The sequence below is a fragment of the Colossoma macropomum genome, unplaced genomic scaffold, assembly GCF_904425465.1.
Source record: "Colossoma macropomum unplaced genomic scaffold, Colossoma_macropomum, whole genome shotgun sequence".
Lineage (NCBI taxonomy): Eukaryota > Metazoa > Chordata > Actinopteri > Characiformes > Serrasalmidae > Colossoma > Colossoma macropomum.
In genome coordinates, this window is record NW_023494799.1 from 35,667,429 (window position 1) to 35,811,607 (window position 144,179).

General features: G+C 40.8%; 3 protein-coding genes across 22 annotated transcripts in view; all 3 read left to right on the forward strand.

Annotated features, from left to right (window-relative positions):
• Nucleotides 1-5,573: 5,573 nt before the first annotated feature.
• On the forward strand, nucleotides 5,574-65,728 carry mical2a (microtubule associated monooxygenase, calponin and LIM domain containing 2a). Of its 20 annotated transcripts, XM_036586307.1 has the most exons (34): nucleotides 5,574-5,868; nucleotides 18,221-18,603; nucleotides 25,702-25,909; nucleotides 26,267-26,383; nucleotides 27,937-28,038; nucleotides 29,878-30,033; nucleotides 30,538-30,638; nucleotides 31,248-31,505; nucleotides 32,078-32,193; nucleotides 32,738-32,864; nucleotides 32,951-33,041; nucleotides 33,972-34,119; nucleotides 36,339-36,538; nucleotides 38,716-38,822; nucleotides 38,997-39,068; nucleotides 43,745-43,882; nucleotides 44,140-44,253; nucleotides 45,090-45,473; nucleotides 46,264-46,371; nucleotides 49,539-49,646; nucleotides 49,774-49,851; nucleotides 53,114-53,248; nucleotides 53,381-53,479; nucleotides 55,406-55,483; nucleotides 55,728-55,823; nucleotides 57,426-57,529; nucleotides 57,648-57,729; nucleotides 57,929-58,015; nucleotides 58,739-58,843; nucleotides 59,523-59,703; nucleotides 60,572-60,645; nucleotides 60,753-60,828; nucleotides 64,168-64,228; nucleotides 65,521-65,726. In XM_036586307.1, exons 2-33 carry the CDS (start codon nucleotides 18,343-18,345, stop codon nucleotides 64,209-64,211), a joined length of 4,155 nt encoding a protein of 1,384 aa, XP_036442200.1. In that variant the 5' UTR covers nucleotides 5,574-5,868; nucleotides 18,221-18,342; the 3' UTR covers nucleotides 64,212-64,228; nucleotides 65,521-65,726. The 20 variants fall into 20 exon arrangements, 17 of the variants coding, with proteins under 17 accessions (XP_036442200.1, XP_036442199.1, XP_036442194.1 ...); XM_036586306.1 differs by having other exon boundaries at nucleotides 64,168-65,728; XM_036586301.1 differs by lacking the exons at nucleotides 64,168-64,228; nucleotides 65,521-65,726 and having other exon boundaries at nucleotides 60,753-62,143.
• A 24,900-nt stretch (nucleotides 65,729-90,628) lies between these two features.
• On the forward strand, nucleotides 90,629-110,575 carry parvab (parvin, alpha b). The gene is made up of 13 exons (XM_036586430.1): nucleotides 90,629-90,976; nucleotides 96,097-96,186; nucleotides 96,282-96,352; nucleotides 98,366-98,468; nucleotides 98,566-98,706; nucleotides 98,826-98,941; nucleotides 99,133-99,191; nucleotides 102,618-102,637; nucleotides 102,962-103,023; nucleotides 103,105-103,173; nucleotides 104,583-104,684; nucleotides 105,325-105,397; nucleotides 107,723-110,575. The coding sequence occupies exons 1-13, from the start codon at nucleotides 90,841-90,843 to the stop codon at nucleotides 107,797-107,799; spliced, it is 1,119 nt and encodes a 372-aa protein (XP_036442323.1). The 5' UTR covers nucleotides 90,629-90,840; the 3' UTR covers nucleotides 107,800-110,575.
• Nucleotides 110,576-119,742: 9,167 nt separating this feature from the next.
• The window catches only part of tead1b (TEA domain family member 1b), an 89,748-nt gene continuing 65,311 nt past the window's right edge, over nucleotides 119,743-144,179 (forward strand). The window contains 1 exon segment of the mRNA XM_036587041.1: nucleotides 119,743-120,292. The gene's annotated coding sequence lies outside the window, so the exon portion shown is untranslated.

Consider the following 144,179-nt stretch of genomic DNA (forward strand, 5'->3'; position numbering starts at 1 on the left):
TCTATTACATAAAAAAGTAGCATAGTCAGAATATACATTTAGAGTACATCTTGGTAAGGCACATGGGAAAAACTTTATATTTTAATGTTCGCTTGTTATTTTAATGTAAATTCTTAACGTTGCTGCTCCTACAATCCTTCTAGCAGGATTCCAGTACAATGCCAATGCTAAACTAATCATTCACAAATAATGCCCACTGCTGAGGAGATTATTATGATCATCCCTCAAAAGAGCCCAGTAACAATGAGATTAATAACTGACTTATCATATTGATTTATCAGTCTACTCAGGCTTTAGCAGAGCCCAGTAACACTGAGATTAATAACTGATCATCACATTGATTTATCAGTCTACTCAGGCTTTAGCAGAGCTCAGTAACACTGAGATTAATAACTGATCATCACACTGATTTATCAGTCTACTCAGGCTTTAGCAGAGCTCAGTAACACTGAGATTAATAACTGATCATCACATTGATTTATCAGTCTACTCAGGCTTTAGCAGAGCTCAGTAAGACTGAGATTAATAACTGATCATCACATTGATTTATCAGTCTATTCAGGCTTCAGCAGAGCTCAGTAAGACTGAGATTAATAACTGATCATCACATTGATTTATCAGTCTATTCAGGCTTCAGCAGAGCTCAGTAAGACAGATTAATAACTGATCATCACATTGATTTATCAGTCTACTCAGGCTTTAGCAGAGCTCAGTAAGACTGAGATTAATAACTGATCATCACATTGATTTATCAGTCTACTCAGTGTTTGTAAAGAGGGCATTAATTGGGGTGGTCTTCAGGATTTGTCTAATGAGCATGTTTGTTACATGTTGTACTGCCATGCATTAAAAAAGTGAAACGAGTGAGCACAATTGACTTTCATGACTGCCCTTTTACTTTGTCCCACTCCATCCCATTCTGTCCCACCTCCTCTCCTATTCAGTAATTTCTAGTCTCTGTAAAGACTCACTGTTGACATGCCTGTTGAAAATAAAAGAGCATTCGCCTGCACATACCAGTGCTACGCTATACTGGTATCAGGAGTGGGATACAGTTGCGAAGGAAGGGGGTACCGAGCATTATGTCTGGCTGCTCCTAAACGGGTCCAGCCAGCTGAGAGCAAGGCTTGCTGGGGAAGATGGTGAAGGACATAGCACAGCGAGGCTCAGCAGCGTAGCCCAGCTGGAACCCAGCGATAGAGAGACGGCACTCATCTGCTTACATGCTACAACGCAGAGGGTGCCTGGAAGTGATACTCTGCATAGCTGCAGGTGGTTGCTCAACATCATGGCTGGACGGCAGCTGTCACCATGACACAGCTGTGTTTGGCAGTGGAGGGGAAAGCACTGCAAAACAACACGAGAACATTATTCTCAGCATAGAGACACTGTGGCGAGCAACACAGGGCTATGTGATGGAGGAGCTTGAGGAGGAGATGTATTGATCGGCCCCTGAGCAAGTGGTAGCGGAGCTATTGATGTACTGGCAGTGAAGGAAGAGAATACACTGCGCCAGTCAATGCCGCGAACCTGAGCCCACGGAGAGAACGACCCTGAGTGTCAACACTACAGCCAGGGTGATTGGCTGGTGCATTTGGGTCAAGCGCAGCATAGATGGGAAACAGCTCACTGCCCTCATTGACACAGGCTAATCGGTGTAACTACTACATCAAGGCATGCTCCCCAACCACGAGAGGGGCACACCTAACTATTGGGAAGCGACAACTGTCCAACTTAAGTCCATCACCAGCAGCCCACCATGGTAGGGGGGCCTGAGCTGAGTGTATGAGTTCTGTCTCACACCTACACAAAATGCGTGCATCCTCGGGTTGGATTTCCTCACAGCGGCCGGGGCCGTGCTCAACCTAAGGAAGGAAACACTGGGCTTGGAGCAGCATCAACAAAACAATGGAAGACAGAGAAAACAGAAGGTGGCTGAGAGGAGCGCTAGTGCTGCTGTCATCATACTCAGTAACACCGGACTTGACGCTGTGAGTTGTGAGTAGTTCCATCACGTCCGTGATGAAGACACAGAGCTCTCCAGGGCATACGCATGGCTATGGGCAGGACAAAAACCGGGTTAGGCAAGCATGACGCCACATGGGCCCACTGCTAAAGTGCTTTGTGCCAGATGAGACAGCCTCTGGATGTGCAACGAGAAGCTGTGCTATGTGTGGGAGGAGCCATTGCCTGGGAGGCATGTGTGGCAGCTGCTGGTGCCCTGCAGTCTAGGCATGATACATGCGGTGGCTGCTTTGGGGCACTTTGGTGTGAGCAAAACACTGAGGCAGTTGTGGTGGATGTTCTACTGGCCAGGCTGCCACACGGATGTGGATCTGTGTGTACATTGCAGTGACCAGTGCACAGCAAAGAGAAGACCACTGCATGCCCCACTTCAGTCCACACGCTCTGGTGCACCGATGGAGAGACTCGCTGCGGACATCACAGGCCCTGTGAAAGAGAGACTGTGCCAGGCAAGGGTTGTAGTTGTGCCCAGAACACAGCTCAAGAGAGGAGTTGGGTGCTCGCTGCAAAGGCACCTGTGATGGCTGGGACTGTGGATAAGCTTGGGACTCCTCAGGCCCCGCGGACTTTGTTTGGGCTGTGTGGGAGCCGGCCACGAGTGGGGGGTAGGGTCTGTATGGCGCAGGGAGCTTGGGGAGGTGTGACCATGTGGGGTGGCTCTCGGGATGCACCACACTACTGGTACAGAAAAGGACTGTTGTAGTTGTAGTGTAGTTTAGTGGTAGTTGTGTTTATTAGAGTAATGGTGTCCAAAGAGGGTGGGCTTTGCAGTTAACCAGTGGTTAGAGGCGTCCACTCCCTTTGGATGTCGTGTCCTGCTGTGTTGCCCCCTCTCTGTGTTTCGCTTTGGGGTAGTGCTGGGCTGGACATTTCTGGTCTTCGTAAAGACTCGCTGTTGAAAACATTACAGCATTTGCCTGCACGTTATATTACGCTATACTACTTCACCTTTATGTTTATGACTCTTCAGCCACCATGTGGCTGCTGATAACCCGTCTAACATCAGCATCACTCAGTCTCCTAAGGTTCTGAGCAACCTGTCTTTTCAGTTTGTCTCTATTGACAAAGCACTGCATTCACAAAAGCAATGATCAGAAAGTAGGCCCCTATTAAAGAGTGTAATGTGCATTTCAATTGACAGACCACATCTGAAACCATTGCGCCTTTATAAAACGAGAGAGACAGGGCTTTATGCAGCTTTACGCCTGGAAAACACCAGGTGGCGCCATTTACACAAGAAAAATGCCAACATGCTTCACCAAGAGCGTCGCTTTGCTTAGAAAGAAATGTCACTGTTCATGAAAAAGTAGTAATAAAGTGCAGTAAGAAGCACTGCGCTGTTTTGGAGCTGACGCCGTTGGGAAGCCTGGCAGACTGCAATAAATCCCCAGCGGCCGTTGGCTGCTGTATACTTTATGACTGGGTGAGGAGGAACGTTACAGCCTGTTTTGTGTTATTGCTAGAAATGAGTAACTATTTACTCACTTCTGGTAATAAAAGTCAGGCTACATAACATTTAGACTACCTAAGAACAGTTTGGAAAGATTTTGTTTTATTTTTTTCTGCGTACTTTCAAATGATAACAATTTTACTGTTACTCTGGTGAATCTACTTTTTAGACTTTTTACTTAAGTTCCATTTTCCCTATTTCTTTCTCTTGTCTTTCCTGTTGGTGACTGCAGCTTTACTGCTTTGTTGTTACCGCTTTTATCATTTATTTAACACCACATATTTCATTCCATATCCGGATAGACTGTGTATGCACTAAGAAGCTGCACTGCAGTTGATGGAGAACTACTTTACGTCTACACGAGTCATTATTTCACTGTAACACTGAGGATGTTTTTTACCTGCGGCTGGTTTATTATACTGTGTTTTGCTAAATATGTTCATTTTGTTCATTTTAACAGATAGAAGACAGACAGTTCTCCTGAAGAGAGATAAACCTTTCTCCTGAAGCACCACTGTTTCCAGGTTAACATCCTATCTAGAAGATTAGGCCAGCGATATGTGACTCATGAACGAGTCGTTCTTTTGAGTCTTTTCAATGAACATGCTGAGCCGATTCTTAAGTCCAACTGACACAGTGTTCACGACTCTGCTAGAGGTTCAATGAACTTCGTATAAGATCTTTATACATTTAACTTAAAAAAAACAATAAAATTATAAGAAAATACACCACACTGTAACATAGCATGGATTAGCCATAACATTTACCCAAATCACCTCCTTGTATCTACACTCGTTGTCTAATTTATCAGCTCTTACAACTTATTACATAGGTGCACTTTGTAGCTCTACAGTTACAGACTGCAGTCCATCTGTAGGTGTGTCTAACAGAGCGGACACAGTGTTTAAAAACTGATCCACTCGTACCAGCACAACACACCAGACCACGCCAGTCACTGCAGTTCTCTGCGGTGGTCCTATGGAGGTCCTGACCACTGAAGAACAGAGTGAAAGGGGGTAACCCAGTGAAACAGATGGACTGCAGTCTGTAAGGCCCAATCCCGTTTCTTCTTTTTACCCTTACCCCTTGTTTTCGAGTGTCACCTTAACCCCTTGGAACTGAGTTACAAGGGGTAGTGGTTGAAATCTTGCCCTACGAAATGGGACCCTCAAAAATAAATAAATAAATAAACATTACTTCATTACCAGCTACTAGCGCTGCTCTGTAGGCGACCCGGCCCGTCTTCAGTGATAGAAGAGGAGGGCAAAGTTCAGCTCCTCACTGCTGGACTTTAGTTACATTTAGGGCATCATATGCCTTCAAAGAGGGTATAAGACAATTATATATTATTGCCAACCCCTAATTCTTTGGTGATTTGAAGCTGAAGTCAGATATTCACCAGCTTCTTGTTCGAATTGTCCCATTCCACCTTAAATGGTGTAGCAGTTACATTCTGGCGCTTTAGGCGTCAGAACTGCCGGACTATTTAAGGTGGAACGGGAAAGTTAGCTAGCTAACTACCGAGACATCAGCATGCCGTTAGAGATTTTTTAATGCTTGTTATGAAGAAAACGACCGTAATACATTGAAACAACCTTAAACTAAGATAATACAATGGTTATTGTATTTTTTAAACAGAGAAAATACATTTGTGGGTTTTTTTGGTCTCTTGTTCAGCCATCTTGCTGGTTTTTCTTTTTTTTTTTCACAACACTCTGTTTGGAGTGAGTCTCTGAAAAACCTCTATTTGGAGGTCCACGTAGCCCTAACACTTCGCCCTACCCCTCTATCTCAACAAAAATAGGGACACCCTACCCTAAACATGAACGCGCAAAACAGAGGGCTAAGGGCTAAGTGGTAGGGGCGAGGGGTGAAATGGGATTAGGCCTAATTGTAGAACCACAAAGTGCTGATAAAAGTGACAATGAGTGCGCAAACAAGGAAGCGGTTTTAATGTTGTGGCTAATCGGCGTAGCCTGGCCTGTTAAGACCAACTGTGACCTCGCTCAGATTTTCTCTCCGTAGCTTCCTCTTTCTGTGTTTTCTGCATCGCATTAGCGAGCGGAGCGCAAGCAGGAACACCAGGCTCGCTCACTGTCGCCTGTGTGGAGCAGAGGAGAACGAAGCCGAATCAATGAATCACTGAATCGGAGGTTCGACTCTTTAAACGGACGGTTCGAAAGAAAACTGACTCGAACTTCACATCACCGCGTCAAGCGAGAGAGGTACTTTCGCGCGCGTGCTGAGGTTCGTTCAGAAACTCTGCAGTCTCCGCGCGCGAGCCGTTGGCTCGAGGCTCGCGCTCTGGAACACGAGACGGTTCGACTTCTGTTTTACGTTTGAAAGTTTTCGGCTCAACGGACGTTTCTGCTCTCAGACCGCCGAGCTAAAAAGTGAGTAAAGCTTATTTAGAAACGTGTTTTATTCATAATTTTATGTCAGACGTGTTTAATAGGCTGCTGTGGAGGTTCTTTAGAGTTAGTGTTGAATCACCGGCCGGTAACGTTACAGCAGGTTGCTTCTGACTGGAGTTTCAGCGCCGGTCCAAATGAAAATGTTAGATGTTTTATTAAAATAGTTCTACCATTCGCTGTTTTTACCTCACATTAACGTCTACACTGTTCGTGTTTTGTCTCTGTATTGGGTAAGGAAGCTCTTAAACGCTTCTCATTTGCTTGAGAACTGTCTATTCAGACTGATAAATAGCCTTTCAACTGGCTTTATGTACTAGCGACGAGAATTCCCTGTGAGAGAAGAGATGCTATAGAGAGGTATAGAGTGCTCTTTTACAGGATTAGTACTGGTATAAACTTGATTTTCTTTGTATAATGTGAAATATATTCCTTTCCTTTTGCCTCTGTAACTAAGGATGGAAATCCTATAACCCAAAAGGAGGTTTTTCACCTCCTCCTCACTGTCTGTAATAAGTTGCACAACTCGCACGCCTTCAGCAAAGCAGTCAGGGGTCGTAACTGTGCCACAGGTGTGCTTGGGTGTTGTGAAATGTGAGTGAATGATAGACTGAAGCTGAAAATGGGAAAGACTAAAGTGCACTCTCTGACTCCAGTCCAGTTCTCAAAGCCGTACTTAAAGGGGAATGCCACCAATTTTTCAAAACTTCTAAATAATTCAGTCCTTGAGATGTAAACAGGGTCGTCCAGAGTGGTTTGACGTGTAGAGAGACTTACAGACTCAGATTTCTTTACAGTGGTGGTGATAGGAACCAGTGTGGCGATGTCTACAACATAAATATGGCTATTTTATTTAGTGTTTAAAACCGCTGTGAACCTACATGTGTCTTCTGAGTTTTTATATGTAATGCTGATGATGGCAAAATAGTCATAAATCGAAAAAAATACATTTTCTTTAGAGACTATTTTGCCATACAACACTCCTGGTGTATTCCTCCGGAACAAATGGATTAAAATAAGTGGATTCAAATACATTTTTAATCCAAAACTTTATCACAAAACTGTCAAAAAACAATGTGTCAGACACCGGGAAGCCTATATCTGACCGATTTCATGTAATAACTTTCTGTGAGGGAGCTTTTCACGAATCTGACTTGGTAAGTTTCTCTGGAGCGGAGCATTTCACACCAAACCACTCTGAATGACTTTGTATACATCTCAGCTATTTAATTATGGAGAATTTTTGAAAAATGCTTCATGGGGACTGCTCAACAGGAGGCTTTGTTTCTGTTGGGGAACCTAATCATACTGTTGCAGATATTAGCCAGTGGAGAAACTGAATAACACCACGGTTTACCCTTTGGACCTTTAAACAGACATTGCACTTGTGGAGTTTACTTTGTTGAAGTCCTACATTCTCTGTTTTGGGTCTCTTCATTGGGGATGCCAGTACATTTAATCAGTACAGAAATTCATAGTAGAGATAGAATGTACCTGTATGGGGTCTATTCCAACAAAAAAATGCTTGGATATCTGTGGAGGAAAAGAATGACTGAGGAGATTCTGTGACAGATCTATCTTGGAGTATCACAGATTTGCACATTATAACTTAAAGATAAGTAAAGCAAAGCAAACAAAACGTTTATTTAAACAGAAATGGTGGTGCGTTGAAAACTCTGTTGTGTTGCGCAAGTCTTGCAGCTATGGCAGCTGAGAAGGCCATTCTTGGCACCCTTGGCTTATTCTATTTAAAATACTTTACTATAATATACTTACGGTAAACATGTCCTCTGATGTCTTTAGTAGTTGTGTACACCAAGCTGTAGTAGCTGCATTTGTAGAGGACATCATTAGAATGCATTATGTGCACTGTCTGTTTGATATGGTGGGGTTTATACGTATGTCGCTGCTGATTGGGTAAGACCTCCACCAGTTTTTCAGAATTTCTGAATAATTCAGTCCTTGAGACGTAAACAGAGTCATCCAGAGTGGTTTGACGTGAAATAGTTAATTGTAGAGAAACGTTAATGAACTATTGTCATGCCCATCAAATGATAGAAAAAGTACCTCGAACCCGTTCAACACCGTTTCACACTGTTCCGATGAAACATGTTGTTCAAGCCGGTAGCAAAATGGTGCACAACATTTTGAAATGTTACATGAATGCAACAGGAAACATATCACTGTTGTCAGAAGAAAACCTTGTATCTCCAAAATGGTAACTTTACAGAAGAAGAAAAAAACAACTTTACTTTTAATGTAAGTCAATGGAACCAGACATTTTTCCAAGTCATTTTGAGACATTTCTTTTGGTCCATCCATAATGTAAAAAACACAAAAATGGACAATGAGGTTTTCTTCCGACAGCAGCAATGTGTAGAAGAACAAGCAGCTAGCTGTGTTGTAGTAAAATTACATTTTGTTTATCTTAAATAGTCCCATTTTGTACTAATTTGCACTGCAAGAGATATTTCTATTTTAACAAAAAATATGAAGCTGCAGTTTTGTCACAAAAAAGGAAAAAAAAAGTAGTAGTTTTAAAAGAAACGAAATTGGACCAGTATCGATATAAGCCAACATGGAAGGTCTCAGTATTGGTATAGGAAAATAAAAAGTGGTATCTAATCAGTAGATCACTTCACTGGGAATGGGACTGGGAATAGGACAGCTGTCCTATGAGAAACTTGCAGCTCGGAAAGATTTAGGAATCAGAGTCACACAAACTGTGCCGTTATCCACCCACTTCTTGAATGAGCAATGACTAGTGCATCCTGTGACATGATAGCACTCTATCTGTCTATCTGTCTCTCCCTTTTTCCCACTTTTGCTTTCCCAGATGGTCTAAATTTCTGCTTTACTGCCGAAAGTGGGCTGCAAGCGCACATTAACTAACTTAGGACCTCACACATGCTCAATTTGTCTTAAAGGCTATAATCAGATCTTTCTTCAAATCTTCAAATAAATGTCCCACACTGAAATTTAGATCAACGCCTTCCTCCTAATAATCGTCTGAAATATATTTTTCTGGAATTTCTTCAGGAATGCTTAGCGCTGTTGGCCTCTTGAGCTGTAGAATTTCATCAGTCTGAAGACGTATTTTATACTCGTTCTGTTTACAGTCTGCTGCTTCACAGTTCTTTACAGACTGTGCTCCAATGTCCTCATTTTTCAGGCAGATAGTCCATGTGTTTCTGTTGACAGTGGAATTTCTGTTCAGAAGCACTGCCATGTTGATACAAGCGCTGTAGTATTATCATTGGGAATGACTTTTGGCAAGAGATAAAACAGTTCATACATACATAGGCTGTATGTCAATAAGGCAGGCGGCGGTTCTTTGTCATTTCAGAGGTTTACTTTCATGGTCTGACCCTTTGAAAGTCTAGCTGCCAGATTCAAAGCCCTTGCTTGTGAATAATGACTATAAATATGGTCTTTCCTTATTTGGGTGCTTCACAAAAATGTAGTCAAATTACATACTTTGGTGAAGTTGGCTTGCTGTGGTGGAAGCTGACCTTTGTCGTTTTATATTTCTGGAATGATCTAGTTCTAGATCAAACTGATATTTCCAAATAGGGTCAATTATCAGATCATTCTGATGAGCCAGATGCATCTTTAAAAGGTCCTTTAAAGAGGTTCCTCATGAATTCAACACATTTTTCTGATGCAACTCTGATAGCGTTTTCAGCCTCCGTCAACTTTTGAGTGAAAAAACAGCTATGAGTACCAGCGTCCCAGCCTGTAATTAGTGGTTTAACCGTACTCTGATTTAAACACATGGCTTGTGGAGAAAACAGTCCCATACTATTCTCAAGCCAGCTTTATCAAGCTCAGAAGTCTGGCATAGGTAAAAGCCATTATCCTAGAATTGAAGCGCTGTGCATCTCACCTTGAGCAAACAGTCACCCAGCATAATATTCCGTCAACACAGTGTTTAGGATCTGTAATCAAGTTGGGTTAAAATGAATGAAGTAGAGAGTCCAATCCTGTCTCAGAGTGTTTGAGTGTTTTAGATGGGACGGTTGTACTTTGATTTTCCTCAACTGGGGCATTTCCTCAGACCTCGTTTCTGGAAGTGAGTCTATGTTTCCTGTCTGTCAGCTTGGCAAGGGACTCCGGAAGAGGAAATTGAAGGTCAGGGGTTCTGCATGGCACACTGAATCACCTGCCTGGGCAATACTGGAGTGGGTCAGACATGCACTAAAACTTCCTGTTCAGTGCAGAACTCTCCTCTACTGAAAAAGAGACTCATTCCTGTTCTTGAGTCCACGTGAGAATCTCATTCTTTCCCATTCATCATCCAAAATGTCGTCAAAATGTGAAGGAAAAATTCACCAGGTCTGTCCACAAGGCCATGAAATGTTATGACGAGCATCATTCTTAAAAAAGGACTTGAATAGGTTTTATAAGTGTGCAAAATACCTGTCAATTCTGAACATGTTGTCTCCCTTACTCATTATTCTGGCCCTCTAGTTTTGCCCAGCAGCAGTGACGCAAGATAGAGTCCATAGAGCCCATAGCAGAAGTTCTGTAACGAGAACTGTATTTTATTTCATTGTCTGCCTTACAATAACTCACAATACAGTTGGTAGCCCTTTTGTTAGGTCCATTGGATCTCTCAGAATATATTGTCAGGAGGTGGTGCTTAAATTTTAGGTCATATTTTGAGGTTATTAATAGATCTGTCATAGTTTAGTAAATTTTATCTGACAATTAATTACCATATAAAGAATTGTGTTTAACCAATTAATTATCTTTTTTTGTGTATTGTGTGCGACTATTAAAGTACAGGCCTTAAGTAACCCAGATTGACTTTTGATACTCGCTCCCATCAAATGTCAGAAACACCTCGAGCTCAAATAAACAAATATTGCTCACCACTGCCTTCAGCTGTGTTTTATCCTACATTTAATTGTCTCCATTTTATCGGAAAAACAACTTTCACACCAGGAGACACCACATAAACGCCCTTTCAAGTTGATGATGAAGTCCGGTACATTGAAATTTTCAATGCAGCACCAGTTGTGACGTCAGCGTTATCTTCATCATTGTGGTGGATAGTGGTGAACAGTCCAACAACAGGAAGCAATCAGATAAACTGTACAAATATAATAAATGGCAATGGTAAAGTGAATTTTAAACATGTACAGTTAAACCACATCTTATTTCTGCTTAGTATAATAGACCAAAACTGATAGATGCCAGCTAGGAAATAAACACCAATTTCACAACTTTAGTCTTCTGTTTATCTTTCACAGAAACCACATGAACATGCATGTTGGATGACCCATTAAATCAGTGTAATCAGGTGTGTGAGCAGGTAAATCAAACTGTGCTGGATACCGGCCCTCCTGGACCGGAGTTGTGCACCCCTGTATTAAATAAAAAAGCGTTACTCACCACTGCCCTCTGCAGGTGTTATAGCACCAATCAGAAGTTAGAACCTTTGTTGGTTTCTTGACCTGTGGCGTCTCAATAACTGCATTTTCTCCATTCCTTTCTTTTCATGCATTTGCCTCAACTCTGTGGATTCACGTTGTGCTTTCTGCAATGTAAACATATGATTGTGAAAGCCAACAACTGTGGAGAGTAGTTACGGTCAATGATCAGGCGATTATATAATAACTGTGACAGGGCTATTAAGATGTCATGTGAGATCATGTAGGCCTCATTAGTCTTCTTAAGACAGCCACCTGTGTAACGGTCATCTGTGCGCTTTTGTTTTCCGCAGATGGCTCATTTGGACCTCCCAGAGTACTTTGTCAAACTTTAAAGAATTGGACAGTGTGTTCTCCATCTGAAGTGTCTCTGTCTAAACTTGAGTTCTAAGAGGAGAGTCTGTGCTCCACAGACTGAGAAGGTCAGACGGGCTCTCAGACAGCACCCAGCTGCTTCCCATCTCCTGCTCTCGCTTCTGTGTGAATTAATGATTTTTCTCCCCCAAGACGGATGATATTAGCCGGGCCCTGGCCAGATAACACAATGTTTGCTCCCTCGTCCAAGACGACTTCCCTTTGTTTTGGCACCAGTGTAGTGAGAAGTGTCCAGTTTTCGCTGAGTTTATGAGACACTGGGAGAGAGTTTGCAGGACAGGGCTGTGTCCAGAGGGACGCTGGGAAACAATGTTTGCAGTGACTTGCCGTGCCGCTCTCAGGCGCGAGCCCTGCTTATCGAGAGGGGGGGTTCCTTCCTGGTTTTCTTCATAGCTTTCAGCAATTAAGCACGTTACGTGTAACTCCCAGCTCTCTCTCCGCTTCCCCACTGACATCAGCTTCCTTTTGTTTGGGTTGATAGTCGGAAGTTCTCTCCAGCAACAGCAGCAGAACTCTGTATCCACTAGCTCTGTTTTTCTCCCAGCCGTTGGTGGGTTTCGTGCCACTGGACTCTGGCTTGTGGTGTTTATGTGGGTTGTGGAGTGTTGGTTTGAGTGGAGTGTGGCCTCATTAATTCTGTGCCATTACTTCATGCATGCCAAAAACTGAGGTGTGTACTCTGTGTGCCAAGACTGAAAGCAAAGCTAAATTGGTTATAAATTATTCTGAAAGCTGTATGCTTTAAATTTATCACAAACCTGACAACCAACTTGAATTGTTTATGAAGGCATAATTAATTTTAATGTGTTTTGATTGCTCAGGCAAGATTTTATTGTACTTATATTGGCTCTCCTTTCCATAAGGAACTGCTCTGTCTGAACTAGCAGGTGTGATTGTGCATATGCCTGCCTTTTTATGTAATTTTTTTGACTTGGCTGTGCAACAGGTGCATATTTCACATCCTTGGAATTCTTGCCTTCTGGAGAAAACTGATGCCACATGCTTTAATAGATACTGCGCAGGATAATCTGCAGTTACCATTCCACAGATAATAACTACTCTCAGTGGAACTTAGATGCTATGATACTAAATAGTGTGTAGGCCTACTTCAGTAAATGTTCTTTCATACAGTTTTGTGCAAAAATCATAGATCGCTCTTCATTTAATTTCTGGTGAAAACAGCCATTATGTACAAGTACTTTTTTTGCATGGGGAAAAAAATAGAACACTTACTTATCCCATTTTTTTATTTAGTATGTCCATCCTTTGCCTTTATTACAGGGTCCATTCTTTTTGAGAGAGCAGCTTTTCAAATCATATTTCTTCCACACCTCCAAAGTTCAGTCCTGGATGTTTTCTGCTTCTTATGATCCAAGTAATCCAAAAACACATTATATGATGTTAAAGTCTGGGCTCTGGGGTGGCCATTCCATTGTTCTGAGAACATCAGCAGCTTATTTGTTTGACATCCTTTCAGACCCATGGTATGGAAAGATGGACAGGAAAACCTGTGGATTTTTTCTGATCTGAATCAAGAGTGTGGCTTGATTTTCTTTTGCCACTCAAAGATGAAAGCTTTAAGTACTGCTTATCTGATGGTCACAGTTTTAGTGCTCTACCAGCTCTTGCATCGTTGTTAGGAGTACCATTTTCTATGTATCTTTTAATAACTTTTGAACTCTAGTTTTGTAAACTTCTGTTTTTACATTTATTTCCTTGTGACTTTCCCCTTCCTTTTGCAAGTGGACTGCCTTCTGTCTGATCCCTTCAGAAATATCTCCTGAAAAATCAATAATGTGGCTGTTTTGACGGGAAATTGCACGAGAGTTGTCTCTGACATTTGCACAGTACTATGTATTTATCATTTTAATGTAACTGTTCTTAGAAGTAATTGTTATGTGGGTAAAACAGTTTCCTAAGAACAGTTGTATGTTAGAGTTTGAACTACAGTTTGTTTATAGAACATAAACAACATTGGCTTGCTTTGACTACCGATGGGATGAGCAGATATAAAGGGTATTTAATCAGAGCTTTAAAAGCGATCCCACCACCATTCCTTCCCTTTATAAATTGAGGGTTATCACGGCCACTCTCCCCTTTGCAGCCAGCTCTGACTTTGATGCTCATTCCTCTGTGTGTGGGTATGTGAGCTTGTGTGTTTTACTGGTGTCCTGTGGGCTACTGCTGTCTGCCCGCAGCGGCCCTTTCCATTCTGTCAGATGGTGAAGTCATGGTATTTAAGCCGGCACAATGCAGCCTCAGCTCAAAGAGCGAACTGTGAGGACAGCATGTGCTACCTTTTCATTAACCCATGAGGACTGCTCCTGCAGATGGACCTAATAGCTGTTTGTTGCCATCCGTGAATCCAGGAATGCAAACCCTGTGGTTATAATGGTTATTAACATGTTTTAATTTAGACTTCCAGGCAGACGTTGGACTGTCGTGGAAAATGATATAACATAACTGCACATAAAATGTTGGCTCCTAGAGTTTCAGTTCTGATCCAATGGTCATGTTTGTGGTAAACCAGTTGCATGTCTCTGGTGGCTTAACAGGCATTTCTCTTTTTAAAATCAGATTTGAATGCTGCAGTCAGAGCTTAAAAAACTGATCAATTGATTGTGGTTTGCCACTGAATTTATATTTATGCAAGCAGTTGTATAGTCTTTCAAATAGATTTGAACAATATAAATATTCTCAGTTTGGCACTTGAGTATTGCAGCGTAGTCAGCACTGTTCAGGTGTAAAAGTTTTCACACATTGCATATTTTGCACACTGTCTAATTTAAGCAACTGTGACCCTTCTCTGTTAAACCTGTTATCAGTCACAGTGGAAGCACATCCACACTTAATCATAAAAACATGTTTGCTCAAGGTCAGAATAAGATCCTGTGGGGAAGGACCGGAGTATCTTCTAATTGACACCTGTAGCTTTAAGTTCCAGCCAATGGAGCAACAGGAGGGTGTGTCTGATGCTGAGCTATGTCAGGCATCTGGGTGCTGGAATGTAGTCTGGGTGAATGTTAGCTTGTCTGTCTCTTGGGAGTTCATCTAACACCCGTGCCACATGAGCCGACACGTCCCCGCTCTGAGGCCACTGGCTGCAAAACAGCGCGATGAAATGAAGAGTGGAAACCAGCTCCAGCTTGAACGCTGTTGCTGTGTATCTTCAAGTCTCCTTTAGTGATAAAGTTGCATTCTCAAAATAAATCTCAAAAATACACAATTTTACAATTCTTAAAGACATTTTCACAATACACAATATAGATATATATCATAATATTTTTAGCTTTGCCAGCACTAGAAAAGTAAACATTTATAAAATCCTGTGTAAAAATTTTATAAATGAATAAAATATGACATTAGTGTGACATGGTGGAGCAGTGATACAGTGGGTAGCACTGTTACCTCACAGCCCGAAGGGCCGGGGTTTGGTTCCCGAGTGTGGGTGTGGGTTTCCTCCCAGAGTCCAAAGACATGCTAAATTGCCCCTGGGTGTTGTTGAGTGTGTGATTGTATATGTATATGTTTGTCTGCCCTGTGATGAACTGGCAACCCATCCAAGGTGTATCCTGCCTTCTGCCCAGTGACTGCTGGGATAGGCTCCAGCACCCCCTGTGACCCAGAAGGATAAGCGGTTTAGAAAATGTGTGTATGTGTGTGTGTGTGTAGTTGACATTAACACTTATAGCACTTTTATTTCTTCATCCTTTGTTTGTGCATCAATTTATTTGCATCTTATATGTTGACTGGAATTTGCACTTAAATAGTGGAACTTGTACTTACATCCTTAACATACATTAAAAATAACAAGATACATTAAAACGTTTTAGACTTTAGTTTCTAGAAATCTCAGTAAGTGAATAAGTGAGTGAACTCTAAAAAAAGTGAGTAAGCAATTAGAAAATTGTTGTGAGTCCGTAAATGTCCATAAATGAGGGAGGGCTGTGGACAAGCTTTTCATTGTTTCTGAACACTTATGTTTAAAACACATGACAATAAATAGGGGTGGGCAAAAATACCATATCATGATCTTTAAAATCATTTTTACAATACACGATATATACCACAATATGTTGACACAGACACTAGTAGCACCACATGTTCTAGTAGCACCACATTTAAAAACTGCCATCAAAAACTATGTGTACATATATATATAATGATTTTTATTCAGTGTTTCATATCCTGTACTGCATTAAATCCAATTAATTTGACTAATAATGGTCTGTTTGAAATTAATTATGCAGTTGGTTAGTGTTCTTTATAGAAGCAATATGTAATACTGATAGTAAGCATTTAAAATAGGCACTGCAGTCCAAATTCAAAATATTGGAGAGAATCGTCTGCCCACCCCCTCCTCCCCAGACTCAAAGCTCACGTCGGTTGTCAGGTTGTGGACACTGAACCTGCACAAATGAGTGCAACGTTAAATTTTGACAACACTGAACTTTGGCAGTAGCAAACAATGACAAGTCACACACTGTAAGTTGTTTTTAATGTTGGTTATCCTGAAAACAAAAGCCCACGGCTCTGAAGATATTCGCTGCCTTGAGGAAACTGAAGTCAGCTTCTTATTCTCCAGCTTTTTCTTCGAATATGCCCAATCCACCTTAAATGGTGCTGCAGTTACATTCTGGTGCCTCAGCCTATTCCCCAGATTTTTGTTTGAATTTTTCTGGTACGCTGGTATGAATGGATCAGACACAGCAGTGCTGCTGGAGTTTTTAAACACTGTGTCCACTCACTGTCCACTCTATAAGACACTCCTACCTTGTCAGTCCACCTTGTAGATGTAAAGTCAGAGACGATAGCTCATCTGCTGCTGCACAGTTTGTGTTGGTCATCCTCTAGTCCTTCATCAGTGGTCACAGGACGCTGCCCACAGGACACTGTTGACTGGATATTTTTGGTTGGTGGACTATTCTCAGTCCAGCAGTGACACTGAGGTGTTTAAAAACTCCAGCAGCACTGCTGTCTGATCCACTCAGACCAGCACAACACACACTAACACACCACCACCACATCAGTGTTACTGCAGTGCTGAGAATGACCCACCACCCAAATAGTTCCTGCTCTGAGAGGGTCCATAGGGGTCCTGACCACTGAAGAACAGGGTAAAAGGGGGCTAACAAAGTATGCAGAGAAACAGATGGACTACAGTCTGTAATTGTAGAACTACAAAGTGCACCTATATAGTAAGTGGAGCTGATAAAATGGACAATGAGCGTAGAAACAAGGTTATAATGTTATGCCTGATCGGTGTATAGCATAGAAAAGCAAATCTATAGACAAGACAGCATCTGCAAACTGTACTCGTTGTGTGTGGTGAGAAGAAATCTACCTTTACCGCTGCTTCTCCATGATGGAGAATGAGCAATGTCAACATGTGTCAGAAAGATGAAATGACCCAAATGACCCAAAGTCTGTGCTGTCCACATCCAAGCCTTTTGGCCGCTGTTCACCACAAAATCAAAGAGATGCTGTTTCCAGAGCATGGAGAAAATGTATTTTCCAGCAAAGTAAGACCAGAATTTCCCCAGACTTTCCACATCTGCTTTGAAGTAGTTGTGTGATTCGTTCACTCTCTCTTTGATATTCAAATGAGAGTTAGGTGCTGTAGCCAATATGATTTTGTCAGAGGTGAACTTTGGACACCGTCCTGCATGATTGTGCACGTAATGAAGAGTTGGAGTCAGAATCTGGCACTGATTTGCATCATCACACGGGCAGTATCTCCCACACTCCTGAGACTTGCATATCCTCCAAAGTACACTAAATAACCCAAATCAAGTCCTTACAAACACTCTGTTTATCAAGCTGTCTTTTCTTCAATATATCTTACTATACCGTGTCTCCCCATAGTGCCTGTATATTATCCTTAGGAAGTGGTGAGACTTTGAAACGTTAGAAGGGATGGAACTAAAAATACACTGCGGCAGGGCGTGTTACCAGAGCAGCGAGTTGTCCCTGTCTGCCCAAAAAATGTACCCCTGTTCTGTTCTCATGCAGTGGGGAAAAGCCGCAAGACAAACATTTTTTTTTTTTTGCATGGTCTGCAGAATGGGCAGGGCTGGCTCCCTTAGTGAATCAGGTGCTCTCTCTAGTGAAGCGGAAAGAGCACGGAAAGGGGAGAGACCAAGCTTGTCTGCTCTTATAGTGCTATTTAGTAGTGACTGAAAGCGAGGAGCTCACAACTCCTGATCTCTTGTCCTCTATTTGTCTTGAGATTTCAGATATTTAAGGGAGTTTCCCAGTTTTACTAATACGTTTGAGCTGTGTTTTTCTACTTAGTGAGGATCTGTTGTAGTGTTTAAACTCTTTTGGGAAATATAAATGATTATTATTCTTAAATATAAGAAACATCTGAATGTAATTAGGCTAGTTTTCCACGGTTACTCCGCATTTTAAATGCCATTCCTTGCCAAAAATGGTGATTATTCTTTTTCTTTAGAGCTGATGTTGCCGCCCCTTAAATTTTCACACAGTGAAATCAGACTAACCATGCTTTCTTCTCTCCTCAGACAGGGCAGGTTTAAGGGTCCGGGTCGTGGATCTAGCTTGACCACCATCTTCCACCAGAGAAATCAAAGAGCAAGAGAAGAAAAATAAAGAGCCTGACATCATCACTCCCACATAGGAAAAGATGGGGGAGACAGAGGATGAGAAGAGCCAGGCATCTAAGCTGTTTGAGAACTTTGTCCAGGCACCTACATGTAAGAGTACACTGCAGGCTTTTAATATCTTGTGTAGTTACCTAGAGTTGGATCCCCTGGAGCACAGCTCCTTCTACAGCAGCCTGAAGAGCAAGCTCACCTGCTGGAAGGCCAAAGCGCTATGGAGCAAGCTGGACAAGAGAGCCAGCCACAAGGAGTACAAGAAAGGCAAAGCCTGCACAGGCACAAAGGTAAGTCTGCAGAGAGATGCCATTGCTTCTACGTTTCTCACAGTCTGCAGCATAAAACATGGGGAGGACCTTATGAAAAGACTGAATTTGAATAGTTTATATAGTTTTAAATGCTAAAATAAGTGCAAAGGTTTGTTTGCAGACTTTCTGAAGACATTTAAAGCATACAGTACCCCTCACTTAGGCATTGAGGCAATCTGGCTTTGCGGTTCAGAGTGTTGTATAAAATGACATCATCAAATGAATGACGTCAGTGCCAGATGTAGTTTGTTACACCAACGCTTTGTGGATTTCAGGCCTGTCATCAGTTCTGTGCGCTCACTTTTTCGCTGTTCAAGGGAATGCCATGACAACAGCCAATGCTGACTTTTTGTTCTGTCATGACTCCCTAGCATTGGCTTTAAAATTGGGAGGCACCAATGTGAAAATTCTGAGCTGATGCCGATTTCTGATGCTTTGCATGTACGTATCTGCTGATGCAGATACACAAGCATTTATAAAATTGAAATTGGGACTTAATCTTAAACAGCGTTAGAAAGAAGTATAACATTTATTTCTAAAGGGTTAAACATATAGTAAATGATTAAAATGCATACGCCTTAGCACAATGGCCAGCGTTCTTCCCTTTCAAAGTATAGTAAATGTCATCAAATTTCAGTTTGAAGTATCAGTCAAATCTAAGTACCTTTCCAATGTTTCTTAACAATTATATACTGATACACATAAAGATTAGATCATTTTGCATACCTAAATTAAAACGTATCCCCCTGATGAATTAGGCATGGTAGGATGAATAGTTAATCGATTTTCCACATTTTTCTTAATTGTTAAATCTATACTTTCATAGTTCATTAACATTGTTTTCATCATGTGAACGCAGGGTTGACATGAAACCTAAACCTAAACCTAAACCTAAACATGAAAATTGAGTGTTTTCCATTGGGTGAATACACTTGACAATTTTCCAACTTGATCAAAGCTCTCAGTTTCTCTTTCTTGCTCATTCCTTTATTTAAATTATGGATTCTTGTTGTAATGAAGGCTCTCAGGGGCAACTGTAGCTTTCCACTTTGCTGTTGCTTTTGTCAGTTTGCTGCTTGTTAATTTCTCCATAGGTCTCTGGCGAAACTGTCCAATGTATAAAAGGTCTATAATTGTGGATTTTATCATAGCAACATACAGATTGCAAGCAGCTGGCCTTAAGCCTAAACTACTACAGATAAATTGAAAGGTTAAAATTAACTATATTACAAAATATTAGGTGTGCGATATGGAAGAAATATTACGATACTTTAAAACATTTTACAATACACACTATGCATCAGAGTATTTAGTTCTAACAGTCAAAATAGAACATGTAGTGCTATATATAAAAAAAATCATAAAGCTACAACTACAATGACTAAATGCACTAAATCCAATTTAATAGGCTCATATATGCTCACTTTTTAATGAAAAATGTAGTTATTTCTTTAAGTACTGACAGTACTTAGAAAAGCATATTGTGACATAATTTGTCAAGATAACGATAAAATATCATCATGTTGCCCACCCTTAAAATATATATATATATGACATTATGTGTTCAAAATAAAATGTGATACAGGCATTTTTGTATGGTCCAGTGGGGTCACAGAGGATTTCATTCAGTGTTCCACATCTATCAAGAAGGAACACACACACTCACACCTGCACCAGCTTGGACTCCCCCTCATATTTTTTTTCTCACAAATTTGTTTGCTTATCTCTGAGTAAGTGTACTGATATGAAACAGAGCTTCTCAGTTTTTATAGACAGTCACCATAATGGCTTCATACACAGACAGCTTCACTCAGCAGATATGATTATTTGAGGTGGTCTGACTGCAGGCTGGCTTTTTATGAGGCTCCCCTACAATAAAAGCTTCCATGGACCAGTGCCCAGAGTATTATTAAAGTGAGTCTGAAGCGTTTCAAAATGTCTAGAATTTAACAAGTCCCATTTGATACCAGCCATAAATGCCCCACTGACTTTCTTGATGTGAAAGAGAGCAATTATGCAGCGCTTTTGAGGTTGTAATTTACCTCACACTGCTATAAAGATGGTAATTATACACAGTAGCCCTTTTTGAAGCCTTTCTCACTTTGATGAGATACAGCACGGCATACTTTAATGACACTTTGACACAAACAGACCGGTACTGTACTATGGATCATTACCAATATTTACACAGTGATATGCAGAGGTTGGACTTGGATTAAGATAGTTAGGGTAGCGTGGGGTTTTTCTAAATATGTCTGTGTCACGATCCTACATGTATGACTTATGAGGTCTTTGCAGGCAATGCCCATTGAGAAAGGAGTGATGAATGTTAGACTGAGAGGCCAGAGTGGCACCTGATAAAACATGTCAGTCGTGATGAATAGTGGGCCTTCTGCCTCTCTCATACTGTCGTGACTTTTTCTTTTAAGCGGAGAGCATGACGTAAGTGATGGGTTGCTGTGAAATGTAAAGGAAGGCTTGCAAACTGACATGATATCACTCTTCACTCTGCCTCCAAATGTGTTCTAAGTCCCAATCTGCACAGGATATGAGGTCATACTCACACTATCAACCTTCTCAGCAGGACTGAATGCTTTAGTGATGCTTTTTTGCTGTTATTTGCTGCCTTTGTTACCGTTGCTATGGCTCCCAGTCAGGCTTTATTACATGGTTCGCTCAGCCACTACAAATACCAAGTATGGCAAAATATTTAATGAGGCGAGAGATTATATTCTGCATTTCTCTTGACCACTCGTTGCCTTTTATATTCAAATTGCCAGACAAAAAGAAGCAGGTCCTTAGGAATGATTGGACTTTCTTAAGCTCAACTTGTCTTTCTTAAGACCAAGTGGACATTCTTTAGGCCAGTCATTGGTGCCAGAGTTTGGAGCAAGTGTTTGGAAGTGGTTGCATTTTACCACCTCCATTATACCAAAAAAAACCCAGACCACTCTGTCAGCACATGAGGAGAAGCGCTGTGTTTCACATTTCCATGCTCTTCGTGCTCCAGTTTTGCTGACAGCTACGACTCTGTGACTTAATTTTTTCATGATGTCTTTGACTGCAAAGTTTACTCTGACTCTTCCAGAGTCAGACCCTTTGTAAGCTCAGACAGGTTCCCTGCATTTCCCTGACTTTCTTCCGTGCTTGTTGTACACAGAGCCGACTGCCTGTCCGTCTGGACTGCCAGCTCATGCTGTTGTTGCTCTCCCGGTGGTCTGCCGCACTTGATTGAGTACGTTATTCTGACTGTGTGATCCAGAGCAGTCTGCCTGCTGCAATCAGACAAGCATGCTGGGATCACATCATGTCTACAGGAAGCCCCTTTTGTTTTCCGAAAGCTAGGTTAAGTATGTGTGCGTGAGGGGTGCAACGATAAAATTTTTAGGAGATAATGTGGTTTTCATATTGTGATAAATTTTTAAAACTGAACCATTATTTTATTTTTTTAGTCAAAAATCCAGTAACAAAATCAAACCCATAATATCTGGCGAAAGCATAATTAAAGCCCCTAGTTAGGTTTATCTTGCTCTTGTAGGCACACAATATACATGTACAAAGTGTCCTGTACCCTGTAAATGGCCAATGGATTATGCCAAAATTCTCCCCTTTCAGTATAAACTGGGCTTAATCTAAAGTAGAGCTTGCGTAAACATGGTCTTTACCAGTCACAAGGCTGAAGTGGACACCACAAAACAAAACTATGCATTCCGCACCATCTCTCTGTCTTTTTGAGCCAGAGAAAAGCTAACATGCATAACTATCAAACTAGCTCGTCTGTCTGTCTGCCTGCCGGTCGTCCCTTTGTCTGGCTGACCATGCCAGCATTCTGTGTGTGTGCCAGATAAAGTTTTCGTAAACTGTAGACGTTGTGAGGTAGTATACACAATACATGTATGTAAATGCTGTTTACTCATTTCTCTTTGCTTGTGCTATTGTGTTTTGTTCTGCTTCAGTGGCATAGAGTGGGAGTGTTGGGTAGACACATGTCAATCAAGCTTGCACATTAGAATATTAGATCTCGCTCAGACAGGTCTCAAAAGGTCTGATTAGTGAGTGTAGCTGTTTTTTGATTAGGTTTTTTACACAATAAATTTAAGTATACACAGAGTGTAAGTGGTTTTGGGCATAGTGTAAGGGATTTTTATTTTTTTTTACTTTCGTGGTCATCTCTTTTAGAAATATCATGGAGTATTTTGTAATCAAACAGTGGAAACTATTCCAATTTATGTCAGTACGTCTCACATATCACATTTTTTGAATGGAATAAAGTCCAACCACATTCGATTCACACTGCATGTTGTTTTCCAAGCACTATATACAAAAAAATGAACATTATAATGCATTTGTAGTATGTATGGCTATGGTCACACGACAAGCCTCATTGTTTAATTGTTTTTTTTTTTTGCTCTGTTCTGATCTGTCTAACTCAACGTTTCACAGTTGTGTCTCAAATCGGTCATTACTGTGAATGAGCCTGTGCCCTAAAACGACCCACATGCACACTTCCTTGTCAATAACGTCACATAAAGGAACGATGTGCGTCACGAACAACAATCTAACAGAACAAGCTGTTGTTGCAGAGATAATTCACACTGAGCAGTTCTCGGCTGTTTATTATTAGAATAAGATGAAGGTGAAAAAGGGTTCGATGCATTTTCTGCAGCGTTTGCTGGCACTAACGTCAGGTTCAGCTCTGCTGAATGATGGCGCATGGGCAATGAAAAAAAATACAGGAATTCCCTTCTGAGCATTCTCACATGAATGGCCATGATTTGAAGTCCACACAGCTCTGAAAAATCAGATGTGTGTCTCATTAAGGCAAAAAATCAGATTTGTGCCACTTCAGCCTGGTAATGTAGATGTATAACATAGTGAGTGAGTATAAGGGGAGTTGGATTCCTGTCAGTGGAAGCTTACCAGGATGTTAAGTGGCTATGGGTCCAGTGGGCGCCACAACTTTCATCAGGAAGCATCGTCAGGCAGGTCATGCATGCCAATTCCTGTTCTGCAGACTTTTCCATGTGATAAGAGGCAAGAGGCTGCCCTGTGGTGGGATAGTGTCTAACTGACACTGACCCGGGCCATGTGGAGCTCCAGCTGCACCGTTCATAAAGTGCAGATTCTATCCTTCTGATGACATGACCAGTATCATCCTTTCTTTATTGGTCCCAGTTGGAGGTTTATGAGAGCATAGAGGATTAACATGAATTACTGTACTTTTCCCTCATGATCTATAGTGATCTCACGGCTCCCCAATCCATCTTAATCAGTAGATGGAGAGCCCCTAAACCGATACCAGATCAGTACTTGAAAAACAGTACAGGAAAGAGATCAACGCTGATTAAAAAAGGAAACGCCACACCTCCGCTCTCTCTCTCTCCCTGCTGAGTTCAGAGCCTGAGAGGAGATGAGCCAAAACAATACAGCTCTCACTATGATAGTATCAGCTCTGATTGATAGAACTTTTCATTAGATATTTCACCTAGCTGTGGCTCTGAGGCAGTACAAAAAAGTAAAGGATTGTATCTGCTCTGTGTGTTTTAGCTAATGCAGGCTACAGCCATGTGAGAGAAAGCACACCTGGGCTGCTCTTTGCTCCAATCTGTGTTGTTGGTAGCGGGGTGCTTTAGCTTTCGTCACTGCTTATGCAGAGAGGAGCTGAGACAGGTCCGTGCAGGCAGAGCCTCTCACTCACCTGTGCCTGCAACCTGGAACCATAACTGTAGCGGGCTCTTCCCTAAGCTCCGTATACAGCTTTTTCTCGCTGTTTTACACCCTTCTCTTCCTGTCCTTACCTTCTCTATCTTTCTGTCTCTGTCCTTTTCTCTCTCTTTCTTTGTCTATCTCCTTTCTCTCATGTTTAATTCCTTTCACTCTCCCTTGCTTTCTACAGCCTCATTTGAGAAAGCACACATTTTGATTTGGCAGTTTTCAGTCTGCAAGCCATTTTTAGGAGGGTTTGGGCAGCTTGAACCTTTGGCTCCATAAGAAGCCACTGTGGACAGAGCTGGGGACAGCCAGAACAAGCACTCTGACCTTCACAAACATGATAAGATCCCTTGGTCCACAGGGATTGAAGCACAATGTTGTGGTACAGTATTGATTCAAATGAATGTGCCTGTGAATCCCTACTGCCCTGGGGGCATGCATACAATTTGACAGGAAGTGTGAAGCACTGTACAAATATGCTAGTGTCACTGTAGCAGCATTGCTTTTGCTTGGGTTCAGTTAACCACATCCTGAAAAAATGCTTGTAATATCATGGAAAGGGAGGAAATTAAAGCATCAAAAAGAAAAAAAAACATCAAACTGGGCCAGAACACCTGGATTTGCATGGCTAAGAGAAACAGGGTCTGTTGAATGACTCAAGACTAGATTAGTAAAAAGATGAGATGTGCAATAACCCCCTCTGGTCTTTCATCCCTGCACCAGAGGGAATGAAGTCATCCCCACAGCAGGCATTCTCAGACATGTTCTGTAACCTGAAAATCTGACTTCATGCATTCTTCTGGTGCTGATGCACCAAGCATGACTTTGATATGACAGGGCTGTAATTACAGTTTAATGTGGAAGAGATCGCACATGTGCCTCTGGTGTTTTGGCTGGTACAGTGTTAAGTATGGTAAACAGCCACGACCTCTTTCCTTAGAGTTGGTCTTTAAATATTTTGTTCTCTGTAGCACAGGCTCTTCTAAAAGTGGGTCAGACCTCTGCATATGCCACCAAATCAAATAGACTACTTGGTTTTCAAATAAGATAAATAGCTGTTAAGAGCCACGCAGTAAAAACGCAAGAACACTTCTCAAGGGGAAGATACTGCAGCCTTGTAGGCCACCACCATCACTTTTTCAAGGTTTTATATCCTCAAGTGTGAACATCTATATTAAAAACAACAAAAAACTGGTAACCTTCTGGACATCATACATAGTGAGACTTTAAGAGTTTTATTTTTCTATCGTGCAGTATTTATCTTCAGCCTCTCTACTGTGGCTCATAGATACATTTTATCTGCATTACTATATTGTTATTTCCTTGCCCTCTCAGTCTCTCAGTTTCTGCTGTTCACATTTGCAGTGTCTGATAATTGGAGGAGGCCCCTGCGGTTTGCGGACCGCTATTGAGCTGGCTTTTCTAGGGGCTAAAGCAGTAGTGATCGAGAAGAGAGACACATTTTCCAGGAACAATGTTCTCCACCTCTGGCCCTTCACCATCCATGACCTCAGAAACCTGGGGGCAAAAAAGTTTTATGGGAAGTTCTGCGCCGGGGCCATAGACCATATCAGTGAGTACTCTGCAGTGTATTCAACATACCATATTTCATAATACAGAAGAAGTTCATGTTTTTATGGGGAAGTAATTCTCTTCACTTCCCTGTTTGAGTCTTTTGTTAGACATTCCTTTGTTGTGTTCGTTTTCTCAGTTAAGTTTTCCTTAAATGTGTTGGTATCTGTTCATATTGTACATGATTGGTTAAAGATTCAAGGTTCAAAGTTAAGTGTCAGAAACAAGACGGTCAGCGTCCCAGAAAGAAGAATGAATCCTGCGTTCACTCATATGTGTTTTGTTTTTGTGTGCCTTACCGTGCACTGTTAGCATGCTTGTTGGGGCTGATGGTTCTTGTCTCGGGTATGTTTGTCAGGTATTCGGCAGCTCCAGCTCATGCTCCTCAAGATTGCTCTACTTGTAGGGGTCGAGTTCCACATCAACGTGGAGTTTGTAAAGCTCTTGGAGCCTCCAGAGGATCAGGAGAATGAGGGTGAGTCCGTCTCTACATGGGCCAAACCACAATAAAACCTGAATAGTTTCTTGTCTGACTAGCCAACCACCATCCACACTTCAAAGAGCCATTTATCTGACATCACACTGCGGGCTGTCAGATGATAACCTACCAAACTTGTTTGTCGATTCGTCTACTATAATTAACCTCAGTAGCTGTTATTTCCACTTTTGTCATAGCAAATATATGAAACAGAATGATGAGTTAGCCTGGAAGGATTTGGGTTTAGTTAACATCTGTAATGTTTTCATGTGTGCTCCGTTTGAGAGTCCAGAGAGCTGTCAGTTTTCCATTAGCACCTACAACTCCCTCACCTCTGCCTCACTTTTATCTGTAAGACAATGGTAGGACCGAACAGAGGACTTCCTCTTTGACTCACTCCATAAACGGTCACTATGACAACCGCCCAACAGCAGCCCTGCTGTTAATGTCATTTTTAATGCCCATGGAAAAGTTCCCTGTTTTTAGCTAGCGGTCTCCTCCCAAGTTCTGTTGTTATTTTATGGCCGTAGAGCATGCACAGACTCAGTACACATGGCAAGGGTTTTTCCCTTTTAGGAGAACGAGAGATTATTACATCAGCTAAATGAAGAACTGATGATTATGAGCTGATCAATGTAATTAGAAACATGTCTCCCAGGTCCACTTGTAATTTGCTTCCAGATGTGGTTATGCTTTCATGTGTAAACGGGTCCTTTAAGGAGCTGCTCCACTACATAAGACTGTTCCTCAGGGACTCAGTTGATTGGACTCCCACACTAAGGACATTAGATACCTCAGTGAACTGATAAAAAACAAGAGGGCTTTCTAATTTAAGAACCTTCGGCTACTGTGACCTTGTTCCATGGCCTTGAGAAGAGATGCATGTTTCCAATGGTGCAGCCCAGTTGTATCACATACCACTGTCAACCTCAGGTCATTTTATAGTGAGGCTCTGTTTTGCACTACGTTTGTGGTGTTGATGCATTAAATGCAGTGATTTAATGTGGTGAACTGTGAAGCAATATGCTGCTCCTCATGTGTCTTATGTAATTTAGAAACTATGCAGGGTGCTAAGCGGGGTTTTGTAATGTGGCACATTCTTCTCATATTTTGCAGTTGCTCATTTTTGTTCAGTTGTATGCAGCTGTGAATGCACAAATCGGAAGCGGTAAAACTGGTTCATTAGCTTTTTTACTTTTTAAGGTATCAGTACTGAGTAGCTCCTGCAAGATGACATATGCCGCATGAGCTCAGATAAATGAAGAGTGTCCACCTCTGCCATCTGAAGGTGTTACAGCACCAGTCAGAAGAACTTTTGTTATTGTAAGACCCATGTCTGAATAAAAAACCCGGCAGAATAAAATTTCACATTCTGTTTGTTATGCTAACAACTGTGTGAAATAACTGTTGTTATAAAATGTTAACATTGTCACAAAAACCTAGTACAGATGAACATGCATGCTTTTATCAACCTTCATTTTAAACTGTGTTATGGTCAGCACTATGGGCAGGCTGTATTGACCCCTAAAGAATGTGTTCATGTCCTGCAGGGCCCGGTTGGAGGGCGGAGATCCGACCGGCAGATCACCCTGTGGCTGACTTTGATTTTGACGTAGTGATCGGGGCTGATGGGAGACGGAACACTCTCGAAGGTCGGTGCATCAGAAATTTCTTAAATTAACATGTCCTACACTAAATACACTCATGTGCATCCTATGCATTTACACAGTATCCAAGTGGCTATAATTATCTTTGCTCTATAAATACAGACAAAATGTTCCAGGGTAACTAAAACAGCTTAGAATATGATATGGTAGCATGGCAACACAAATAGCTTGTCACATGGCCTTTCAACAGCATCTGAGTATGTTTTTGTTGAACCTGTATTCATAATAAGCTATGGCACTTCATAAAAAGTAGCCCCAGAACATTCTGGAAGATCTGCCTTTACAAAATAAAGTCGTCAGACAGAATTCAGGACACACTCTTGCCATTCACTCCTTATCAGCAGTGGAGCCTAAATGATTATGACTGAGAGAAACTTGGCTGTTGCTCTTGGCTGTATGCCCTTACCATTTCAACTGGATTGTTTCATCCAAGAACGTTAGAAAGCCATAAAATCAAGTCCTGCTCTGTAAAACGATAGCCCATGATGTCATCAGGCCCTTGCCAAATGCGAGGTTACACGTGAAATCAGTGGATCAGTGTGCGTTCCTAAATAGCGCCGTGGGCTGAGTCTTGCTGGCCGCTACTCAGCTGTTGATGCTTGCCTTTTGGACTCTTTCCCCCCACACCCGTCATCTTTGTACCTATCCCCAAACAGATGCTTATTCCAAATAAGGTAATTCTTGGGCTTCTCTGAATGATGAGCCGTTTAGCTCATTGCACAATTATGAGTAACTTTTAAGGGGGGGAAAAAACATGGTTCTTCAGTTCACCCTGTGCAGTAACTGGGCTGTTTCAGGCCGCCTGGGAGAAGTTAAATATGTTCCCCCCTCTGAGGGTGCGCACTCGTGTGAGGGGAGCGCCACTGCATTTGGAGATGGTGATGGGGTGCGTGCGTGGGCGAGGTGACGTCTCCGTGAACTAATGCGACAGTAATGGAACAGCTCTGGCCAGTAATCAGCTGCCAGCCTGGCCTGAGAGGCACTTTGTAGAGCCTCATACATTATTTTGCAGGACAGGAGCCTAGAGACTGTTTGTCCTCCTTGCTGTACTGATCTACAGACCCGGACCTGCGAGGTAATGAGGACACGCACTTTAACACACACTGTTTAAATACGTCCTGCATACTGAAATGATATGGAACTGAACAGTGTGTTCTGTGGCTATTTCTTTAGTCAGGCAGTGAAGAAAATATGCCGTTTTCCATCCCAAAGGTTCTGATAGATCTATTTAGATAGTGCGTCGCTTTAGGTCCCATAGCATGAAACCACTCTTACCTTTGTGGTGAAGCCAAGCTCGCCTGAGCCTAAAATAACCAGGCTGTGATTTACGCAGCAGCAGATTTCCCCTGGATTAGTGTGCCTCCGCCTGGCAGGAAGAAAAAAGTGCCACATCACTAGCTTCCATTCTATCTCTCTCTTTCTCTCTACTTCTCTCTCTCTCTCGCTCCCTCCCTCTCTCTTCCTCTCGTTGCCTCCCTCTTGCCCTATGTCTCTTGCCCTCTCTCCCTCCCTCTCTCTCTCTCGGTCTCTCTTCCTCATTCCCTCTCCCTCTCTCTCCCCCATCTCTCTCACTCCCTGTCTCCCTCCCTCTCTATGTCTCTCTCCGACCCTCTCTCCCCCCTCCCTCCCCCCTCTCTTTCTCTCTTTCTTTTGGTTGCTTAGTTGTTTGCTTATAGAGTCTCTTTCTTTCTGTCTCTCTCTGTCTTTCTACTACTCTTTCTCTCTATAACCACCCCACTCCCCAAAGCAGCATTTGACCTCAGTGCCTTCTTCCCTGCCATGTCCCCCAGTATTAACCCCTCTTCTCTCTGTCCTGTCTCTCAGGGTTTCGACGGAAAGAGTTCCGTGGGAAACTGGCCATCGCCATCACAGCGAACTTCATCAACAGAAACACGACAGCAGAGGCCAAAGTGGATGAGATCAGTGGTGTGGCCTTCATCTTCAACCAGAAGTTCTTTCAGGACCTCAAACAGGAAACAGGTGAGAGTAAAAAAAAGACAATAACAGCAGAAAGTATGTCTATAAGATGACACAGGTTTTCCAGCAGTACCTTTGCCTGCTAGCATTAATTTTTATAATTGTAAGCCATACATCTCCCATTCCATCCATGTCACTATGAGCTTAGAAAGATGTAAATGTTCTCTGTTTCAAACTGAGCCATATTTAAATTCTCTTACTTTTATTTATCCAAAAGTATTTATGCCTCTCCTGCCAGGCTTTTGCACAGGTACAAACACATTAGGTCTGTGTACCTGTTATGACTAGCCTCTATTACAGCTGAATTCCTTAGTAAATCCTCTCTCAAACACCTGATCACCCCAGCAGAATCATTGCTGTACATTTGTAGATAATACAAAAGAACAGATAATATGATTTATGATAGACATGATAAATCATATAATTCATTATTCTGAAAGTACTTCAGCTGAGACGTCCATTCTCCTTTGAATGATACATCTTCTAACGGTTGTGTCTCTGACGCAGGCATTGATTTAGAGAACATCGTGTATTATAAAGACAACACACACTACTTCGTCATGACGGCTAAGAAGCAGAGCCTTCTGGATAAAGGAGTCATCATTTATGTGAGTAGTGGCTCTAGCTTGCTGAGCAGCCAAGAGGAAGTGGTTTAAGGAAGGTGTGGCATAGTGTATGGTGACTGTTATTGTAACCTGCCAGTGTAAGAGGCTGTGGCCATGCACTCTTATAAACATAGCAAAGAGGGCATAAACATTTGCAAGGACAACATATTTCACCACCTTATGATCTCCCTCTCTCTCTTTCTGTTTTTATTCTCACTCACGCTAACTCACACATAAGCACTCTCATACTCAGTGGTATTTAGGTCTAACCACTGATGCACAGTTTAGACCGACCCTGACTCACTGACTGTGTTGATCCATAAAATAATTTAGAGAGTAGGAAATGTCATTCAGATTGCCTCAGTAAGGGTGGTCAGTTTAGAGAAATCGTCCAACCAAGTCTGTCTCCACCATGCATGCACTTCATCGAGCAAAACAATTCCTTTTCGTAGTCTTTTGGAAAGAGTGGTGCCTGGAGAAGTTCCTGTTTTTGAGTGATCTCTGACAGCTTCTGTAGTTTCACTTAAGATTTAAAAAAATGATCTTAAAAAAGCAGCTTCCCCTGAAGTGCTAACAGCAGCATGTTAATGTGTTGTGTTCTGGCTGCAACAGGACTACATAGACACAGATGCTCTGCTGAGCAGTGAGAACGTGAACCAGGAAGCCCTACTAAGCTACGCTCGGGAGGCTGCTGACTACGCCACCCATTACCAGCTGCCCACACTGGACTATGCCATGAATCACCTTGACCAGCCGGATGTAGCCATGTTCGACTTCACTTGCATGTATGCCTCAGAGAACGCTGCACTGATCAGAGAGAGGTTTGGCCATCAACTGCTGGTGGCACTGGTGGGAGATAGTCTGCTGGAGGTGGGTTGATGAACTTGGCATCAGTGATATATAAGAGATTTAAAAATGGTAACTTTTAAAATTTTTAAATTAAAAAAATGATTTAAAAAATTGTTAAATCAATTGTACCATTCAGAACATGTCAGATGTCACAACCACACATTAATGGCTACTGAAAATGAGTATAAACTAGTCTATAGACACCCATATAAATGTATATTTATAATAATTTTACATGTTATGATTTTTGAGGTTTCAAACACAAGATCATGCCAAACTCTTCTACTTAGAATATTTTGTTACTAAATCACTTTTTTAAATAGTTTCATTTTTTGATTAGATGTTAGATGGCATACTTAAAATGACTTTTAATTGAAGTTCTTGAAAATATATTCACAGAAAGGAAGTATTGTAGAAATATTGATATATATCTCGTATTTAGTAAACTATTTTACAGGAAAATAATGGACTTGGACACAAAAAATGTATATCATGTAACCTGCTGTATGAGCACTTGGTCTTTTAGGTGATCGGTTTTGATTATTTGATGAGTTTGACGTCTAACTTTTTGGTATTTTTCTTTGTGTCCATAGCCTTTTTGGCCTATGGGTACAGGGTGTGCCCGTGGCTTCCTGGCAGCTTTTGACACAGTGTGGATGATCAGGAGCTGGTCACAGGGCAGAAACCCACTGGAAGTGCTGGCAGAGAGGTTGGGACAGTTACAGAAAATATGCATGCCACATTGTACCTACATAGTAGTAGCACATCCACCTTGTACCTGGCTGTTTTAGCAGATTCATAGGTTCACTGACTGTTTCTGCACAATTTATCATCCAGCCTTTACCGTGTCCATCAATGAGATAGGACCATCACGGGCCCACCACTGACCAGATATTATATGTTCATCATATTGGACCTTTCTCAGCACAGCAGTGACACTGACATGGTAGTGGAATTTAAGTGGGTGTTACACTTGTGCAAGAGTCAGACTCTGCAGAATTGCTTAGGTTTTTAAACACCTCAGTGTCACTACTGTGTTTACAATAGTCAGCCAGTCAAAAGTGGTAATGTGGTCAAAAACTGACAACTGATTAAAGGCTAGAGGATGGCTGACCTAAACTGTGCAGGTACAAATGAGCTGTTGCCTCTAATTATACACATTCAAGGTATACAAACAAAGTAGTTGTGTCTAATAAAGTGGACCGTAGGTAGGTGTAAGCACACTAACACAGAGACATGGTTTTCTTCTTCAGGGAGAGTCTTTACCGGTTGCTACCTCAAACTACACCTGAAAACATTGCAAAGAACTTTGATCAGTACACCATAGATCCTGGAACACGTTATCCAAACCTGAACTCCAACTGTGTCAGACCACACCAGGTGAGATGACCTTTTATTTTAATAGTTGATGCTTAAACATTATACCATTTACACCCGTTCTCACCGTTTAAACCTGCTCTGCACAGGTCCGTAACTACTACATATGTGGGGAACTGAAGTCCTGCTCTTTGGAGCGAGCTGCTACTATACGGCGCCCAGTTAATCTGGCACGACGAGGTCAGCATAATCATTCTTCACTTTGTGTACCCATTCCATGTTTGGATGTTGTCGCATGCAAACTGGCACATGTTCGACAAAAGAATGTAGAGAAATGGGGAATCTCCAAGCTTCATTAAATGTTCAAGGCATTCTGTTCCCCAGATTATTCTCACTCCAAAAACATTCCCAAAATAGCATTAAGGGTGTGGTTCTCTAATGTGTGGGATTGTTTTTACTAGTGGAGCCACATTGGGAGGAAGGCTTTTTCTGAAGACTCCCATCGTAGTTGGTGGCCTCTTTGTACATACAGTAAAGCTGCCAGAAATCTTTGTTCATGCGGAACTGTTGGAAAACCATATCATATATCTCATCTCATATATTTATTTAGTTCTGCTTCCGCTAAACCAGCAACAATGCTTTTTAAAAATGTGAAGTTGCATAGCTTTTAGGCTGGCGAAAGGAGGCTACTAACCAAAGCTGAACTTGAACTGAACGGCAGAGAGATAGACACAATACCGTATAACAGAGTATAATTACAAAAGTGTATGCTAATAAAAATAAATAAAATTATTTATTTAAAATTCATTGGACTAGGACATACTTTTTTGTTTAACCCCAACTGGTGCCCATAGGCATGACCTACATCAGTTTTAGCTTTTTTACTGAAATTATATAGGTTTTTGCTGAAATTTGACTAAAACTTTAGTCTTAAGAATAACATGAAATAAAATATTGGTGGCAAATTTAAACAGCAGGAGCTCATAAAGCAAAAAGATAAGTGAGACGACTCAAGACTCTTTACAGGGAAAGGGTTTAGTCTCTGCTCTGGGTCACTAGTGTCCTGTCTTCTATCATCTAACGGTGAATCTGCAGCTTCACAGCTTGTTTTGTGTGTGTGTGTGTGTGTGTGTATATGTGTGTGTGGACATGTCTGGGTTTGTGTTACAGAGTCTGAGATCAGACCCAGCAGGTTGCTGACCTGGTGTCAGAAGCAGACGGAGGGCTATAAGGGCGTGAGCGTGACTGACTTGAGCTCATCGTGGAGGAGTGGCCTGGCTTTCTGTGCTCTCATCCACCGCTTCAGAGCACATCTCATGTAAGAATGCACAGCTTTTGATCATAGACATTTCCTTAAAGGGGAATTCCACTGTTCCATCGTTGTAGAGCAGAGCATGTGAGCAGTGCAGAGTGGGAGCGGAGCGACAGGATTTTTGCTTGTAGCGTGAAGCGGCTTTTCAGAAAGTCTGAGCGATAGTGTCCTCTTTCATTCCGAAATCGCTCCATCCCATGAGCCAGATGCTGCTTTTTCCACCCTGACTACCTCTGTGTGACATGAGTGATGCGGCACTGACTCTACAGCTTGCACATCATGGCACTGATCACAACAAAGCGCATAATTTGTGTGTCATCTGCTTTGTTGCACCAATGATGAGGATCGTGTTAAAATCTTGTGTTTTTGTCTACCCTCAGTAGTTTTATGGCTTGTGCTTGGGCTTCAAGCCTAAACCTTCTGTAAAAAGCTGTGTAGCACAGAATGTTTAACTAGTTTTTTGTTTAATAACGGCCATAAATTATATAATTCATTAAATGAAGTGTGCAGTGTCTTATAAATACATTCAGGGCATAAAATACATATCAGTGGGCCATATCAAGCGGACATAGACGGGTAACAAGGGTTTCGCGGAAGTGTGAGCAAGGAGCGAAAAATATAAAACCCGGAGTTGGAATGGAATGATTACAGAAACGCTTTGGGCAAGGAGAGGAAATGCCTGCCTCACCTCTCCACTCACATGCTTTGTTGTAGAGAAATTTACCAGCTCGGATTTCATTACAGTGGTGATAGGAACAAGGGGTCACAATGTCTATAAAACAAGTATAGCCATTTTATTTACTATCCAGAACCATCAGTGAACCTACATGTGTCTTAACTTGGTTATTATTTACATATATATGTGTGTGTGTGTGTACATTTATAGTTAGTAGCTTACAAGTTAATTTCGTTGTAGTTACAGAATCATTTATAGTGATTACTAAATAATAAGTCTGTAATAAGTCAATAATAAACCTGGAGTTTAAGGGGCTAAGATAATCTCTGCCTTTTATACCTCCGTTTACCCCCAGAATGACCCTGTTACTGCCCTGTGATATGCAGTATATATTATGCTTTAAGATTATATTAATAAAACTGAGGCATCATTTTACAAAACAGATTGGAACCCCATATACCACAAGGCCCCTTTTATGTTACCTTTAATGAATGATTATTTATGACCTTATAGATGATAATAATCTGTTAAAATGACAAATGCAGTGTTTCCTTTTGAAATAGTAGTTTTATGTTACAGTGCGTCAGCATGGTCACCAGACACATAATACATTTTCAGTGGCATATAACTGTAAACGTTTAACAAATATTTACCTAAAATGGTCCGTATGCTGACATGGCCATAAATCCTGCTGTGTGTTGGCAGTTTTTGTGGATGTCTCTCATTTCTCTTTATAAGCTCTTGTTCCAGCACAGTTTGCAATTGTGCAAATCCAAACATGTGCAGGAGATGTGAAAAGTGGTTTGACCTCTGCAAAACCAGCTTTCTCACATTCTGCCTTTCTTCTCTTACATAGCAGTGAGCTCAGGGCAGTTTGGACAGCGCGACTGTGTGCTAGAGTTCACACGCTTATTGAAGGGCCGTATATGTCAAAACCTGTCCAGAGCTGTTATAGATAAAGCGGTTTCTTAGCTACTTTGATAGTGCCAAAATCTTGCATAGAATTTTTGAATGTCTGCATCTTATAAATGGGAGTTTCACAGGTTTTTCAAAAATTCTGCATAGTTCATCGTTGAGATGTGAACAAAATCATTAAGAGTGGTTTGACGTGAAATTTGCAGAGAAATTTACAGACTTGGATCTTCTTTACACTGGTGATGATAGGAACCAGGGGTCAATACCATACCATAAGGCTTTTTATTTAGCATCCAAAAGAAGGGGACTATTTTGTCTTACAACACCCTGAACGTACCTCTCCTCAATGATTGTATGTAAACAATATGTTTTAGGCCAAAACCTAATCTGAGAACTACCATAAAAATGTTTCAGGCTTTAGGCACAGCAACTTGCTGTGAGGGCATTTACCTATTCCGACGTCTGGCACGTATCACCACCACTGTGAACAATTCTGAATCAGAAGTTTCTCTAGAATGGAGCACTGCACATCAAACCACTCTGAATGAGTTTGTTTACAACGTGAAAATTTAAATAATGCACAAATTTTAAAAATGGTGGGATTCCCCTTTAATACTCTCTCTCTGTTCTGTAGAGATTATGATTCACTGAATGAGGAAGATGCTGCTCAGAATGCCCAGCTGGCGTTTGACGTGGCTGAGAAGGAGTTTGGCATCAAGCCGTTTACCACAGGCAAAGAGATGGCGTCAGAACAGGAACAAGACAAGAACAGCATGGTGACCTACCTCTCTAAATTCTACGAGCTCTTCAGAGGAACCCCTCTGCCACCCTCAGGTAAGCAAAATCTCTAATTAGGGTTGGGCATGATAATATTATGTTATCATTATTATGATAAAAACAACATCCAAGAGCACATCATATATATATATATATATATATATATATATATATATATGTATGTATGTATGTATGTGTTGTAAGAAGGACAAATTCTGGCCATTTATAGGGAACCTGTACACAACAATAGAAGGTGTACAGGAACTGCTTAAACTGCATAGTAACAAGTAGCTGAGTGAATGTCAGCTAACCATATCACTGTCTTTTATAATTAGTCTTACAAATTCTTTGTTTTTTCCACCTGTTACTTCTTAAATACTTAGCACTGAACAGAGGAGAGAACTCTGAGAAGTTTGGGCAGGAGTTCTGTGGTGGCTTGTTGAGGGAAAGGGGAGGCCCGGCTTTCTCAATCTCGAGAGAGAGAGAGGAGTCGTGGAAAAGAGGGAAAAGATGGGGTGGTGGTGGAATGCGAAGTTTTCGTCACAGGAAACTAAAGGGAGAGTAGAGATTTTATAGGGCAAAATGTAGAGAAGAATAGAATAAAGGAATGTAGCGAGGGAGGAGGTTTAGGTGTGGTCCTTTCCCCCAAACTTCACTTATTCCATAACTTAATTTATTGCAAATGTTGAATTCACTGTACATTTTTTTAACTAGGTTTTCAGTTCATAATGGATGGTGCATTTTGTCCGTTCCAACACACTCACAAATTTCAGAAAAACTAAATATTGTGAGACATATGATATGATGTGATGCTCTTTATTATGATAATGCATCTTGATGTTATATTTTTGCCATATCACCCGACCCTTTCACCAGTGATGGCTCTCTAGTGTAGTGTGCTCTGTGAAACTCTTATCATTTACATACACGTACAGAAGAGCAGGTTCCAGTTAAAGCTGTGACCTTCATCTCACAATGGGTGGAACATGAGACACGTGTTGTCATGTCTTGCCATTGTCACAAGCTGTCACACCTACCTGACACCACCCCAATCCCTTGACCTGTTTATTGTTTGCTTAAGGAATATCTTTCTTGGGGGGCTGGAGGTTTGTGAAGCGTCTCTGAACAGAGGCACAGTAATAAATGTCACTTGGTTGCGCTGTACTGGAACTTATTAAACAGTTCCATCAGTCATGCAGTTTGGCATGAGAGGAATGTACATCGGCCTCAGCCCCGCTTACTCCACTGAAGATAGAGGTGATGTAGTTCCTATGGAGAGGGCACGCTATCTATGCTACATCGCAAGGCCTATGATGCATTCTTGATAGATCTTGTGCGTGAAGTTGTGCATCATTCTGTTGTCAGCATAATGACCATAAAGACCAGTCTAAGCTAATGGCTTTTTCAGAAAACACCATCACATCTATGGAAATCAGAAATGTTCTAGACCCCATACATTCTCTCCTGTGTAAATTGTCCCCAAGTGTCACTGGATCCTCTGAATTACAAGATCATTTAGCAATCAAAGTACAAATAATGCTAAATATATGCAACGAGCAAGATAACACTCCTTCACATTGAAATGATGCTGCTTAAAAGTAAGTCTGCTCTAATTTGAATCTAATGTCTAACTCTTATTTAACAACACCAGCTACCCAAATTATAGAGTACTACTGCCAAAGCAACTCAACAACCACATTTGACAAAGCTATATGTCAGTTCTGTGTGAAACAGTGTTAGCTTGCTTTAGCATGATTTATATTTCAGCCCCTTAACAAACTCATAATTCAAAGGATCTGGCAAAATGGGGAGGAAACATCCACACAGAACAATGTATTTGCTCTGGAACATTTTCATTGACCGATTTTTGAAAAATGAAAGCCAACTTAGAGTCCCTAATATGGGCGTGACACTACTGAATGATGGCATCAGAGGCCTGTTCTACCTTTACCAGCTTATATGACATGAATACTTCTACAGTAACACCAGCTTCCTAGATGCAGCCAGTCTTGTGGTATATAAAGCTAATTACATACATTCGTATGACATGGTGTCTTTAAGCATTTCCAGTAAAAGTTGCCAGGAAAAAATAACCTTCTACTGGGCATTTCTTGAGAAAACCAGATGTGCTGGGTCTGGCATAGGCTTTCCATTTTGTCATGTAAGATTTCTGTAAATCTGATTAAAAAAATGCTGTGACTACTGCTTTTAATTTTCCAAATATTTTATTGCAGATTCGAGAAGAGAGACACATGAAAATAATGACGAATGTTCCTCAAGACCCTCCCGACCTGTTTATAGATCACTGAGCTTAACACAGCCTCGAAAACGGATACCAAAGGTAGGGGGTGCTGTCCATGAATCAGCTTGAGTTTTATCTCACTTCAAACTCATTTTGTCCAAGTTTGCTTTGGCCTTGAATCACAGTTCTTTCTATCTCTTTTATATATGCATAGTGCTTTTAAGTTGTTGCAGCACTGTTTCTCAGTGTTTGTCCTTCCTTTTTATCTCTCAGGATGACAAAAAGGTGGATGATAATGACTCTTTTTACAAAAGAAGACGAAAAGTATGCAGTTATTTGGAAGAGGTGAGTTTATACATTTACATCATTTACATTTACATTTACATCATTTAGCAGACGCTCTTATCCAGAGCGACTTACAAAAAGTGCTTTGTCTATCCAGAGAAAGTATCTTTGCTAGCTACCAATAGGTTAGAGAGAAAGCCAGTCCTAAGCTCAGATACTGCTAGAATCAGAAGGTCATTGACACCTAGTGAAAAAGGGACAGAGTTAAACACAGAACAGTGCAATACAATACAGTACATAAGTGCTGTACAATACATTACAATCAATACTTAATTTAGTGCTCATTTAAGTGCTGAATAAACAGGTGTGTCTTCAGTCTGCATTTAAAGATAGCGAGAGACTCTGCTGTACGGACGGCCAGTGGGAGTTCGTTCCACCACCTGGGTGCCAGCACAGAGAACAGTCTAGATGCTTGCCTTCCACGCGCCTTGAAGGATGGCGGGTCAAGCCGAGCTGTACTCGAAGCTCGAAGGGCTCGTGGTACAGTTCGAGATTTGACCATTGCCATCAAGTAGGGAGGGGCTGGTCCATTTTTGGCTTTGTAGGCAAGCGTAAGGGTTTTAAATCTGATGCATGCAGCTACAGGAAGCTAGTGAAGGGAGCGCAGCAGTGGGGTGACGTGGCTGAACTTTGGGAGATTGAAGATGAGTCTTGCTGCTGCATTCTGGATGAGTTGCAGAGGCCTGATGGCCTGCATCGGAAGACCAGCCAAGAGCGAGTTGCAGTAGTCAAGCCTTGAGATGACAAGAGACTGCACTAGCACCTGGGTGGCCTCTCTCGAGAGAAAGGGTCGGATCCTCCGGATGTTGAACAGCAGAAATCTGCATGACTGAGTTAGGTTTGCAATGTGAGTCGAGAACGATAACTGGCCATCCAGAACCACACCAAGACTTCTTGCCTCTGCTGATGGGACAATCAGAGAGTTCTCGAATGAGATGGCAAGATCATGATGAGGACCTGTAGTTGCAGGGATGAATAGTAGCTCAGTCTTGCTAGGATTGAGCTTCAGGTGGTGAGCTGCCATTCATGAAGAGATGTCAGACAGACATGCCGAGATCCGACTGGAAACCTGTGTGTCAGAGGGTGAGAAAGAAAGCATTAGTTGAGTGTCATCAGCATAACAGTGATAAGAGAAGCCATGAGATGATATTACATTGCCAAGAGAGCTAGTGTAAAGAGAAAAGAGAAGAGGACCTAGCACCGAGCCTTGTGGGAGAGCCTGCATCACCAGTGGAGAGCCTGCATGGAGAGGATGTGGACCCTCTCCATGTTACCTGATAAGAGCGATCCTCCAGATAGGACTTGAACCACTTCCACGCAGAGCCAGTGATTCCAAGGTTGGTGAGGACGTCCAGAAGGATTGTGTGGTTGACCGTGTCAAAAGCTGTTGAGAGGTCAAGAAGAATCAGGACAGATGACATACTGGCTGATCTTGCTGACTGGAGCTTCTCTGTCACTGCTATAAGAGCAGTTTCTGTTGAGTGCGCTGGTTTGAAGCCAGACTGGTTGGGGTCCTGGAGCTGGTTCTGCGTGAGAAAGAGAGACAGTTGATTATAGACTGCACGTTCAAGAATCTTTGAAAGGAAAGAAAGGAGTGATACCGGTCTGTAGTTGTTGACATCAGAGCTGTCAAGCGTGGGCTTCTTCAGGATGGGAAGTACTCTTGCAGTCTTCAAAGTTGATGGTACTTCACCTGATGACAAGGACTTGTTAATGAGAAAAGTGATGAAGGGCAGTAGATCCTTGGAGATTGACTGGAACAATGCGGATGGAATGGGATCCAGTGGGCAGGTGGTTGGGTTACTGGAAGACTATATTTCAATTAGAAGACAAGCACACTGATTCTTCCGGGGAACACCTCCTCAATTTATCAGCCTTGTGACTGATAGTCCGGCCCCTACAATTCACGCCTTTAGCTAACCCGAAACTACACCTGAAGCTAGTAGTTACAATTAAGCACTAGGTTCTACAAGAAGGCCTTTTAACTAACAGAGTCTAAGCTAGAGAAAGTCTCAACTCAGAGCCTACCTTAACCAGCAGAAAGACTATATTTCAATTAGAAGACAAGCACACATCATGAAAACTTTTTAGGGTGCACAACTATTGTCCTTGCACCCTCTGTTTCATGGAGATGTGACTAATTTGTGTTTTTTTTTGTAATTCTCTTTTTATTTTTAAAAAAAAAACAGAAGAAAATACAAAGTTCACATTATATCAAACAATTGTAACAGTACATCAGTTAGCATCACAATTATGCCTATCTAAGGATAGTTCCATTATGATCCTATTCAACTGCTTTACTTTAAATGCTTGTATGCTTGTATATACCTATGTACACATATATACACATAAATACTTACATACATACACATAATCCTCTTTTTGTAATCTTTGCTTTTCTTATGATAAACATATTTTGATAATACCGTCCATATCAATAATCATTGTAGAGGAAGAGAAAAAAGAAAGAAAGGGAAAAAAAAGAAAAGAAAAAAAAGGAAAAGGGTTTTACCAACTAAAACATGAAAATTTCTGACTTTCCCTTTAAATTAAAGCTCCTTAAAAACTATTTACATTACAAAAGGGGAAGCGTATTCTTTAACTGAGAGGAGAGGAAATAAAAAGGTAGGTCATAAAAAACCTACGTAAGTTCTGGTCGCCAGGGTCTTATATATATACTAGCCAGTTAGACCAAATCTGACAGAATTTGCCAGTCTGAATTCTTAAGGAATAAATTAGTTTTTCCATAATATAAATTTCATGAACAATGTCATACCAGTCGAACAGTTGAGGGGGCTCAACAGACACTCATTTTTTAGTGATTGCTTCAAGCCTAAACCTTCTGAAAAACGCTGTGTAGCACAGTATGTTTAACTAGTTTTTTGTTTTATAACGGCCATAAATAATATCCATCCATAAACCGCTTATCCTTCTGGGTCGCGGTGGGGTGCCGGAGCCTATCCCAGCTGTCATCGGGCAGAAGGCAGGATACACCCTGGACAGGTCGCCAATCCATCGCAGGGCAGACAAACAGACATATACATCCACACACACACTCACACCTAGGGGCAATTTAGCACGTCCAATCAGCCTGACTGCATGTTTTTGGACTGTGGGAGGAAACCGGAGTACCCGGAGGAAACCCACACAGACACGGGGAGAACATGCAAACTCCACACAGAAACGACCCTGGTCACCCAGCCGGGAATCAAACCCAGGCCATTCTTGCTGTGAGGCGACAGCGCTACCCACTGCGCCACCGTGCCGCCCCGCCATAAATAATATAATTCATTAAATGAAGTGTGCAGTGTCTTATAAATACATTCAGGGCATAAAATATATATCAGTGGGCCATATCAAGCGGAAAGAAATATATTCATCTGAAATATAGTACAGAGAGCCTGATGGATAGCTTTCCAATACCCAGAAAGAACCGTACATTCCCAAAAGACATGGAAATGATTTGCGTTGTCTGAATTACACATTCTTCAGCAGTTGGTTCCTGAACCTGTCCTTTCTGCACAGGTGTAATAAAGAATCAAAGGACATTTTTACAACAAAATACTCTCCAGGCTAAGGAACTTGTTGTTGCCCACTGAAGCTGACGTATTTGTTCCCAATTTTGCTCTGACAGTGATATTTTCCCCTCCTTCTCCCACATTTCTTTAACATAAAATGTATTATCTTTCTCACAAAGAAGGAGTTCTTTACAAATCAGAGAGATAATTTTAGGGCAAGTACCTAATCTAATAGTTGACCAAATAATTTTGAGGAGTCCTGTCTCCACAGCTTGAGGATCTACATATTTAAAAGATTCTTTGAAGTAACATCGCACTTGAAGATCTCTATAAAAATTTTCTGTTCCAGTCCATATTTTTCTTTTAAAGACTGAAATGACTGAAATACTCCTTTATGTAAATAGGTAATGTGTTTTATAAGACTCTTCCCTACCCATACTTTAAAGCCTTTGTCTTCTTTATTAAGGGGAAACTTACTATCATAGGCACACCATTTCAGCAGGGGGTTGCGGGCCCAAGGCACGGTGCGCTCGCTCTATGTGAATGTCCGTGGTGGGCGGTATTTCTAGATTCTCTTTAAGCAGGTTTTCAACAAAAGTGATCATGGAGTCTCCATCCCCCTCAGACCCCCTTCTGGAACCCCATATATCCTCACGTTCTCATGCCTTGAACGACTCTCCTGGTCCATTAGGCTACCTTGAAGCTGTATCTGAAGTTTTAGCATCTCAGCCAGAACCTCTTCCGTGCCTTGTATTCTTTCTTCGTTCTGTACAATTTGCGCTTCAACGTCATCCATCCTCGAGTTAACTTTCGCTGTCTCTCCTTTAATGGCTTCGAGCTGACTCTTACAGTCTTGTCGAAAGTCCTGTATTTCTCTTAGAATCAACTCCAGATTCACTGCTTCTGCTGTTTCCGAGTCAGGTTTTCTGAGTCAGATTCGTCGTTACGTTTGTCTGGTTGTTGGGTCGTTGGGTCGTTATTTTGCCACACCAGTAATTCTGACCACTTCTTGGTAGTAAGTTCGAAGTTCTGTGGCGTTTCTTACACTTTTAGTCGAGAGACTCTTTCTTAGGCTGCCATTAGGCTGGTGACGTAACCGGAACCCCCTAATCTGTGTATATATAATACAGTTTATTGTTGTTTGATTGTCTTTGCCAGGTAACAAACATCTCCAGCCGAAGCTCATCTTTAGCATCCGAAGGTCAGGAGCTGAAGGAGAACAAGGTCAAGTTCATGGCCTCTCAACTACTGGCAAAGTTTGAAGAGAGCACCCCAAGCTGCACTCTGCGTAGGCAGGTAAAGATCCACTAGGCTTACTAGCACTTGTGAAACCTCTGAACCATTGCGCATTTTCAGAATAGCTGTGCTCTTAAGTGATGGTTTCCAGCACTCGTCCTGGAAAATCATTTTGTCTTTGTTATAGCTCAACTGAACTGTGATACCTTACTCCCTTCTCCAGTGACTTATTTCCAGTAATTCTCCTTTTTTCCTGCTGTTCTGTTAACCCTATTGGCTTTCTTTCTCTGAAACTGCTGCTGGCTTAATCATCTCAGTCTGACTCGAATGTTGTGAGGCCTCCAAGGCCTCCATCACTCGATATGACAGAGACTCCACCCTTCAACAAACCCAAGAAGAAAACCCCACCACCACCACTCCCTAAAAAACAGGTATAGCTCCAAAATAGTCAGTGTACATTTCCTCACACATGCACAGAACCTCACACACACTGTAAGTGATGCACTATTTTACTTGATTCAAATGTGTACATCTTTCCACATGAATAGAATTTATTTTCTACAAAATTGCCAAAAGTAAGTAAAATTACCACAGTTTGTTGTTGCAGCATATTTTGTTTACATGTACACATTTGAATCAAACAAATTCAAAGGGCCCTATATTCTATTTTATGTTTTTCAACCCCGAACGTATAACGTGTGTGTTTATGTGCTTAACACAGTCATAATTGATTTTATGTGTTACAGTTTCCAACTTCTCTTTATTACTTGGAAGTAAATAGTTTTTGTGTCTTTAGGACTGAAATATGTGAACAAACCCTGTTCTGACTGGCTGCCCTGTATTGTGCCTCATCTGTGCTGAAACACTCCTTATAGCTTCAATGTGAATGGGCGGGACTAAACTGCTATATGCCGGATAGACGGCTATATGTAAATGTATTGGTTTTTGTAATGTCACAAAACCACTGAATTCAAAACAGTCAGTTGCAGTTTAGTTTGAATACATGTATGGACTAGGGCTGAAATGTTTTGAAACTCTGATACTGTTTGTATACTACGTTGAACTCTTATTTTACAAAAAGTGATGAAAATCTCATGATATGAGCCCTTTAGTGCATTACTTTTTTAAGTGCACATACCTCCCAATGCAGCAGTCACCATGATGCACTGGAATTTCTTGTGAGATGATACAGGAGACTGCAGTGTAAATCACTCAGTTGAGCAGCTCTCAGTCTCACCAGCACTGCTCACATGACATGTGTTTGCAGTTCCAGGCAGCAGCCTGCGTGAGACATGGAGAGGAGTGTCCAGCTGCTCTGCTCACTATGCCCTTCTCCAGTCCTCTGTGTGTTTCCCTGAAGCCCATCCGGCCCAGTCACACCCGGTCACGCACAGAGCCCACTCACACACACACTCAGTCACGCACAGAGCCCACTCACCCACACACACGGTCACACAGAGAGACTTCTAAGGTTCTAGCACCATCACAAAAGCAACTCATTGGTACACGCATGCGGTCACACACACAGCCTCCTTTAGAGAGTCCCGCAGAAGCAGCAGAGGCAAGCCACAGTGCCTCCTGTCACTCTGCCATACTGGCCATGACAGCAATGCTCCAGCGTCTGCAGAAAGTGGAGGAAAAGATCAGCCAGGTGATCACCTCCCCTTTCCTCTCTTTCTCCCCTCCTTTTCCTTCCTCTATCCCTGTGGACTTTCTGTTCAATTCTTTCTCTGTCAGTTCAGTGTTTCCCCTACCTGGATGGGCTGCCCAAAAACCTCAAGCACACACCTACTAATCCGTCTAGTACTGGGCAACATATCGTCTATATTAGTATACCGTTATTGAATGCTGTATGTTGCACACCAGTAAATAACAAATACATAACTGCTATGTATCTGTGTATCATGTATCTGATGAGAATATAGCGTAAGGTTCCATTTGGTATAATTTTTCAGTGGAGAACACAGCATAAGCAAACTATGTTAGTATGTCAGACATTCATTTAGAAAACGTTCATTAACTCTATTAATGTTGTCTGATACCATAATACTGTGATATTTTTGAAAATATAGTGATATTGAATTCAGTCACTAGCACTAATTCTTATCAAAATTCTTTTCATTTTGTTCAGAACATAGAAAGAAACACTGCAACAGCAAAACACATGAAGCACAGTTTTAAGCTTCAAATCTATTATTTGCTGCTTGCTGCAAGCACCTTGGTAGTACAACAGGCCCCACACACATCAAAGGCACCCTCTAATAAACATTTTCTAGGGGAAACACTGCTGCAGATCTCTAACTTTAAAAGTGAAAGTTGAAAAGTCTGAAAGTTTTGGAATTCACGGATAAGGGTTCGGCCATATTCGTTGTACATTCAGTCCTTGTTTTCTTCTTCGTCCCTCCGCTGCTCTGTCTTTCTCCTCCTCCGGCCTGCTGTAGAGGAAAACCCAGACTCAAAACACTAGAGAATTCCATAAAAAGAGCATAAAGGAGAAAGCAGTCCACTTGAGCTCGCTGTTCTCTGGTGACAGCACCTCACTGCCTCAGGTGACTATATAATATTGTTTAGCATGGCCTGTTCACTGAATCACTCTGCATGGTTTGACTTTGAATCACTAAAGCTTTTGTCATGCCTTTGTTTTATTTTACTGGCATTACTGACTGCTTAAGACAACTTCTCAAGTTATTAGTTATGATACTGGATGCCTGTATGGTTTTAACATGACCTACATGCCCAGATGCAGTAAATCTGTCTGTTGTTGTGTTGGACTCTCCACTCCCTTTTTTCCCATCACCTCTCAGGTCATTGTCCATCATTACGTGCACCTACAGCCTTTACAGATACCGTAACACAAACATTAAGTCATTCTTCCTCTTCACCCCTCCTCTCCCTTCGCCCTATTAATAATCTACCTCTGAATATGGGTCATCTAATGACTTGATGTTCACTATTTTTATTAGTCACCTGATTTTAGTGGGCTAACTAAAGAAATGCCCATACATGTCATAGCTTGCCTGCCCATTTTGACAGCATTACGCCTAGTAAAAACACATTAGGCATTAGTTATTTTTAAAAGAAGTCATTAAAGTAACTGTGCTCCGCTTGTTCCATTACGTGGTTTATTGGGCCCAGAGAGAAAAGTCTGGAGAAGTAGGTAAAATTCTCCCAGCAAGCTGGGTGCTGTAAAGACCTCTTGTCCGAACTCTCAGAGGCCCTTTTGGTTGTGGGATGGGTGTTTTTAAGAAAAGAAGTACAGGTTCCACTGCCTCTGCCTCTGCCTTTTTTACATTCTACTGTTTTATTACACAGACCAGGAAAAGCCATCAGTCCAGGTGTGTCCCTAGCTGAATCGGACAAAGGTTCTCAGTGCAGGAATAGGTTGTTATATTCTTACAGCAGTACAGATGCACTTCATTGTGAAGTATGCCATTTATGGATACACCTGTGCATTTGAATTCAAGTAAATAAATGACCTACCTACTATAGTACGCTTTTCCTTATTTGCAAACTACACAACCTTTGTACACCATTCTAACCCTTATAAACAACCCTTATCAGAAACAGCCGTATTGAACAATGTGAAAAAGCCCCAGAGTGAAACTGAGTGACTGACTCAGTGTGTGTTCACTTCAGTGCCTCCTTGATGCTACCATATTTAAAAATATAGAATTATGGCTAGAATTCTAACTTAATATGCATTTAGCACCAGACATACAAGTGGTTTTCTTTGTACAGTATTAAAAAACTATTTGATTCAAATATTACAAAAGTTCTAAAAAGAGAATTTATCACAGATATGAGATCATTTTTACTCCATTTTCACATGATAATAGATAAATTTTTATTTCTTTCCTCGAGATCTCAAGTAATTTATGTCATTACTACAACAAAACATTGTTTTCAGAAGAATAATTGTTTTCATTTTGCAAGGAAACAACACTTTGTTTTCTCAAGATAACAACTTGATTAAGATCTCACAAAAACCAGAATGTTTTCCTGAGATTTATGAGGTCATCATGCTTAAACATGGATGCATGTGTGACGCAACCAGACGAATCAGACGCTTGCGATAAAAATCAAAAGGGGAGGTTTTATTGTCAAGGGCTTAGGCCAAACTCGTGGTCGTAAAACAGGCAGAGGTCAAATCCAAAAAAGTCCAAAGGCAGAAAAGAAACACCATAACAATCAGGCAACCAAATCCAAAGGGGCAGAGACAAGCAGACAAAGTCGAAAAATTTCAGGCAGACAAAACAGTAACAAGAAGGCAATCAGAAGAGCTCAGTAGGTCTCACTAGAAGAAGCATTACCTCGCAAAGTAACTAGTCTAAAAGCCCGGGCTATATACTAAAGCTAACTAGACACATGACAGAAAAGGTGTACAAGATTAGTATTCAGGAGCATGAGAAGAGTCATCGGTCATGTGATCTGCCAGAGGGTTCTGGGAGATGGAGTTCGTGAGCCGGAGGGATGCGTGACAGCATGAGACTGATGTTTTTTTCCTTTTGCTGCAGTGTATGGCCATGAATGTAAATTTCACAGCTTTTCACTCTCAGAACCAACAAACACAAATTTCGTTGTCAGCTCCCTACTGCACCACCAACTCTTCTGACCAATACAACTTCACATTAAACCCTGCTGACCTATAAAAGGACTACTAAAATGGACAGGAACAACCATTGGCTAAATGGCCCATAGAATCACACATTTTCTCCCAATGGAGTGCTGATTCTGTTATGTTTCACCCAGTCAAGTCTATGGGTACAATATGCAGTGTATAAAGTGTGCAGAGGGGCTGTAAAGACGACAGCATCAGCCCTGATGTGATATTATGCTAAAGAGCTGAAAGCAGACTGTACATTTGTGTAACACAGAGCACAGAAATAACTGATATACACAGATTTCTGCTCATTTTAGATTATTGAGATGATCGATACATTTTATCAGTGTTTATTAAAAAACTGCTATCCCTATTTTTGAAGCTAAAAATTTACCCATAAGGAAAATCCTTTATTGCTTTTACAAGATCTTAAAATAGTAATGGCTTTCTTGCGATCTCAAGAAAATAATTCTGTTATCCTGGGAAAATAGCGTTTTTGTCATTGGGAGTAAACAATTATTTTAATGTCATATATTTTACTTGTGCACAACTGAATGAATTTGAAGAAGTGCTGTTTGTACACGTCCAGTGTATGTGCATTAATTTACTTTAGGTCAGAAAAGGAAAAGAATGAATACAGGCATAAAGAAATTATGATATGGCCTAAATATTCCTTATCCTTTTTGACCACCATGAAACCTGTGGTTGTTCTCTTTGTTCTGCTTTGTATGTTCAGTCAGGCAACATTGTTATTCAATTCAGTACGGACACTGTTAATGATAAGCTGACGAACCCCAGAAAGGCCGAGCCTTTATTTTTTCTGTCTGATAGTGAAGCATACCAAGTGATACTGTGTCTTGGACATGGGCTGACATTGCTTATATATTTGTGCTGTTTTGCTTGGTTGCAGGCCTTATTGAAGAACTGAGAGTGGTAGTATTGCAAGCATTGGTGCTTTTTGCCCCATTGATGTTTTCTGACTGTTGGTTTTTGTATATTAATGAAAGGGAAATCAAATACCCCAGTTTTTAAAACCTGTTTTAGCAGTGTCATCCCATTTCTCTGCTTTTAGCTTAACACTAATTTCCTCTTCTGTCTGCGTCTGCCTCTGCACAGACCAGTTCCTCTTCTCATTCCACTTCTACATTATCTTCACCACAAAGCACGGTCACTTCCTCTGCTTCCCCTCCTCTCTCATCCTCACCATCTCTGCTTCTGCATCAGGTAATAGACACATGCTTCCATCCACATCTATTTCAACCACGAACTTTATACTCTTCCCTTATTAATGTGCCTTCCCTTTTATTTCCTGCTGTTCCCTACTGCTTTCTAATCATGCAATGTAAACAAGAGGCCAAAATGTGAAGCTCAACAGCTAGACATGCAGCTCTGTGAAATGGAGTTACAGTCTGTGTATAAACCACATACGGTGAGTGCCCTATCAGAGTTTTGACAAATCTGTTATATACCGGCTTCAGTTGCGTGATTAGTAGGGGTGGAAATCTCTAGGCACCTCACGATTCGATTCGATTACGATTCAGAGGGCTGCGATGCGATTATAAAACAATTATCGATGCATCTCGATGCATCTTTTTTTTCTATATAGCATTTATATTTTCTCACTGTGTGAGCTCAAGTTTCGAGTTCACGTTTCAATTTATTTGTCATTTGCACAACATGTCAGGACATTTATGCATTGAAATGCTTGTGGTGAGGCTCAGCTAATCACTCTACAGAAAGTAAATAAGTAAAAATAAAAATACAAGAAAAACCAACTGAAATATATTAAATATACACAAAATATATGCTGAATATAGAGACAGTATACATTTTAAAGTGACTAAGTGACTCAGTACTTTTAAAGCAAAGTATCTGTAATGATCCATAATGAATTTATTTCCAATATTTATTATTAATAAATCAAATGGAAGTGATGTGGCAAGTGAACTAGAAGGCTCTCATTCAGTGCTCTTGTTTGGAGCACGAGAAGCTGCTTAAAATGCGATAAAATGCGCAGTTATGGTGAAATAAGATCCAGTGGTGATGGATCTCCACGCAGCACATGTTACAGCTATTCTACCCGTTTTCTTAAGTGATTTTATAACTTCGGTTTTGGTCTCGTTGTAGAGACGGAGGGGGCGGGGGTCGCTGTGTCAGTCAAGTATCTTTGAGACGGGACGTGTACAACATAGCGCGAAAGCCCTGTTTCGCAACGACTGAGAACTGCAGGTCACGTAGCAGCGATGCGTTATTCGCATTTATAAGCAGCGCAGTTGGTTTCCTGGTACGTTAAATCTGCAACGAGAGACTGTCAAACACTAAAAAGTGGCGAAGATGAAGTCGCTTCTCTTTTGAATTCTCCCGTTCCACCTTAAATGGTGCTGCATTTACATTCGGCGCCTCAGTCAGAATTTAAGGTGGAACGGGTAAATTCGAACAAGAAGCGACTTCAGCCTCGTAAAACAGTCGAACGTTGAGAGACATTTAACTGATCAACTTCTGAGGAAAGGTTTTCTGGCGGAGATGGGAGGAAAGCGGCTATTAAAGCTTAAAGCAGAGCGGAGTAAATCTGCGTTTTCGTTTATATTGTTTAGTCTATACTAGGACTTCAGCACATACTGACACATACTGGACATTAAATGTTGCGGCTCCCAAGGTGGTTTGAATTTGTTGAAAGGACAAAATGGCTCATATTATCATTTGTGTTGTGACTCCTGACCTAACCTGGCTTTAATGCAGAGGGAGCCAGTCGGATTTCTCGCTCACCCAGTTGTGTTTTTGTTATGTGCCGCCACAGACTGTCCGGACGCTGCACTTCCGCACTTCCAAGTTCCGCCTTTTGCGTTCCGTCAACATTACATTATAAATTAAATATTTAGAAAATCGATTTTTGACATTTGTGAATCGATTCAGAATCGTTCACGTCCGCATCGCGATGCATCTAAGAATCGATTTTTCCCGCACCCCTAGTGATTAGTGTAATAGGAAACGCTGATAATTAATCACTTGAGCACCAAAGGTCCACTTCAGTGCGTACACTTAGGTTCCTCATCCTCATAACTGCCTAACATATTAGTTACAGAATGATATACAGTAGTTAGTACAGTATAGTAAGGTTATTATCTGAATACCAAGCCCATGGTTCAAGGGGTTAACTTAAAGGTTTGGTCTCATCATGTGAAAGCTGTGAACTCAGCATGTAAATTTCTGCTCTTCAGAAAGAAACTGAGAAGAAACAGGTAAAGGTAAAAGAGTTTTAAAGCCATTCAGTAATATACATGGTTACTATCTCAAAGCTTAGAATTCTCTGTTAAAGGCTCCCGAGTGGTGCAACCGTCTAATCGTTGGCCCCTATCATCAGGAGATCGTGGGCTCGATCCCTGGTGATGCTACAGGCATCTGTGGCAGGGAGACCAAGAGAGCACAATTGGCCTCGCTCTCTGGGTGGGTAGGATGGCCCCCCTTCTCCCCCCATCACTCAAACGCGATGCTAGTCAGCACAGCCGTCTGTTAGCTGTCGTTAGCTTGAGGGTTGAATGTAATGGAACAAGGAAACAGCCATGTAAGATTTTGCAAAGACACACTAACACAACAAAAGTCGTTGTGTGATTGTTTTCCAAAGGTCAGAGATCCTTTGTATGTATAATATCCAGTCAAAGTGGACAATAAGTACAAGTTTAGCTATGAGATATTCCTCTTGTGTAAGGGGGAAAGTCAAAGTAAAATAAATAAAGAAAATGAGACTCCTAACGTTTGGTCCTAGACCTGGTAGACCACCGAAACTGTCACCGTCAGATAAAGCTTTTATTGTTGATATAAACAAGAAAATCAAGCTCCAGTCTTGGCTGTGCAAGTGTTTCCATACATCCTTCCACTGTGAGAAGCGAACTTGATGCTATGGGTCTGAAAGTATGTGCAGCTGTCAAGACGCTGTTACTGAGAAAAGACAAAAAAGAAAAGTAGACAAAAAAGAAGAAATTTTTCAGGCCAATGGAATGACCACCCCAAAGTCCAGACCTCTGCATTACTGAATGTGTTTGGGGTTACTTGGATTGTAAGAAACAGGAAATGCAATCAACTCCTAAGACTGAACTTTGGAAAAATATCTTTGCAGATTAATTTAAAAAAACTGAAAGTAAGTCTGCTTACTTTCAAGGATACAATAAATACTGAAAATAAATTTTATTTAATTTGTGGAGGCTGCTTTGTAATTTTCAGTTAAATATATATTTTTCTGCTTTTTGTGATTCTGAAAAATAAAAAAACTTGTACTGATTGGAAATTTTAGACATGAAGCATGGCCTCTGACCTTTGCTCACTACTGTGTGTGTACAGAAACAAGAATGAGATCACAACTCAAACAGGTGATTTGGGTGGAAGCAGGAGAGTTCAGAAGACAGCTCCCAGAAAAGACCAAAATGTTCCAGAAAGAATCAGGATGGAAAGTTCCAGACAGAGGCAGAAATGTCCACCCAGGGCCAGGGATGAACTGGTTATATATCTGACTGACAGCAATAAATTAAAAGATTAAAAGAATTAGAAGAAAAGATAACTTAGATCTACCCAGGTCGTTAAAGTACGGTTCGTTAACAAGAGGCGTACATTTGGAATTCATCTCTCTGATTTGACATGATGTCTGACTCCTTCCTCTTCTCTATTCAATCTCATGTCTGTACATCTCCTGCACACAGACCGATCCCTCTGCTCCAAACTTCACCCTTCATTCCAACTCTAAATTAACCTCACCACACCCTCTCCCACCATGCACTTCTTCTACTTTCCCTTCATCTCATCGCTCATCCTCATCCTCTCTGCTGGTGCAGCAGGTAAAGTCCACACGCATCCATGCGTCTGCAGTAGTGTTCCTAAATGTGTTGAATAGATTTTAATATGTGATGAAAAAAACACTATAGTCAAATATATAGTGAGAATAATTGATTACCTGTCATTGGTTTCAGAATGGCAGAGACATAGGGCACTGTTTTTCTCTTCAAAAAGAAAGTAAGATGCCAAAGGGGTACAAAATCATGACGTTCCCCAACAAGCTATTCCGTAAGGTATTCAAACCTTCTATTATAATCATGCTTGATCAGTATCAGTAACTTGCTGCCAAACTTAACAATGTCTCACAGTCTACTTCACAAGTAAGAAAAGTTTATATAGTGTGGTAGAAAACTATGAAATGTAGGGTAATTTCAGCTTGTTTCCTGGTTAAATTTATATAATACATGCATTATTATGTCTAATGTTCCCTAATCTGGGCGGGTAATATACAACTATGAATTCAATCTTATCTTTTATTTCTGACGAGGAACTGCCACCCTATAATTACCTACTTAATCTGATCTGTAAAGTCTACCTAATATTGTTATACGAGCCACAGTACTGACAAGCCTGTAATTTGTCTGGTGTTGTCAAAGAATGCTCACAGGTCAGAGGCATAAGCTGGTCATTAATCTCCTCGTTTGACCTGTTTGTCTAAGGCCTAAAAGAGGATTCTTCTGTAAACTGTGTGTGCTCACTGCCGTCTGTCCTGATCTCTCTGTCTCCACTGCTTTGGACAGACTTATCATTCTGCCGTACGCCCCCTCATTCCAGCACTATCTTAAGCCCACCATACTTACTCCCAGAATGCCCTAGTAGTCCGTCTCCTAACCCTTCTCTCCCCTCCTCACCCCCTCTGCCGATCCAGCAGATTCCAAGCCACTGATTATATCTTAACTCATCATCTTTTTCAGTGTGTGCAAGGTTGAATAATGAATAATTATTAATTAAAAATTACTAGTTAGAAAGTTAGGTAACACTTTACTGTACGGAGGTGTCCGTAAGGCTATATGACACCAACTTAAGCCTTTCATGACATAGGCCTATATAAACATTTAGAAACACTGATTCCACTTGTTTTTTATAGGCTGATTTTTGTCTCACATACACTGTATATCGCTGTTGTCAGAAGAAAACCTCGTATCTCCAAAATTGTAACTTTACAGGAGAAGGAAAAAACATGCTTTTAATGTAAGTCAATGGAACCAGACTTTTTTCCAGTTATTTAGGTTGTTTCTTTTGGTCCATTCTTCATGAAATTCACACACAATGTAAAGGGTAACAGGTATTTTCAAATTATGTCAAAAACTGAAAAACATCAAACATGAAGATACGAGGTTTTCTTTCGACAACAGCGATATATTTCTCTGACATTAAGCTGCAAAGTCAGTTGTTATAACTTGCTATTTTATTCAAACCAAAAATGTCACTAACCTCGACAAAAGCAGCCTTTATTATAAATGACGCTCCTAAGACTAAACCTTTGTAGTAATGTTTATGTAGTTTTAAGGCAGTTGTCAGTTGTGCTTCAGTAGGTGTCATGTACTGTTATGAGCACTGCCCCACAGTAAAGTGTTATCAAAGGTTATTGGTTAAAGTGATAGTTTGGATATTTTTCTACTAAATGGCTGAAATACAATTAATGAGAATATTTAAACAGCGACATTAACCCTTAGTAGCCAGGTTTCCATCCAGCTATTGAATTTAATTCAAGTGAATAACCCAAATGTCACCAAAATCTGCTTCATACAAGAGAATAAAACTTCGTCTCATTCATTAAAACACGTCTGAGAAGCATGGAATGAGTCTACAGAGAAGTCTTGCTGCTTTGTTTAATTTTATGGCTATATTTTACATAATAAGAGTCCTATTCAGAGCTCACTGGCTAAGGTAGTGGCTCAGGAAAAGTCTATTAATGGGTGCGATGTTATCTTTGTTTACTGTCTAATGTAACTGTTATTTTTTTGTCTTTGGTATGATAAAGGTATGTTTTAATTGAATTAGTCAGCTAGTGCCTGCTGCTTTCTGTTGGCTAAAAACTACTGTTTTCTTGCTTTGCCAGCATTTTATTTCATTCAGCAAACACAAATCTAGTATCTTTTCACTTTCTGACTCTCTGATGCCCTTTTGCCCGTTTCTGTCCTTTTAACTTAAACAAGACTCGTACATCTCAGCAGCCTGAGGTTCAGCTTTGTGAAAACGAGATGCAGAAAGACTCAGTGAATGGGTCGAATGTGGTGAGTGTCCCATAAGTGAAGTGCAGCTATATTTGGCCGCATAATTACAGTGTGAAACTATGTTAACTATTATTTGTTCATGACAGAGTGAATGTGCATTCACTCCTTTAACACATGATGTAACCGTACTGACGTCAGCTGCTTTTGGAAGTCACATTATTATTACATGCAAGCTAAGTTCAGCTGTGATTTTAGGAGGGGAAATTGTTTACACATTGAATGGCCTTTTAATTTGTGGTTTCAGTTAAGTAGTAGCAGCAGCACATCCATTTTTAACCATCAAAGGGACATGGAATTGCCTCAGTCGGGTGGAGATAGAAACATAAAGACCTCCAAGAAGGTATCCTAATCCTGTTTAGCAGTTTGCCGTATGAGCTTTATGCGTGATCTGCTGCTGTGTGAAACTGAGATCTTACCTCTAGTCAAATGCTGCACGATATGTGGATCCTTAATTATTATTGTGACTTTGGGCTTAGCAACACTGACAGATGAGACCATAACCATCGCTGAATGTTTTACTGTGTGTTGTGTGCATCCTGACCAATCGTAGATGTTCTTTGGGTGTTCGGTGGAATCAAGACATTCACATCATTCAGTAAACATAAAGACGTAGTCAAAAATAAGACCAGTATAATTACATCATATCAGGCATTCAGTAATGTGTTTTCAGTATATTGGAAGGCATCTTATATGTCAGTATGCTGCAATGTAACACATTGTGTAGCCTGAATTACTGCCTTACGTATCCTATTAAACCAGGAGTGCCCAAACTTTTTGTCTTGAGGCAAAAGTGGAACATTTGTGGTGAGCTGAGGGCCAGAAAGACAAAACAGTGTTCAAATAAAAAAGATATGCAGGTTTCAAATAGTACATTACATTGTATTTTTTTATAAAATACTTTAAAAACACAATTTAAAAGTAAAGCAAGAACCATAGAATAAGAGGTATATGTTTGTTCTCTCATTGGGAGAGGAAGTGGGGTTAGGGTAACTTTTTATTGGACCAAATCAAACATCTATATGGGCCAACTGTGACCCTTGGGCCATACTTGCTATACAGCCCTGCTATACAAGCCTCATTGCTCAAATCCAGTCTCTTGGACACAACGGTTCACACTCGTTTAGGTAAGTGATTCAGATGTGTCATTAATGTGAACAAACCAGCGTCCTGAAATGACCCGCATGAGCACATCCTACTCAGTGACGTTACGTGAATGAATCACGTGCATTATCAGCACAAACTAATGAGCAGAACGAGCTTCGCTGAGAAGATAATTAACTCTGATCAGCTCTCAGCTTCGTTATTAGAGCAAGACGAAGGAGAAAAAGGTGAGATGAGCTGCTTTTCCACCGTTTACAGGCTTTAACTTCTGTTCGGCGCTGTTGCCATGGTAACGCTGAATGATGGCGCACGCGCAGTGGAAAAAAGAGCACATGAATTCCGATCTGAGCGTCACATTAAGGTCGCATGGCCACAAATCTGATACGTATCCGATCTAGGACCACATATGAAAGTGGCTCAGGTTGGATTTGAAAAGATCAGATTTGCGTGTCCACACAGCCCTGAAAACATCAGATCTGAGTCACATAGGGGCAAAGAATCGGATTTGTGCCACTTCAGCCTGGTAATGTGAACGTAGCCTACATGTTATGTGACAGTTAAGCTCCATTTAGGAACAGTTTATCTGTGTAAGCTTTTAAATCTTTTTTGTTTTTTAATAACAAACCTATAACATTCCACTGTTTTTCCCAATATCGTTCAGCCCTGGTGGCTTCTTACAGACACTTACAGACACTTCCTTCTGTACTAAACAATGCGCAAACCCAAAACAGAGGAAGACCACCCAACAGAGCTGTATCTAAAACCTTTATCTTTGCCTTCATATGCTAAGCTGAAGCTGCTTCCTCTCCTAATCTGTTTATCTGTAATCTGCTCTGAACAGACTTACCCTACTGCTGCAAACCCTTCTCATTCCAGCTCAGCATTACCCCTACCATACCCTCCCCCAGAATGCATTGCTGCTTACACATCTTCATTTCCATCCAGGTATTAAACTCACCCCCACCTTCACTGTGTCCTCTGTGTGTGTTTTTTGTGTCTACAGTGACATTCAAATTAGGTGGCTTTCATCGACCATTTATATTTCATATCTCCTTGCTTGTAGTTGTGTTTCTAGCAAACCCCAGCATTTAGGGACGCGGCTTTCTAAAACAGAAACCCAAGGAGAAACACAGAATAACTCACATGTGAGTTTTCTTTGAATAGATCTTGGCCAAAATAACTGCTAAACTTGGATCGTGGAATTTCAGTATGATAGAGTTTGTTTTCTTGCCAATGGATAAAGAAAAAATATAAATTCAATACATTAGTAGATTAAAGACTCATCTTAATCTATGTTAAATGCTTGGGTAGGACAACACTGAAACATGTCATTTATACTTTCAGCATAGCAGCAGCAGCACTACTTATTTCTCTCTAAGAAAACAAACGGAAGTCTCTCCGTCAAAGGAAGACTCACACAGTTCCAAGCAGGTATCTGAAGATGCCTGTTGAAACATACACGATTACTCTGAATTCCAAGAGCATGTTAGTCACTGACGCATTTGCCTGTGCTATGTGCTTGTTTTGGAGGTGCTGGCATGCTCCCGTATTTCTGAGATGACTCTTGGTGGGCTGGTCCCAGCAGTTCTCTCTTGAGGGACGGGCCGTTCTGCCTTTGTGGCAAATTCGTAATCTAACAAAGCAAGAGGAGCCCACAGTAGGCGCTGAAACACTCCGCCGTCTCCACTGACCGCGCCGAGCATGCATTCCTCACGGTCCTCCCCTCCCCTGCCAGATGTCTGACCCGAACCACTTTTCCCTTTGCTAACGGAACCCGTTTCAGTTTTCAGCCTGCTGTGAGCTTCGCCTGCCGTACAAAATGATCATTGCATAACTGTCCCTCAATAAGGAAAACAGTCCAGTCTGCTATAAAATACCACAAGAATTCTGAGCAACACTGTTGTTTTTATAACTTGAAAAACATGCAGCCTGCCTTTTCAAATCCGTATCAGATAAGGTTCATTCAAACTACTGCATGGTGAAAAGACGGAACAAGTGAGGTATCATGTCTGATGAGGCATCTTATCTGGCTCCGTCCTGTCTTTTTTACACATTCTCCTCCAGTTTCTCATGCTCTCATAAATCTCTCTACTCCTCTCCTCCCACTCTGCCTTTTCTCCTCCTGCCTTTTCCTTGGTGCTGTGGGCCTGATAGCGCACTGTGGGGAAGGTGTCTCTGGTCGTAGGAGCGCGGGCTGAGACACTGCTCACCCTCTATGAGAACGATCACAGGCCAAAATCCGCCTGCTCAGGCTCGCCGGTAAGCCGCAACGTGCAGACCTGGGCTCCTCTCGGCTTGGTTGTTGGCTTGTATTAAAGGGTCAACATCATGGAAAATGGAATTGAATTAAAGAATTTGATGTTACATGTAAACAATGCAAAGTTATTTACTCCCAAAATTATTCACTCCCAAGTACGTACAGTTTGTATGTGGAAACTAAGATGCTTAAGCAGCCTATTCTAAATTCATTTTAAAATATATGTTAAATATGTTTTAGTAACTCTGCATCTGCAAACATGCAAAACATGCATTTCCTTTTTTTATTTAATTTTTGAATTTATTTTCAAAACGAAGGTAGAAAGAACCTGCTTCCAGAAGTAAGGTTGCATGAGATTGTAAGAGATTCTGGCTTCTGGAATTAAGTATGAAAATGGTTCAGTATTACATTTTTTAGATTTTTGTGATCTGCCAGTAAGTAGCCTCTATGAGTCATGATGGAAATTTCACTTCATCTTAGCTTATTATTTAAACATATGTGAGCATTTAATTTCATCTTTTTTAAAGGAAATCCGCTGGCACAAAATCTTTTGAACCTTATTTGTTCCACAGCAGCCCACAGTATGGCCATCGTTCCAAAACTGCTCAAATACTTCTGTACATTCCCACCCTGCTGTCTGATTCTTATGATTCTGACTGGTGTTTTCACTCTGCTTCTCAGGCTTCCTTGCGGAGGGATTTCCCCCAGAGCTTGGGTGATGTGTGTCATGCATGTAAGAAGCGTGTGTACATGGCGGAGCGTCTGAGAGCTGAGGGGCTCTTCTTCCATAGTGAGTGTTTCCGCTGTGACACCTGTAGCGCTCCCCTAAGCCAGGGTGGACACGCTTTCGACTCGGAGCAGGGTATGTTTACTCGTCAACTTTTGATCACATTAGTGTTTGCTGAAGTTTAGTGCTTCTATTTTGTATTTTGATGCCTTTAATACCAGAAACAAACCAATGAAGAAGGTTAGCGCACTTGTAAAGATGGACAGTAAGGCACAATACTTGAAGACAGTTTCACGATATGCTTCAGGATTTTTTGTTTTTCTCAGGTTTGTGAACAAGTTGGAACAGATAGAATGCAGTAGCCAAAGAGCAGCGCTGTGATAGGGCCCAGTGAACCTAAGCCCACACACTTTTATTACTGATGCACCAAAAATGACTGCTAGGATTTATGTTCAATATTTAAATCTTAAATACAGTTTCACAGCAAAAGTTTGGAAGTGAAAACAGGTTGACATGTCCTCTACAGAAAACTCACTTGTGAACATTTTAATGCACAATTACTGTTCATTTACTGAATTTAACAAAACTCATTTATCTCATCATTCTTATATGGAAGTTATGAGGTTTTTTGGTACTGCGTTAGCAGTGACTGTCAATATTTTGGAGATAAATGTGGCGAGGACCATTATTTAAGGATTTGGAAGCGTATGAAGGCTTGTTTTAAGCATGAAAGTAGCTGAGCACACCATTGCTTTAGATAAATACATTAATTAATATAGCATAAATGCCAGAAATCACCAGCATATTGAAGTTATGTTGGAAGGAGAAGGAGGTACGACTTTAGTAAAGATTTTGGGTTTGTAGTCTTCATTCAATTTTGTATTTTATATGACATGAAGCGTATTGAGACATAGTTTGTGACGCAGTCATGATAAAGTATTGTCATATTGCCACCTCCTACTGTTTTGTGTGCACTGATGTGTGACTGTTTTTGCTGTCACAGGGAAGCTGTACTGCAAACTCCATTTCTCTCAGCGTAAATTCGTGAAGTGCGGTGGAATATTTGATACACATATGGTAAGCATTCACCATATCGGTCACTCTGCGCTCAGTTCATGTGTGCTTTTCATTAAAGGAAAAAATAATAGTCTGACAGTGTCTTTATTACTTTTCCCCCTCTTCAGCCACCCAAAGGCGCCGTCCACCCCAGCACTAGGCCCAGTCCTGCTGGTGTAGAGACTTCTCTGAGGCAGTCTCCAGGTACCCTGACCTCTGTGTTGAAGAGAAGTCTGCACTGGTCTCTGCACGTGAGCCGGACTGTGTGTGCCATGCCTCGTCGTGTGGCTAACTGGCTGGGTGGGAAAGTGCGGGACGGGGGCCGACACCTCAGGGACAATGCAGAGGACTATGCCTTCCTGTACGAGCTGCTGAGCGTGGGCCTGCCCCTGCTGGTGGCCATGCATGAGCTCCTGCTGCAGCTGCAGGCCGAGGCCACCCTCTAAACCTGCAGACCCTGCAGGAGTGGCTGGAGCAGCACGTGGCCCTCTTGCTGTTAATGTAGGCCCTCAGAGAAGCCCTTCTGGCATTCTCTAGGTTCTGCCCATACTTTGGCTTCGAGTCGTGAAATATAATGACTTTTCAAAATTCACAGATTTGATGTATTTGATAACTGACAAAGGTCAGCTGAGAACAGCTGGCCTCTTGAACAGAATAAGAACTTTTTTTCACAGTGAAAAGTGATCGCATGATGTACTGCATGTACTTGAGGTGACTCCAAATTGTCACTTGTTTTCATTGCCCTGGAGTTTGGACAAGTTGAACAACTGGTCTTGGAACCATTCCAGCTATTTTTCATTGCTTCTCTCCAGTTAAAGCAGATTTAGTTTCTCAAAATGTTAAAAATGAAGAGGGCAAGAAAGGAAAAAAATTAGAAAACCAAACTATAAGCACTTTAAAAAGTGAGCTGTCTGAACATATGCCAATACGGGAGGGGGGTGGGGTTGTTTTTTTGCATGTTTTGTAAGGTAATTATTAATATTTTTTTTTGTGTGGACACTGCAAGTTTACTAAACTAGACTGAGTTAGCCACAAACAGCAATCTGCTGTGCCTGTGGTCACGTGCAATGAAACTGCCAAACCAAACAGGGTGCTGTCACGTAAGCCTATCTCACAATCCCGCACACTGATATCAAAAGTTTACACCTTCTATTAGAATCAAATGTTCGGTAGAAGTGGTTTTACATGCCTGACATTAAATTGAACCTATTTATAACAATAGATATTAACTTTTTCTATGAGTTTGGTGTTTGTTTAAGAAATGGTTCGGCGAAAAAAAACTTAATTTTAAATTTCACTTATGTCGGACGTAGTCAATCAGCCAAGACACATTTGGCGTTTAATTTTGGCTTTTTTAGTTTAGCACTGGAGCCATTATGCCGATTTCTGCCTCCTCTTTGCACCTGCACATCACACAGGCATATCGCTGTTGTTGGAAGAAAACCTTGTATCTCCAAAATGGTAACTTTACAGGAGAAGGAAAAAACCTACTTTACTTTTAATGTAAGTCAATGGAACCAGACTTTTTTCCAAGTAATTTTCCAGGTATTTTCAAATTATCGCAAGAACTGAAAAACACCAAAAATGGACATACGAGGTTTTCTTCCGACAGCAGCGATATGGACACTATATATTACATTTGGGATTTAAATAAGCATTAATCTTGAATTTTTGAGCTGAAGATGATGCGTGTATGTGAAGGGGAATTCTGCGGCAGAGTTTGACTTCGGCACAACGTCTGTTCTCTGAAGTGGCTGCCTACTGCATTCAGCTACATGGTGAAGTATTAGTTAATATGGTGTCCTGAAACACATTGCCAAGCCTATGCGACTTCAGTGAAGATCTGGATGCAGTTTGAGCGAAGTTGTGTTATTCTTTATTGATCCTTTGTAAGTCATATGCTCAGTCTGGGAGCAGCACGTTGTTGCCAGCAGATAAACATGCCTGGTACAACAGTTAATTAATTATTTAGTCAATCCAACCGTCAACCTTCAGGTTTCAGCCTTCAAGTTATTAATGGAAATGATGAGATGAGCAAAGTTAGTCTCTCCGGCACTAAACAAAAGAAGCTAAATTTGGACATACATGTCTTGGCTGATCAACCACATCTGGGCTAAGTAGAAAATTGCATAAATTTGATTTTTGCCGAGCTATTCCTTTAGGAAGTACAGAATATATACATATATGCTCACATATGTGCCATTCGTTATCAATAGCGTTTACAGATTGAAGCAGGTTTAGAGACGTGGCACACAGCTGGTAATTTGATTCAATTTCTCAAAACCAGATTTGTGCAATGAAATGGCCATAACTACAAAGCACGTCACAGATATCATGATAAACACTCTTGTACTATTAGTACGAAGAGTATAATGAATGCAATAAACGCAGTGCAAAGTGGAGTGCGTACCTTTAAGTCACTGGATCTTCATCTTTGCCTGATTAAGCAAAAGACTTTAGAAACAAATGTTTTTTTACCTATATTAAAACACAGTGGTATAGATCTGCTTTAAAGTGCACCGACAATGTACGTCTACATGCACTGAACATTTTTAAAGTGAAACTCCTCAAGGAGATCAGTAAGGCAGTGGCATGGTTGGTTTTATAAGGAGAAAATGTATTTCTTTACACTGGAAGGTTTATTTTGTGATGTTCTCTTCCTCACAGATGTTCAGTTGTGTGCCTTTGTGTGATTTGATCTGATTGTAGCGCGAGTGTTTTTAACACAAATATACTATTGCGCAAAATCAGAGACCACCCTTATTTTACGTAAATTCCAGTCAAAACCAGAAGCCATTGAGTGTAAGGTTTTCAGTGTCAGAAAAAATACATAAAAGCTTCAAGAACTAAATATGATAAAATTATCACCAGTTGGTGTGTCCACTCATTGCCTTTATTACAGCTTCCATTCTCTTTAGAAGACTTGCTTTTAGTTTCTCAAAGAAATCTACAGGGATATTTTTCCACACCTCCAGAGTTCAGTCTTAGGAGTTGGTTACATTTTTTCTACTTTGTGCAGGTTATCCAGAGTAGAGCTGGATTTTCTCCTCTCTCTCAAAGATAAAAGGATTTAGTACTGTTCATCTGATGGTGACAGTGTTGGTGGTCCACCCACCAGATCTCACATGGTTGTTAGGAGTCCCATTTTATCTACAGTATTTAATCATTTCTGAACTCCACTTTTTTGGAAACTCCTGTTTTTCCACTGATTTTCCTTTGACTTTCCCCTTATTTATGCAAGTGAATCATGTCTGATCATCTCAGAAATATCTTTTGATGAACAACTTTACTTATTGACTGTTTTGACTGGAAATTAAATAAATAAAGGATGGATTCTGACTTTTGTACAGTACCGTTAATAGCAAAAAAACGATGCCATAGAATGACATGAAATGCTCAAAATGCATGTATTTTTCCTACATAGTTGGAAGCTTCTGTTGCAGAACTGTTTGCTGCACTGTGGTTTATGCCTTAACTCTATAGCCAGTTCACATACATATGCTTGCATTCATTTCCCTTCTCTTTCCTGTCCTTCACTTGTAGTCTTTCTTGACTCGTCTACTGTGTCCACTCCTGATATGCTCTGAGTCATGACAGAATTGAGGTGATCACCTGCACGGTCACATGATGCTTTGCTCAGCACGACAGCACGAGCAGTTTTCTGTACACATTTACTGCATTGCACTGCCGAGAGGGTAGTGGCGTTCGTCTGCATGGCAAAGTGACCTGAACTACATTATATGTCTAAACATTTGTAGACATCTGCTCATCCATTGTTTCTCCTGAAATCATTGATATTAATATGGCATTTACTTAGCTTCTGCTCTCCTGTGAAGGCCTTACAATAGCTATTGGAACATCGGCGTGAGGATTTGATTGCATTCAGTACAAGAACTTTAGTGAGGTCAGCTACTGATGTTGGATGATTAGTTCTGGGTTGTCACTCCACCTCAACCCAGTGATATTGGCTGGAGCTCCATGACTCTGGGGGGCCCCTCAGTGTTATAGCCCGTTAGCCAATGCTTACCTGAATGGTGACCTTAGGCTCCAGTGTGTCTCATTTTATAGTAAATGCTTTTCAGTGAGGATTATACCAGCTTCATGAATGCCAACCCCAACTTTGAGAACCCCTAAACTTTTACCCTCACCCATTCCAAGGCTTGTCGTTGTGCTTCACCTTTGCTTTTTGTTGAAAAGTGAATGTACGCCACCTTTGTGCTAACATAACATTGCACATCCCATAGAAAAGCTGGTATAATTTAGCGTGCGTCTCTGGGCTTATAGTTTCATTTTCGTCCTGTTAGAAAACATTGAAATCTACTCTTCCATCACCACCTGTGAATGTGGCTTATCTGGTGGTGAAACTTCTGATAAGATTGTATGAATGTTCTACAGTCCTGATTCTCCTTGATTGGGTATAGTTCTGCTTGAGTGACGTAGTAGGCTGCAAGGTTGTGGACAGAGGGATTTCAATCAAGCGTGCTTGTTAGAATATTAGGCCATGCTCGGACAGTTCTCAGACAGGTCTGATCAGTGAACTTAGCTTGCTTTTCAGCAGGCCCGCATCATATTTCTGTCTTGTTCTTTTTAATTCATGCTTGCTTAGTATCGTACAGACATTCTTCATATTTTACACTACATTTCCTCGGACTTACTGCTCTTTCACTATGTGTCACTGTTTGTACAGCAGCATACAGGAATGTGTGAAGCTGCATTTGATGTGTCACAGTGCAGGGGGAAAGGAATGCTTGTAAGACACTCCCTCCCCGCTTTTGGTTCTCGCACATGCATGGCTGTGGATGTCATGACTAACAGGAATGTTCCTGCGAAATGTCTTGTTTTTCCTGCGTGAGACGATCTTCTCTATACCTTTTTATTTATTCTTCTCTGTTTCAGAGGCTGCTTACATTACCGAAACCCACCAAGAGCTCTCTTTTGTCTCTTTGAAAGTGAGGTTCAGTGTTACCTAAGAAGACTTTTGATTAGAATAGCACCTTTTCCCAGACATGTTGTAAAACTGTATGAAAAAACTATGAACTGTATTTTCCTTACCTAAAGTTGTTTCACTTTATGTAAAGCCATATCCATTTAATAAATGATGGAATTTGAAATGCTTGGGCATTCTTCATTCATAGAAATTTATCTCATCCATGTAAAATTCATATTTTACATGGATGAGATAAATAACATGCTTATTATGTTTTAGTAGTTGATAATTAACTGGTTGCTTTTTTTAGTACATTATTAAACAGTAACTGGGTGAAATAAGCATGTTACAGAGCACATGATGTTAATGCTCTGATTTAGCCTTATCAAGCCAGTAGTTGGTAATTAGCCATCATTTGCATCCAAAGTCAAAATGCACAGTTTGACTAAGAACTAAGTTGATAGGGCAGTATTATTTATTAAGGTATTGTTATGATATCTGCCTTGCGATGGACTGGCGACCTGTCCAGGGTGTAGCCTGCTTTCCGCCCGATGACCGATGGGATAGGCTCCAGCACTCCCCGCAACCCAGGAGGATTAGCAGCTTAGAAAATGTGTGTGTGTGTGTTATGATATCTATCATGTAAAATGCATATCTCTGCTGTCACAAAAAAACCTCGTATCTCCAAAATAATAACTTTACAGGAGAAGAAAAAAACATACTTTATTTTTAATGTAAGTCAATGGAACCAGACTTTTTCCGAAGTCATTTTGGGCCGTTTCTTATAGTCCGATCAACATAAAATATACGCACAATTCAAAGGACAACAGGCGTTTTCAATTTATGCCAAAAACTGAAAAAAGAAAAAAGTGGAGATACAATGTTTTGTTTGTGTAAGCAATTTCAAATCTGCTTTGCCTTGGTCTTGACTCGGCCTCATCCAATCCTGGTCTCTGTCTTGACTCAGTCTCAATAAGACTTAATAAGAACATTACAAGTGCTCTAAAATGCTTAATTTAACCCTGGTGGCTGCTTCAGAATGTAGTAATGGGCAGCCAGTTTATTAGCATTATTGGCTGGATAAGATAGTTACCAGCTAATGGCTTGATAAGGGTGAAAGCTGCACTATGTAAGCTGCACTATAAGACTCCACCTCTCTGGTTGAAATGTGTAATTGCATGTAACGTGTGAAAGAACATTTCATAACATTGGTTGTGCTTTGGACCGCTTCCCTAAGCGGATGAATCTGCTTTTTGCAAGCGCTTTGAAGAGTATTCAAAGAGAACTTGGTGAAGTCAAAACTTCAGAGTCAAAACTTGGTGAAAACGTGTCTTCTGAGGATGTATGTGAATTATCTATTGTCATCATATCTTCATCAGGATAATGTTGATTTTGCATTTGAGACCTACACATAAAGCTGGACCTTCTTTTGGATCCTTTGCGCCATACATGAAGACCTATGACATGCCTTTGCAGAGTGACTCACATCAGCGCAGGCACACTGCATTTTAGCATCCTCTGGAAAAATTAACCCTAATTACTGCTCAATAAGGTAGTAATAAGAAGCCAGTTAAACACTGTTGGCTTAATGAGGTTTAATAAGCTAATTAGAAGGGTATTTTATTATTATGTTCCCCTATAATGAAGTGTCACCAAGTTAACACTTATGTAGTCCCCATTTTTACCATATTATTGTGTGACCATTTAGAAATGAAGGGCTGACAGTGGTATCAAACTAAGAGTCTGTACACAGAGTCTGGCATGAGAGGGTGCCACAGATTTGGAGTGACTGCACGTCCCCCCAGAACTGATAAGGCCTAGGGACCAGAGTGTCCATGGATGAGGCCCTTCCTGGAGCTGGGCAGCTGTTGTGCTGTGGTAACAGCGTACGTGCTGAAACATGCAGGCCTTTCCCCCTACAGTTCCTCATTGTGTCCTCACTAGATAAGGTCTTTAAAGGGCCCATATCACAGAAAACTGTATTTTCCTCTCTTTTCTGAACTACACTTAAATTTGTACAAAGGTATTATTCACTGACCAACTCAAACGGCTCACATGTGAAAGCTGAGCAAAAACAGCCGATTTCAGTGTTCAGTATTTTTCCAATACCACAAAATCCATTTGTCTATATTCACCTATTTAGCTTACAGCAGGTGAGCCCCAGACATTTGTGTTCAAATTAAGGCTTTTATACATCAAGTACAATTTATTCAGACAGCAATAAATTAATTAGCGCATATGCACCCCAAATGCGTTTTTTCGGAATATGCAGTGAAATTACAAAAATCACATTACGTCAAAAAAACGTGTCCAAATATTTCACATTTTCACATCATTTATTTGCTGTGTGTTTGGTGTGTAAGGGCCTTAGAAGTGTTTCATCCTGGGCTGCTTTTTGATTGAGGCGCAATGCAGAGCAGACAATCAGAGCAGAGGTTATTTACAACTCCCTGTTTCATACAGACCATAAAAGGCAAGTGGAAATCCATCGATAACGTTTTTTCAGAACGAGTACGTTTTTCAGTACTTCTTCAGTACATACTGAGTAACCTACTTTGAATTAAGCAGTTGATAGTGTAAATAAGTGCAATGTGCCTAAACAGTTAAATCATTAAAATCTAGCTGATCATAACCCTTGTGTGGTGTTCAGGTCTGTGGGACCCATTTTCAGTGTTTACCAAAAGAAGGAATTTTGCGATTTATTATTATTTCAACCCCAGGTTCCGTGTCCTTTGCTCATTTTCTGTGAAGAACATATAAAATAACACATATTCAGTGTCTTCACTCTGTTCACCCCCCACACATTTATATTACACGTGGTGTTGGGTCAAACTGCGGGGAGTAAAAGTGTGGAGGTGCTGTGTCCTTCACTCTGTTCTCCTCGTACATGGCCTGCTGTTACTGTGTGTGTGTGTCTGTGTGTATGTGTGTGTCTGTGTGTGTGTGTGTGTGTGTGTGAGGGTGGACAACATGGACAGGCTGCTGACTGGCTACAGCTGCTAAAGGAGAACCCTACGCTGGACACTTGTGATATTTTAAACATCTGGTGTTTTTACATAAATTGTTGTGGCTGTATTGATTTAAAACAATAATGCGGTGGGTCTACCAGACCACTGAGTAACAAACACATCAACACCACACAAGGGTTAAAAACAGGATAAAATCACATTGTGTATGCCTAGCAAGAATCTGCCTATGCGGAATGTTTAAAGTGACCAACAACAGCTCTGTGTGAGCAGACCCTCGTCCACTGCCAGCTTGAGTCATTTGTTCTTTAGCACGGCAGTGTACACTGGATTTACGTCGCATAGTAGCGGGTGGTATCAGATGTTGGTATGCATTTTTAAAAGTACGAGTATGAGCAAATATCAATATCAATGAATCTCTAATGAAAAGTAAAACAGCCCATTTTGAATCCATTATTTTTGAATTTGATGTCACAAAAGGCAATGTATTTACATGTACCTGCCTATAACTTCAGTTTGAACAGCAGTGTAGCTCCACCCATTCAAACTGAAGTTATAAGGAGTGTTTCAGCCCGGACTGCTTTCTGAGCTGGGCACAATACAGTCAGCCAGTTAAAACAGAGCTCATTTAAATATGTCAGTCTTAAAGGCGCAGTAACAAAAACTGTGGGTTTCATTCTAAGGGATAAAGAGAGGTTGGAAAATGGTCATATATCAATGAATTATGACTGCTTTTGGTGCATAAACCCACACAGATGTCATAACATTGCCTTTAAGGGAAAAAAAAAACTAAGAAATATAAGGAAAATGTTGGATGCGGGACCCTATAACGTTCAGCCAGTTACGTGTTCACGCTGAAAAAAGTAATTACATAATTTTCACATCAATAAAATATATTACATCAGCACAGTGTTGTTTTTCAATTGACTTACTTTTGGCAATAACTGTTGCCACATGTGGAACAAAACTTCAAAACCCTTGAATCAAGAAAACTCCACACATGACTTTTTTTCAGTGAACATGTAGCCTTTATTGGTCCTCATTTACAGCTCCACATCTATCATTACTCAGTGCCTTGTCAGTATCACTCTACTGAGCCTACACAAAAGCAAATTTCCTCTAACTCGGGGTCCTTGGAGGGGAAAATTCTTTTGTTATGAAGTGCTCAAGTGAATAGTGGGAGGCCAGGGGTCAACCTGTGGTCCGGTGGTAGAGGTTTCTTACTCATTCTGCACTCATAAATGGGTTCTTGAGAGGATTGTAGAGGTCCGGACACGACTGTTTAAATAAGAAAAACCTTTGGACCTCCTGAATGATGTCTCAGGGTTCTTTTTAATATGAATAACCATGAAAACACGGCACTAATGAAGACCTCTGGAAGCTGTTAAAAGCATTGGCGGTGGTGTGGTGGGAACATCCCTGGGCATTTTTTATTTACACCTCTAAATATAGCAACTTTTTGGTTTCGAAAGCAATTTAGAGCTGCTTTTCAGTCTCAGTGCTTGAGGACTGCAGAAAAATGGCTTAGTGATTTCCCTGCATTCTCTGCATCCCACACCTGATTCAACATGTCAGCTAATTACCCGGCTCTTTATATTGGAATGCCGATAATGAAATCCGCTGAGCTGTGTTGTGCTTTGGCTTTCTCGTGCAAGGCCAGGCCTTCAGGGTTTCTTTTCAGGGCCTGTGCCCAGTGTCGGTTAACTGGGTTGCCACAGTAACAGCCACCAGTAATGGTAAAATGGTAAAAAACACTCAGTTACTACCAGTTTAACCCCAACCTTATTTAAATCCTAGCCTTATTACATAGTAAGGCTTATTAACCAGTAACTACAGAAACTTCAATGCAAACTGATTGAGCTGTTCTTAGGTTATAGAAGTGTGCAATAAAACTGGCCATGTAAGGGGTTAAAAAGGCATTAATTTATTGATTAATATCATGTAAACCATAGCAAAAGACCCGCAGGTGAACATAACTGAACTTTTGAAAATGTTGGGTGATGTGATGTCCTACATAATGATGATGACAATCTATTTCAACACAGTGTTGACAGGCTGGTAGATGGATGCAACCAAAATGCTCCTTTTATCATTACAAAGAAGACAGAGGAGATGATTTTTGGTCTCTATAAAGAGTTCATAATCATGAAAATAAGCAGGTTATGTGCTGTAAATATTTTGGTGTACATATAGATGCAACACGGTCAGGTTAACATCTTTTGGGTCCAATAATCAGATTTTATTATTATTTACACTACAGTAATCCAGGCTGTGATACAGTAATCCATACTGTGTGACAGCATGGTATTGGTTGCCTTTCGTTGAAATTCAGGACTAGATTGCTTAGACTGGTACAAGATTGTAGGTCAATCTTTGGAGGATGGTTTTATAACAGCCTGCAGGAAAAGTATATAAAGATTAGCATGTAGTATTTTGTCTGACTCATCCTACGCGGTATATGAGGAATACAACATTTTGCCTCCAAAAGATGAAGAGCACTGAAAACACTTACCGTCAGCTGTGGTACTTACCCATAAAAGCAAACTGTTTAGATAAGTACACATGCAGCTACACATACACTTATGCAGTGTTGGCTGTAGTGGAGAGCATTGTGGACTCTGGAGAAGTACAGTGTATTCTTGTGGTTTGTTGTAATGATTGTGTGATTGTGAAGGTGTTTTTTTGCTTTTTTGCTCAGTCGAGCTGCTGTTGTTCTGTCAGTGCAGCTGCTGAACTGAGCTGGTTGAACCCACATGGTGCTGCAGGCAGATGCCTACAAAATCCAGCTATATGGTACAGTGTACATTTAGTACATCCTTAGACCAGCGTCAGGTTTCAGCCATCAGACAAAACAGATTTGGGGAAAAACACTGTCATGTCTCAGCTCTCATACTATCAAGCTAAGGTAAGTGGCTACAGACACCATAGCATTTTGTGTGACCACTGCAACTTCTTTCTTACTAGATTAAAGTTTTGTGGCCAAATTAAAGATGAAAATGACCTTTTACTGAACTGGGCCCAGTTTACCAAAAGCTTCTTAGGGTTTTTATCATTTTAACTGCCAGAGAGAGTGAAAAAAGTTGAAAAAGTGCTGTTATTATTAATAATAATAGTGTATCTATACGTACATCTATTGGTGCGCCTGGATACATCATCGGTAACAACAACAACAACAATAATAATAATAAACTAATTTTGAGACATGTAGTGTGGGAGTTGCTTAACCTTTGTCTAATGAAAGGTAAAGAGAAAGATAATATCCTTTAAAGGCCTTTTTTTTTCAAAACTATTGAAATACATTGTCTCGGGTGTCAGAAAGTGTATTTATAACCATTTACCATGTAATAACTTTCTGTGAGGGAGCTTTTAGAGACATTAAAGGCCTTAGACGTCTGGTTCCTATCACCACCACTGTGAACAATTCAGATTTGACAAGAATGGAGCATCTGACATCAAACCACTCTGAATGATTATACATAAAACTAAACTGATTACAGATAAATATGTAAAAGTATCCAAAAAGGTCTGTGTAATTTCATATATTTCAAAGTAGGAAGCCAAAAATAATAGCATTAATAATACATTTTAGATGTTTCCAGAATGATGAATGTTATTATGAAATGAATATTCAAAGTAGCTTGTATTTCAAAAGTGGTCATCAAATCCTGAGGCAAAAAAACAATAATTATTTTTTACATTTTAATTTGTTAGTATTTTTAAATTTCTTGTCATTCCAAAAATACTTTAATACTTTTTTTATTTTATTTTACAAAACATTTAACTTTCAGTTTTTCATTTTAAATCTTATGTTAACATCTGAACAATGTTAAGTTCAAATAATTTAACATTAACATTAAATAACATTAACTTTAAATAACAAATAAAGTTTATTATGACAAACATTTTTAAAGTTTATTATGGACGAAAACACAGTCGATCATGTGCAAATGTTTGAGCACCCTTGGTCAAATGGCGTGTTTTGTTGATTTTTGTAAGTGAAAATAATTTAACGCATCCTCTACAGAGACTCACTTAAATATGACATTATTCATTTGCTGCTTTTTGAACATATTAGAAAAAGAAATAAAAGAAAATATAAAATGTGCCATAACTTTTGCACCACATTTTATGTTTTTTATTTTTCTACTATGTTAAATGCAGCACATGAACAGTAACTGTGCATTAAAATGTGCAGACGCGTGTCTCTGTAGAGGATGTTGGAACTCATTTTCAATGAGAAAATCAATAAAACGTCATTTGGGTGTTCAAACAGTTGTATATGACTGTAAATGTAGCTGAGTGTGTTTGATAAATGTCTGTTTTTCTCCTGTGTTTTGTTTTTCTGGGCCCCAATGCTGTTTCTCTCTTTCTCTCTAAGGCATCTGGTATGTCTGAGATAAGACTGAATGCTCCTCGATGTTGGACAGTACTGAGTTTTTTTAAGGTTGGTTTGAACCGGTTTGAAAAACAGTATCATTTGTCATGTGAAGAACTTAAAAATATGGTTCTTCAAGGGTTCTTTTATACTTCAGTGGTTCTTTGCATGGTGAGATTGTTCTTCAGCTTTATGGAGAATGTCATGCACACCGATCAGGCATAACATTATGACCACCTCCTTGTTTCTACGCTCATTGTCCATTTTATCAGCTCCACTTACTGTATAGGTGCACTTTGTAGTTCTACAGTTACAGACTGTAGTCCATCTGTTTCTCTGATACTTTGTTAGCCCCCTTTTACCCTGTTCTTCAGTGGTCAGGACCCCCATGGACCCTCACAGAGCAGGTACTATTTGGGTGGTGGATCATTCTCAGCACTGCAGTAACACTGATGTGGTGGTGGTGTGTTAGTGTGTGTTGTGCTGGTCTGAGTGGATCAGACACAGCAGTGCTGCTGGAGTTTTTAAACACCTCAGTGTCAGTGCTGGACTGAGAATAGTCCATCAACCAAAAATATCCAGCCAACAGTGTCCTGTGGGCAGCGTCCTGTGACCACTGATGAAGGACTAGAGGATGACCAACACAAACTGTGCAGCAGCAGATGAGCTAACGTCTCTGACTTTACATCTACAAGGTGGACCAACAAGGTAGGAGTGTCTAATAGAGTGGACAGTGAGTGGACAAAGTGAGTGTTTAAAAGCTCCAGCAGCACTGCTGTGTCTGATCCACTCGTACCAGCGCAACATACACTAACAAACCACCATCACGTCAGTGCTACTGCAGTGCTGAGAATGATCCACCACCCAAATAGTACCTGCTCTGTGAGGGACCACTGAAGAACAGGGTAAAAGGGGGCTAACAAAGTATGCAGAGAAACAGATGGACTACAGTCTGTAACTGTAGAACTACAAAGTGCACCTATATAGTAAGTGGAGCTGATAAAATGGACAATGAGTGTAGAAACAAGGAGATGGTCATGATGTTGTGCCTGATCGGTGTGCATGTTCAGTGGTCACTGCAGAGCTGTAAGCTACAGTGCTGTTGTCCTGCTTGGCTTACATTCCTCCAGCCTGGGTTCCATCATGTATATAACTGCGGTGGCTGCTTACAGTAAAACACAGTAGTATGGAATAAACTGATCTCTACTTGACTGAACTGGACTGTGTAGTTGCTCTAAATTACAATGCACCCAAGTTAGCGTTGTTGTTGTTGCGGCTCTTGGGTTTGCTAGAGGAGTTATAATGTTAGTCTATGATGAATCATTTAAAGGGGAAGTGACAGAGAATACAAGACTTTGACATTACCTACACCATCAAATGCCAGTACGTTGAATGGCAGTGCTCAGACCAAGGCCGATCAAGAGCACTTAACAGTTCTCCTTTCAGTAGGACAGGTAAAACACTCTGAACCGCACAATGATTTTATTGCCACGTGACAGCAGCTCTAGGTTTTCTATTCAGGAACTGAAGTCCTCTGAAGTACCTATTTTGAGGGTTTGGCTTGCTGAATTGATGCTTCTTTTTTTTTGTCAGCCTTTGAACGCCTAAGGATTAAATTGGGGTTATATTGCCCTCTGCTGGCTCAACCATCACACTGCTCTGTTTGGTTAGGGGTGAAAAAAACCCCAAACATCTGGCAACTTCAGAGGCACAAACATGCTTAAGAATAATGTGTGTCAGGAACAAAATCATGTACTAAAGCTATAGCTGTGAGATCTCCTGCTAGTTTTGGTGCTGCTGTTTTTAATAATGTGATTCCTGGTATTAATTTATCAAGCTAGGAAATAAAATCTGTATTTTCACTTAAGTCTTTTTAATGCTACTATGCAAATTTGCAGTGCCACCATGCCAAAAATAAAACACGAAAGTAACTAAAGTTCATTAAAGTAACTCATTTCAGAAAAAAAAGGTGATGGTTAGGGGTTAAGGTTAGGGTTAAAGGGGAATTCCACCAATTTTTCAAAATCAAAATGAAGAATGACGTCATTAAGATGGGAACAAAGTCATTCAGAGTGGTTTGATGTGAAATACTCTGTTCTAGAGACACTGAGTTTTACAGTGGTGGTGATAGGAACCAGACGTCCAAAGCATTTTATGCTTTCTTATTACATGAAGTGGTTGCAGATATGCTGCCTGATGTCTGAGACACTGTTTTACAATAGTTATTGCAATGACCTGTTGGCCTAACACAAACATAGGTTTTACCTCTGTTCATGGTGGAGGGGTACATGCAGGGTGTCCTGAGGCAAAATAGTCCCCAAGAAGTTTCAGATTGAACACTATTTACCACTGTCAGCATTGCATGTGAAACTCAGAGGACAGATTCACGTTGATTGGTTGTTGATTGGCAAATAAAATGGCTACATTTGTTTTGTAAACATTGCAGCAGCTGGTTCCTACACACTTAAAAAAGGTGGTTCTTCAAAGGTTCTTTAGTAAAGGTGATGGTTCTATTTAGAACCATGAGTTATCTATGGCTTATCATGCTTGTAACAATAGAAAAACTCTTTTTGGTGCTGTATAGAACCATATACAACACATTCTCCATCAATCTGAAGAACCATTTAAGCATGCAAATGGTTCTATGTAGAACTCGTGGTTCTGTATAGAACCATTGCCTTTACTAAACCCTTAAAGAACCATCTTTTCAATTGTGTATCAGCACCAGTGGAAAGAAATCTAAATCAGTAAGGTTCTCTATAATGAGCCATTTCACTAAACCACTGTGAATGACTCTTTGTTGACATCTCAAACACTGAATTATGCAGAAATGTTTAAAAATAAGTGGAATTCATTTTTTTTTATTAAATTAAGGATTAAAATAGGGGTCCCAGTCCCGGTCTTGGTGACCCCATCCTCTGACATTTTCATGTTTTTCCTGCTCTACACTGCTGACCGAGACTACAAGGGCTTTGTTAATTAGAGAGTACAAATACGTACAGAGTGTGGAGTCACCAGGACTGGGATTGGGAACCCCTGGATTAGAACTGGTATTAAAGTCAAACTGAAATTTAAACCAGACCTTTAGACCCTTTTAGACCTTGTGTCTCTGGTCATATTCAAGGGCCTGTATGATGGGAAACCAAAGTTTCCTGGCTTTTTTGGAATAAATTTGATGTAGTATGTCAACATATAGTATGTGAAAAGGTTCAAAATGTACCCTTCAGTACTGATCCATGCAGTTTATATCAGGAGACTGAGCTTTAAAAATCGACCGTTTTGAGTTCTTTGCTTTCATGATGTCCCTAAAAATCAAATCCATCAAATCATATATCCACCTGATCAGCCGACAGCTGTTTGGCCCCGCCCATTCACACTGAAGTAAGCAGTGTTTCAGCCCAGACCACTTTTTGAGTGAGGCACAATACAGGACAGCCAATCAGAATACATCATTTCCATGCATCAGGCTTAAGGCAACACATCTTTAATTCTAAGACATGAAGAGAGGTTAAAAACTACACTCTCAGAAATAAAGGTACTAGACTGTCAACATAACTGAACCATAATCTACTGAAATGATATTTTCTAAGATGGGTTTTTAAGGCTTTTATTTTACTGTTCTGTTTTAAACCATTCGGTTATGAAAAGGTACAAATACGAACTTTTCACCTGAAAAACCTATTTAAGATACACAATTGGACCTTAAAACCACTGAGGTACCATTTACATTGTTTGTACCTTGATGAGTGAAATATGTACCTGCACAGAACCTGTATTTCTAACAGTGTAGTCATTTAAATTTGAATTATGAATTATATAAATTCAATTATATTAATTATTTTTGTTAAATAAAACCATGCAAATGGCTTTAGTGCACCTCAGGAGAAAAAGAAAACAATAAAATGCCCGACAAATGTAGGAGATGGTCTCTTTAAGCATCTTTAAGCAGCATCTTTGATCAGAGTGTGGTTACTTTTGCGCACTTCTTTCATAAATTATTATTATCATTATTGTTATTATTACCAAGAAGTAAAAAGGGGTACAGTACATATAACACAGTCGACAACAGAAAACACACAGACGACGAAGAAAAAGAAAATGAAAATGATTCCATATGCATGATGTGACGGTACATTTTTTCCTCACATTAAGTGTATTTAGGGTTACACAAGTGTTGATTATGTCATTGTGCACCAGCGGGCAGGTAAAAACAATATTAACCAATAATATCATGTTTCACTTCCACCTCCCACCTCCATCGAGAGACCCCCTTTCACTCAGAAATACATCGTGGCACAGAATTAAAATTGCGATTTCTGATTCAAGTTAATGATATTGATCATATCGTGCTCGCCATCATGAGCAGAGTCGTTGACTAACTCAGAGAATGCCTTTATTGCTTTAGAGCTATAATGTGTAGTTCTCTCTATATATACTTGTTTCAAGGCCTTTAATGGAGCTGCACCCTCTCACATCTCAGAGTTACTACAACCTCATTCCACGTCAGGCTCCCTGAAATCTTTAGATCAGCTGCTTTTGGTTTTTCCACCATCCTGGCTGAAGCTTAAGGGTGACCGAGCTTTTGCTGTTGCAGCACTAAGACTCTGGAACAGCCTAACACTGGACATCAGGTCTGCCCCGCTGTTTTAGTTCTGAAAACAAAACTATTTTGAATGATGTGGATGTTTATTATCTGTGTATTGGTGTATATGTTGTTGTGTTTATGTATTTGTTTATTTGAATCATGTGTCACTGCACTTGGTTTTAAATGTGTTCTATAGATAAAGGACTTACTCACCGACTATAAACTTTGTTTTTCATGGTTCAGTTGTTTTCCACTTTCTTTCAGTACCAATATTACTGCATTTATTTTTTTTAATTAGTGTTTTTAACAATTTGCTTAATATTATTGTTGTTGTTTGTTACTTTATATTACTACTATACCTTTTTATATTGTTTATTATTTATTTCTACATTCTTATTTATTTATTCATTTATTTATTTTTAAACTTAATTTTTTTCATTCCCACCCCCCACCCCCCACCCCCGCTTTTTTATGCATTAAAGGTACCATACAAATAAATTACATAAAATATAATTATTATTATTACTATTATTGTTGTTTTTGTTGTTGTTGTTTGTTACTTCATATTACTACTATACATTTTATACCCCACCCCCCCGGCTTTTATGTTTGGGTAATGCTATTTTAAAAATGCCTTTTTACTGGTGGAACATTAAAGGGCACATATCATACGTTTTTATCTTCTAATGCTCTGTGAATCACTTTGAGCTGTATTTATGCATTAAAGGTACTAAACAAATAAATTATATAAAATATAATTATTATTATTATTACTATTATTATTGTTGTTGTAGTTGTTGTTGTTATAGATATAGGCTTATATAAAGCTATAAAGCCAGTGACCGTTTCCCTCAATTTTCATCTTGCAGCATTTTCCCATGTCCACTAGAGGGCGCTGTTGATATGCGCAAACTAAAGCTGCCGCTTTTCGTTTTGACTGAAGGTGAATCATTTTAACCAAACGTGCCACATTAACGCCACTCATGACTACAAGGACGTGTTTTACAGGCACAAGCCGCGTTGTTTTCAGTTACAACGTAGCAAAAATGATGGCATATGATTCACTCTTAGTTCATGTATCCGGTTTTTGCTGCGGTTTTACATCTACAGTTAAATCAAACAGTGAGACAGCGGCCTCTGTGAATAGCAGCACTGATTCAGTAGCTAAGTAGCTCTTTCATGCTCAGTAATGATTTTGAGATATTTCTTATTATTCAGACTAATATTCCGCGGCGAACAGCTGACTCATATTTAACGGCGCTCAAACAGGACCTCGACTGCTCTGACTCTCAGAAACATGACAGACACAAACAAGATGCATGGTGAAATTAGAGGCAGGCCAGCAGCTCCGGCGCATTTCTGCCATTTCCCGCTCTGAGATAAGGCAGCTGGGAGATATGGATCCCGAAGCAGAAGGTTATCTCCTCATTCCATCCTCTGAGTGAAAAGGTTGGGGTGCTTATGAACATTTCGTTATTGTTGTTCCTTATGAGCGTCTCAATCTAACGTCGTTTCTGCTGGCCTTAAATAAACAGTGACCTTCAGTTGGAGGCGGAGGCTGCTGGGCTTTCTGAGCTGCTCCAAATGGGCCTGAGGTCTACAGTTTCTCTCTTCTTTCCTTTTTTTCCCCAAATAATTTGTTTAAAGGGCCAGTATCACCTACTTTCTTTAACCCCCCCCCCCTCACATGTGGAAACTATGACGTCACTGGTGGAACATTAAAGGGCCCATATCATACATTTTTCTTGAGCTTCATTTTTTCCACTGAGGCTGATGTATGATGTCACCAAATCAGTGACAATTCACTTTTAGATGACTATTTTGCAGCTTATCTTTCCCATCAAACTAAACAGCCTGTTTTGTGATATTGCGCCTTCACGACTGATTTTTTTTGTCAATGGTCTTCGTTCTGATTGGCTGCTCTGTGTTGTCCGTCACTCAAATAAACAGCCTAGGCTGAAACACTCCTTATAACCTCAAAGTGAATGGGTGGTGATGTTTTCCAAATAGACATATGTAAATGTGCTAGTTTTTTGTGACATCACAAAAACAATAGTTGTGTCCCAATTCAGGGGCTGCATCCTTCAGAGGCTGCATTTGAAGGCCGATTGCGTCACAGCAAAGGCATTTCGAAGGCTGCTTCATATGCAGCCGAGAAAGGTGTCTTTCTTTTCCACGGCAACGAAGGGTCCAGCGGGTGGATCCTTCACCAGCCAACGTATCCTGAGGTTCACTGTGTGCTGGCAAGATTCGAGAACATGGCGGCGTCAGCAGAGGAGCGAACGGCGGCTGAGGAGACACTGAGTCTTAAACTGGTTTAAACTGAGTTGAATAGCTGATGGTACAAATGTTAAAAAAGCCAATGTGGCCTGAAGCAAAACTTATGCTAACGTTTCGTTTTGTTTTAGGGAGCAAGGAGCCAACAGAGAGATTGCGGAGGGATCTCCAGCTCCGTAGAGCGGACCGTCTCATTTCAGTTCAGCCTTTGCGGGTCTACGCAGCCTTCGAAGGACACGCCTTCGTAGACCATGTCCTTCATAGGATGCAGCCTCTGAATTTGGACACACCGAATGAATTCAAAAGGCTGTTTTTGCTGCTTATTTTCCATATGAAGACTATATGGACTGGGGAATGAGTGGTTTTGAAAGGTTAACAACATCAAACCCATATTTCAGAAAAAAGTGTTTAGAGCTTGGTTTTCCATGACAGGGGCCCTTTAACCCACTCTCCTCTTTCAGTTCATTTACCTCACTTACCTGCTGCCTGTGTAAGTGTTTGTCCTTTATTCTGTATATGGCATATAGGTTATCTATGTATTAACTAACATGTGCCTCATACAATTCAATTATGCGGTAGGGGTGAACATTAGAAAATCATTTAAAACAGCACGCACTCTTTGCTTACGCCATTCATGAAAACAGATATCCAGTTGCAAAGCATTTAGCTCAATCATGCTGGCCAGATGATCTCTTTTGCATTGGATTACTGGTGCGTCAGGAGTGCAGCGTTTCATGCCTGGAGACAGACGAGGACGCAGAGATGGGGAGAGCATCCACGCGGGTCAGCAGGTCACTTGTTGCACAGAGAGTGCACTTACATCTCTGTGCTGCTGCGGATGTGCTCACATGAGAGCGTGCATGTTCTGAACAAAAAAAAGGCTGTCTGGTCTCCTGTGTGCCTGGACTGGCCCTCAGTTGTCCACCAGTGTCCACACTGTATGGCCAAAAGGATCCAGACACCCCTTCTAACGTGTGAGTTCAGCTGTTTTAAAGGGGAATTCCACAGAGTTTTCGAAATTTCTGTGTAATTCAATTGTTGAGCTGTAAACAGACTTGTTCAGAGTCATTTAATGTGAAATGGTTCATTGCAGAGAAACATAAAACTCAGATTTCTTTACAGTGGTGGCGATAGGAACCAGGGGTCTCCATGTCTACAATGCACAGCCATTTAACTTTAGAAGGTGAGGAAAATTCAGTTTTTCATTATATTGGCCCCCTTAGTTGACATTTTGTGTGGAAATTAAATAGATACAAATATATTGTAGCGTTTTCCGGTGTTGTTTTCACACTGGAGCATTTTTCCGGATCCAGGACTGCTTGCTCCAGGAGTTTGGTACGTGTGGTCATGTATGAAAGCTGTTTTTGAGTGACCCAGTGAACCGATCTCTGTTCCTTCTGAAATCAGTGGTCTGGGGTGTGGAAGCTGTCCGCTTCCAGCGCTGCGTGTAGGGATGCGTGGCTCATTGTAACAAGACTGCATTGACTTATAGATGGATAGATAGATAGATAGATAGATAGATACTTTATTGATCCCAGTAATAATAATAAGGATGTAAACAATATAACAGGAAGAAGAATAAATACAAAAAATCCTATCTACAGGCATATATACAAATAGAAAAATACAAAAATCTGGAATAATATCTTTAACCTGAGATGAAAAGACGCAGTGCAGTAATGATGTAAAGGAGGTGCAGGTAACGGCAAATAACGACAATACTGAATAAATATGTGCAGATATTGGTACCAAAATAAGTGTCTACTGAGGAGCGTCCAGATGTGCAAGACGTGCAATAAGGTGTGCAGAAAGTGCAATATGTGCAGTAAGGTGTCCATATGTGCAGATAAAAAGAAACATAAGATTTAGCATGAGATATAAGGCCTATGATTTGTGATTTAACATGAGATTCAGAAGAGCCTGATGGCTCTGGGGACAAAGGATCTCCTTGATCTGTCAGTTGAGCAGCTCTGTGACAGCAACCTGCCACTAAACATGCTCCTCCTGTCCATGATGATGGTGTGCAGCGGGTGGCCACCATCCTCCATAATGGAGAGCAGTTCATGTAATGTACTTCTCTCAGCCACCTTGACCACAGAGTCCAGGTCCACACCGACCACTGACCTCGCTCGCCTGACCAGCTTGTCCAGTTGCATCTCGTCTCTCTTTTTTTGTTGTTATTTCTCTTTTTTTAAGTTTGTGATTGTAGGGAAAGGATTGTTGTGGACAAAAATTGCTGTTCTTTGCCGTTTAGGTGTTTGTTTTCAAGGTAAATAATAATAAGCAGCAAAAGGATGAAGCTTGTGCCTACCATTTTTCAAACCTGTGTGCGGAAAAATGACATAGGGAATTATGCACCCGTTCTTTGGTTCGACTGTAATTCTTGTGTATGAAAGCAAACCAGCGTTAATAAACCCCTCCCCCAAAACAAGCCCAGAATCAGTCCTGGGTGTGGACTCAAGTATTCGGGACAAGTGTGAAAACACCCGCTCCACACTCAGCTCATGTCTGCACTCTCTCGGTGCCCAGGTCAGAGTGACCACAGTTTTTCCTGTTCTAACAGACATATTTCCCCAAAGAAGACTAACACCGCCTTCACAATAAGAGTCCCAGTCAGTCAGAAACCTAGAGAAGAACTGCTATAGAACAAAAGAAACCCAGATTAAACATGTACACATTTCTTGAACATGCTACAATATCATTCCTATTATCAAACAGCTCACACTTTCCTTATTAGACCAAAAATAAATGGGTGAAAAGTGACTCAAAATGAGGCAGGAGGTCATGTACACAGCTTGCTCAGTGAGGAGGTATTCCACTGTAACATGTAATGGTGCTCACATGAACCAGCGCATCAGTCCTGTGCTGAATGCTCTGCTCTTGTCTCCAGATGGAACACGCTGTTACTCCGGCTCTGCCCAGGGGGGGCTCACTGTTCCACTTCACCTGGGAGCTGGAGAGATGACCTTGGGGTCTGGATGATGTTGTCAGGTGCGGGGCTTTTTGCACAGCGGGGGTAGATGGCACAGATCCATAGAGAGAGTGAAAGAGAAAGAGAGAATAGAGAGAGAGAGAGAGAGAGAGAGAGAGAGAGAGAAATGGGACTGGCTGAAGAGGAGCAAAGTGTGTATGGGGCGGGGAGGGGGCAGATGGGGGGTTATTTTTCACGTCTGACCCGGGCCGTGGTGACCTCAGCGGGGTGGCGCACAGCAGCGCTGCGGAGGCCGGAAGCCCTGAGCCGGGGATGAGAAGAGGAAAGAGGGAGGAGAGAGGGGGAGAGAGGGAGGTGGGAGGAGAGGGAGGGGAGCACTCACCTCTCCACTGTGCTGCTCTGCCTGTGAAGCGCTGCAGGGTCCTACTGAACCGCAGAGACAAAACGGCAGATCAAAAAACAGCTAAGAGGAGCTGTGGAGGAGTGACACACACAGTCTCTCACACACAGACCAATTATATCCTCCAGCACGAGCCGTGGACGCTGTGATGTCCTGCATTCTGGAAACTTAAACCATATTGTAACAGAAGTCAATGGTTTGTTTCATTATTTTCCATGTATCTCAGATGTAGTAAATCAGCCAAGCCATGTTTGGTGTCCAAATTGTGCTTCTTTAGTTTAGCTTATAGAGGCTAACATTGCTATCAAACACTAGAAGTCAATAGTCACCCAGATTTCCACAAAATGCTCATAAATATATCCCTAAAACTTTCTCTCATCCCACTCAATCTGCATCCAGGTTTTCATTAATGTTGCACCAACTTGTCGATGTGGTTTAGGACACAGTATGACTTATTGTGAACTAGAAAAATGCACAAAACTTGAGCACAACTCAAAACAAATTAGCAATTCAGTACAACAGTGTTGTGCTGAATCCCACAGAATCACATTCCACTTAGTGTGCTAACGGCACACAAGCATATAGACACTAAACCAAACAGAAATCATGAACAGAACCTGTAGCATCCATATACCTGTGTGACGTGCACGCAGGCGTTTGGATGCTAAATTAGATGAATTTCTGTTGTTTTGATTTACAAACATAAACCTTCAGTTAGGAGATTCAAGATTAACAGTTATTTTATTTAAAAAAAAACTGAAATCGAGAATGTACTCGGCACAACACCTGTTGTCTAAAATGGCTGCCTGCACCGTTTGGCTACATAGTGAAGCTTTGCTCATTTTTATAGCTCCCTGCAAGTCATAATGTGTCCTAAACCACATCAACAAGTTTGTGCAACCTGAAAGAAGGCCTTTTTACATGTACACTCAAACAACTTTGCAACACAAAGGATGCTTAGCTAGCTAATTAGCTCAATGAGGCTAGACTAGCCAAGGGCAAGTGTGTTCCGACTGAAAACCCAAAGGAAAAATGTCTTTCTCAAGATCAGCTCATCTCAGTATTGTTTTTCCTGAAGGACTTCTTTCTCTTAAACCTTGCTCTGCAGAACGTAGGAGATTAACATTTATGTATAAGAAATTCTTCCTAATGTCTTTATAACAACTTCTGAAGATAAATGAGAAAATCATGGCCTATCCCTCTATCCTAGTGGACCACTGATTTCTGAGATGTAAAGGGAAAATAAAATATGAGATGAATACGATTAGCCACTTTCAAGAGGTGAGGCAAGATCGACGATGTTAAAATTAGGATGACAACCACCGACTAGCCTACTTCACTCTAGCTACATCATTAACATAACCACAGACAAGAAACATTACATATTTTTTGACATGACACATTACTTGCCTTTTAAATACCTACTATAACAAGATGATGATGTTGTATAGCCATTGGTATCACAGAACTACCCCCCAATCAAATGAGGATCGAATATTGATTCAACTGCATTTAAGTTTTTAAATTTGATTTGTTTTCTGAGAGCTGTCACTGTATTATGGCCAATCAAAATTATTTTCTGGCTGCCAAGCTCTGAACTTTTTTCCTCAGCCCCCCAACCACTGGTTTGCACCTGTTGCTGTCCATTATTGCCTCAAGCCTTCAGTTTGTTATCAGTGGCTGTCAAGTCCATAACTAGCATGAGGACACTGAGGTCTGCGGTGGTTTCACAAGGGTTTATGAGATTCAGTGTGGAAACAGCAACAAGATCAGTACTGACTGGTTCTCCAAGTTGCAAAGCTGTGGTCAGATTCTCATTTGCCAGCTTCTCATTCAACTTTTCCCGCTCCACCTTAAACGGCACAGCTGTTACATTCTGGCACCTCTGGCGCTATTTAAGGTGGAACAGCAAAATTCAAACAAGCTGGCGGATGAGAAGCTGACTTCAGCCTCTTCAAAAGTCAAACGTTGAGAGACATTTTACGAGAAGCTTGTCTACTTTTGTGGAAAAGTTTCCTGCCAGAGATGCGAGAAATTCGTCAAAGCTTAAAGCAGAGTCTGTGTTTTTTTGTTTATATTATATTTTAAACCTATACTAATATATTAGCACATACTGAGACATATTTACAGCCAAGATGGCAAAATGGACATAAATGTTGTGGCTCCCAAGGTGGTTTGGTTTTTTTTTGGTTGAAAAGACAAAATGGCTCTTCTTAACATTTGAGTTGCGACCCCTGGGCTATTAGATGGGATTAGTATTTAGTAATAAGATGAGAAATTAATGATTTTTTTATGTGCTATTCATAAACTTCAACAAGCATAAAAACAGGTCACTGTTAACAGTGATATTGATGGCAACATAATTAAGAAATCAGCAGTAAAAAATAAATATGTAAATGAATAGTTAAATGATAAATACAATTAAACAGGGTAACTGGAGTCAAAGCAGTTTATGGATCAGTAATAGTAGGTCATGCAAGAATGGAGGGATGGAAAAGAACAAATGAAAGGAAAAGGTATTTAACAAATATGGATAGATAAATAATGAACAATGATTTGTTAAAAATGCAGAATTTGACAGTTGGTGTAATAAACACATTCAGTAGTTAATTTATTTACTATGAGATATTTTCTGCAATAAGTCATTAAAATTTGGATCCTAGTTCAGCTCTGCATGATCTCCTTCCCCAACCTCACTGCGGCCTGTAATGTTCGGCGGTTGTGCAGTTTTACACCTATGATTAATGGGTAGCTACCATAACTGAGACTACATTACAGTATCTACTTGGTTCTTGGTTGAAACTTAGAAATAGTAAGTAAAATGACATCAATCTATTTCTTTTCTCTTTTTTTTTTAAGCAATCGAAAATCTGATGAGGCCTGAGTTTCCAAACGAAGCCCCTGCTGTAGCTATGCCCCTGGTTTGTATATTAGCATAAGGATCAACAGGGACTCAAGTACTGGAAGGACACACATGTCTACTCCTCATATCCAACATGCCATATATTCACACCCTCTTTCTAAGTCATGTTCACAGTTCTGATCCTCTTAGCTGTGAATGAAATATTACACAGGTCACACGCCACCTTCCATAGGAGCACAGTTAGAAGGCCATAGTCATAAGATTAAGAACAACCTCAAACATAGCATTTTCAATACTGCATTGTTCACAGTGAGAGAAAACGGCATGCATGTGTAAGGTCAGAGTGCTGACCTGGCAGCTGCTTTCGTCTGAAGGTGCGAGTGTCAAGTGTGTACAACGTGACCTTACGTTGCCACTGCAGGGATTGAAAACGACCAGTTGAGGAGAGCTTGTGGAGCGTCCCTGGCTAGAACCTGCGGCAGAAAGGTCAGCCCTGCTTGTCGCTCCCTTTTCTTCTGACCTGTGCTGCACACAGCATTGTGGCAGCAAATTGAACCTGGCAGTATTTCATATTTTCATCTGAATAGGCTTATCTCAGGTAGAGGCAAAATACTGCAATACACGTTGCAAAACCACTATTAGCATTCAAACATGAAATGAGGTGGAAATCGCACTGTAATATACAACAGACGTAATGAGGGTGAGAAATGAAGACGCGGAAGAAAGGTGTGAAACATGAAATCATTCTCATTTTCCAAAAAAACCCTTGTAATTCTCAGAAAATTCCCATTCAAGTCGTTCAAGGGAAAAAAAAAACACGTGAATAAGACTACATTTTTCCATTTCAAAATCATAACACAGCAAATGCGATGGACATTCATATTGACCCCAGCCACCATCAATTACCATTCGTACAATGTCGCAGAGTATGAGTCATCTCAATGAAGGCCCTGTCCTGAAAAGTTGGGTCGGTCACAATGAAAAAGCAGAGAAGCAGACTTAAGTAGCGTGTTAGGCTCCATTCAGGCACCTTCCAGTCTGCAAGAAGACTGAGCATAAGATTTCAGAACATAACTGCTCGGAAAATGTCTTCTCTAATGAGTGCCTGGGGCAGGGCCATGTCCATTGTGCTGTTTGTTTACATGGCTTTGTGCGGATAATCGTATCACAGGCAGAGAGAGAGGGCACAATGCTTTTGTGGAGCAAGTATTTCATCATAAAAAAATGACTCGAAGAGGAGTGAGTGACCAATAAAAGCTAGGATGATTGTTAATAATGCCCAAGTATTCTTTGACCACCAAAGCAAGATGAAACCGTGCTGTAAATGATCAAATAGTCATACTAGAAAAGAAGGAATAACAACAGTGTGCCAACTGAGTATCAGACGTCATCGATGGAAAAAGTAACTTAAAGTGAGTCTTCATATTATTTGAAATATTATGAACATTTTACATGGAAGAAACGAAAAATAGACAGTGTATTCACTGTTTGTAGCATGCCTGTATATTTTCTGCTTTATTTCTCATGATCTTGAGAAAGACATGTTTCCTTTGAGCTTGTAATAGGAACGCACTTGCCCATGGCAGGCTAACCTCAGTGAGTTAATTAGCTAGATAAGCACTCGGCTTCTAGCGAGCCCAAAATGACTCGAAATAACCACGGTGGATTTGCTGAGGCCTGGTAAATGGGTTCAAACAAGAAAGTGAAATTTAAGCCAACTTTGTAGCTGATGCTAAATTTGCACACCAAACATGTCTTGGCTGAATGACTTCATTAATGACTGTGCTAATATAATAGCTTGCCGTTAGCACTATAAGCAAAATCAGGTTCTTGATTTGAATTACGTTAAAAAAACCTTTTTACCTTAAATAATAAAAAAAAGTTCACAACTGCAGTGATAAGTCCAGACGATTCATGTTGAATGGATTGCTGATTTTAAAGGCAATACACACAATTAATAGAATGAGATGAACATAGATTTTGTGGAGACCCCACAAAAGCAGACCCCCTAGTGGCCATTCTACCAGCGGAATGGCAATCAATTGAGATATTTTTAATTTCTTTAAATAAAAATAAATAATTTTTTCCTGTAACTTTGTTATCAGACGAACTAGGACGCTGTTGAGTCTCCAGCATGTTGAGCTGCTAGTGAGCAATGGGGACTAAAAGGGGTTGAATGGGGGGAAGGAGTGAGAACCCTCTGGCATGAAAACAGTTCACATCTCTTCACAGAGGTACAACAAATTGCAGCTTTCTTTATATCAAAAAATTGCAAACATCTGCCTCAGTAAAAAAACAGCATTTAAAAGGTTTTATAAATGCTGAAGATGAAAAAAAGTTTACTTATGGTTTTGTAAAGCATACACATTTCCATCAAATGTGGAAATCTATTTCATCAATGTTACTAAAGTGATAAAAAGCCTAGTTCAAGTGAGGGACCTTGAAAACATGAATTGGGGAAACTGCGTTTTATGGATACTGTCAAAAAAGGTTTAAAGGAGTTATCATTAGCTTCACACTGTTGGTTTGTGAATCATTTCATGGCATAGGAACAGGCATCTGATTTAGATTCAAGCTAAAATCTCACTGTTGGCAGATGCCAGGACTCTATCTGTACCCGCTTATAATTATTCACCCAAACAACATGTAGGCCTATGTATTATGAGTCTCTACATTATTAACAGAAAATCTGTCAAGAAAAAACTTTTTGAAAATAAATGTATGCATCCTTTTGCCTCAGGGCAGCATGTCGGCTGACCAACATAACAGCATCCAAAGCACAAGAAGTGCTCAACTTTATTTATACAGCACCTTTCATACATAAAAATGCAGCTCACAGTGCTTCACAATGAAATTAAATAAAACATCAAAATCATGTATGTAAAACAGAAAAAATCTATTGAAAGAGGTGTTTAATAAAAAAGGTAAATAAATAAATAAATAAATAGAAATATGAATAATTAAACACTTAAATACAAAGAACAAATAATAAAATAACATAAAATGATGATGAAACATTAGAACAAAAAAATTAAGAGCTGTCAAGAACCCAACAATACGCAAAGCTAAACAAAAATGTTTTCAACTTCCTTTTAAAGCTGCTTACAGATGATGCCTTACAAATGTTAATTGGAGGTCCAAATTTTTGGTGTGTAAAAACAGAACGCTGCTTCATAAGGCTTTTTAGGTTTCATCAATAATACAGCACTATATTATCTTAAAGATCTTAAAGCATGATTTGGAACATATTCTGTCAGGCGTTCAGGGATGTATGTAGGTGCTAATCCATTAAGAGATTTATAAACCAGTAAATGGAATTTAAAATTAAATTCTAAAAAAGAAGCCAGTGTACTGAAGCTAAAACAGCTGCTACATGTTCTCTACCTGCAGAGTTCTGAACAAGTTGTAGTCTGCCAACTGTGCATTAGGTGACCCAGTGAATAATGCATTACAGAAGTCAAAGGCATGGATCAGCTAATCATCATCTTGCAGTTTGAGAAAAGGTCTAACTCGATAAAGTTTCTTAATGAAAGAATTCTGTTTTTGTAACATTTTCAATGTGAGATTTAAAAATTAAGGTGGAGTCTATAAGTATGCCAAGATTTCTAATCTCATATTTTGATTGTGGAGCCAAACTTCCTAACTGAATTAAAACTTTTGTTCTCTCTCTTTAATGACCAATTATGAGAATTTCTGTTCTTTCTTCATGTATTAGAAACATATTATTCATACAGTTAATGATACTGGACAAACAAGTTGTTAGTTTATTTAAAGCACTTGTATTATTTAGCTCTACAGAAATATATATAATTGTGTATCATCGGCAGAGCTGTGATAACTGACCCCATGCTTTTTAAATAATGTGACCTAATGGAAGCATGTACAAAGAAAAAAGAAGCAGGCCTAATACAGAACCCTGTGGAACACCATAAAGTATATCATATTCACCGGACCGATGCTCAGCTAAACGAAAGTACTTTCTATCTTTAAGATATGTATGGTTTTGGAGGTGCTAAGCTACATTGGTCTATGCTGTTTTTTTTTCAGCAGGGTTTAAACTTATGGCAGTATAACAATATGAACATTTCCACCATAAGATACCATAGTGGATCATTTTAGATTCATGGTTTACTGTACAATAAACCTATCTACTATAAACCACCCTGGTAAAACCATGGTAGAATCCCAGTATAAACGTATTTACCATGATGGCACCACAGTAGTTCATACACTAACCATAATTACTTTAAACCACTGTAATATGGTAGTATCACAGTATAAACATAGTTACCATATGGCACCATAGTAGTTCATGGTTGAAAGGTTAACTATACAATAACCATGGTAACTATAAACCGCCATAATAAACCAAAAAAACACATCCTAATGGTTGTTTAGAGAGATGTATTTTTTAATGTATGCTTTAATTGGTGCCCACAACATCTTGAGGGGTATCTTTTATAGAATGACTGAAGACTCCTTATTGAGAACAGTCATGGTGGGCTCAGGGAGGCCTGTAAAACCAGTTCAGAGCTCAGAAAGTCTAATTTAACATTAAATAAATGGAAATAAATGAATAAATGAAAGTCAAATCGACTCCATCGAGTGTGTGGAGAAATTATTGAGTAATAACCACAGACTAGAAGAGCTAAGAAGGCTGGAAGGAGAAGTAGACCTACTGTCCTCAGACTTTCCCCGTGTTTGGTTTACTTGGGCAGCAGAAAAGGGTGGGACTTGGAGCGGGAAGGCTGCTGGGAGACGGTTCTGTCTGTGGAGGCAGAAATACTCGGCATTCCGCTGCCTTTTTTTTCTAACGCAAGCAGCGAAAAACTCAGCCTGCACATTCCCAGCTTTAGCCTAGCCGCGAAGGGAACCGTTAGCTGCACCGACAATGGCTTCGTCTCCTCAGAAGTCCCCTTCATCTCCCAAACCCCCGACCCCGAAGTCACCACCCTCGAGGAAGAAGGACGACTCCTTTCTCGGCAAACTTGGAGGGACTTTGGCGAGACGGAAAAAGGCGAAAGAAGGTGTGAGCTAATGTGGCTTTACAGGCCTGCGTTCCTCTCCACAGGGCAGCTCTGCGGCCGTAGCGCTTATCGTAGCGAGGCGGTGGTTGTTGAGACTTTTTTTTGTAGCCCACAGATGCTGAAGTGCTGAATAAGCTTGGTTGTGGGACAAGTTGTGATGGTTTCTTTCTGGCTGTTTCTTGTGTACCTGAAAACGTTTACAGTGTCCTCGTTTATACTGCATTTTCCACTTATTTAAACAGTCTGTCAGGGTCCTCCTTGGGAACCGTTAGGGCATCATAGGGTTATGAAATGGCCCACAGTGTCCTAACTTGGACTGCACTCGAGTGTGTGAAGTATCCGAGTTAGCGTGTCCTCATTTGTACACACTCGAAAAAGATTTTCAAGAGTTCTCTAGTAAAGGAAATGGTTCTGTTTAGAACTATATAGCACCTAAATTCAATAGAATTAACCTATAGATTCTGCAAAGCACCAGAAAGGTTTCTTCTACTGTAGCAAGCTTGACATTGTAACAATAGCAGAACCTTCTATTTCCTAAAGTGATGAACCATATAGAATCATATACGACACATTTTCCATCAATCTGAAGAACCATTTCACCACGCAAAGAACCATTTAAGCATGAAATGGCTCTATTTAGAACTCCAGGTTGTGAGTAGAACCCTCCCCTTTACTAAAGTACCCGTCTGTTTTGGGTGTGTAATTCATGAAAGTACGAGTAATAGTACAACATATCCTAATGATAAAGATCTATGCTAATATAACAGGAAATTCTCCAGGATTCTCTTATAATAAATTCAGCAAGTTACTACGGTATATTAGGCTACTACACACATATTATAGATCACTATAAGACAGAGCAACAGAACTATTATGATGAATATTGCTGTTATCAGAAGAAAACCTTGTATCTCCATTTTTCAGTTTTTGACATAATTTGAAAATACCTGTTGTCCTTCACACTGTATGTAAATATTATGACGAATGGACTAAAAGAAATGACCTAAAACGACTTGGAAAGAATTCTGGTTCCACTGACTTGCATTAAAAGTAAAGTTAGTTTTTTCCTCTTCCTGTAAAGTTACCATTTTGGAGATACGAGGTTTTCTTTCGACATATAGCGATATATTATGGATTATTATAGACTCGTATACAGCACCATAGGAATTGTATCGTTTCAATTAGTGTTACTATAGATAATTATTGAAGTAATATTGTGATAACATTGTGTAAATGTAAGATTCAGTGAAGCTAGTAAAAATAACAGGATGAGAAATATGAACCGCTGCATATATTGAAAACCCTGAAGTATCCCGGCTCACTCAGCATTAACCTGACCCATTCATGAGGCTGTAATCAGTGCTCACAAAGCCCGTGTTGGTTTGTCCACTGCACATTTCATTCCTTCAGGCAATGTAGGAGTCACCCGTCCAAGTGTTTACAAAAAGCTTCAAGGCCGTGCTTTAACCTTATATGGAAAAGTGTTGGCCTCTGCCTCCCGAAATGAATCATTGGAGACCATCGCTCTCCTGATTCACTACTGAATAAAAGCAGCTCTTTTAACTGAGCTAACTTCGACATAATATGTAAGTAAGCAAGTACAGTAAAGAGCATATGTTTCTAATTTGCCAGCTGTATTTTCCTTCTACTAAAAACAAATAGGTCTTCAATGGAACAGAGCTTTTCCTAAGAAAGACATATTAGTTCTCCTCCACTCTGCGTACAGCTGAGCCCTAACCACTCAAGCCCGGGCCATGGAGGTGAACACAAATTACTTGGGCTTTATTTGATTCCATCGAGAGCCTCTTTGGTCCCATATGGCTGAAGTATATTTAGTTAGGAGTGTTGAGACATGCAGAATCTATCAGAGAGAGCAATATAGGGAGAGGCACACATGAGGCAAACAAGCGAATCAAAGAGAGGGCTGTACAGGCTTGCGTCTTAAGTTTATACCATTGGACTTATATATGTTATGGACATACATCTGTGTTTTTGTCCGTAAGGTCCTTGGCCTTTGCTGGCACTGAGCTGAGCCTGGTTCAGACTGCTGACGTAATGGGAGAGCTGATTAAAAACAGGATGTTGATGTCTCGAGGGATGTCAGCCCAGAGTTCTGCAGGATTTTCTCATAGGCATGTGAAGCATGGCCCCACTGATTTGCCAACACTGATGAGGTTGTATGACATAGAGTATCATATGGGTATCAGCTGAGAGTGACTTCCAACATGCTGGTTTACTCTGAGACACACAGAGTCAGTTAAATAAGAGATAAGAGCACCACAGCATAACTTTTTGAAGCAAAATAACTGCATAATTTAAAACAACTGGGTGGTTCAAAGTGGCTGGATCAAAAAGTTAGTTAAAGTTAAGTGACCCTTATTAGTCCCACAACGGGGAAATTTCACCACCTTATTTTAACCCATCCGTGCAGTGGAACACCACATACACACTAGTGAACACACACACTAGGGGTCAGTGAGCACACTTGCCCGGAGCGGTGGGCAGCCCTATCCACAGCACCCAGGGAGCATTTGGGGGTTCGGTACCTTGCTCAAGGGCACTTCAGTCACATACTGTCGGCTCTGGATGTGGAACCGGCGACCTTCCGGTCACAAGGCTGGTTCCCTGACCTCTAGCCACGACTGCATAGTGGTGGGTGATAGGGATGCACCGATACCGGTTTTTTTTTTTAGACCAAGCATGAGTACATATTTTTGTAGTATTCGTCAATACTGAGTCCGATACCATACTGAGTAACATACTTAGAGTTAAAATGAAGTGCAATAGCCAGCTATGCTATATTACTTAACGCTAACTTTGACTGAGTAGCGCTGCAGTGGAGAAGAGCTTTAGCTCCCTGTCAGAAAAGCGCTTCTGTACAGCTGTAGTTTTATGTCACAACGGGTATCAAAATGTTGGTATTGGTGCATTTTAATGAGTACTGGTAATTGGACTGATACCAGTATTTCTTTCGATGCATTGCTAGTGGGTAATATGGCAAAATTATCATATTATGATACTTACAGCCATTTTCACGATACATGATGCATAGCACAGTATTTTGACAGATATTACTACGGCACACTGTGGTAGTAAGGCTGCATTGAATTTGAATAATTTTATTGCACTTTTCACATAATGCACTGTGCAGTGAAACTGGGCTAATTATTCTCACTTTATAATGAAACATACAGTGGTTTAACATACAAATTTAACAAAACATTGTCATATTGTTATATCTCTACTGGATAATTCTTACTTCAAACAATTAATAGTCCTGTTTACGTTAAGTTGTATGGGCTAAACTTAGATTTGGGGGCTTGAAAATATTAAGCTGACCCATGAAAATGAAAATATTAATTTCATTAAAAGTATATTATTGGTTTTATTAAATAGCACTTACTGAAAATTAGCTGAAAATAGGGATTTACTGTTAATGAATTTATATGGCCGATTGTGATTTTCTTTATAGCCAAAATGGCCAATAGACGAATTTTTTGGCTGATTCTTATTAGCGATTTTTTGAACCTGAAGTTCACACAAGTGAGGGCCAAATAAACATATGAAACACCTTATCACATTTCCAGTATTCTCTGTTAAGCCATATTACAATATAAATGGCATTTTTGGCGTTTAACAGGTCAAGCTGCCATTTTAAATTTCTAAACAAAACTAAACTTTTAAAGAGAATCTGTCAAATAAAGCACTGCATCGAAGTAAGAGGTGACTGGCAATTTAGCAGTTGCCTCTTTTTTAATTTAGCAATATACAGGGTGATTCAAAAAGATGAATCCGATTTCAAAGCGCCATATTTTTACAACCGTGAGGCACCGAGGAACCAATCACATACCTATTGAAAGAGGGGGTCATAGAGTTTCTGACTGTCAGTATGGCAGTGAACCTCCAACAGCTCAGAGCCTTCGGCATTGGTACCAACAGTTCCAAGAAAAAGGTCACCAGCATCACCAGATCTCATGCCGTGTGACTTTTTTTGTGGGGGTAAGTTAAGGACTCTGTTTATGTGCCACTCCCAACAACACTGGATGATCTCTGAAATTGCACTGAAAGAGCCGTGAGTGCAGCGACACCTGACGTGCTCAGGCGTTGATGTTGTCCATACAGCTGGAGGAGGTTCATATTGAGCCCTTGTAAAATTACATAATAAACTTTATGCTCATTTAAACCATTTACAGTTTACTGCATTATTCTGTAATGATTTACAAGTGAAATAAATCATTTTGAAAGCAGATTAATCTTTTTGAATCACCCTGTGTTTAGAGTTATGAATAATTATGCTACAACATGTTCGTGCAAGTGTAGCAGCAGCATTCAAATACAGCGCGAATGCACTTACCTTCCTCCTGTTATTTATGTCAGAATCAGCCATAAATAAAAATAAAAATAATATGTTGTCCTACTGCTGATGGTGTGTCTGGAGCAAACATTGTCCAATTCCCATCATGCATCCCGAGCTGAGAACATTCAGCTTGGCATCTTATTTTCACTGTCTGTTCTCTACATAACTCCTGTCACATTTTTATATTCAGGATATTTTAAAAATTATTCTGAATTGTACCAAATGAATTTGAGTCATTTCCTAAAGAATTGTAGTCATATAAAATTGTTGTGAGGTTATAAATTTCTGTTCCTGGTTAGGTCACATGCAACTGTCAAACTTTCAGAATCATGAAGTGCTTCTACTTTGTGCTCAGTCCCCTGTGGTACTGAATATGGTAAGATGTGTATCGATTGAAGGCTCATTGAAGGGCTGAGTTGTAGCTCTTTTGTTAACCCAGACGTGTTCAGGCCTGAATGCATAGCATTAGATGTGGCACTCTGAGCAGCCTCCCTCTGCTAAAACCAATACCACATAACTGACCACTAATGATGAGAGGCACAGCCTAGTGCAGAGCATACTGCTGCTAAAGCGAGACATCGTGTGTTCTATTAGCTGTCTCTATTATGATAAAACATGGAGACATAGTATAGGATAATAACTGGTTGAACGTGTTTAATACCAAAATAAGAGCTGACGATATGTACATTGTAATATTGTGTGTTACAGTTATACTGTGGGCTGATCCCAAAGGAAAATCATCATTTATTGATGCTCTTTGCAGTTTCTGAGCTCCAAGAAGAGGGCATGAATGCAATCAACTTGCCCCTGAGCCCCACCCCTTTCGAGCTGGACCCCGAGGACACCATGTTGGGTAAAATTTCACATTGCCAGAGTCAAAATCTCAGTTTTCAACCCCATGTTCTCCAGCTTGCTTTGAAACACTGTATGCACGCTTTGTCCTTAAAGAGGAGAATGAAGTCCGCACCATGGTTGATCCCAACTCCAGAAATGACCCCAAACTCCAAGAGCTGATGAAGGTATCTTGTCTTTATTGTAGTGTGTGAGCTTTATTACAGTGTGTAGCCTTAAGCTGGCAGTATACTTTAAATGGAAAAGGGAAGTCTTTTGGGCCAAAATCACGCTGTAGTTCGACTTATGCCGGCCTTACACCAAACGACTTTTCAAGCAATTTCACTGTCGCAGACAAATTTCCAATGTCGGAGTAAAATCCTGAGAGTCGCATTGTGCTCGCATCATCTTGATCGTTTAGTGTAAGGTGGTCAGGATGGCCGTCTTAGGTCAGTCTTTTTCTCATCTTGACGCCACGACAAAATCAACCATGATTGATATTATTGTAAATTTTAAGTCTTGGCTCATGCAAATAGTGAGGTGCCAGGGGTGCGCAGAGAGCGAGTGAGCGTATACGTGCGGCACAAGAGAGAGAGAGGGAGAGAGAGAGAGAGAAAGAGAGAGAGAGCGTGTGTGACAGCCTGAAATCTCCATAAAAAAGGCAAATCTACTCCACTTTAAAACAATAATCATATTAACTTAAAAAATGTAAACTGGCTGTTTTAATATTTCAGGTTCACTGAATCTAACAGTGATGTAAGGAAATGTGCAGAGGGCTTTAAGAATGGCTTTATTAAAGAAGCATCTCTTTTTTTTCGATCTTTTTTCGTTCGGTTACAGTGGTTTTTTGTGTTTGTTATGTTTTTTCATGGTTTTGTTCATAACACCCAGTCAACAATGCTGAATCCCTGCATGTTTTGTTTATGTGTATATTAAATAATCTTTATGTTAAATAAAAAAGGAACTGCATATTTCTAGGTGATGATCTGTCAGAATATACAGCTCTACAGTGAACTGGGCTGCCCAGCCGACGTATCTTCCCGTTAGTACCACTACAGAGCGGAGAAGGGAAAGGGTTTCTCTGCTTGTAAATTTCCACCCGGTGCATGATGGGAAATAATCTCAAAAACCTAGTTGCAGTCTTGCAAATAGTGACCCTGCGAGATCCCCAGTCTTTGCAAAATCATAGCCTGTGACTAAAAACCTGTGATATTGTCTTTATATGTGAGAGGACATCAGACTTTAGTCAAGTCTTTTCAAGTCTTTTCACAGTCTTCTAGTGTGTGGTTAGCATTAGTACAGTGTGGCGTTTGTCACCTACTTAACAGAAATCCTCATCACTGGATCGTTTGTTTTGAGACCTCTCAATGTGATCGGTCCACGTCACATTTGCCTGCATCACAGCAGAGAAAGAAAATACTAATTATTTATTTGACCTTCATTTTATGTCTGGTTTTGGCTTCACTTACAGCCTCCTCAAACATAGTTTGTGCCTCTAGTGGCGCAGAGTGTCCTGAAAAACACAGAGTTCTTTTATAACTGTGCTTATGGCAGCTGTCCAGTGGTAGTTCCCTTTCTTTTAGTTCAGGGTTGCCTAAACATTTTGTCTCGGAGGGCCAAGGAGTGACTAGCAACTCATTAGCTTTATGTTTTCGCACATCGTCAGTAAATGTGGAGGTTTGTTCTTTAAATACTATGGTTTCTTTACATACAAGGCAGTGAAAGAAATTGACCTCAGTGGTCTTTGTATCTCCTCTTGTATCTCTGCCTATTATGATCTGTTTGTTTGTAACTCTTAGCTATGTATGTGTCGTTACATCTCCACTGCAGTCAGTGACAATTATATGGTGACAAGGGTTGTAAATTTCATTTTATTTTATTACATAACATGTTTTGTTACTGAACGTGCTCTGAAAAAACATTTTTCAAAGAAAAATGAGAAGCTAAAATAAGTTCTTCCATTGGCTGAGTTAGTGTGGGGTTTTGGGCAACTTTCTGGTGAGCCAAATCAAACATACTTGCGTGCCACTCTTTGGGCAGTCCTGCTCTGTCGTCATTTAATCTATACTGCCAGCTTTAAATGCTACTGCACACAATATATGAACTTCATTAAGAGAGAAAATTGTGTTGTAAGTCAGAATAAATATAAATCATGAATTGATTGATGTCATTGAGATGCCATTTGATTCCCACTGACGCAGGTCCTCATCGACTGGATCAATGATGTTTTGGTAGGCGAGCGGATCATTGTCAAAGATCTGTCCGAAGACCTTTATGATGGACAGGTTCTTCAGAAGCTCTTTGGTAATACCCTAAAAAATTAACCGTCCTGTAGCTGTATGTTGTTTTCTCATCTCTTTCATCTGAACAAGAAGGTTGTCCTTTTGCTATCGGTTTTCAGAGAAGCTGGAAGGAGAGAAGCTCAATGTTGCTGAGGTGACACAGTCTGAGATCGCCCAGAAGCAGAAACTTCAGACAGTTCTGGAAAAGATCAATGACACCCTTAAAGTGTCCTCCAGGAACATCAAATGGAACATTGACTGTAAATAGCTCCAGAATCCGTTTGATTATCCAGTTGGATCACGTTTAGTCAGTAGATTTCTGTTCAGCTCTAACAGCATGTGTTTAGAATTGCCTTGACCTCTGTTGTCTGTTCCTCAGCGGTCCACGCTAAGAGCATAGTGGCCATACTTCACTTGCTGGTGGCCCTGTCTCAGCACTTCCGAGCTCCGATCCGTCTCCCAGACCACGTGTCCATTCAAGTAGTAGTAGTCCAGGTACTCAGGCAATTGTTTCCAGGTAGCTTTTCATGTAGAATTTGTAAAAGCGTGAAAGCTTTGGAGCAACTCGGCACAACATGGGCTTGTTTTCAATTACAATGGGAAGCAAATGTGTTGTTAATGTCTTTTCAGCTTTGTCCTTTATTCCTCATTTCTGTCTCATTTATTATATTCTGTCTTTCCCACAGAAACGCGAGGGCATACTCCAGTCTCGGCAGGTCCAGGAAGAAATTACTGGCAACACAGAGTATGTCATCACTGTTGTACTTTTCTCTGTCAATAACTGGACACAGCTGTGCAAATGAAACTGGATCTGCTAATATCTTCCAATGGACCGAATTAGATTCTCCTGAAAAAGATGTTGAATATGGGTAGCATTGAGGTTGAATATGAGTGCTTATACTTGCAGAGACATTGGCAATTAAGATTAAGCACTGGAAGTCAAAACTAATTGCTCAAAAGCATATTTAGAAACTGTTCTGTTGTTTGAAGTGTTTGATCTTTTCTTTGTACTTGGAGGAAAATGACAGGATATTTCAGCAAGACAGTGCGAGCTTCTCACGTGTGCAGATTAAGGAGTGAGGAAATTCAGTTAGAGACGGCACCAGGTATCAGTGTTGGGCTGATATCAGCAGGAAATGCTGGATTGGATATCGGAGGGAGGAAAAAATTAATCTTATCCAATCTAGCCTGAAATAGCACCCACTCACAGTCACATTGTGTGATATGATGTTGTTAGTATGTATTTCAGTCTGTGGGATCGTAGAGTGATTGAGAATATTAGCCTTTATAGCCTTTTTTGGTGCTCAGCTTTAGGTCGCAATCACAATAGACTTCAGCAGTTTGTGTCGCCTGGTGAAATAGGCCTGACCAAGGCCTGACCGGAAGATTAACAATGAAAAAATCCTCTATTTTGGTGGAGTTAGAAAGCTAGCTAACTCAATAAACATAAATGGCACATAAAAGCACAAGAGCAAACTTATTATAAGTGTAATATAGATAATTATATATAGATAATTGGTGTGGTTGGCGGTAGGGCTGAACGATTTTAGGAAAATATCTAATTGCAGTTTTTCTGACTAATATTGCGACGGCGATTTAAATTGCAATTATTGTCTGTAAGGTTATACGGTTTTTTTTTGGCCAGGAAGTTCGGAATATCCACTTTTTCTGGCTTTAGACTTGACCCCTGAATGTAGTGCGCCAGACTGCCGGTAAATTGTGGTTGTGATGTCACAACATATGGAGGTTTGGCTGCCTCTGATTGGTTTAACTCATCTATAGGCAGCTCACAGGCTCTGTGTTCTTTGGTTAAATTTCCCCACTTAAAACTTAACACAGTGTTTTTTACAATATAAGCTATCATTTAAAAAAAAATGCAGCCCTTGCGATTTAAAAATTACGTTCTCTTACATCACGATGTCGATTTTTAATCTTTCAGCCCTGGTTGGTGGCAGTGGTTGACTGGTGCATGCAGCAGCTTAGCCAAGGAGATAACATAGCAGTTGGAAGCTGGCCAATTCAACTACCCTAAAAACAGTCAAAACACAAAAGTAAAGATAATAATACAGCCTCTCGACTGACTGTATATCATGTAGTCTATCTGTTGTGTTTATTTATAGCCAGTGGGAACGAAATGTTAAAACGCACTGCTAAAGTGTTTCCTCAGTTTACTTTCTTCAGTGCTGTTGTTTAAATTCCCACCCCATTCAGAGATCAGCGCAGCCAAAGTAATTGCACTATTGGTCAAGGAGTTCAACCAAAGTTTTGTAAGCAAAATGCATTGTCTCCAGATTTTGCAGATGCTAAAGTATGACCGATTCATATGTGAAGGGCTTCAAGTAAAGAAGAATTGAAAGCTTATTCATTTTTAAAGAAAACATTGGATTGTTATTTTTTTGCGAAACTGTTTGAGAATGTTTGGGGAAGAAAAATTCAACCTCTGTACATGGTCTGTGGACAGCAGTGAAGAATGCCCGTGTAGGTTTTTTAGATAAAAAAATTATTTATGTATGACAGAGTGCTGTGATGTGGTCATTAAGACTAGAGAAGGACCTCCGATTACTGTAAAACATTCTTAGTTTCTGTTTCCTATGTTACCATTTATTTTTAGTGTGCATCAATGAAAAAAACTTTGAGTTATTGTTTTCGGCTGCCAGACTATTGCCGAGATAAGTATCTATAGCCAAATTCAGGGGCCCTGATTGTTGGAAGCATTGAAAATGGGTCTACTGTGCAAGACCTGGTAGACACCAAAACTGCCACCATCAGATAAACAGCACTTAAAGCTTTCATCTTTTGAGAGAGACAAGAAAATCAAGCTCCACTCTTACTTCAGATCTGAAAAAATCAACAGACCATCCTTCCACAGTAAGAAGACAAAGCAGCGTCTGTCTGAAAGGATGTGGAGCTGTCAAGACGTCATTACTGAGGGAAGGAAATAGGCAAAATAACAGAAAACCTGCGAATTAAACAAAGAAGCTGGACTAGACTTGACCATGGACCAATCCAGACATCACCATCACTGAATGTGTTTAGGATTACTTGGATTGTGAAAAGCAGAAAATGCAACCAACTTCTGAGACTGAACTTTGGAGGTGTGGAAAAATGTCCCTGCAGATTTCTTTAAAAACTGAAAGCAGGTCCCCTGAAAAAACTGAAGCAGTAATAAAGGCAAAAATTGGACACAATGAATACAGAAAAAAGCAATATATTTTAGATATGTACATAAATATCTGTATATAAATATACATTTTTTGTTTTTTCCCTGAAGCTGAAAACTGAATAACTTAATTTGACTGGAATTTAAATAAACAAAGGGGAGTCTCTGACTTTTCTATACTCACACAAACATACAACCCTAGCAATATAATATTTGCAGCGGACATAGTGGAAAATCGGTGGCCCTGGTTGTTGGAACCTCCAAGCGTCTCCGGAGTTGAAAAGTGAGAAATGCGCAGTGACATGCCAGACCCTGGGGATGGAGGGGTGTTTGGACGGTGTGGAGCTGGATCCTCATGCTGATGAGCAGCTTTGCGGTGAGATGGGCTTGAGCAGCACCGTGGCTGTGCTCCTGCCAGCGCTGCGCTGCTGCCCAGCCCAGCCCAGCTCTGCTCTGATTAATAGCGCTCCAGTGGGTGCAAATCACCTCCCCAGATAAGGCCGAGTGCGGGGCTCTTGGCTGCTGCAGGGCACGCGGACAGCAGCTGCCCAGGCATGCCTCTGCCGGGGCAGATTTGAGCGTGAAGGCGAGGCGCTGGTGGGCAGATGTCCACCAGGCCTGCATCCTAAAACCCAACTAACATTTGAGCGGTTTGCGACTGGGAACACATCACCGGCCCTCTCCCCTGCTAATCTTTTTGTTTGCCTTTCAGTCAGGACTCCCTTGATTACACTCTTCACATTCACTTTTTAAAATATAATGGCCTGAATGTGGGTCACACTCTCATAACTACATAACTTAGTACATATAAGTTTCACTGGAGTTAACAAATAAATTATAGTGGTTAGTGAATAATAAGACTTAAGATGAAAAACTGAGTCTATAGTTTAAGTGGTTGAACTAATATATTACTGTTTAGTGATGTTATTTGTCTAATTTTGTGTGTTTCAGACTTTTATTTACTGATTATCGGGTCTTTTTTCTAACACACTTTTTCTTTGTGTCTTACAGGGCACTTTCTGGAAGGCATGGTTTGTACCTCTCTGTTGCAATAATGCAAACCTAAATATAACAGTTTATTTCATTAAAGCAATAGTTCAGCAAAAAATCAGCAGTTTTTCCCACCCTAAGCCTAGCCAATGATGTTTCTGATGCTGTATGATTTATTGTTACCTATGAAATGGACAAGAATACATTACTAGCAACCATCTTGAAGAATGTGCTTTTGCCTAAGTATTGCTTTAGCATACAAAAAGGTGGATAATTAAATAATTTGTCCAGTTTGGATAATTTAGCTGATTTAATATTGTTGATCAATTAAACATGTTTGCATGCACTTCTTTCTTCTCACTCAGAGCGTGATGCGTTTGACACCTTGTTCGACCACGCACCAGACAAGCTGAATGTGGTTAAAAAAGTAGGTGCACTTATTTCGTTCTAATTTATTGTGGGACATTGCTACTGAAGGCCATCTCAGACGATCTGGTCTCTCCTGCAGACTCTCATCACGTTTGTGAACAAGCACTTAAACAAGCTGAATCTGGAGGTGTCTGAGCTGGATACGCAGGTAACTTGTTCAGAAAGAAATACATTGATTTGCTATATAATAGAAAATATATATATATATATATATATATATATATATATATATATACACTTTACAGCAGAAGGAAAAACCTCTTAACTTTTAATGGAAGTTAATTTCTGTTCACACACACACAATCACACACACGCTATATGGACAAAAGTATTGGGACACACCTCTTAATCACTGAATTCAGGTGTTTCATTCAGTCCTATTATCACAAGTTTATATAATCAAGCGCTTAGCTATGCAGTCTGCCTTTACAAACATTAGTGAAAGAATGGGTTGTTCTAAAGAGCTCACTGAACTTGAGCGTGGTGCTGTAAAAGGTGCCATCATTGCAACAAGTCAGTTTGCAAATTTTTTCCCACCTAGATGTTCTATGATCAACTGTGAGTGGTATTATTGAAAAGTGGAAGCGTTTAGGAATCACAGCAGAGCGGGTCACCGAGTGCTGAGGAGCATAGTGCATAAAAATCTCCAATACTCTGCTGATCAATAACTGCAGAGTTCAAACCTCCTCTGTCATCAACATTAGGACAATAACTGTGCGTCAGGAGCTTCATTTCAGGGTTTCAGTGGCCGAGCAGCTGCATGCAAGCCTTACATCACCAAGCACAATGCCAAGCGTTGAATGGTGTGGTGTAAAGTGCCGTTACTGGACTCTGAAGCAGTGGAAACGTATTCTGTGGAGAGAATATTCACGGTTCTCTATCTGTCAGTCTGATGGAGTCTGGGTTTGGCGAATGCCAGGAGAACGTTACCTGCCTGACTGCACTGTGCCAACTGTAAAGTTTGGTGGAGGAGGAAACGATGCAATGGGGTTGTTTTTCAGGGGTTGGCCTAGAACTTTTAGTTCCAATGAAGGGAAATCTTAATGCTTCAGCACCAAGACATTTTGGACAATTCTATGCTTCCAACTTTGTGGGAACAGTTTGGGGAAGAACCTTTTCTGTTCCAGCATGACTGAGCCCCAGTGCACAAAGTGAGGTCCATAAAGGCCTGGCTGTGTGAGTTTGGTGTGGAAAAATTGACTGGCCTGCACAGAACCCTGACCTCAACCCCATTAAACACCTTTGGGACAAACTAGGATGGAGATTGCGAGTCAGGCCCTCTCGTCCAACATCAGTGTCTGACCTCACAAATGCTCTTCTGGATGAATGGACACAAATTCCCCCAGAGACACTCCGAAATCTTGTAGAACCTTTCCAGAAAAGTGAAAGCTGTTACAGCTGCAATGCCATTAAAATGCCTTTGGATTCAGAAAGGGATTTATAAAAGCTTATTTAGGTGTAATATGTAGGTGTCCCAATACTTTTGTCCATATATTGTATATATCAGAGAATTCTAGGCTTGAAGTTTATATGCTTTATGTTGTTTTTTGCCACTAGTTTGCTGATGGTGTGTACCTGGTCTTGCTGATGGGACTCCTGGAGGGGTATTTTGTTCCTCTCTACAGCTTTTTCCTCACCCCTGAAAATTTTGAACATAAGGTAACACAGTTCATTCAGTTTATTATAATTTTCTTTGCCGTTTTTCCCAGTTTTCTTCCCAATTTTAGTTGTGTCAATTTCACCCACTTTCCCCATTGCATGATACTACCAGTACCATGAGTTTGATGGTTCACATGTGAAGTGCCATCACGTTTTCGAACTGCTGCCACACAATAGTTGGTTTCCCAGCCACGGACGGCTGTAACATCACCGTAGATCGAGCTTGCGATCTCCTCATAATTGGACCAACGCTTGTGCTTTACTATATTTTTTGATGATTATTATCCAGCATATCAGTTCACTGGCCTGTTCCATAACTGTAAATTACTTAGTGATGCTTTGAGAACTTTATTTTTCATTGATAACGCTCCAGTACTTGCAAAAGTGGTGACTGAATGAAGGTAAAATCATGGATTTTATAGGACTCTGAGTGTGTAGTCGATCATTCCCTGTGTACTTTATTCAGTAGGTTCTGTTTGAAACCAAGGACGTGCAAACGCAGCCTCAGAAGGAAACTAAAGACTTTCATTACATTATTGTCAATTCCTTGAACCATTTTTGCCCATAACTTGCAGTCTGATAATGAAGGTTTTTCTTTATCACCACTGTGCTTACATTTATGCTGCATTCTGTATTGTAGGTGCACAATGTTTCTTTTTCTTTTGAGCTGATGCAAGATGGAGGTTTGGAGAAACCAAAGCCCAGGCCAGAGGGTGGGTGTCATTTTGTTCCTATGATTACTTACATCTGTAGTTATTTGTCAAGCAAAACGCATATCCAAGTACCGTAATCGGTTCTAAAGGACTTCATTTGCTCAGAAATGCTAAGCCAAGTTGCCTGATTACAAACGACTGTAGTTTAATCTAGTTAGTGATAAGTACTGCCATGTGTATTTGTTGAGCACTTAAAGTGTTCTTTAATTTTGCTCTCATGCTTCGGTAAATGTGAAGCTAATCACCACATGAGGCTGCACCAATTAGCTTTGATGTAAACGGTGATTGCATGCTGAATTTGATGTAAACAGTGATTGCGCTGCAGTTTTACTGCACTTCAAATGGCTATGCGGAATCATGAGTGTCATGGAGCTTCTGTTTAGATGCAGAGGTGAGGAGAATCACCTAAACCCATACGCAAGTAAAAGTGTTGTTCCTCCAGTGAAACATTGATTCCAATATAAATCAAGTAGCCTAATAAAATTGAGTAGGCATAAACAGAATAAGGGCAAAAAACCTCCTTGACTACTGAATAACTCATCGAACTCATCGAGGCTGGCTTGTAAGACTTGAATACTCAAGTACTCATTACGCTAGTATTTGGTTCTCTAGGTAATATTCAAAAGCTTTGTCTTTTTTCAAGCCACAAAAATTGTAGCTTAAAATAGATTTAATCAGCAAAGGGCTTTGAATGAAACCGTTATTGTAAAAGTATGCAAAGGTTTGTAAAATTAAGATTATTTCTATAAATTAAAATTAATTAAGATTTTCTAAGTGAAAGTTAACACATCCTCTACCGTTAACTAACTTAACTATGGCATTGTTTTTGCTAATGTTCGTGCACAGTTTGTGTTGATTTACTGAGTTTACCATGTTGGGGAAAAAATAAAACATAATATTTAAAATGCTGTAAGTTTTGCGTAGGTCACATTTTATGTTTACTTAATTCAGCAGATAAATAGTATGTTCTCTGTAGAGGTTGTATTAACCTTTTCAACTCCTTGGGACCACCGGTGGTTCCAAAACACACTTCGTCACATTCTTCATAACTTTCATATTTCATAAGCTACGTTCAAAAGGTGGGGGTCGTATGAGAGCTGTAACTGTCTTCTTTCCAGTCAAATAGATGAGTAATTTTAAACCCTTATAATAAAAGAAGCTGAACTCACAATTTTTTTTGTCTACTGAAAGTCGACCCATTTTTCCACAAATCTGGGCTATAAACTATAAACAGATGGCGTCTCTTCAGTGATCTGCTCTGTAAAAATTATTTTTATAAATAATACAAAGAGCGTCTAAGATTTTTGGCTTTCAGCAGTAAATTGTAAGCATATAGTAACGTGTATAATCATAAAACACGTTCTGTTAATTTGAGGGGAGCGTCTGCAAAAAATAAATAAATACATACATACATACATACATCATCTAAACCGCTTATCCTTCTGGGTCGCGGTGGGGTAAATAAATAAATAAATACATAAAATAAAAATTTACATTTATTTCATGCACTTACCGAATAATTTGACTTATGATTTGGTCATGTGAATTCAGATGGAACAACCAAAATAAACCCTGGTGAATTTTCACTTGAAGTAACAAAACATGGAATTTTCTTATGATATGTAAATGGAAAATGTAAATAAATTACAGCTGTTTATTCGAGTGCGTCAAAAATGTATAACAAGCATTCCTGAAAGGCTTGCCTCACAGTGCAGCTGCACCACTTTCTATGGCTTTTGAAGCTGAAAGAGCAACGACGACTGTAAATGTGGGCCACTTTCAAATCAATCAGAGGTTTAGTAACTGTAACAACCACAACCAACCTCTAACCAGATCTGGTTTGTCTTAATGTGACATTCAGTAGACCTGGTTTGTTTGTTTTTAATGTGTAGAGATGGCATGATTTTATTATTATTTGTCCAATACTGATAACGATATTGAAACCTAGGGCATTGGCCGATACCGATCGTATGTTTTTTTCTTAAAAAGAAGTCGTTCACCCTCTCCTCAGACTGTTCTGAATGCAGCTAACCTCACGAGAAAGAAACAGAGAGTGAATGCAAGAGGAGAAACGAGTGCTGCACGAAATCTTCTGTGTCAAAAAATCACTCATTAGTTGTTTTGTTGGGTCTCATCAGGCACGGGTTGGTTAGCAGACCTCTATATCGACCCAACACCGATACCTGGTGTTGAATCAGTGCCATCTCTAGTACCATGTCTGTATTTTCTAACGAGGGAGTACTTTGCAGTATCTGCTGAGCTGATGCCTTAACTGCTCCTGTCCGCACTGTTTTGTCCATCTTCATCTCCTGTTTGTCCTCACAGACATTGTCAACTGTGATCTAAAGTCCACTTTACGGGTCCTCTACAACCTCTTTACCAAATACAGGAGCGTGGAATGAACAGAAGACCTGCACAAGACATCATCGTTCCACATCTCTAAGCGACCAAAGAGCAGATATCCTTATCAGTATTACATGAGGTTATTTTAATGTGTAGATGAGCTTTTTCTACATGTCTTGAAGTGTGGTCTGTATTTATTCAGCATTTTATAAAACTCATTTTTCAAAATTATATGCTTTTTATTTTAATTTGTCATTGTAATACAGACAGCTGTGAAGGATTGACAGCGGAGCTAAGTATTATTGTGTTTTTTGTGTCATTCTTATTGTCTTATTGCGTCTGTTGATCAGCTGTTATTGTAATATTTTATGTCACCTCGTTGGATTTTTTGGCGTTGTTTGGAGATAATATCAAGCCGATTTGAAATCCATGTCAATATATTCTCATTTAAGAGAGATTACTAGAGGTGCTGTAGGATCTGCTGTTGAAGTATTTCGTTTGACGCGACAGAAAAATTCCAAATGTGCATTTGCTCATATTTTGCGAAGGAAATCATTAAGGTCAAGCTTTGTATCAAATTATGGAATGGAGTTCTGTTACAGAGTAGCCAGAGGTTCAAGGCGTCTCTGAAGTAAACAGACCAAATTAAGTGGTTCAAACTTCGGACATTGTGTTGCTGAGCCGGATTGAAGGTTTTCCCGTTTATACAAAAACGTCTATAGATTGGAAGTAAACGACATATGAAATTGCTTTCTTTTAACCCTCCCGCCCAAAGGGCAGTCACAGAATTCAGACCGCGCGGCGAGGATTGCTACTAGTTTGAGAATGTAATGTGGGTGTTCGGGAAAAGAAAATGGATTCCCTTGTGCGGTTTAATTTGAAGGTCGCAGCAATCGTTTGTTTCACTGTTGAGGCTTGAATGCGGTCTGCGGGCCCGCTGGGCCCGGGGAAACGCGAATTCCTGTCTTTCAAACGGCTCTCACTCTTCTTATTAACCATTAATCATTTTATGCGAGCGTTCTGCGTGTACTTTTGGAGGAGGCTGGATAACAGTAAAAAATAAATTGATCTCAGCGTCTTAAGTTGCTGACAAAGCGGCGCAATCACACTTAATAACTTTGGTGACAAAGTGGCATTTATTTAACCTTCCCCAAAAAAAGGCTTGCTAAAAGGCAGAGTAGTGTTTAATTTAGTGGCTGAGACGCGTGGCGGTCAGCTGCCACGTCCCTGATGAAATTTGTGTTTGGTCGCGGCCCTCGCGTTGACATGAATGGTTCCTTCGAAGGCTGGGAGTCGTGAAAAGGAGAGGGCACATTTTTTCCTGCATGTAATGTCATACAGCTCGACGGTGCACAATTATACCTGACAAGGTTACAATAGAGGCTCCGGGGGATAATTGAAAGTGTGGCTCTGGATCTTTTAGGCCGCGTCGTGTTCGTCCCGTTCCCTTGAACAAGCCGTCGGCTGTGTATTTTCTAATTTGCGGCAACTTTTTACTTTTGGCTCAGGCGAGTGACAAGCGAAGGGACTTAATTAAGCAGAGTGAAAGAAAGAGAGACGCCCTGCACTTGATGCACACAGTGCAAAGAGTTGCACACAGACTCGAACGTGGACTCACGCAGAATCAAACGTGGACACAGCTAGCCTGAGCGAATTGCAGGTTTTGTCTGTTTGTCGGCCAGCTTTTTTTTCATGCCTCCAAATTGCAGACTTTTAGCGCGTGGTGGAACAAAACAGACCATCAAATGAGGCGTTTGTGAAAAAAATCTGTCATATTCTGTGGGCGCGCATTAAGGGCCGGTGTTAAATGTGAAATTTGGCGCGTTTAGGGGCAGTCGCTGACAATCGCCTTTCGATAAAAACCTTTGTTCTGCCGCATTTTCTGCCAGCCCCATTATGACTGGAACCAGGAGGATTAAGAGAGGAGTGCGACTTCATCAGAGAGAGCTGCCTTTGAGAGGGTAAAATAACAGCAATGACCACCTGTGTAATCGAGCGTCCAGCGCTAAAGGTGTCCTGAATAGCGACGTTCCCTGCCATTAAGCGGAGCAGCCGCAATTACCTTCCCCGGCGCTTCCTGCTTAGCCGTCCCTTCATGATATCAAACAGGCTCGGGAGCTTGATCTCCAGCTCTGCTCAGTCTCAACTGCTGTTTACTCGCTCATACAAAAGGGGACGGAGACAGGCCGCTCAAACAGCTGGTAAATGCTCGGCTCTGCGACCGGCGAGCGCCTTAGCCGAGCCGTTATTGATTTGTACTAAAGATTCTGGTCATTACGAGTAATTGATTCCTCCATCGTGTACTCTTAGCAGTGTCTTTAGAAGACTATTAACATGCCTCGGGCATTCATTTACACCAGAGAATGCTTTTTCCTGCATTGATTAGAGCGTCCTGCCCCTGCTATTAAAATTTTCTATAAATGACTAACATGAAGGAGGAAAAAAATGGGAATAGGATTTTTGAGGGATGGAAATGTTCATATTTTGGTATATGGCTGCATATATAGATGAAATGTGTGCATAGCTAATATGTAGTTACTATTACATGTCATTGCAACAGTAACTACCACTGCGTGTGGTTACCAGCACATGCTATGTACTCAGAAGACACCATTTTAATCACTGACTGTTGCCTTTGTGCCATGTTTAACACCCCTTTGCCACTAATGTAATCTGCTCTAGCATCTGGTCTTAATCTCATTTAAAGGATCAGTTATGCCAAAATCTGTATGTCGCTATAAGACACCTTGGCCAGACTCTGAACTGGTAACACAGTTTGCTAAGTCTATGTGATGCACTATGCTATTTTATCAAAAATAAAAAGGTTTTGAGTAACACTGTTGTTACAAAATGTATTTTTATATGTACGTCTGATGTATGATGATGCATCTTAAAAAAAAGGAGAAAGAGGAGGCTGCATATGTGCTGATGTCCCATAGTCGTGTATAAATTACGTTTTATAAGTCATAAGTTAATGAGTCAGAAACCGCCCTTCATTTCATTTGCAGTCGAAACAGCCGTTAAGTACAAGTTATTTGTTTTTTTAGGGGATATTGTGCAGATTAGATGTGTGATAACTCGCTTGCATAAAGAAAGGGACATTTAAAGACCAAAACTGTCACCATCACTTAAATAGTTCTTAAAGCTTTCAGCTTTGAGAGAGGAGAGAGTCCAGTTCCACTTTGGCTTCAAGAAAATCTGTCAATGGTGTTTCTGTCCATCCCTCCACTGTGAGAAGACAGCTCAGCGCTATGGGTCTGAAAGTGTGTAGCTGTCAAGAAGCAATGGACTGACCACCCCAGAGTCCAGACCTCAACATCATTGAATGTGTTTGCGATTACTCGGATCATCAGAAGCAGAAAATCCATGTTTTGATGTAACATGGTTTATTAATGTGGAACCGATGTATGCCTTAGAGCTAAGTACATTAAAAGCATTTTTTTTTGGAATATATGGTTTCTAATAATTTTTAATAAACCCTTTTAGAGGCCGTTTGAGAGATTTAGCTGGATCTCCTTGAATGCTCATGGTCTTTCTTCCACTTATATCCCTGCTGTGCATCAAACAGAGCTATCAGAGCTAAGTACATGCCGAAGAGTGTGACTTGTCCCATTCCCGACTGGCAGATTTTCCTTTTTTTTCTCCTCCTGTTATGGTGCTACAGTAACGGCGACGGCAGCGGCGCATGTAGGTTTTATTTATAGCTGGGCTGCAGTGTGGGATTGTTCCAGCGACATGCCTCTGAGTACCAGGATGACCATCAAAGGCAGCAGAGATCCATATCTTCAAACACTGCATTACAGAATTGAATTAAAGAGACATTTAGTGCACAAACATTTGGACATCAAAAACCTCGCCTGTTGCCTGGAGACTGGTCCTCTTCTTGTTTTTTTTTCGGCCAAAGCGCAGCAATGGGTGGTTTCAGTAACCCAGTTACATCCTGATTTCTAAGAAAAATACTTTTTTTTGGGGGGGGGTGGTGGAGAAAAATAATACTTTCTTTTTTTTCTTTTTGTGCTGCCAAGTCTCAAAGCTGTGTTTGCTCGCAATTCATTCACCCATTATTTCACGCTTAGTGAAAAGTGAAAAACCCGGCATTCTCGGATGTCGCCCAAGAAAAAATAAATCAAATAAACGGCAAAATCGCAGACGTGTAGCCCAGATATTATAATCAATTTTAATTAAATTTTGTTAACTGTGTCGCTCCAGCACTTTTTTGTTGCCAGTATTTATGCCTTTTATCTCTCAGATGTTGAACAGAGGAATGTGATTAAAGTATCTGTGGAGAGGAACATCGACAATGTCAGGCATCTAATCAACATTTTTCCCTAATGAATTCTTTGTTTAAGGTAACAGCGTGAATACGTAGCGTCCTGTTATGCAGATGAAGTGAGTCTCTCTGGTATTTTTCTAGGCCAGAGACATTCCTGTGCAACATTTTAATGAGACGCAACTTTCGCTCTTTCTCCATCATCCTTTTAAATGGAATGAAAGATGTGTTAAGGCTTTGCATACTTTCAGGATGTTTGAGGAGTTCAGAAAGTAAAAGTTCACTCACCCCCAAACCTCTCACTGACCGCTAGAGGGCGGTGTACAAGCCTGATGTTCTTTATTTTGAAACATAAATGTGGACTTTTGTTCTACAGTTGCCTGTGTTTGTTCTAAAGTTACTGTTCTCTGTGTGTGCCTGTGTGTGTTTGTGCCCGTATGTGTGTGTGTGTGCATGTGTGTGTCCTTTGATTTGATTGGACCTACTTAATTTCAAAGTAATTACCATTACGGAGCCACATAAAAGGAATATAAATCTGATGAAAAGGCCCCCTGTGGTGGTTTTGGTTTGGCTGGCACCCCCCCCCCCTTCGCTCGCTGCTCTGATTGAAATGAAGCCGTGTGTTTTTATCAGGGAGTGAGTGAGCGAGTGGTTCTGGCTGACTCGGCTCTCTTATCTCTCTCTAAAGCCAATCAGTGCGCCTGTGTGAGCAGGCCACAGCCCTGGCCGGCTCTGCTCTGCACCTGGCCTCGCAGGGGCCCCTGATTAGCAGAGGTCACAGGGCGGCGGAGAAATGAACCAAAGCAGGCCACAGCATCGCTCCCACCTCCCCCACCTCCACGCTCCACCTCTGCCCCCCGCGGCAAAGAGACCGACGCGCTCCAGTCTTCAAAGCACGCACGCGCACGCTTGTTTTTAATGCAGTGTTAGGACATGGGATGGAATATACAGTGGGGTCCAGAAGGCTGAGACCACTGGTGAAAATGCTTCCATTACATTTCTTTTTAATTTTATACAAGGTTTTTCATCACAGGTGAAATTATTAGCATATCAATTTGAATGACAAGTGTATTCTTTGAAATTTTAACATGAATTTCAGCATTTCTTAGTATTTCATACGTCCAACTGTTGCTTTAGTGATAGTGTGTGTTTAAGCTGGAATGGAGTTTGTGGAAAAGCCTCTGATCAGTAGATCAAATTCACCTGAGAGTCGTCTGAACATGCATTTTAATCAAAGGAATAAGACAAAAAAAAATCTGATCTTTTTGTGCAGACTTAAGGCCTGAACAGGGTTCAGTTCAAAAATTTGCTTCAGTTTGAAAATTGACCTAGGAATATTGTTGAATTTCGACAACATTTGTTCTTCATGTTCTTTGTTTTATTTTTCTTTAGATTCTGATTTTTTTTAGGCTTTTAATAAAATAAATACATTATTTTTAATTATTTATGGTCTCAGAATTATGGATTCCACTTTTACATTTCACATATGTTTGTCATAAGAAATCTTATCTCCAAGGTAGCGTCACAGGAGAAGGAAAAAACGGTTCTTAGCTGTAAAGTATATTCAGGGAATGAGATCTTCTTGCGAGTACTTTTTAACTTTTTTAAATGAAACAATAGAAATGGCTCAAAACATTTATGGTCCTGTTACATTTTAGCATAATGTTGAACATATTTTTCCCCTCTCCTGTAAAGTTAGCATGGATAAGGGAGGCTTTGTTATAATGCTGAATATATAGTTCTGTGCAAAAGTCAGAGACCCTTCATTTATTTAATTTTCAGTCAAAATGGTCATTAAGTAATGTTAATTTTTCAGGAGACATTTCTGAGGAGATTAAATATAACGTAATCTCCTGGCGTAAGAGCGAAGACAGAGGGAAGTAAGCGCAAATCACAAGTTTCCAAAATTTCAAAAAATGATTATAAATTAACAGAGAAAATGGGACTCCTAACAACCATTCTACTTAATGGGATTTTCATTTTAACCGTAAGAATATGTTGACTGTGAAAACTGCACGGGACTGTGAGCAGTTGTGGGTGCAGAATATGGACGTTTTCGCACAGCAGTTCAGCACCACTTAAAATATTCTACTCTTCAGGAGTTCAGTAAACTCATCGCCAAACACCTGAAGATTCTATATGTATTAAGAATTCTTTATGTCCAACCTTAAATCTTAACCTCAGTAACAGAAAATAAATTGTTTGAATTGAATCGTTTGAAATGAAAATGGAGCTTTTGTACTTTACAAAATCAGAAACTCCTCAGTTTGCAGTTTTTTTTCTCTTTTTTTGTACAAAATACTGAACATGTCCTGAAAGCACACAAAAACAAACACTCGCACACACACACACACACACACGCACACACGCACACACACGCACAGCCTTTGGGGTTGTATCTGTCCACATCAGATTACACCACTGATAATGGACATGGACCCTCAGTGAAAGCAGAGCGTAATACTTAGTGTTAGCGTGAGCATCTGCAAATGTCCCAGGAGGCTCTCGTCCAGTTTTTATTAACCTGGATTTTTAAAAGAAAGGACCGAGGACCAAGTGTGCTCAGATGTAATATTTGGGGTCATGCTCATTTTTCCCCAAAACCCCTCCTGTGGTCTCCAGATCAACAAATACTAAGCCGTACATGATGCCCTCTCATGTAGATATAGAACAGAATGTGTTCTTAAAGCTTCAGTTTAGCACCTTATTCACACCCCAAACGCCTCGCTGGAGTGGTCCCCACCCCTTCTAAACACTCTGCTAACGTGAACCCCTCTCAGATTTCTGCCCTGCATTAACTGCTTTTGTGTCAAGGCCACACCCAGTGTTAAGCCAGGTGATCACGGTGTGTGCTCATGCGTATGTGTGTGTGTGGAGGGGGGCGGGGGGTAGAGGGGAGGGGAACAAGGTTAGACACATTAAAGTGTGTTTTGCGCTAAACAGCTCAGAGGCTCTGATTCCGTCTCACCTCTCTTTCTGTGGGTTTTGGAAACGCCTGCGGGTTCGCCTCTTTTGAAAGAAGGCAGCATTGAAAAAAGAAGAAATAGAACATAGAACATCAGTTTCAACACGGATCCTTTCTGATTTCTGTCCTGTCCTTTTTCTTCCTTGTTGTCGCTTTAGAATGTTTATTCAACCCTTTGATAATCTCGTAACTGCTCATTCAAATGACAGCGTGTGATGCGAACCGTGCGACCAGCAGCATTCTGGCCTAAGTTATGATATTGTTCACAATATATCAAACAGTATGCGAAGCCCGAGGCTTTTCTAGAGATTGTGAAAATATTGCCAGGTTGTATATTGTATGAAATTGATTGAATCAGAGCACAGAATGCTGCTTGAAAGTGGAGAGCTTATTGCTTTCTCAAATGAGCCACTTTGTCATGGTATCAGTGCGCACCTCCACCGAGACGTCATGAAAGCTGTAATGTGTGCCATGCATTTTGTGACAGGAATGGCTCGTGATATCAGCTCAGAGCCTCACACTTAAGTTCGATCTCATGGCAAAGTGTATTTTAGGGCTGTGCAGTGTATCATTTCTTAATAGTTGGCCTAATATTGGTCTTTGAAATAGTGTATCTTGGTCTTTGTAATGTCATGCATGGGGTAAGAGCCCTGTAACCAACTGCAGTGTTCTTTCCAGATGATCACAGTTCCAGATGAGTGTTTCTGTGTGTTCTGATGGGCGTTAGTAGTAATTTTGGGCCCTCTGAAAATTTTACACATGGGCCCCTTGCTGCCTCACTTCATATGCCTTAGCATAACCTATCATGACATTAAAACATGCCAAACTTATCATAATAACCTTATTTTGTTTATAACCATATTTCCAACTGTTACTTTCACCGTCTCTAGCAAGCTGTGAATATGAATATAAGTAACTAGACTGATATTAATACACTGTATACAACTGATCAATTGTTGCATCTTGGATGTTGAAGCAAAATTCTACAGTGAACTGTCTTTGACTAGTATAGGACAGATACATTATTCAGAGCCCACTAAAATCTCCACAAACCCATTTATCCAGCAATACATCATGAAATTCAGTCGTGAAATAATGAGGATATTCTGGGTTTAATACACACTTTACCCCGACTGAAAGATAGAAGGGGAGGTTGAAGGGTGTCCTTAGCATACACAGTAGACAGTGGACCACTTTGTACTTGTACGACGCCTTTAATCCAAGTAAACCTTTATATTTCGGTGGTTGAGAGAACATGACGTCTCAACAAGAAAACAGAGGGTTATGTTGCACTGTTGATTTATGAGGGAAACTTGAAAATGCTGGGTTTTGTTTAGACAGCTCAGCACATCATTTCCATCCGACAACAGCAACAGCATAAGCTTTCTTGATCTCAACAGCTCCAGTATGTACGGACCATTCTTCTGAATTAAAAAAGTAAAAACCAGTTTAAAAAAGTAATATATATAATATATATATATAATATATATATATATATATATATATAAAGCAGTGAAGTGTTCGAACCCTTAGACATTTACAAGGATTATGTCATGATAAATTAAAATGCTAGGCATTTATTGAGATAGTAATAAGGTAAATATATACTAAATGTTTCTATTGGAAGGTGGCTGTCCCAAATGCTAACCCCCTAAATTTCACCTTATGAAAATAATACTTCATTTTGTTTGTATTTTTTCACATTTTTTGAAGATCTTTTTGATTTCTTTAAAAGTGAAGTTAAAAGACTTATCTATGTAATTATCCTAAATGTAAAATTTAAATAAAACAACTTTATTCAAGAAATGCCATCCCATATTTTCATGTAACTACTGAAACACAAAAGCTGCGTCCAAAACGGTACATACAACTATAATATACTGTACTATACTAAACATACGAGTATTGTAGTTTGTGGTTTTGTACACAGCAAAGTTTTAGTCCCTGGGTGGCGCTCATTTTAGCCACACCCCAGCATTTTAGAGCAGGAAGTGAGACTGCATCCCTGTCCCTCATGGCCACATGGTGGCAGTTAAACCCAGTGTTTTAAAGTAAATCTCACACAAAGTCTGAAAATCAGTGTGTAACATTAAGAATTGTCACTACTGAAACACGTTCTGCAATTAAGTCCACCTTTTTGTGTTTTAATGAAAAAAATCACGATTTTGTGTGTGTACAGCTGTTCAAAGCTGTGTTTGCTTGTCATGTGCTGGCTAGCTTTTTTGAGGTCTGCTCAAAATGAGCTAAAATTGTCACTACTGAAACATTTGGTGAAATTTTGGTCGTGTTACGATTGTTTTGTTAGTAACAAAATGGATTAATCATTATTATTTTAATGAAATAAACATAATTAAGGCACAGGGTCACACGATCAGAAGGATTTGAATCTAAATTTCAAGTCAGTTAAGGGTCCGAAATGCGTGTTGAACTCTGACTTTGAACTAATTCATAGAATGATCCATATTTATTGATAACCCATTTTTATCTCTGATAAACTGGGTGACACTGTCTTCTTTATTTGGCTGTTTTACAGAAGGTGACGGGGCTAAACCGCAGGGCCCCTGATCAAGATATTAACTTAACAAAAGTCTATTTTGATGAAAATAATGCAGACTGAGCTTTAACCATGTCACTTTTGCTCAGCCACCGCAAGACGTATCGCATATCACAGTACACTGCATTATAATTGCAATTAAATTGTAATACTAGTATTAGTACTTCTTCATAATATTATGCTATGTTATACTCCTCCATGTACTACAAATACTAGTTCCATATTGCACAGCACTACTACACTAAGTGTGTGTGTGTGTGAGTGTGTGTACTTTTGCTCATTTACATGTTGATTTGGTTTACTTTCATGAATGCGAATGTATAAATGCATTGTCTCCCTCTGAAAACAAATGCATCCTCGTAATGTCACCGGACTGCAGGGGGAAAGGAGCCACCACAGAGATGTACGGCCTCTGCGGTTTAACTGCAGTCATTTCGTATGGCATCGCTCCTCACAAACCACATTTCCACCTGAGTTCACGGACACTCAGAGGCTTTCATATGGCCCCTGTCCTCCTGATCCAATCTAGCACCTGAGATGGCTATGAAAACAGGCCGTGATGTAAGGCTATGAAGCCGTTTACGGTCTGCTATTATGCAGGGATCTTGCACAGAGGCTTCCTGGATACACCGAGCTAATGTTTAACAAGGAGCTTGTGAAACCCTTTTTGGCAGATGACCCATGACGGTGAATGAATCAGGGTTGCGACTGTACGCAGGTGTTAGTGCTCCACGGAAGGGGGGGGGGAGAGGGGTGCAGACCGGCTCCTCCAGGACTGTCCTGCATTTACATAGATAAGCCCCCTCTTTTGATGCGTAATAGTTTGGTATTGAAGGAACAGACACCACCCAGGAGAGAAGAACAAGAGATAAGATAAGAAGGCCTTGGAAGGCAGAGCTTGCCGCCAATGCTGCCGACATAGAAGAAGGGTCAAGAAGAGAGAGGTGCACTTATAGAATCATTAAACAAGACTCATTGTTCATTAGTAATTGATCTGCACTGAAGGGGCTCCCCAGGTGCTGTTTTCTCATTCGTGCCGGACTCTTTGACACAGAAACCTCCAGCCGTCTCCAACATGCACAAACTGGTGTAATGATTAGTGCCTCAAAGGACCATGCTGTCAATATATTTTTGGATGTACTTGAGGGCAGTGGTGTCAAAACAGAAACGGGAGACTTGCACAGGCATGACCAGACAGGCCGACTTCGCACACCTGCGCAGAAACATGTAGTCTTCAGGACTTCAGTGTCTTTTCCTGCGTCTGCTGTTTTAAGTGGGGATTTTTTCAAATTTTCAATACAAGACGTCTAGCTTAAAGGATTAGTGAGCTGTGAATAGGAATCAGGAACAGTCGACAAGATCCAGTTTCTCCTCTGTAAGTCTGGTGGAACCAGTTTGGCGTAGTCTACTTGCGTAAGGGTGGCAACAGGTCTTTTTAACGCAGGGAACAAGTCTGTATTTACTCAGGGTTTTACAAACAAGAGAGAATCATTTCCTCTACTGCCATGAAAAATGTTAGCTGCAAGTTGAAAGTGGTGGTATTACATCATTATGCATGGAAAAAAAGAGTGATATGAAAAAGTTGTGGGCAGTAAAGGTGTTGTATTATTATAGATTTTTTTTAAATAAAATAAATAAATAAATCTTCCCTGATTTCATCCATAACAGATCTATAATTGATTGTTTTTTTTAATTATAAATTATAATTTAAATTATTTTAAGTTATAGAATTTTACAGATGACTATTTTGTCCATTCCTCTCTGAAAGATGATTCGATCTCTACAAAAAAAAAGACTCTTTAGAAGAAAAAAAAGTCTACGCTGATTTTTATGAAAAACAGACTTTGCCGCGCTCCCATTGGGCGACGAGACGGACGTTTCCCGTGACGTCGCCCTGCCCAGGTCGGGACCCGCCCCTTCCCGCCCCGTGGCCGCCCGCTGACTGTGCGGTGACGTCACCCAGGCTCCGCCCCCCCGCGCAGCCGTCGCGCTCGCGTTCATTTCATTCCTGCTCTCATTCCGCGCATTCTTCGCATCTCTCGCGCTGCGTTGCCGCCTCACGCTCACATTCCCGGCCGGCCCAGAAACCCGAGAATAACTTTACACAGTTTACAAAACAACATTAAAGAAAAAAATCACGACATCAAAGGGGGGCGAATTTAAAATTTTGTTAGCGGTTTCGGACGTTAAGGTAAGTTTATAGGTTATAAGCGTAAAGAGATGGAAAAATGTTTTTATTGTCAGCAATTTTACCGTTCAGGCTGCACTTTGAGGGGGAATAAAGGCGCTATCACATCATATTAGCGGTCAGAGCCTCTCAGAAAGTGTTTTCGGAGGGACCGAGTTGGCCTCTGCCTGTGTTTCCTCGACGCTGCTGCAACAGGGCGCTTTCACTTTGCTGCGCTGCCTCGCCGCTGTGCCCGCCTGACATCGCGCAGAAAATCTTTCACATTTTTCACATTTTTGCGTATAGAAGGCCGAGCTGGCGCGTCGCTGCTCCGCAGTAAAGCTCGGCGCGGTTGGGCGAGGAGCAGCGCTGGTCGTTTCGGGGACGTTTTCGGATGTGAATGATTGCATAGAATGAGAATTTTGGACAAGATGACGGAGCCAAATGTTGCTCTTCTTCTCTCCCCCGTAGTTCGCTCCTCCGCCGGGAGTTGCAGATCGAGCTGGAACATTTTCGAAGTGGAGCGAAAACACGGCTCGGGGAGACTTGTTGCTCTCGCATCCGCGGCGTTTTCTTCTCCTTTTGAAACCTCCACCGTAAGTACACGTTTGTGCTTCTTCTTTTATTATTATTTTATTCCTTTTTTTTTCAGCTGTTCGGATTTTTCGCATTCCTTCCGCGCCGTTTCGAAGCGGACATGCTGTAGTAAAATATCGGGACGAGATCAGATTTATTTCGGATCTCGTCTGCCTTTTTCTCGCTATGTTAGCCTTCTGTGGGCGCTTTTCCCAAACTTCTTACTAACTTCTTGCCAAATCTGTTGCGTTTGAAAGCTGGTTCTAGCCTGGTTATGAACTGTTCCAACTTAACAATAGCCAACGTCAACGTTGCCTTGTTTACCTTTGCTTATGTTGTTTTCAGGGTATCTTTTATTTTTAAATCTCGCCATTAGCCCAACAAACCGGCTGGGCTTTTTTTTTTGACAGTAAGTTCGGGAATAAGGCTGAAGTTGTCCTATTCCCGAGCTTCTTGTTCGAATTTTCCCGTTCCACCTTAAATCCCCCAGCAGTTACATGTAACTGCTACACCATTTAAGGTGGAACGGGATAATTCGAACAAGAAGCCGACTTCAGCTCCGTAAGGAATAACGTTAAACCGCTCAGCCTTCAGTTTGTCGTTTCCTTTGTTGGAATTGCCCGCCTTGTTCTTGTGGAGTAATGGCGAAGATGTGGATGTTGTTGATGTGTTAAGTTACTCAGTGTAACGTCTTACAAAGTGAAAACCAGTGCGAAGTGGCCAACAATGACCCTTAAATTAGAAAAATCTGGAAATGTCCGGGATTTAGGGAGGGCGGCATAGCAGAGCAGAGGCTATGTAAGTTAGCACCGTGTCAGGAGGCTAACGTTCAGGCCAGCTAGCTAGGTTAACTCTGAGGGGGAAAAGTGTGAAAGTGGTGAGAGTTTTGTGGAAAGAGGACACAAAGCTCCGAAACGTGCTTGGTGTCACTGGAATGGCCCACATTTAGCCCCTTATCGCGCATTACAAGCCTCTTATTTGTTTTAAGAAGTGGCTCCAAGCTTTACAGACTGTAGAGCGGGCAGTTCTGTACTAAAGCTCTTGCTAATGTTTTGCTAAAGATCAGCTTTGTTTGTATCGCTAACCTAACCCGCATCTCTCGGGCTTTTTGGGGACGAAGTGGTGCTTTTCGAGGTGATTGACCTCGTTAGGACAACCTCAGCCTCAGTCCGGTCGTTTGAACTAAATTTTTAACTTTCCCGTTATCACGCTTTAAAGTAATAACGCTCCCAAAAGCGCTTAGATATCCACTGTAAGGATGGGAGCCTGTCGAATTTCAGCCGTTCCACGTCCACTCAGTGCAGCAGGCCACAGCCTAGTCCTGCGTTTTAGTGGACAAAACTGAGGTCTCTTATGGAGCTGCTGAATAAAATACCTAGTGGAGTATTGAGTTAGACAGATTGCTGCCCAGTGCTTTTTCCCCTGGCTGAAAACAAGTTCCACTCTTGTGCGATTTGGGAATAGACCTCCTTTCTTGCAGTTAATTATTGTCTTATATTTCACTGTGGCCTTTTTAAAAAGAGGGGCCAGCAAGACACAATGCCTTGTTTGTTTCCTCTAACTGGGCCATTATCATTTACTACAGTAAACAGATTGACTTCTATCAGACTTAACCCCTGACATGTCACGATGTTGAGAAGTAAATCTGCTTGCTGTGGGGGGGAAAAGGGGGGAGCAATAGGTGCTTTGTTTCCAGCTTATGCAATGAGGAGACCTGTTGGACATGAGCATGCTTAGCATTTTCAGCTCTGAGACACGGGGACATTGTGTCAGGGACGCGCTGACCCCATCTCCCCCCCCCCCGTTTATGAATTTCTGATTGTGGTCGTCCAGCTGTGTAGAAGAGACACCATCGTGATCAGAGTATACAGTGTATATGCGAACTCGTTGTCCGGCGTCGAGTGTAGGTTCAGTTAAAAAAAGGAAGACCTTTGTTTTACCCGAAGGGCCAGACCGCGCTTGGGTGCCCAAGTTTGCTTTAGGGTACAGTTGATATTTGCATATGTTACGTTTGGCTAGTAGAGTGTGGTCACATTTGCTTCATGTATTATTCCTTTTCTGGATGGCAGAGACTCCGAGGCTTTAGGCACCAAGCAAATATATTACTAGTATATAAAACAAGTATTGTATGTTTCATGGCTGTAGGCTCTGCATTTTTTGCACGAAACAGTCTTCAGTTAAATCATTTGTTGGTGATTTAAAATCTTTTGGCTGTATGACAGATTTGCCGTGTTGGATTAGAAACATTTAAGAGCTTATTGGACAGAAACGTACGAGATGAGGATGTTAGTAAGGGTGAAACGATTTCAGTGGGGAAAAAATGAACGTTCAAGGAAACGTTGAGGGAAACCACATCTTGAGAAGAATTTGATTTAGTAACTCAGCTATTCGTTAATGCTTAGTGTCAGACTCCACATGTTATTTGTGCTTTTGAGGGGGTTGAAATGGAGGCATGCTGTAGGTTTTATACGAGTTCAGGTATTTATATTGATTATAGGTGCGATAGCTTAGTTTAGAGCAAGTTAAGATGTGCTACTTTGTCTTTTGTTTTCAAATAACATGTTTTTTTTTTTCCTAAACCAATCTGAGAAAACAACCAAGATGCGTTTAAACAGTGTGTTTTAATATTTTTAAAATGTTTCAAACCTGAAAATGGCTTTATATCTATAGTTGTCAATCATTTCTCAGCCACTGCGCTGAAACTTACTCACTTGTCATTCGAACAGGACTGACGTGCCAGCAATGCGATGTTGAAACCCCTGCATTGCCACTAGGCCTGCGGTTTTGGGGGCTTTAATAATAAATCTGAATCAGAGGGTGGAAAAAAAAAGCACTTTAATTTTGATACTTTCTGTTTGAGTGGTGCTCGTCAGCGCGGCTGAGGGGGGGAAGAATGCAGTCTTTCAGTTGTGAAATGGGAAGAGAATAGGTGCCTTGCTCAGACATAGTGGATTGGGTTACCTCTGGGAATGGAGGATTGTGGGGGAATGGGAGAACACACAGAGAGACCCTATTGTCTTTCCTGTTGCTGAGCCAGGAGTGTGTGTGTGTGTGTGCGTGTTTGTGTGGGGCTGTTGAACTGCAGAAGGCAAACAGTGCCGTGTTCGAGTTAACATCTGGTTTAGACCCCATCTGCACCTGTAAGAGGGAAAAAAAAATGCAAATATGAACGTTTGCTCTCGCATTTACTGCTTCGAGGATGCAGGCAGGCTAACGACCATTTGTCAACCTGCGCCTGCCGCTCAACGTCTAGGCCGGGCCATTGTTATGCCAGCAACAGGCGCTAGTGGCCATGGCACCATATGGCTCCTGTATGCTTCAGATAAGATATCTGCTCACTTAACTTATCAATGGCATTTTAATACGCTTCATATTTCAGTTGCCAACTGTTTGTGGCTCAGAATGAATTTGTCTTCGGCGAAGCGTCGCTTGTTCTCGCGCTAAATAAACCGAAGATCCGCGTATGCCTACGCCTGAGTCTGGCGGTCGCGTTGATGCTTGAATTTCCTCAGTTCAAATCGGTTTTGTCCACAGTTTGTTTCAGGAATCATTGTATGGCACATTTTTTAACGTCAAACTCAACCAGAACCTTCCAGACTTACATTCTTGTCTCCTTTAACTGAACAATAACTCAGCCAGTTTGCTTTGTTTTCCATGTAATTACTGAATAATTATCGTTAGATTGTAAAAAGTCTCTGAATTAACAGTTTAATAAAGTACTGCATCGCTGTTATCAGCAGCATTTGCTCTTGGAATTTCCATCATACAAATAATACAGGCGCCATAATTGGTTATAATCTCAGGTGGAATCTGTAGGATAAATGGATCGATGACTTTGGACTCACTGACTAGAAATACTACCACATTTCTAACCCAATAATCATTACTGCTGAATATGAACCTGGCAGTTGTCGTAAGCTAATGGATGGAAGCTGATTGCTTTGATAAATTAATCTTGAATTAACACTAAGCTCAGAATTGAAAGGAAACAGAGCAGAGTATTAGCTGGTCTTGGTTTATTATTATTTTTTTTTTCTCTTCAGTGTTGATGCTTTTACTGACTTTTTGAATGATTTATATCCACTTAGTGAGCAGCACGGAACCGAATAGGTTTATAATGGCTGTAAGCTCCGAGCGAGAGGGTTCACCTCAACAAGGCATCAGCAGATACGAATGACCACACATGAGCATCCCTGCCACTTTTAGAAGCAGCTAACTCGCTTTTCTCCCGTCTGCGGTCACGGGGCAACGTGAACTGCTAAACTCTGCTGGGACGGAGCCCAACACAAACAGCCACGTCCTGTCTGTTTTATTCACCCTCGACATCATTTCCTATTAGAAACTATCTGTGGTCAAACAGGAATCGGAGTGATCGCTGGGTAGAAAAAAAAACCCTTAAAGGATGGAAAATCTTACATTCAAAGAGACCTTGGACGATTCTGATTGCAAACATTGACATAATTGAGGGCTTGTATTAGACAGGAATTCCCCCCACTGTGTTGCCTATTATATTTTTGGTTGAGTTAAATCTGTGGTGGGTTATGGAAGAACTGCTTTACGGAGAGCTATTCCTGTCCCTTCTCATCGGCGCATTCTTCCAGCGGCAGAACCAGCTGGTATAAATAAAGGACCGAACTGATCAAAAGCGGTTTACACGTACCCGAGTATTATTCACTCTTTCCAGAAGCAAACAGAGTTTTCTGTGCTTCAGATGGCAGAACAGGCTCTTGTAGGTTTGCTGTTTTTTTGTTCCTAATACGAGATGACATGAAGATACTAACAATGTCGGAGGGAGTCTGGAGCAAATGTGTTGCGTGTCTGAACCGTAAAATGAAATAATGGCATGTGAGTCTTATACATTTGTCTTAGTGTATGAAGCTGTCTGTCCAATATAATGAACAATGAACACTGAAAAGTTTTTGAACTTTAATCCTTTATGTAGAATGTAATGTTCACTCATTAATAGTTTGGGCTGGCGTAAAGGAGGAAATGAAACATATTATTGGTTAATATTTTTCCATGGACTGCTAATATTGTCTTTCTATGTATCATGATGTACAAAAAAAAAAATCAGAACATGTTTTTGAGGCAGAAAAAAGCCTCTACTAGCCTTGGGCTGATAACTGATATAATCGAATATTGCGATAATTTAAGTGCTGATACTATGCTAATTATTGGTCTTCTGTTCTCTTTTATATGCCAGAAAATGTGATTTATTTATTTATTGCTTCACCTTTATTCATCCTTTCCCTTTCTACAGCCATTCTAATCTATGGCTACTTCAGAAATGTCTACAACAGAACAGATGCACTTGAAATAGTCTGTACAAACCAAGTAATTAACTCCACTTGGAAAGATTATAACATAGATTTTCAGTGTAGCAAAGAATGCTGGGGAATATGCAGATTAAACAAAGAAACTCAAGAGATTTGCTCTCCAGTAAAATGAGAGGCGATATTTAGGTTTCCATTCAAACAAATGCAGAGAACCTCTGGTTCTTAACAGTGTTGCATGCTGTCAGTGCAGAATATAGATTATAAATGATTAAGTAATATTAGAAGCTAGAACAGATGGTAATTATATGGTAATTATATTACCATCAGGGACGATGCAAGCTATACTGTAAGGCTCTGTAATCCACATATGTTATGCCCTTTAACTGAATATGGATCATGATGTTTGTTTATCGTGATAATTCTGCAGACTGTAATCGTTCCTCTAATTTACATGATCATCCAAGTTTAGTCAGGATTACAAGGAAACAAAAATGTTGTCTTTTAAATGACAAGGTAAGACGATTTTAAATCCAGGTTGACCTTAGCGAGTTCTGTCACCAGTGCTGGTGCTCTGGTATCTCTCAGGATCACACCTGAGCTGCTTTTTTGAAGCCCCCGTGTCACGATTCACTTCTAAAACATAAGAGCGGAGCCGTTTGTACCGAACGCTGGAAGCCTAATTCAGTTTTTAAGGGCACGCTTGTGTGTTTGAAGGTTTTCTCAATGATTTAATGACTCAGACCCTCTCAGGGCTGACATTTGTGTAGGAAATCCAACTGATACAAATGCAGATTATTAGACGTGATCAAGTTAGACTCCGGAGCTATTTGTCCTGTGGTGCTTGTGGGAAAAATCAATCAGTCTGGGTTCCTTTGCCATTGTATTGTGGCGTTAAGACAGACTTAAAGCTAATCTGACAGGCGTTCTGTTTGTTTCTGAGTACTCTTTGGTGTAGGGCTGACCGATTTGTGGAAAATATCTAATTGCGATTTTTCCGACTAGTATTGCGGCTGCAATTTAATTTGCGATATTTTATAAATTGAGATTCAGGCCTGATTTATTTTGGCCAAAAAGACCAGAACACCCACCTGTTTTGGCCTGAGGTTGACCCCTGAACGTAGTGTGCCAAACTACCAGTAAGCTGTGGTTGTGATGCCACAACACATGGAGGTTTGGTTGCCTCTGATTGGTCTAACTCACCTACAGGCATTTCCCAAACTCTAATTAGGTTCAGTTTCCCCTCTTAAAACTTCAAACAACGTTTTTGCCGATGTACACACTGAATAAAGATGGTTCTTCAAGGGTTCTTTGTAGAGACAGTGGTTCTATGTAGAACCATGAACACTCACAGAACCTTTTGCATCCTTAAATGGTTCTTTGCATGGTAAAATTGTTCTTCAGGATGATGGAGAATGAGTTGTATATGGTTCTACATAGAACCTTTTTGAAAAGAGTTCTCTGTAGGATCAAAATGTTCTTCTGTTGTAAGCTTAACATCAACGAGCAACAAACTAACAATAGCACAACCCTTTTTGATGCTATACAGAACCACATTCTCCAATCTGAACTTTTTATGCATGCAAATGGGTCTGAGTGTTAATGGTTCTGTATGGAATGACTGTCTTTACTAAAGGACCATCGGTAACACTTTACTGTTGGGTACTGTTCATAAGCCTACATAACACCCACATAAGCTTGTCATGACAACTCTACATAAATATTTAGAATTGTTTATTCCAATAGGCATCATCGGTCATAAATGCTGCTTTCGCTAACTTTGATCAAAATTGGCAAAAGTAACCTTTATTACGAATGACGCCTATTGGGATAAGTATTAATTAACATTTATGTAGGTCTATGTCAGTTGTCATGACAAGCTCATGTAGGTGTAATGCAGCCTTATGAACTGTATCCGACAGTAAAGTGTTACCAGACCATCTTTTTAAGAACCTAGAAGAACGATATTTTAAGAGCGTCGGCTATAATTAAAGAAAATTGCGCTGCCTTAAATTGCGATTTCAGTATAAAAACGATGAATCTTTCAGCCCTGCTCTGGTGTGTCTGTAGTCCGTGTGGGTTTAAGACTGTTGTTAATACGGGGGCTGTCTGAGCGCTGAGATCCTAGAAATGTATTTTAGAAAACAGAGAGAAGGTCCACCAATCTGTACAGTAATTCGTTGGACTGCCTGCCAAGGTCAGCAGTTTATACACATCAGATTTTTTAAGAAGTGGTGAAAGCTGTTCTCTGTCAAGCAAATGAATGAGTTAGATATTTAGCCTAATTAAGCGCGAGCACTGATTAAAGAGGATTCGGCTAATAGTAGGCGTCAGACATCGGGGATGCTGAATGTGGTTCTTTCCACTTACTGATAATTTGTCATGGAAGCCTAAATAGAAATGTGCTTGGAATGTACTTTTCAGATTTTCAGAATATCTAAGAATTCCTTCGTTTTTGTTGCGTCAGATATTTTATTGCTGTTTTGTAAAATGAAAACCATACATGTCTGATCACGTTTAGACCTGATTTAATCTATTTCTAATAGTCTGACATCAGCATTTGGAATAGCTTGTAAAGCTCAGTAAGAACATTTTCATGAACATGTTTAATTAAATATTTATTCAGAGTTAAAAAATATGGTTTTCATAAAGCGGGTGCATTATTACATGCCTGCTCCCACTGTTAGGTGGTGTGTTAGTACCTATCAGTCTGTTATCTGTTAGCGAATGGCCTGAGGAGAACTGCGTCTCATAGGGAATCTGTAAGTATGACCTCCCGCTTGGTAGTTATAGCAAAGCTTTAATGCAGCTGAGCTCGATTGCCACCAAAAAGAGAAACTGGCTTGAAGCCACTGACGTCATCTAAGTAAATGCGCTTCAGAACAGCAGCTATAAAACGGCTGCAAACTGCTGAGTGCACTTTGGCCTTGGAGACCTTTTTTATTTATTTATTTTTTTTTGCCGTGGTAATTCACCTACTGCTCTAAAATACATAATTAAGAACAGTGCTTGCTCTATTGGTTAACACTGTTTTGTGAATTTGTCTGTCAGACACATAATCGCGCATGACTAAATGCGTTCGACTCCAGTAAGTTTTATGTGTCTACCAAAGTTTGGGAATTTCGAGATTACTTTAGTTAGGACTTTTCCAGTAATCATTAGCAAATTATGAGAATTATGTGCACATTTTAGAGGCTTTCCTTTCGGCTCTCCAACCAGAGTGTTCTGCTGCCTTGAGACACATTTAGAATGACTGTTCTAGCACGTTGTAATCAGAACCAGATGGAAGTCTCGGGCTTAGATTTTTAAGGAACAAATTAATGTTTTTAATACAAATGGTGTGCTAACCACTTATTGAGAAAACAATCATTCGGACGGAGCCGCGGTACAGTTATGACGAGCGGTGTTATTGTTTTCCTCCAGTATCCGTCGTTCGGCTTGCGCACCTTAAAAGGTTGCATTTGATACGTTTATGTTTAGACAAAGCTCTTTCCCGACCAGACGCACATGAAAAGCAATATCTAATCCATGAATCATTAGATGAGTCAGTTCCTGAAGCTGCCATAAACCTCGGAGTTCTTGGCCACCGCTGAAAGCAGGAAATCCAGGCTTCAATAACTTCCTTTCCCAGCGCTGGCCGTGGCCATGCTAGTGGTTAGTGTGTGCAGCTCCCAACTAGCAATAGGAAGATGTACGCCCGCGGAACAAAGACACTCACTCACTTCATTTACTGAAACTGTTTATAATTTGTGGTCTGCATTCAAACGTCGAGCGTCCGGGCTGTCTGGCACCGTATTCCCCGCTCCTCCGTCGCAATAAATCCCCACCAGGCCTTTCATTAATGGCCGCTGCATTGTTATCATGGCCGCCCCGGTCCAGGCAGACTCCCCCTGCCCCAGAGCTGGCCTGGATTTAGCGGACGCAGATAGGGGCTGGATGCTAGCTCTGAGCATTAGTATGCAGAGTGCGCCTGTTGAACGAGTTTGAACTCTCGCTACAGTGCAGCCCCAGCTTTGTAAACACTGCCACGCTGATTCAACACCACATGCAAATACTAAGAGCCCATATGCGGAGAGATCCTGATTTTTTTTTAATGTGTGTACGGTATACAGTGCTGCACTGAACGTTACAAATCTACACAAGGAGATGCTTTGGCAACACTTTTAGGGGAAAAGAGTAGAGGCTTTTTCTGTTGGCCCACTGTTTGGAGTGAGTTGGTTTGGTGTGGTTAAACGCAGGAACATATTCAGGAGTAGTTACAGTCCTATGCAGAAGTTTGAACCTCACATTTTTTATTGATTTTCTAATCGAAAGTAAGTTTTTTTTATTTTATTTTACCTTTATTTAACCAGGGTGGTCACATTGAGATTAAAATCTCTTTTACAAGTGAGCCAAGAAAGCAGCACACAAAATAATCAACAAAGAAACCACACGACCGCAACCAACAGAATCAAATCAATTAAAAACAAAAACAAACAGAATGATATAATTCAGTCATCTTAAACTCACTCAAGGAAATAAACGGCTCCAATTTCAAATGTTTTTGCAGGTCATTCCATGCAGATGGAGCTCTGTAACTAAAAGCTGCCTTGCCGTATTCAGACCGTACTGTCGGAACATACAGCTCAGTATAACTACTAGAACGTAAATTGTATCGAGACTTATTTGTTGATATGAAAGCAGACAAATATGAAGAAGCTCACTGATTATTGCTTTATAGACAAAAATTATCCAGTGAATTTGTCTTCGCACTGAAAGAGAAGGCCATCCAACCATTTCATAAACTTAACACGTTCTGCACGGAGAACAAACCTAAATATGACTTTTTTCTGCAAATTTTAATGCGCAGTTTCAGTTTATTTACTGAGTTTAACATATTGGAAAAAAATAAGGCATAAAAGAAAAAATGTGCCATAACTTTTGCACAGCTTATGTTTTGTATTTTATTTTTTTTCCCAGTACATTGACCTCACTGAATAAACAGTAATTCTGCATTAAAATGTGCAGCAGAGGATGTGTACTCATTTTCGTAATATTTATAATTTATAGTTTATATTTATAATATTTATAATCAACAAAACGTAATTTGCCTGGAGCGACAAAACCTTTTGCACACGATTGTATATTAAATGACATTTTTGAATGTATAGATTAAAACGTTTATTTCTGTGTATTTCTTTATTACTGAGTAAAGTATTACTACAAAAGGAAATCAGTATATCTGTATATGTAGAATTGGGTTACATTAAAAAATGTATTTTTAACTCACCTATTTAATAACATATTAAGTTGGATTTCCACTGGCTGCATAATTAAATTGTTAAGTAGTCAGCAAAGTCATTCGGGATGGGTTGATCTGAAATGCTTTATAGAGTCAGAATTCTTTATTGTGGTGAAAAGAACCAAACAAGTGTTTAATGCCTCTAAAAGCTACATCACAACACTGTTTATCTGAAATGGTTGTGAATATGCTGCCTAATTTATGCTTTTTTTGGCCCATAATACACTTTTTAAAAACTATTCATGGTGCAGGGGAACATGCAGGGTGTTATAAGGCAAAATAACACCAAAAGAAACATACTTTTTCAGATTTGCCTTAAAATCATCAGCATTACATTTCACTGTTGTTGGAACAAAACCTTGTATCTCCAAAATGGTAACTTTACAGGAGGAGGAAAAAACATACTTTACTTTTAATGTAAGTCAATGGAACCAGACGTCTTTTCAGGTCATTCTGGGCCGTTTCTGTTGGTCCGTTCATCATGAAATTTACACACAATGTAAAGAGCAACTGGCATTTTCATATTATGTGAAAAACTGAAAAACGACAAAAATGGAGATACAAGGTTTTTTTCCAACAGCAGCGATATAAAAGCTCAGAAGACATGCATAGGTTTGCTGGTCATCTTAGGCAGTAAATAAAACGTCTATATTAGTATTGGAGACGTTGCAACCCCTGGTTCTGATCACCAGCACTGTAAAGAAAGTCCCCTTGAATGTTTACATTACTTAATTTCTCAGATTCATTTGTTTTTGTATCCTTTTTAAAAGGTGCAGCAGGTTTTCGAGCATCATGGTTTTAGTAGCTTCTATAGAAGCCAGAATTTTTCCACAAATGGCAGTTTTTACATAACATGACTCCATCATGTCCTGCCATGGGTTTCACCAGGACTTTTCCACAGAGTTGGATGGAAGCGTCTCATCCGGCCTCGCTGCGTCACATGGAACCTCCACGACGGCGCGCAGCAAACAAAAAGCCCGTCAGAAATTCCATGTGACCTTTGTGCCATTTGCGCTTCGGTGGGAAGAGGCGGTTTATGGCAGATGGAGGTTCGCGCCGAAGAGACATGGAGGAACTTGTGAAATGCAGATGGCCTCCCTGCTCATCGCTGCCGTTCGGAGGCTTATGGTGCTGTTCTGTCTCTCATAACACATCTCTTATAAGAGAGATCGCTTATCTGCCTCCCTGCTTATTTACAGCTTTAATTTCCTGTGCTTCTTCTGCTCCGCCTCTTTGTGGCATTGTGTAATAGCCATGCGAGGCAATGCTGGAATGTGTTACATATTTTTGGCAGGCATGCTTTTTTTAAAGCTCCGAGGTTGAGAGTTATTACTCTCATTTAGTATTTAAATGTCATTATGTAATTACTTGTTTAATTACATATTGGGTAGTTAATTTACATTCTGTGTCGACAAGTTTGAATCTGCCGCCTTTTGTTTTTTATGTTTGGATGTCAACAAATGACAAAAACGTGGAAAAATAAGAAGTGCGTACAACAATAACTTCATATCAACGTCAGACAGTAATAAAATGAAAAGGCTTGAAAAGACTGAAAAGCTGTGCTCATGATAGAATTGAACTGCAGCTTTCAGGGGTTAAAGGTCCTCAAAATACTGACCATGGTCAGGCCTGCAAGAGTTGTGAGAGCTGCCTCAATTCTTCACGAGTGACCTTGTGATATACACCGATCAGGCATAACATTATGACCACCTTGTTTCTGCACTCATTGTCCATTTTATCAGCTCCACTTACTATATAGGTGCACTTTGTAGTTCTACAGTTACAGACTGTAGTCCATCTGTTTCTCTGCATACTTTGTTAGCCCCCTTTTACCCTGTTCTTCAGTGGTCAGGACCCCCATGGACCCTCACAGAGCAGGTACTATTTGGGTGGTGGGTAATTCTCAGCACTGCAGTAACACTGACGTGGTGGTGGTGTGTTAGTGTGTGTTGTGCTGGTCTGAGTGGATCAGACACAGCAGAGCTGCTGGAGCTTTTAAACACCTCAGTGTCACTGCTGGACTGAGAATAGTCCACCAACCAAAAATATCCAGCCAACAGTGTCCTGTGGGCAGCGTCCTGTGACCACTGGTGAAGGACTAGAGGATGACCAACACAAACTGTGCAGCAGCAGATGAGCTGTCGTCTCTGACTTTACATCAACAAGGTGGACTGACAAGGTAGGAGTGTCTAATAGAGTGGACAGTGAGTGGACAGTGTTTAAAACTCCAGCAGCACTGCTGTGCCTGATCCACTCAGACCAGCACAACACACACTAACACACCACCACCACGTCAGTGTTACTGCAGTGCTGAGAATTACCCACCACCCAAATAGTACCTGCTCTGTGAGGGTCCATGGGGGTCCTGACCACTGAAGAACAGGGTAAAAGGGGGCTAACAAAGTATGCAGAGAAACAGATGGACTACAGTCTGTAACTGTAGAACTACAAAGTGCACCTATATAGTAAGTGGAGCTGATAAAATGGACAATGAGTGTAGAAACAAGGAGGTGGTCAGAATGTTCTGCCTGATCGTTGTATTTTTCTACACTCTTCCTTCCGGTCAGCTCTTTCCGTAGAGCTGTTTCAGTTCTTGTCTTAGTGACTGTTCTACTGTATCAAACTCTTAATGGTGAAGTTTTAAAGTACACCCAAAACCAAAAATAGAGACCCTCCCTCTCGGCTGCGGTGGTGTAATGGGCTGAACGGTGTCCATGATTGTGCCGCATCGGAGGCAGGTGGAGAAAGCTGTTTTGACAGGCCCTGTAAATCAATCCAGCGTTCTGGCCAACAGAAATTGATCCCAGAGTGGCCTATAGTAGCGGCGCCGGGCGGCAGGCTTCGGGCCTCAGGTTTGAGTTGGATATTATCAGACGGATTCACCGCGTCCAGTTCTGTTGGTTTAAAGAGGCATGAAATAAACGCTCGGCTGCTGCCAGTAGGAGAGGATCGTTGGCTGTCCACTCCATTGGACCTTTTGCTTTCTGTTTTGGGAGAACGCTCCAGATGAGCTCAATCATTCATTCATCCATCAGCGTTCAGGGCCTCAAGACGTATTCACGAAGCCAGGAGGAAAATCCAATGCAAAACAGATCAATTCTTCTCTGTTTACAGCTCGTGATTCTCGCGGAGGTCATGGACGAGGAGCTCTTGGAGTTTTGAAGGCTTTGCTTGTGGCACTCGTAACCTATTTAGTTTCATTCAGACATGTGTACCTTCAGAAGGACAGTCATTTCAACAATTCTTAACTTGGCATATCAAAAACGAGCAGAAACGTACGTTAGAAAATGAAAGGAATCAATGCTTTGAATTTGTACTGTAACATTGCAGCAGATAATACTGACCGAAAAGCTGTTTTGTTTATGTCAGCGGTTGGTCTGGGATATTTGTTTGGAGGAAAATTGACTCTTTTTTTTGTTTGTTTGAAAACATAATTATAAATACAGTTTGTTTCTGATGAAAAATGTCCCTAAAATGGTCCCGCATAGTGTTTTTTGTTTGAAAGTCTTTTCTTTGTGTATATCATACATTCCCGCGTTTATGAATGCATTATGATGACACGCACAGCGTCTGGAATCTCAGCTATGCCTCGTCGCCGTGAATATGCCTAATTGGACGCTGCCTTTTTCCAAAACAAGAAGACTTTTGGAATACTTTCAGCATTACAGCCGAAATAATTAACCAGACGCCGTAGTACGCTTATAAAACGCTCGGCGAACATTGTGTTTGGTAATTACATGGTAATTATAGTTCTCCTCTTTGAGGCCTTAACTACTGTGGGTCATTACGGAGTTGGTGAAAGCCATTCACCGAATCATTACTGCACCTTCTGAGATAATGGCACAAAAGGACTCAACACAGAAAATTACATTTCAGCCCCTCTCATCTTCTATTTCATTACCCTAGCCTTGTGTGATGGCTGAAATTGGGTCTCTTAATTTAAGGAGCCGGATTCCAGCTCAGCCTCGACCAGAGTGGTTCATGTAATCTGTCGATAAGTGTCATCTCCCATAATGCCGTGTCACAGCCACGGCTCACCTCTCACTGAGGCATTCACTTGTTGCCCACTCCCCCCCTTTATCTCGCTAATAAGACCATTTCCATGGTGCCAGAGTCAGGCAGATAGGAGCATGCAATTATCTCTTAAGGTTGCAACAGTTTCCACAGGTGACATTCCTGCCTCTGAGAAGCTGTGATAATTAGTGTTCGAACAGAGCCCGGCACACGAGGCTCCGGCTTTTGACAGGCTCGTGACCAGAGCCGAAGATGCGGGGAGTCTAGCCGCACTCGAGTCAGCGGAGAGCCACTTATCCGGCGTGTTTGAATGGTGTTACGCTGTTGCCACAGGCTGCCGAGTCCACGTTCAAAGTTCAGGCATGAAGAGGTGTGTTACGCTGGCCGTGTGGTCCCCAGACTTGACTTCAAATTGGCGCGAACATGTCATTTGTGAGAAACCAGCTTTTGTGTTGTCCTGCATTCTGTATCCTGAAGACTTAAAGCTGCAGTCTTAAAGTCTAAAGGCTTCTGAATGGGCTTGGACATACTGTTCAGCTTTATAGACCTATAGATGTTTGATGATATTGAAATCATATCGGTATTGGCAGAAAATTACTGAAAAATGATCGCTAGTAATCAGTTGTTTAGATTTGACTGATATTTTAAATTAATATTTGCAGAGATAAACTATTTGTGCACAGATGCTCAAGTACTCCATAGACCGTTAGAGGTGCCAGTGAATCATTATTTAGGTACTTGTTCCAGCACAGGAAGATGGAAAATAATATAAAAAGTCCTAAAATGTGAGCGCATAGTCAAGGGTGTGTTGTTGAGGATGTAAATGTTAGGGCAGAGATGGCGCAGCTTTATTGCTATATAGGCTAGTTAGTCTAGAACAGAGGAATTTTTTTTCTGACATATAAAATGTTGGCACATCATCCACTGACTAAGAAATTCCTTGTGTAAGATGATGAGGTGGCTTCCAGCTGTACCAGTTACCTGTAGTTTATCTCACATCTAAAAAGGCCACCTCGATCACCACATCACTCTTTCAATAATAAAACATGTTTTTAATATGATATGATATGATAACACAGGTGCTATCAACTAAAAGAGTAAGCCTCCAGCACCAGCCCTTTGAAATTTTTTATTATTATTTTAAATAAGTTACATTTTTCAACTTTTTATTATTTATTTATTTATTTATTAACTCTCGCTGTTAACTGCAGGAAAATCAGATTTTGTCAGTAATCCGATCAACGCGTTTACATGCCCTTGAGTAATTTCTGCTTTACAACCAGCCAATAAACTCACAGAAGAAGACGTGACGTAAATGTAACGTAAAACTTCATGCTGCAGGTTTTTTTTTAACACTTTCCCTGAAAATATAAACATACATCATCTAGAAGATGAATAATATTCAAATCCTTTATTTCGTATTTGGTTTCAGCACCTCTCCATAAGTGTTTTGCTGCGTCTCACGGCAGTGCCGCTCGCTTATTTCGGGTACCGCAGTCTCGCGGGTGAGAAAAGTGAAAGAAATCAGAGTAAGAGTTCACATGCAGTGAGAAATCTGATTACTTAGCTAAAATCCAGCTCTCTTTATCAGATTTCTTAATTGGATATCTAGATCGGAGTATGGTGTTTACATGACCATTTGAGTAATCGGATAACTGCAGAAATCTGATTATGATCGGATTATTGAACGCATGTAATGCATGTAGTTGAATGCGTGCTCAGTCAGTTGTTAAGTAATCTCAAATACACTTGTTTGTGCTTTCTAACACACGGTTATCTATAAAGACAAGCAGACAAAATTACGACTTCAAGCCGACTCCTGCTTCTGTGTATAGCTACACAACGTACGTTTGTAGGCCTACCTTTACGTTAGCTACATTAGCTTCGTAACTCTAGCTGAAAACTAAAGAAGCAAACAAGACAAAACACGCCTTAGCCTATCAGCTACATTTGGTGTGAGGGTAAAACTGTAAATTAGATTTTTTCACAAATTACTAAAAGACACAAACAGGATTACGGGCTCTCCTTTACATCAGTGATGCGAAAGAGCATAAGAGTTGTGTTTCAGAATCCATCACTGTATGTTTGCCCATATGCTCTTCAGCAGGCCTCATTTGAAGCTGCGTTCCACGCACGGAGGTGCTTTGTGTTTAAATGATGACATGGATATAATGATGCCACGCAGATATATGGCTCGTATGAATGAACAAGTAAATAGAGCTTTTTTTTTCCCACAGCAGACTTTTTGATATGATTCTAATGAGCGCGCTGCAGCGCGCCGCGGTCCACTCCACCGCTATAAAGGACTCGTACCCTGCGTAGCTCAGAGCAAAGCAGACACCACTACACAAAAGAGATGCACTAACAGAAATATTCCATTCAAATGCAAATGACCTCACATAAGAGGAGCCTTTGAGAGGACACGTTTTGTACGTCTTAATTGAGTTTTCTATCATATTATGAATTAGCATGGTGCGTTCCGTGGGCTTATCAGCGAGATGGCTGTAGTCTTTAACTAAGTGCTTTCTGTGCGGAAGAAAAGCGGAAGCTTCAGGAGATGTAAGCTGATAGGCAAAAAATCTCATTTGCTCACTTTTAGCTCACATGTAGTTGAAAACAAAAAGTATGGAAAGCGTTCAGGCTTTACGACGGATGGTGCTACTGGTCTAAACTTTGTTGAACTCATAGGCTACGTTAACACAGCAGGTAAAAGTGGCCCAAATCTGATTTTTTTCTCACCAAATCCGATTTTTTTGTTTGGCTGTTCACCTTATCTTTTAAATGTGATCTGTATGCGACATCAGTCTGAACAGACCAGCTCCTAAACCGACCCGCATGTGCAAAAGAACAGTGCTTAACGTGGCGGCTCGTCCAGAGGTAAACAGTCATGACGGCCAGCGAACGCCTGTCGCTCCTGGAGGTTTCAGTTTCATCTGCGGCAGTGATTGACAGCTGGGCTCATCACCCAGAACGTGTTCGAGTTCACCGTAAAAAGGGCACGTTATTCGGCCACGGCCCCTTCTTTGGTTCACGTCTTCGGATTCTTTAAACGTTTTGTTCGAAACCTCTTCGAACGGAGCGGCTGCGAAGAGTCTCTTCTAATTTTTTGGTACAGAAACATCAGACTAAAGTGTTTATGAGTCTCAGCAGCGCGAAATGATGCCGAACGTCGAGCTGGACTGACGTAAAAGTCGCATGAATTCCGATTCAGACCGAGTCACATCGCCGCAGATCGGATACGTATCGGATTTCAGTACCGCATATGAAAGTGTCTCAAATCGGAATCGAAAATGTCAGATTCACTGTGTTTTTTGCTGTTCGCACTGACCAACAGACACATCTCTGTCACATATGAGGAAAGAGATCAGATTTGGGCCACTTCCACCTGCTGTGTAAACGTAGCCTTAGAGTCAGAAACCAGATAAACAAGTCTATTTGAGAACACTTAACAGCTCCATGCAGGTCTAGTCACTAACTTGTGAAGACCTGTTAGTTCTCATTACTTGTTAGCTGCATTAGCCTCGTAGCTCCAGCGCTGGCCCTGCCCCTTTAACCTCAGACTTAATAGTAGGAAGAAAAGAAAACCCTGCAGGATATGTTGCTTTTTCTCCACCGTTAAAAACAAAACGTCACAGCTCTGATTAATAGTGCCCTTTTTGTTGAGCTCTGAATACTTCGCAGAACACAAACCTTAAAACTCTAACCTGTCGCAGGAAGGCAGGCTTGTTTCGCCAGGCTGTTTCAGTTTGTCATGTGGCTTCAAAACACACAGCGTTAGCTTACATTTTATGTACTGTATCACTCTTATTTGTTAGCTGTGGCAATAAAAAGAAGTCATATGAAAGTTCTGCATTAAGAAAGCCGTTTGGTTTGATATGAACATCAGGACAGCATGCTTTGAGGGTCTAGTTTAACGAAATCTGCTAAAGCCTCATGACATTTTAAGTTGGTGATATACTCAAGGCTGGCTGGCAAGCTGTGATCAGTGTTTATGCACAGCTTGGCTTTGTGAGTAACACAAAAGTTAAACAGTGAAATAACGATTAAATGGTGTTTTTTTTGGTAGGCAAGATGATCCCAAAACTAGATTGAACCCAGGACTGCTTGGGTATAGCCGGTTGTGCTCTTGGGCTGGGCATTTAACCCCAAACTGCCCCAGGCTGCGCTGCTCTGCTGGTGATACTGTGCTGCTCTCAGGCTCGGCAATAGCAAAATGAAAAAATCTCTCGTAGGATTAATAAAGGATAACGTAACGTTTATTAGGATTAGTTCCATTCGCGGTTCTTGCAACGAGAAGAAATCATTTGAATGTACCACAATATTAGACTAATCTTTCCTATAAAGTATGATATGACCTCTTCCAGAAGTGCCGCCCACCCAGAACGCTCTTTGAAAGGCCTTTGCCCTCGCCAAAGTCTGTGCACGCCACTGAGCTCCAGTGCAGAACTAAAGAACCACACACCAAACATGTCTTGGCTGATCAACTGCATTTGGTTTTGGGCCAAATTTATCACCATATGCTTCTTATTTTCATACATGATCTCAGTAACTGCTGATGTTGATTGTCTTCAGACTCACAACTGACTGAAATGTTTCTCCTCCGGTCAATCAGTGTCTAGTGTTCGAGTTTATTTCTCTGACCTTGGGTGTTCTGAGGTAATGTGAAGGAGTTTCGCTCTCACTTACATGCTGGTTCTCTCTCTCTCTCCCTCTCTCTCCCTCCCTCCCTCCCTCTCTCTCTCATTTTGTAACCTGCCCCATCAATGCCTTATCATCCAAGCAGAACAGATAGCAGAAATCCTGCCACCGAACACGGGCCACGCGCTGTAGCCAGTTAAGCTCCAGTGGCTAACAGATTCTAATCCCCAGTCCTGGAACTGCTGGTGTGTGTGTGTGTGTGTGTGTGTGTGTGTGTGTGTGTGTGTGTGTGGGCGTATGGCAGTGAGTTGTGAAAGAGGCGTGTTGGGGCACATCCTGGCCACGATGTGCAGAGAACATTATCAGAGAGGGAGTTGGCCTCAGGAGGAGCTGAGAGTGAGCACCCCCAACACACACACACACACACACAAACACACACACACAAACACACACACACAGCAGAGTGTTCTGAAGGTGGAGAGCAGCTCTCCTAATCATGTGGATAGTTAGCTGGCAGCTGTGATGTACCAGAGAAGGAATGGTTTAAAAGGCGGTAAACTCAGTCAGCCTGTTCAAATTTTCCACTAAGATGTTCCACAGATTTTTTTCAATGTGGTTTTAGTACATTTAGCACTTTCTAGTGGTTCGGTCCAGGGGAATTCCACCAATATTTCAAAATGTGGAGAATCTCACTGCCTCTTTACAGTGGTGGTGATGGGAACCAGGGGTCACAGTGGCTACAGCACAAATATAGACATTTTATTTACTATCCAAAACCACCAGTAAACCTACACATGTTTTCTACGTAAGTTTTGAAATGTAATGTTAATGATGGTGAAAAAGTGGCAAATTTGAAAAATTAGGTTTTCTTTGGGGGCTATTTTGTCTCAGCAACCTCTGTATAACTCTCTGCCAGACCATGAATGTAATGTATTAAAAATGTCAAAAGCATATCTCAAAACTATGTCTCAGTCATCAGGCAGCGGATTCATAGCCTTTTCATATCATAACTTTCTGTGAAGTAGCTTTTAGAGGCATTAAACACTTAAGGTGTCTGGTTCCTGTCACCACCACTGTGAGCAGTTCTTGATTGGCAAGTTCTTTCTAGAATAGAGCGTTTCAGATCAAACCACTCTGAATGTCTTTATATCTTAACAATATAATTAAGTCAGAAATTCTGAAAAATGGGTGGAATTCCCCTTCCAGTGTTAGAAATGGCACAGTACCGTTTTTTCTTTTCCAGTACTGGTACTAAATCTTGAATAATGGCTGATATTCATAACAGTTTGATTTTGGTTTCTTCAGAAACTACTAAATGATGCCTTTAACTGCTCTACAGGACGACATATGTAGCCAAAGCAGGACTTATGCAAAAACATAGCTATACTTCTGTGATATTTCAGGCTAGATTTGTTACAGATTGGATTGGATTTTTTCCCCTGATGACTAATTTTCTGCTTGTAATTACCAAATACTAATATTTATTCCATACTAATCCATTAAGCTGAGGTTTACACTATATTATCATTATCCTGATTTAGCCCCAATTCTATGCTGTCTGGCTGTAGTGGGCAGATTCGGGGCGGTCTAAATCGACCTTTGGAGTGGTGCATGAGGGGCACAGACTTCCTCCTGATTGAGTTTCAGACTCTGGGTGTAATCTAGTAGTGTGTACTGGTCAACGGCTCAAAGAATTAATTCCTCTAACAGCCTCTTACGTTTCCGTTTTTAGTTTATTAGAACGTTCAGCATTATGAAATTACAGTATTGGAGCCAAAAGCTGTGCTTTATAGTGTCTCAATCTAAAGCTCAAAAAATCGTGACCAATCTTAGTCCGCATGTTCACAACAGTCTCAGGCATTCAATATATGAGTTTGAAGGGTGTTTGAATGAAAACCACTTTCATGTGATCCTAACAAACGTAAAACGGCCGGTTAAAATAATGCAGACCGGTCTTTAACCATGCCATGTCAAACACTCTCCAAGATAAACTGCAATAGGCCAGTTACAGTAATTACATAATCACGCAATTGTTTGAGATGATCACAGTTATTAGGGATGATCGCGGGCTGACTGCAGTCTTTTCCACAGTCGTTAGATTTTACAGTCATGTTATGCCGCAACATCCAAAATTAATAACTCAACAAATGAATTTTCTGTGCTTGGTTGAGGAAAAGCCTGACCACTTGAGGAAAGTCTGACCACTCGGTGGCCATCTTGGCAACGTCTCCAGGCAGTTATTTCCAGTCATACAAGACCAGACTCCTATCTCTTTGAACGGAGAGAGGCCTAAAAACTGAAAAAGGTCAAATTACCGTTTCAAAAATGTAGAAATCACTGGTGAAATCTGACAAAAATCTATAAATAAATCTACAAATGATAAATAGTTTGTTATGTTCGTCTCAAATAATGCTCAAAAAAGTGCTTTTCGGTGTTGTTCTGGTCGCTGTTCGTGCCCAGATCTCTATAACTGAGGGACGTTTTTGTGCTCATGGCTTTACCAGCAGGTTCTTTTTAGTGAAGGGCGGGACTTACGCCCATAAACGGACGCCATGTTTAGCCTTGTGAGCTTTCCCGTTCATTTTCCAGCCAGTGACCCGTCTCCTCCTGTATAACGTCCCTGGTTGAAGCAAATAAACGTAAGTAAAAGAAAGCAGGAAACGCCTTCATTGAGACACACCATGAAATAATGATTCATGAGATAAAAAAAGTAGTTCTAGGCTCCCGAGTGGCGCAACCGTCTAAGCGTTGGCCCTGTCATCAGGAGATCGCGAGTTCGATCCCTGGTGATGCTACAGCCGTCCGTAGCCAGGGAGTTCGAGAGAGCACAGTTGGCCTCGCTCTCTCTGGGTGGGTAGGATGGCCCCTCCTTCTCCCCCCATCACTCAGTACGATGCTAGTCAGCGCAGGCGTCTGTTAGCTGACGTAACAGATCTGGCGGTCGGCGCTTTCCTCCGAGCGCGTTCGGCTGTCCAGTGACGTTGCGTGAGCGGCGGTTAGAAAAGAAGCGGTGGTTGGCTTCACAGGTCTCGGAGGAAGCCTGTGTTAGCCTTCACCCTCCTAGCGTTGATAGCATCGTGTGACTGGGGGAGTCCTAACTAGCGGGTGGAATTGGAGACGACTAAATCGGGGAGAAAATCTCTAACGTTTACAGGGCAGCGCAAGTAAGTTGTTAACTTTTTAGCTGTGTAGCTAATTCTAGCTCGCAGAATGACTGTCAGTGTGTCCCAGTTCAGGGGCTGGATCCTTGGAAGGACGCGGTCTACGAAGGCGTGTCCTTCAAAGGCCACTTAGACCCGTAAAGGCTGAACCGAAATGAGACGGTCTGCCCTACGGTGGATTTGTGTCACAGCACTGCCTTTCCCGCCCTTACCGTCGTGCCACCAAACACCGCTCTTGTCAAGTTCTCTTAAAGTTCTTTAAAGATGGAGCCAGAAACTTTTTAGTTGTTTATTTCTTCTTTTTTTCATGTATTAGAGCTGGACCTGCTTTACCGACGGTTGCTGATGATGTTTTTTTTAGCCATTCGCCGCAGTTTAAACCCATTACATATATTTAAAAGTCGTCAGTCGCCGTTCGCTTCTCTGTTGATGTCGCCATGTTCTTGAATCCTCGCGGGCACGCAATGAACCTCGGGATATGTTGGCTGGTGAAAGGATGCACCCGTTGGATCCTTCGTTGCCATAGAAAAGAAGGACACGTTTCTTGGCCGCATACGAAGGAGCCTTCGAAATGAGACAGTCTAGTTGCGCCGCTGTGATGCAATCAGCCTTCAAATGCAGCCTCCGAAGGACGCAGCCCCTGAATTGAGACACACTGTGTATGTTCACATTAGGAAGCATCAATTCAAGAATGTTGCTTGGCGTTTGTGTCTTGTGGATGTGCTCAAAGCTTGTTGTTGCATATGGCTGTGCACACGGTCAAGCTTCTGCCAAGAAAACGTAAAGAAATATGTTTCAAATTTCAACTGTGGTGTAAGTTTACAAGTTTATAAGTTTGTCTTCCATTTTTGGTGCACAGCTATTGGGAATAGGAACCAAATGCCAGTAGGAGCAAAAAGTTCATAGAGCAGAAAATGGGGAATTTGTTTGGGCCAATCATTTAGATCAGGGGTATTTAATTAAAATTTAATGAGGTCCAGTTCGAGAAAATTTCCTCAAGCAAAGGTCCAGAACATCATAATGTCTGACTTGCCTCATGATTCAGTGCCATATACTGTTTACTGAAGTAGCCTAATAGGTATATCAACATCTTATGCAGTCAACAACTGAATGTCAAATCAAATACAGTACAATTCGGTAATATTTCAACAATATTTATTTATTTATTTATTTTCAGTCACTTTTCTCTTTTTAGATCACGCCATGTGAATTAACTTTGACTCACTTTCTTCTCCGACTGCTGTTTCTCGCCTCGTCCCTCCCCTGTGTGCGCGTCACTCACTCTAGTCTCAGTGCTCATTATGATGCACAGATCTGATTGGCTGAGTAGCGTCACGTCACAACAAATGCGATTGGTCTGTGAGTCTCCTGGGCTTCTAAAGCGAAACCGCAAAGGCTAGAAAAGCTACGCAGATTAAAATAGGACCACCCCGTCAAAATTAAATAATTGTCCATAGTTTAGCGGTTATAGGTCAAGGTCCGCATAGGACAGAGTCTGGGTCCAGACTTGGACTGCAGCCCACCTATTAGTGACCTCTGG

Excerpts from the sequence above, each read along its gene's own strand:
- mical2a (XM_036586301.1), top strand. The coding sequence starts at position 18,343 with ATGGGGGAGACAGAGGATGAGAAGAGCCAGGCATCTAAGCTGTTTGAG. Across the intron at positions 33,042-33,971 it reads AGTTAATCTGGCACGACGAG|AGTCTGAGATCAGACCCAGC; the intron begins GTCAGCATAATC and ends TTTGTGTTACAG. Across the intron at positions 43,883-44,139 it reads GCTGCACTCTGCGTAGGCAG|TCTGACTCGAATGTTGTGAG; the intron begins GTAAAGATCCAC and ends TAATCATCTCAG.
- parvab (XM_036586430.1), top strand. The coding sequence starts at position 90,841 with ATGGCTTCGTCTCCTCAGAAGTCCCCTTCATCTCCCAAACCCCCGACC. Across the intron at positions 102,638-102,961 it reads GGCACTTTCTGGAAGGCATG|AGCGTGATGCGTTTGACACC; the intron begins GTTTGTACCTCT and ends CTTCTCACTCAG. Across the intron at positions 105,398-107,722 it reads ACCAAAGCCCAGGCCAGAGG|ACATTGTCAACTGTGATCTA; the intron begins GTGGGTGTCATT and ends TTGTCCTCACAG.